Source organism: Neovison vison, chromosome 9 (genome assembly GCF_020171115.1).
Source record: "Neovison vison isolate M4711 chromosome 9, ASM_NN_V1, whole genome shotgun sequence".
NCBI classification, from domain to species: Eukaryota; Metazoa; Chordata; class Mammalia; order Carnivora; family Mustelidae; genus Neogale; species Neogale vison.
This window is the reverse complement of record NC_058099.1, coordinates 6,140,627-6,278,823: the sequence shown is the minus strand read 5'-3', so window position 1 is coordinate 6,278,823 and position 138,197 is coordinate 6,140,627. Positions and strand designations below refer to the sequence as shown.

Here is a 138,197-nt window from a genome sequence, read left to right as displayed (position 1 = left end):
CACCTGCAGACACCTTGATCTTGGACTTCCAGCCTCCCAAACTGAGCGACACTGACTCTCTGTCTTTGGAGCCCTCCGGTGTGTGAGAGCTCGGACCCCCGCCCCCAGCAGACTCCCACACCACGTGACTGTCAGGCACAACGTGCACATTTCTAAATACGGACTTGTGTTGGGTCATCACGAAAGCGGAAAGGAATTTTGGAGCGGATGTAAAGCAGACCCCATTCTCTATCCACAATGCGGCAAAATTACAAGTCAACAACAACAGGATAGGCAGATTTAAAACAACAACATCTGTATCTTTGAAAACGGAAAAGCACACTCCCAGCGATCTCATGGGTAACACTCTGAGACTCCCTGCCCAGAGGAGGAAATGACAGCTGATTGGTCAGTGTGGGGAAGATAAAGCGGGTTGCTCCAGGGACCCTTCGCTGAAGGACCTGCCTGCCAGCCTCGGTCATTCTCTCTTCCTGGGGCCCGGGGGGCACAGCATCACAGTGACTCCATGTGAAGGCCACCAAATCCCCATTTTCAGCGTTGGGACACCCATTTAGCTGTCACACACACCATCATCCTCCAACCTTATCCTTAACAGGTTTTTGTTTTGCTTTTTTTAGTAGGCCCCATGTCCAAGGTGGGGCTTGAACTCAAGATCCTGAGATCAAGGGGCACCTGGATGGCTCAGGTCATGATTTCAGGGTCCTGGGGTCCAGCCCCGCATCAGGCTCTCTGCTCAGTGGGGAGTCTGCTTCACTTCCTCTCTCTCTCTCTCTCCCTGCCTCTCGGCCTACTTGTGTTCTCTGTCAAATAAATAAAATCTTTAAAAAAAAAAATTCTGAGATCAAGGTGATCTGCCCCACTGACTGAGTCAGCCAGGAGCCCCATCTTTTTTTTTTTTTTTTAAAGATTTTATTTATTTATTTGACAGAGAGAGATCACAAGCAGGCAGAGAGGCAGGCAGAGAGAGAGGAGGAAGCAGGCTCCCTGCTGAGCAAAGAGCCCAATGTGGGCCTCGATCCCAGGACCCTGAGATCATGACCTGAGCCGAAGGCAGCGGCTTAACCCACTGAGCCACCCAGGCGCTCCCAGGAGCCCCATCTTTAACAGTTTAAAAAAAGAGAGAGAGAGAGAGATGTTTCTCCACTGCCCCCTACCCTTATCTTATCTCTCAGTTCAGAATCTGAAGCTAAGCCCCCTCAAAGACATCAACAGAAATCACAATGGGAATTATGAAATATGTGGTACTGAGGATAAAAAGATAAATGCAAAATTAAATTTGGAGATTGGACCTAAACTGACATTTATAGAGAAATATATAGTCTTAAGTGCATTTACTCTAAAACAGGAACGACTTAAACATACAGGAGTAAAGCTTTCAACTAAGTAGAGAAGCGTTAAAAAAAAAAAAAAAAAAAAGAACTGGAAGGAAATAAACAGTAAAGATAAAAGCATAATGAAAGGGACATCAACAATCACAAAAATGATCAACAAAGCCAGAAGCTGGTTCTTTGAAAAGACAATAAAATGGACAACCATCTAGCAGGATTAATCAAGAAAAAGAAAAAGGCATAAATGCCTAATATTAAGAATGAAAGGAAGGTAGAACTACAGATACGGTTGAAGTTTTAAGACTCATAAGAGAATACCATGAGCAACTTTATGTTGCTATATATGAACATATATGAAATAGAGAATTTCTAAAAAAATATAGATGATCCAAGTTTACTCAAAAAAAAAAAAAAAACCTAAACTAAATAAGTCAATGGCCATGAAAGAAAATAAATCAGTGTTTTAAAAATCACCCCTCTCCACCTCCCCCCAAACCCCCTGTGCACAGGCAAACGCAGGAGGGCAAGAGTAGCCAGAGATCTGGAAGAAATTGACTCCCTTGTCCCAGTCCTCACTGAGGTCCACTCCACTCCTACCCTTGCTGCTGTCTGGTTTCTCACACGAGTTCATAAGTTCTCCTTTTTTCCTAAGCAAATTGAGCTGGGTTTCTGTCATTGGTGTAACCCAAATGGAGGTGCCCCAGTGTCATGGTAAATTTCAAGAAATAGAAGCCTTGGGGCACCTGGGTGGCTCAGTCAGTTAAGCATCCCGCCCATGAGGTCGTGAGCTCAGGGACTTGGGATCCAACCCTGCACCTGGCTCTGCTCTGCACAGGGACCCTGCTTGGGATTCTCTCCCTCTCCTTCTTCCCTTCCCCAAGCTCGCTCTCTCTCTCTCTCTCTCAAATAAATAAATAAATAAATAATAAAGGAACAGGTAAAACTTACATGGTGGGAACAGTAACCAGGCTACTGGGACCTAGAACCTTTCTTCTGGAAGAGTCTGGCAGGCGTGATCAGCCCGAGTCAGCTCCTAGCATGGAAGGAAAGTCCTAGAAGGAAGCAGTAGTGCAGAGAATGGACAAGATCTGAGGCCCATTCAGACTGCTTAGAATCCATGGACCCAGCAGTCTCCCTAGCTCCTCCCTGCACACCGCCAGGATGTGAACACACCCAAGTTTCTAATGCCCTCGGGTTGTATATTTCAAGCGCAGTGACAACGGGGGTTAAGTCACATCAGTAACCCGGTAGCTGGTTGCCTGTGTGCAGTAAATATATTTTCAGTCAATGATAACTATTTAATCTGGGCTTAATTAATTAATGTTCACAGAGCATTGGAGATGCTTGGGTGAACGGCCCGCTGAAAGGGACAAGTGTTATTATTCTGTTAGTGGTATTTTAAGACATTTGTATTCATAGGGGTGCTAGATCCAAGAAGATTAAATTCGCTGAAAGTGTACATGAAAATTAGTGTCCTGGTGTGACCCCGCCTCTCTCCACACCCATTCTTGCCTCCTTCCTCCTTCCAGAAAAATCACACTCTGGTGTGAATAAGGCGCTCAGAGACTCTAGCATTTGACTCTTCTGGCTGAGACGTGAAACTTGCACCGGAAGCTCCATGAGGGCGGGCCCGGGTCCCCCTTACTCCCAGTCACACCCCAGGCCCCGCACAGGGCTGCCTGCACCAGCCCGAGCCGTGTATGTATCTCGGTAAAGCAAAGGAGGCCCGGATGTTAGACTCACTTAATCAGAATGTGACGTTCCCGATCACTCACTGTTAGCATTACACACTGTTGGCCTCCCAGGATCCGAGGACCTAGAGAGGGGAGCAGCACCCAGATTTTTTAGGTGCAAAAGTGAGGAGCTTTGCGGGGGGGGGGGGGTGGCACTGCCAAGCACCTGTAGGTTGCTGGAGGAGACGGAGAAACGGTGTGCGAAGATTCTTCTCTCCAGGTTTTCAAGGGACTCCGAGCAGGGAAACCAACGGAAGCCCTCATTCCCAAGGGCCCCAGAGCCCCTCCATTCCTCTGCCCTGCCCCCACTACACTCTCCATTGGGCCAGGGAGGGCAAGCCAGCTCTGGGACTTGGGAAGACCTCAAGAAAGGCTGTGACCTTGGCTCATTCAGGCTGCATTCTTCCCCTCCCCCACACCTTCCCTCCTCCCTCCCTTGGAGAATTCCAGCATGAAATTTTGGCCAGAGAATCAGGGGAGTTCTCTCTTGGGCCCCTGGAGGAGAGCCTTGTCCCTTTTATTTCATTGTTCTCCCCAGTCCACCTTCCATTTCCTCTCAAATGCTCCATGAAACTCACAGATTCAGGGTCATTGCTTCCTTGCCGGGGGCGTGTAGCCCAAGATGATGCTTCAATGTGTGGGCAGACCTGGGTCCTCTTTGGGCCACCATTTCCTGTCTGGAAAATGAGTTTTGGATTAGAAGAGCTCCAAGACCCCTTCCAGCTCCCACAGGCTAAGATTCCCTTTTTCTCATGGACTCCACTCCTTAGCAACAGGGCCTTGGGCGAGTCTCCAAAGTAGAGCCCCAGCGGGCTTATCTGTAAAATGGGTACATTGCCTGAGGCAGCCTATTGGCTAGACTGGGATTTTCACTCCTTGCTGGTGGTTTCTTGGGTCCACCAGTGGAAGTGGCTCAGGGCACTTAGTTAAAACTGAGTTCAGACTGTGGTGTCCAGCAAGGCCGGCTTTGGTTCCAGCCACACCCATGACAAGCACCTAAGATCTCTGACCTTCAGCCTCCTCTTTGGTAAGAAATAGCTGAACAGATCCTCACATCCTCAGATTACCTGCCGCTTCATGTCAGGTGCCAAGTGATCACTCATTGCCGACTGTCACTTTGTGGTTGGCCGAGAACTTGAGGGTGGGGGTGGTCAAGGCCACCACTCTGACCTGGAGCAAGTCACCAGCTCAGAAACAGACCCAGAACCCCTTTGGATGGCAAACCAGTTCTTGAGGCCATAGGAGTGACACCAAGGCACAGTGAGTTCAGAATGTTCTCGACCCCACCCCCTTTCCCATTTGCCCTTGGATCATTTTTGGAGAGGCCCAGGACCCCATGGGCCCAAAGCTTCTGGGAGGGCGTGATTAATCTCTGGAGGGAACCTGCCTACCTCTGTGGTCTGCCCCTTCACCTGGGCTGTCACCCCTGGGCTCACAGAAGCCAGGTGAGAGAAGAACTAGCAGATCCTACCTGCTGCTTTGATCCTTCAGAGACAAGCTGCCCCAGCTAGGTGGAGGGCGGTGCCCTCCAGGGTTACAGCCCTCCTGCCAACTCCCTACCCAGCCAAGGAACCAAGCTTCCCCAGGCCCAATTAAAGAACTGCAACCTTGACCTTGACTGATCCAAGTGGGGGAGGTGCCTTAGGGAAGTCAGGCTTGGGATCTTTAGACATGTTCACACCTGGAGTGCCAGGATCCACCCACCAGCCCTACCCTAAACAGCCTGCCTTCTGAGCCCTAATGCTCAGGGTTCTTCTGTTGACATTCTCACCGTGCAGGAGGCTCTGATTACTTGTGGCCTTCTTTATAGTCCTAAGAGTAATAAACTATTTCGCCGAGTGAGGGCCATTGTGCTCCTTGCCAAGAGCTACTGAGGCTGTCCCTTTAAATCTGCCAGCCAGACCCCATGAGTGGCCCTTGCTGCTCTCCCCACCCTGTTTGACAGCTGGACAAACGGAGGCTCAGTCATTTGCTCAAGGACACACACAGCCAGGAAATGGATGAACAGAAACCTAAATCTACCAGACCCCCAGGTCCAGCTCTTAACCTGAGTTCCCTGGGCAGTCTCCCCACGTTCCTGGAGGGCAGGGGCTGCTTCCGTTTCAGTCCGGGCTTCCCCCAGGGCCAATGCAAGGCCCTGCATGAATACAGCGCCTACTGACCGAACCAGTTCAATGTGAGAGAGACAGAGACATCGGAGACAGAAGGAGAGAGGGAGACAGGGAGAGAAAAACTCAGAGTAGATGGGGGTCTGTCAGAAGCCCTTCAACTCCCAGCCCCAGACAGGGGAGACTGCAGGTGCTGGAGGGTTTTGACATCACACCCCACCCCCGGTGCTGGGCAAGACCCAAGGGTGTAAACTACAACGTAGGGGCGGTAATAGGGAGCCGCAGATGGTCTGGGAGCAGGGGAATGACGCAATGCGGGGGCGGGAGGCGGCGGAGGGGGGCGGGTAGCAGAGGGACACTGTTTACACCACGTAATGCTGGAGGCAACAGCCCAGTCCTTCGAGAGAGCTGAGCAGAAGCGACGAGGCACGAGGGAAGGCGGGGACAGATGCCAGTGGCAGCCCGCCTTCCCAGCGAGAGCGAATGCGACCTATCTAGCCAGCCCTGACGGCAGGACCCGGTGCCAGGCATACGCCGGGCCCTCGTGGGGGCGACGGGGACAGTCAGGGGGGAGGCCCGGACACTACAACTTGGGGGAAACGAGGCCCTTTCAGCTGCCTTCTGAGGGAGGGAAAGGGAGATGCGAAAGCGAGGCGAGGCCCCCTAAGAGCACAGGCTGGGGCGCGAGGATCAGAGCGGCTCTCGCTGGGGCGCACGGGCTGGGGCGCAGGGACTAGGGCGCACGGGCTGGGGCGCATGCACCGGCGGCACCCCTCGGCCAGGCCGGCCCGCGGCGGACGGCGGCAGGAGGCTCCCCTCGAAGGAGCAGCGTGTGCCGCCGGCGTGCAACCTGATATTTTTCTGCCCGGCCCCCAGAGGAATTTTTCCATTACCCAGACAGCGCCGAGCGCCGCAGCCTTTTCTCTCCCCCGGCCCGGCTCCCCGGCTGCCCCGCGCCGCGCTCCCGGCTCCCCGCTCCCCACGACCGCCCCCCCCGCCCGCCCCGCAGCCCCTCCGGGCCGCCTGCGCCGCGGCACTTTGTGCAAATGTAACCTTTCCGCAGGCCCCGCCTCCGCCAGGAAGCAGCGCGCGCCGTTGCCAGGAACGCGGGGCGGCGCGCTCGGAGCTGGAAGGCGGCCCGTTAATCAGCGGCGGCTGACAGAAAATCAGGCAGCCCGGGCGGCCGGCCGGCCTCGGCCCCTCTCCCTCCCCGCGCCTCCGAGCCCGCTCGCTGCGCGCTCGCTCTTTGTCCCCCCGCCCCCCGCGTCCCCCCTGCTAGCCCGCGCGTCCCTCCGCCGCCCCGAGCCTCTCCATCACGCCCCCTTCTCCTCTCCGGTTCTCGCATCTTCTCCCCTTTTACCTCTCCTCCCGGGCCTGCGTGCCCCGCGCTCTCCCCCTCCCGCCAGATCGCCTCAGGCTCGCTTCCTTTCCTTCCGGAGAGCAGAAAGTACCAGAAAAGAGGTCCTTTCACACCCCTCCTCGCCAGCCTATCGTGTGCGAGCCCCACTGGGCCTCTAGCTACCGACCCTCTTCCCCCACCGGCTCCCTGGGAGCTCAGGGACCTCCCCTCCCGCAGAGTGATGTTAAACTGAGCTTTATGGGTGACCTTGGGTTGGAGGGGTCCAAGAAATCCTTCAAATGACACGTTCCACTTTGTGTGCGTTGCTGGGGGAGGGACCCAAAGGTTTCACGGGTTTTTCAAAGAAGTTGGAGATTCCGAAAGATTAAAAATCACAACCCGAGAGATGCTTCCCACGCATCTTTTAATTAATCTATTAAACCGATATTTATTGAGACTTACTATGTGCCCAGCGCATGCTAAGTCCTAGAGATGCAGCCAGCCATGAACTCCAGGAGGAGCCTCCAGGGACAAACTATAAATAAATGTCATTACAGGCACTTTGGGACTGCGAAGGAACTGAGGAGAGCTGGGGCAGGAAGGACAGGTGAACCCAATCTGGGCTGGGACAAGGGAGTCTCTGAGGACTTCACAGGTCCCCCAGACACCTACCCAGCCTGCACCCCACCCCCAACCCCCCACCCTGCCTCCCCACTCCCAACACATTCCACAACAGCAAGGCCCTTCCCCCATTCTGTTCCCACAAGGGCCATTGACAGTGCTCAAGGCATACTTGGGGGAGGGGGTGCTCCCTGACTTCTGCCTGCCCCGTGCTCTCTCCAGGGCAGTGGCACTCAGAGAGTGACCAACCCAGAGTTCACTGTGTTATTGTAAACAGGCTGGAAATGTGTCTGTGTTTTGTAGTAAGGATATTGGCTAGCACTTCTGCAGAGGTTGCTGGGCAGCAGGCCCTTTGCTGAGCATTTTACATGCATCGTCTTTCTTTTTTTTTTTTTAAGATTTTATTTATTTATTTGACAGACGGAGATCACAGGTAGTCAGAGAGGCAGGCAGGGAGAGGAAGGGAAGCAGGCTCCCCGCTGAGCAGAGAGCCCAATGTGGAGCTCAATCCCAGGACCCTGGAATCATGACCTGAGCCAAAGGCAGAGGCTTTAACCCACTGAGCCACCCAGGTGCCCCCATGCATCGTCTTTCATGACTCTTTTGCCCCTACAACAGGTGTGTTAGGAGCCCCTCCTCTCGCCAGGCACCCCACCAGATGCTGGAGATACGCCACCGGGGAGCCTATTGCCCTCATGGAGCTCACAGTCTGCCGGAGAAAAGAGACAACAGACAGACAAATGAATTAATGAATGTCATATCCTGTGACAAGGCCTGGGGATAAAATAAGCCAGACAATGAATGGAGGGAGGGAGACAGCAACCAGTGAGCAAGGCAGGAGGTGGGGTGCTAGCTCTTTCAGGTGGAGGTAGTCAGAGAGAGCATCCCTGAGGCAGGGGCATTCAATCTGAGACATAAAGGGTCAGAGAAGGAGCCTGTCCCCTGAAAAGCTGGAAAAGAATCGCCCAGACAGAGGAACAGTCTGTGAAAAGTTTCCACCATTCTCACAACTGCTATGTGCCCATTTTACAGACTAGAAAGCTGAGGCTTAGAAAAGTAAGATTCCTTCTAGCCTGGGGTCACCCCACTAGGCCTGAGCGAAGACCTGAGTTAATCCTATGTCTGCCTCTTCCAAGCAAAGTGACCTTGGGTGATTCACTCACCGTTTCTGAGCCTCAGTTTCCTCCTCTGTGCAAGGAGGATTATAAAGGCATGCCTCTCAAGAGGTTGTAGTCCAGGGAGGTCAAGGATATAGAATGGAGTGGAGGGCTCCAAACCCAGAAAGCGCTCAATTTGATCTTAGCTGTCGCCGGATTGAATAAAGTGTTGCTTGAGAGATGGTTTTTATAACTTGGCAAAAATTAGACCAGATTTTTTCCTTGCTGCTGGGCAACTCAGGAATGGCAATGAGGGGTTGCCTCGATCTTCTGCTAAAGGGTCTGTGGCAACACTGGCCGATGCTCCCTCCTGGCTCACCTCCCCTGCCACCTTGTATCTGTCTGTCTGTCAGTGTGCAGCCCTGGTGGGGGGTGGGTACTCTCTGCAGGTTTACCCTTGGAGAGGTGGCAAGGAGGTCCTGTTCACCGAGTTCCTGTCCTCAGCCCCCACCGAGCTCCTGGGCTGGGGTGCTGGAGGGATGAGGGACAAAGGCTGCTCAAGGATGGGGAACCAAATGCTGAGCCTGGGAGAAAGAGGAAAGCCAGGGTCAGTTGGTGGTCAGTTTCCGGTGGGGGCCTGGAGTCGGGCAGACCTCAGGTCTCTTGGCTATAGTACAGGAAGGATACTAGCCCGTTGTAAAGGCCTTGGTCAGCTCCGGGCCCCAGGGAGGGCTAAGCTCTGTTGGTGAGCCCTATCACTGTGGTTTTTCCAGCCTGGGAGGTTGAGAAGACTGGATAGAGGAAGCACCACTGAGCAGAACCTTGTAGAACAAAGAAATGGAGGACTCAAGCAAAGGGAGTAGCAGGGGAAGGGGCATCTGGGAAACGGCAAATAGACAGGTGGGAGCTGGTGAGGAGCAGAGGGTGGCCAGGATCAGAGCAGTCTCAAGGTCACACAGGGCAGACCAGTCGGACAACTGGCTGGCAACTGGCGGATGCTTCTGGTTGCCAGTGGTGGGCATCCTGACTCAGGCTGGCATGATCAGTAAGGACACCAGAACGAAACATAACGGGCAGCCCAGGGTTGGCAGGCAGGGGAGGGGGGCTGCTATCCCTTCTGCAGCAAAAGCTTAATCCTCAGGGCACAGTGGAGGCCACCTGCTCGAGTCCAACAGGAGGGAGAGAAGGCATCCCACAGCCATTGGTCCAAAGTCCCTCCCTTCTGAATGTGCCGGCACTGGTCTCAGGAGATGCTGGGCACTAGTCGGCATAGAACAGAACTCCTGAAGCAAGCTACTGGTGAGGAGCTGGCTTGCAGAAAACAAGCTCCACCCTTGAGCTGGGGCAGTTCCAGAAGAGTGCTGTCACATACTGGGGAGGTGCGGGGGAATGGGGATGGCGGCAGGAGTCAGAAATATCTATCTCAGGGTGCCTGGGTGGCTCAGTGGGTTAGGCCGCTGCCTTCAGCTCGGTTCATGATCTCAGGGTCCTGGGATCGAGTCCCGCATCGGGCTCTCTGCTCAGCGGGGAGCCTGCTTCCCTCTCGCTCTCTCTCTACCAGCCTCTCCATCTACTTGTGATTTCTCTCTGTCAAATAAATAAATAAAATCTTTAAAAAAAAAAAAAAAGAAAGAAATCTCTCTCTCTCTCTCTCTCTCTCTCTCTCTCTCCCAGACTCAGAGCACGAGGGGCTGAGTCCACCTCACCTGAATGACCAAGGCATCCAGCACAGGGCTGGGCATGGAGTGGGAGCTCCAAGAGGGTTTGTTAAATAAATGCTGAATGGTGCTCCATTCCGTAAACTCCAAGAGAATTGTGAGAGCGAGCAGCCATCAGTTAAATAAACAAACCTTCAGCTGAGGCCATCAGTTAAATAAACAAACCTTCAGCTGAGGCCATCAGTTAAATAAGCAAACCTTCAGCCCAGGGTTTTCAGGGGACTCTCAGGACCCGCTACACTAGGACTGCTAGGGGAATAGGGATGAGCCAAAAAATTTTCCCTGAACACATCCAGATCAAAATGGCTGGAACCTGTGAATGCTCCCTTACAAGGCAAAAGGGACATGGAAGGCAGGATTAAATTAAGGATCTCGCCATGGGAAGATTATCCTGGCTTGTCTGGACAGGCCCTGAGTGTAATCACGGTGTCCTTATAAGAGGAAGCAGAGGGAGATTTGCACAGAAGAGAAGGGGAGGCAAAAACAGGCAGAGGCTAGAGTTAGGTGGCCATGAGCCAAGAAATGCCAGCAGCCACCAGAAGCTGCAAGTGACAAGGAACAGATCCTCCCCTGGAGCCTCCAGAAGGACCCAGCCCTCCCAATACCTTGCTATTTGCCCCGTGCGATTCAGCCTGGGCTGTGGCCTTTGGAGCGGTGGAAAAATACATCTCTGTTGTTTTAAGTCACCCAGTTTGTGGTCGTTCGTTACAGGAGACCTGAGACACGGAGACAAGGTGGTAATTAAAATGCAGGTGACTGGGTCCCATCCACAAAGGCACCGGACATGGGGCCAGAGGCTCTGCATTTTAGGCAAACTCTTCCTGATGGTTGCACAGCAAAGTGTGAGAAGCGTCTGCATTAGAACAGAAAGATGATCCAGGCATAAGCTACACCAGGAAAACACTGGTGAGAATTAACTTCAGCTCATGGCAGCCTCTTTGGGGCCATGAGGACCCAGTCCTGTGCGGCTCACCAATTCTCTGTCCAGCCTGGCCCAGACCTAACTGTAGCTTCCCCAGGCTGTGAGCCCCCTCAGGGCAGGCCCAGGCCTATCCTGACCACCACGTGTCCCCACCTGGTTATTATTCCTGACACCCACAAAGGCTCAGTAAACACTGGAAAGACCCACCAATGTCCCTGAACTTCTTTACCCTCAGAGCTACCAGCCTGCATCCTTGGGCCCACAGGGCAGAGCTCAGGAGTGGGGGTCCCCCTATCCTGTCGGAAGGACAAAATCCAAGTGTTTGCTTTGAGCACTAATGTCTTTTGTGAGGATGCGTACTCCCCAGTGGGGGAGTGGGGTCTGCTGCTCCCCACTGTTAGCCCAGCCCCTACCCCAACTGGCTGCACTTGCCCAGCTACGAGGACTTGTGGGTCTTCCCCCACTCTGCTCCCAGGCATAAAGCAACCTTGCACACCCAGACTGCAGTTTCCCAGCCTGTGGTAGACTGATGGCAAACGGGTCAAGTTCAGCCCTTCTTTCTACCAACCCAGGCTCAGCTGCCACTGCTGGCTACCTCCATATCACTCCCCTCCTCACACACCCTCAATGCCTCCCCATCATCTACAGCTGCGAGTTCCAAACCTCTCGTTTTCACAGGGAGTTTCTCTTCACCTTCTGATTATAAAACAGTTGAGGGGCACTTGGGTGGCTCAGTGGGTTAAGCCTCTGCCTTCTGCTCAGGTCATAATCTCAGGGTCCTGGGATCGAGCCTTCCATCGGGCTCTCTGCTCTGCGGGGAGCCTGCTTCCCCCTCTCTCTCTACCTGCCTCTCTGCCTACTTGTGATCTCTGTCTCTGTCAAATAAATAAATAAAATCTGAAAAATAAAATAAAAAAATTGAACGGTTGAATGCTGGGCAGCTCAGGCTGAGGCAGCAGTAAGGGGCAAGGCCAGACTCCACCCCACTCTCCCCTCTTCTAGAAGTGCAATGCTGCTGGCAAACCATTAGCCAAACGATAAGAAAAGTATGAACGTGGCCCACAGGTCTCCCACCCTTCCCTGGCTCCCACCCCTCTTTGGCATGCCTCCTGGGCCAAGGGTCACGGCTGCAGGAAACCTCCCCAGGGGAGGGTTTGAGCCCAGCAGGGTCCCCGGCACCCTACAGACGCACCTACAACTGTTTGATCACCACTCCAAGCCATGCTGGGCACTGGGATATGCGAGGCAGAAGTGCCTGCCTTCACAGAGCAGGAAACTTCCAGTAAGGGCCTCACACCCAAGAAGCAAGTACAGGGCTAAGATGATTGCAGGTGGCAATAAGCACCACGAAGCCAACAAAACCAAAGAAAGAAGGGTGCAGTAGCTTAAGTCGACACGGTGGTGGGCCAGGGCCTCTCTGGGAAGGTGACAGTGAAGCTGAGACTTGAAGGGTCATAAAAAACCCACCATAGAGGTGCACAGAGGTGGGGGGCTCAGTCAGTTAAGCATCTGCCTTCAGTTCAGGTCATGATCCTGGAGTCCTGAGATCAAGCCCCACATCAGGATTGAGTCCGCTTCTCCCTCTGCCCCTCATCCTGCTCATGCGCGCTCTCTCTGAAATATAGTAATAAAATCTTTAAAAAAAAAAAAAACAACCACTGCACCAAGGACAGGCGGCAGAGCATCCCAGCAGCAGGAAGAGCATATGCAAAGGCCCTGTGTCTCTGTATGCACCTAGTCAGGAAATAAGAGTAAACAAGTGTCCCATCAAGTTCTTCCCTCTCTGCCAGAACACCAGAGCAGCTTCATTTCCTCACAGCCCAGGACCAGAAGGGACTGGCATGGACAGGCACAGAAGGGACAAACCATGAAATAAACTGAGCAATGAGAAAGGACGTCTTGTAATGAAGTGGTGGATTCCCCAAAATACCAGGCTGAGTAAGGGGAGCCCCGCCAGCAGAAGCACACATTCCCAGGACTTGAGTGTCAGGGCCAGACGGTCTACGTGAGGGAGGGCAGACTAGTGGTTCCGCCTGGGGTGGGGTCAGGCCTGGGGAGCGGCGGACACCAGGGAACTTTCTGGAGCGCTGGTCCTGTTCAAGATCCTGTTCAGGGCGGTGGTCACACAGATGCAAGACTTGGTGAAGCTGTACAACAAAACTAGAGGACTGGATCGCATGGAAAGGGCCCCTTGAGCAGGTCCTGAAAATAAGATAGAGCCCAGGTTGCCTTCACTGGAAAGAAAGAATCCCACCTCAGCCCGGCCCACCTCAAACAAACCCAGAGGCGCCCAGCAAGCTTTGTCTGAGGGCAGATCCAGGGCGGAAACCAAGAGTCGGGAGCTCCCTTAATGCAAATACGACCCGAACCCCATCTCCGGGTCCTGTACGTGAGCAGGCGGGGGTCCGTCCTGCCCCCCCAGCCCCGCCCCTTTCCGGCTTCTCCCCCTCCCTCCTGGGGACTGAGACCCGCAAAGTGGGGGTTGGGGGGGGTCCCTGGGTGGGGATGGGGTGGACTGGGAGACCCGCCATCCGGAATGTCGGGCAGGGAAGGGCCGACTCCCCGCACCCCCGCCTCCCCCCACGCACCGAGCAGCTAGGCTGTAACCCGAGCCTCCGGTTAAGCCGATTTCTCCCGGGGCAGGACCCCCTCTAGTTCTGGAATGCAGCCTGGGGTGTGGGGGCGGGGCCGGGAAGGGGTAACAAAGGGTGAAGCCGCTTTGAAATTCTGCTTCCTGCCCCCCCACTACCCCCCCAACCCCGGCCCAGCCCCAGCGCTGAACAAACATGCCCTCTCCTCCCCGCCGGCGTTTGTAGGGAGTTGGGGGGGGGGGGAATCGGCCCTAAGCCGCCAACCCAAGCAGTCTCGAACCGGCGGGCGTGGCACCGGCCGACACCCTAAGCCCCCCACCCATCCTCCGGACCCTCCTGCCCCGACTGGCCGCGCGCCCCCCCGCGAAGCTCCGCTCTGGCCCCACCGTGGGGCCGGAGCGGGAGACCCAGCGCCTTTCCCCCAACTTGCTGGGGACCCTAAGGTGGGGCGCGCCCCTCAGGGCCCACGCGCCCGAAGGAGGCACCAGGGGCCTCCTGCAGTAGGTGACTGAAGTCATGGGGTGCCATTACCTGACACCCTCTGGGGACCCGCGCCTGTTCCCTCCTCCCTCCCGCCGGCCCACGGAGGCCGGCTTGCAGGGATTCCATTCTCCTGCCTGGACAGGCTGAGACAGGGGCTGTGAACCGACCCCGGTGTGGTGTGCGTTTTGTTTAATTTCAGTAAGAACAGGCGCCTTCATCGGGCCTTTCCCGGGGCTCCCAGAGCGCAGTGGCACTGGGACGAGGCTCTGGCCTCTGGGGTTCCACCTTGCAGCAAGAACACCGGGGAGCAAGCAGATGGGCCTTAGTGATCTCCAGCCCGCTCCTCCTTCAGACTTCTGGCAAAGGGAGGAGGAAGCCAGACACCACCCCCCCCACCCCCCCACACCCCCCCCCCCAGAGGACAGGGGCCCTTGGGAGGAGCCTGCCACTGGGAGGCCCGACTCCGTGACCTACACACAAGATGACGCAAACAGGCCCCCACGTGCGGCGGCACCTGGCCCCAGAGAGCTCCGGGGTCAGTGCTGCCAACCACGGAGCCCCCTTGAATGTCCCTTCCACCACTTTCCCAGGAGACACCCTGCCCTTCCCACCACCCCCCTGCAGCCGTCCCAGCCTTGGGGGACCATGTCCCATCTTCCCATGCACAGTCTGTTTCCCCCTTTCTTCCGGCCTCTCCTCCCTGCCCTCCCCTCTCACCCTGAGAGCCCACCTCCTCAGCCTCCCACCGCCCTTCTTGCCTTCCCACAGGGGAACCCCCCCACACACACTCCCCCATTGCCATCTGTCCTAGCACATGACTCCCCCAAGCGCAGGGACGGGACCACCAGATGACTCCGGGAACCTCTCCATCCATGGAGCCTCCTTCCCTTGGACGGGACTCCCCCCGCCCCCATGTGCACCCACTGGACCCCAAGAGGGGACCCTTCTCTCCCCTCTCAGCTTGCACTTCAGGCCTGCCTCAGCCCCTCCTCATCCCGTGGTCCATGGGATGCCTGAGGACTGCCCTTGGGCCAGGCGCTGGGGGGGTGGGCGGCAGGGTGGCCGCCCGCCCATTGGAGGAAATCCCCAACCTAGCCTGTCTATGAAAAGCCAGCCAGGGTAGAGATGGGCTCAGACGTCAACGTCATCCCTGGCAGCGGGGACTGTGACAGAGGTTGGGGCGGGGTAAGACCCAGGTGCTGACAGGCCCCCACAGCGCACCACACCTGCTGCATGTGGCCCAGCCACAGGGGATCTGCGGGGCCATCTGACCGGTCCTTCACGGTCTCACCCTCTCCAGGAGGCTTTGTCCACTTCACCGGGCTGAGTCGGGGATCTCCTCTGTGCTCCCCCAGGCCCCGGCCACAACACTGACCGCTCTGGGCTATCCTTGTCGCCACTGCTCTGTCCTTGCGCCAGCTGGAACTCCAGCATTCGGCTCATCCACAGGCACAGAGAGAAGCGAATGAATGTGGGGATGGATGGATGGATGGATGGATGGTGGCAGGATGGATGGATGGACAGACGGATGGATAAAGGGCCCCTCCACCAACTGCTCCTTACATGCGGAATTCCTGCAGGTGATGCCCACCCTCGGGGAGGAATTTCCTCCCCCGCAGCCTTGTGCTGGCCATTAACTCAGTGCCTGGACTTTCCTGGTTAATGAATAATTAAGTTGGACAGGGCCTGACCTCAGGCTGACCTTGAGCCTCCCCCCAGGTCTTCCCCTAGTCTGGTTATGTGACCGCTTCAGAGTGACCCTTCTCCTCTTCCCTATTGTTGTGCTCTGAATCCTGGGGAAGTGCCAGACACAGAGAAGTCCTTGGCCCCAAGCCTGGAGAGCCCCACCTGCCCATGAGGCCACCCCCTACCAGGACACAGGGAGCAGGGAGTCCTTTTCCTCCACACTCTTTGCCAAAGCCCAGAAGGGCAGAACTGAGAACAGCCACGTAGATCTTGAGCTGGGCTTTGTCTCTGATGCACTGAGTCCTCTGGGGTCCAGCTGTGCCCCACCCCACCCCTACCCCTGGGCCTCAGTTTCCCCACCAGTCAAACAAGGAGGATGGGTTCAGCATGCCTACAACTCATTCCACGATGCTGGGGACACATGTGGGTGTCATGACAGATCCAGATGAGACCTTGGAGACCTCTTCGCTGGGTCCGGTGATGGCCTGGATTCAGCAAGTTGGGGCAGGAGTGGGAAGAAGATACAAGTCTCTTGAGCCATATTCTTGGCCTCCCTCCCTCTCTGGCTTTGGCCATTTTTCTATTCTATTCATCCATTCATTCCTTCACTTATTCCTTCATTCAGCAGGTATGTCGGGCAGGACTCAGCAGGAGGGGCCAAGGTCTCACCCCCAGGGAGGCCCAACCTGGGGGACACAGTCACCCCAGGCAGCAGTGGTTCAAAGCAATTCGTGCTAAGGGACAGGTTTGCAGAGGCCGGAAACACCTTCCCCTACCTGAGAGGTGAGAGGGCTTGCTGGGGCAGGTGTCACCTATGTGGAGACCTAGAGGAAAAGTAGAAGAGAAGAATGATGGCAGGAGCCTCTGGCAGGAGGAAGGGCATGAGCAAAGTCCCCGCAGAGAGAGAATGGCCCCCTGGGAAAATACAGGCAGTTCCGTTTGGTTGGCCGTACCAAGACCTGATGAACCACAGGCAGGAGCTGGAAATCAACCCAAAGACAGTGAGGAGCAAACAGGTTTGAAGCTGGGGCAGGGCACGGTCAGACTGCAATTGAGAAAGATCAGCTCCAGGGGCACCTGGTGGCTCAGTTGCTAAGCATCTGCCTTTGGCTCAGATCATAATCACAGGATCCTTGGATTGAGTCCTGCATCAGGCTCTCTGCTCAGTGGGAAGTCTGCTTCTCCCTCTCCCACTCGCCCTACTCTGTTTCCTCTCTCGCTGTGTCTCTCTGTGTCAAATAAATAAATAAAATATTTTTTAAAAGAAAGATAGATTGATCAGCTCAGACTATGCTGCATGGAAAAGGATTTTAAGGGAGCAGAGACCTAGCCCTGGGTGACTATGGGTGTCACCCCAGGCAGGAGGTAATGGGGTCTGGAGCCATGACAGGGGCTGGGAGAGAAGTCAACAGATTCAAGAATGATTAGGAAGTAGAATTGCCACACTTGTTGACTGACCATCACTTTGGGCCAAGATGGAATAACAGGCCAGATTTACTATCACACTTGAAACAACCAAAAAATTCAGAAGAAAAATACATGAGCTAGTGGCTTTTGAGAAGGAACCATCTAAAAGGATGGAAAAACAGGCCTGTTTCCACCAGCCAGACTGGAAAAGTCACAATTCACAGGGTGGTGGGTAGAGCACTCAGGAGGGTCTTGTCTCAAAGGTGGAGAATCAGCCCCAGACTGAGCGTTGTTAAAACCCACCCAACAAATCATAAAGCGAGACCCAGAAAGATATGTTAGTTCCCAAGTAATCTAACTGATTCCTAGAACAAAGCTCAAGAAGATTTATAAGAATAGAAAAGATGCAAAATTCATAATGTCTGGTATCCAATAGAAAATTACCAGAGACCTTCTTCTCTGAGAAAACACCAAATGGCAGGTGATGCTGGTGCTCCAGGAGGGTGTGGAGGACCCAGGCACCCCGGAATGGGAGGCCAGTAGCTTCCATGGAGGCTTTAGTAGTGACATCCAGGGCCAGAGTCAAGGCCATGGTCAGAAAGGTCACAGATCTCTCAGAGGCACGGCTGAGGACAAGGAGTGGATCCCCAACACCAAGCTGGGTCACCGGCTCAAGGTCACAAAGATCAAGTGTCTGGAGATGTAGCTCCTCTCCCTAACCATCATGGAATCTGAGATCACTGAGTTTTTCCTGGGGGCATCCTTTAAGGATGAGGTTTTGAAGACTATGTTGGTGCAGAAGCAGACACGTGCTCGCCAGCAGACTGGGTTCAAGGCATTTGTTGCCATTAGAGATTACAATGAACACATTGGTCTGGGTATTAAGTGCTGCAAGGAGGTAGCCACTGCCGTCTGTGGGGTCATCTTCCTGGCCAAGCTTTCCACCATCTTGTGCAGCAAGAATACTGGCAGAAGAAGATTGGCAAACCCCACATTGTGCCATCTAAGGTGACCAGTCGCTGTGGGTCTGTGTTGGTATGCCTCATCTCCAACATTAGAGGCACTGGCATTGTCTCAGCCTCTGTGCCCAAGAAGCTACTGATGATGACAGGTATTGAGGACAGCTACCTCTCAGCCAGGGACTGCACTGCCACCCAGGGCAATTAAACCAAGGCCACTTTTGATGCCCTTCCCAAGACCTACAGCTGTCTCACCCCAATCTCTGGAAAGAGACTGTGTTCACCAAGTCTCCCTATCAGGGATTCACTGACCATCTCGTAAAGGCGCATGCCAGAGTCTCTGTGCAGGGGACCCAGCCTCCAGCTGTGGTCACCACATGTTTTATACAAGAAAAATAAAAGGAATTAAAGGCCTGTTAGAAAGAAAGGAAGAGGGGGCATCTGGGTGGCTCAGTGGGTTAAGCCTCTGCATTCAGCTCAGATCATGATCTCAGGGTCCTGGGATTGAGCCCCGCATCAGGCTCTCTGCTCAGCAGGGAGCCTGCTTCGCCCTCTCTCTGCCTGCCTCTCTGCCTACTTGTGATCTCTCTCTGTCAAATAAATAAATAAAAATCTTTAGAAAGAAAGGAAGAAAAAGAGAGGAAGGAAGGGAAGGAGGGAGGGAAAGAAGAAAGGGAAAGAATCACGACATACAAAGAAGGTGGAAAACATGACCCATAAAGAAAAGAAATTGATCAAGTAGAAACTGACCCAAAACTGACAGGACGTTAGAGTTAGCAGAGGCAGATTCTAAAAGTTTTTATAACTGTATTCTATATTTTCAAAATGTTAAGTAGAGACATGAAGACTTAAAAAAAAAATAGACCTTGAAGAGTTGAAACTTACAATGTCAGAGGTAAAAGATACATATGGGGCGCCTGAGTGGCTCAGTTGTTGGGCGTCTGCTTTTGGCTCAGGTCATGATCCTGGCATCCTGGGATCAAGCCCCATGTCAGGCTCCCTGCTCAGGAGGGAAACTTCTTCTCCCTCTCCAGCTCCCCCGTGCTTGTGTTCCCTCTCTCGCTATCTCTCTCTGTCATAAATAAATTTAAAAAAAAAAATTTTTTTTAAAAGAAAGGTACACGGAATGGGATGCATGACAGATTAGACAAGACAGAAGGAAAGATTAGTGAGCTAGAAGACATAGCAGTAAAAGAAAATGATCCAAAATGAAGCAGAAAAAAAAAATTATTTTTAATGGAAAGAGCACCAGCGAGCTGTAGAACTTTCCCAAACAGTCTGATATATCGGTAACTAGAGTTCCAGAGGAAGGGAGAAAGAGAACAGAAAACATATGGGACAAAATAGTGGCTGAAATTTTCCCAAACTTAATAAAACATATATCCAAGAAGCTCAATGAACCCCAAGCACAGACACTTGGTAATTGACTGCATGGATGTGGAGGGTGAGGAGGAAGAATGGGGCAAGGGTAATGTCCCAGCTTCCTTCCTGGGTGGGAAGGCCCCGTGTGGGCTGTGGGTACTCAGTGGCAGCAGACACAATGGGTCTGGCGTTGAGAAGGCAAAGTGGAGATGGAAGTCTGGGAGGCCATAGCCAAGGGGGACACCGCCAGGGAGGGCTGGGGGTCAGAGGCAGAGCCCAGGACACACCCCCAGGTCATCAAGAGGCAAAGCCAGGAGAGTCGGCTGGGCAGATGGGACACACAGAGAGAGCACAGGGAAACTGAAGGCGTGTGGAGTCTGGGTGCATTGGTCACCACGCTACATTGGTCTAACATAGCAATGCAATCACCCACACATAAAGTGCGGTGAGGCTGGCTTGAGTTCCTCCAGGTCTGGGCTGGCCCTAGGGCAGGACTGTCCCACCATATTGCACAGGAAGTGACAGACAGGAGGAGTCCCAGGGAGGGGTGGGACCTGTAAGACAGAGGGGTCTGGAAGAGGGTGGCAAGCGGAAGGCACTTCTCAGGAGAGAGAGGGCTAGCTGGGCAGGAGGTGGGGTGCAGGCGGGGATAACTGAGTTTCCAACTTCACATGCAAGCAGGGGCCAGGTCGGAGCGGACCTGGCCAGGCCAGTGCCAGGACAAGTGGCAGTTCCTGGGAAAGAAGAGAGTGGAAAGGAAAGGCCAGCATGTTGGCCAGGGGGTCCTCATGGTGTCCTGGAGAGAGGGATACTCCAAGCAGCGAGAGGAGGCCCCTGGGAGGCCCCAACGTCTTCTGAGAACGAGGACTTGTACCCAGGGTGAGTAGCGACCCCAGGGGACAAAGGTGCAGGATCCACAAAAGGGCTGAGCGAGCTGGGGCGGGCTGGTAGGTGTGTGCGCACAGGGAGGCAAGCTGTGGTGGGTGGAGGGGCATCACAGACTTAGGTTAGGGATCAGGGTGAGCTGCAGAGGGAGAGGGAGGGAGGGAGTGGGCACCTGCTGGTCATGGAGTTCACAGGCTCCATTACGCAGCCCAACCTGAGGAAGGCGCAGAGGGCAGTTGGGCAGTCCTGGCTGGCTTCTACCTCCTTCTCCAGTGTCCTCTACCCAGCAAGGAGCAGCCAAGCCCAGCCCTGCTGTCTCTCCTCTTCAGCTCCACTGTAACATCAAAAAGCACCCGCCTCCTCAGGCGGTGTGCTGGGCTCCCTGGTGAGCGTGGGATGACCCCGGTGTGTGCTCAGAATGAGCGCAGAGGCAAACACAGATCCAGGCCCGCCAGCGCGAGCAGCCTCGCCCGTGTACCAGGCAGCAGCTTCCTGGGCACGTGTGCATGCAGAGGAATTACACACGATCGTACACAAGCACGGAGGGAACAAGCCACAAAGGTGGGTGGGCACAGCACAGGCACCTGCCCACCTGGTATGCCAGCGCTCACGGTGCACCCGGCGTGCAGACCTGTATCAGACACACAGGCACACACCACCATGTCACACACACCCATGTGACTCCAGCCACCCATGGAAGCCTCTGTTCCAGTGCATCCAAGCATTCACAGAGAGTTCCCCCACGCAGAGATGTGTGCAGAAACCAAGCACAAATGGATACGCAAGGCGCACATATGAACACGCGCGAAGGCGCGCACATGCAGAAGTGCATACATGCCTGGGGGCCGGAACACAGTTATTTGTGCGTATTCGGAGGTACTCACGCTTACACATATGTGCACGCAGACTCGGCAACCCGCGCACACATGCATGGTCATGCCCATGGACGCAGTGCACACTCACATGCATACACAGATATACACGTGTCTCCCTACATTCCTACCTGCCTATGAAAGACTTCCATGAGGCCCTCTCCCACATTCCTGCGGATACACACACACAAATGCACATTTGCACACTACACTGGCCAAGGCTTCCAGGAGCCTGCAGGGAAGGAGGTATTCAAGGCCAGGTCACTCCTTGATTTCACCTTCCTCCCCCCTCCCCCCTTCCTTTCCCACTCACACTCACCCACTCACCCACACACGGACTGATGTAGTCAGATGCTGTCTGAGGGGCAAAACAGAGGGCAGGAGGGAGAGCGGACAGAGAGAACACGTGGCCTTGAGGCTGGGGGAGGCAGGTCTCCTTTCAAATCTTGCCTCTAAGGACTGGGGGACCTGGTGAGGTAGGTCGCTGCTTTCTCTGTGCCTCAGTTTTCTTTTCTTTTCTTTTTTCTTTCTTTCTTTTTTTTTAAAGATTTTATTTATTTATTTGAGAGAGGGAGAGGAGGGAGGGGCAAAGGGAGAGGGAGAAGCATGTTTCCTGCTGAGCAGGGAGCCTGATGCAGGGGTTGATCCCCAGGACCCTGGGAGAGGACCTGAGCTGAAGGCAGATGCTTAACTGAGTCACCCAGGTGCCCCTGAGCCTCAGTTTTCTTACCTGGCGAGGGGGAAGATGGTTTGGATGCTTAGGCATTACTGTTTGTCCTCTCTCGGTGGTCCCTCTAGCATGAGGGGTCCTGGGTACCTAAGAACCTGCAGTGGGTGCTCTTCAGGCCCCGGGGAAGCTGGCCCTAGGGCCCTCACCAGACGTACAAACCGTGCGTCCTCTGGACCCATAGGCAGGTCACAGGGCGAGGACTTGATCTCCTGGGACTCACGGAAGCGCACCCTAGGCGATCCGCTGTACGAATCTACAAAGTGAACCCACTTGTATAACCAGCATCCAAATCAAGAAATAGAACATATCCCACTCCCTAGAAGCCAACGAGAGTTGGTTTTGACCTACAGCAATCCCAGTTGCCACAGGCCAGCATGTCTCTCTGTAGCTTTGTCTTTCCTTGTAGCCAGCGAAGGGACACTGAGGCACAGAAAGAGCAGCGACCTGACCGGGTCCCCCAGTCCTAACACCCAACTCAGGACCCCTCTGCCCCAGGCCACCCCACCCTCAGCTCCTCCCATCAGTCAGCGTCCCAGCAGGGTCCCACACGGATGAGTGGCGGCAACTGCCAGCCAGCCCCCACCCTCTGGCCAGCCGAGGGGCCACCACCTCCCCTTGGAGGGGAGACCTTGCTCCAGATCTTGAGCCCACCTCTCCATTTTGGGAGCCAGAAAAGCTGGAAGGAAGGGGGCACAGAGCTCTCGAATTTCTATACTGCCCCTGGGCCTTCCCTTGAGCCCCTTGTTGATACGGCCCAAGGCCCCACAGCTTGAAGGCAACACTCGAACCCAGGGCTAACCCACTCCAAACCCCATAGCTCCTTCAGCAATGGAGATCATCTTACGGATGAGGAAACAGGCTTAGACAGACCAAGAACAGAACCGGGACTCCCATGCAGGATTTTTGAATGTCGGGCTTCCAGTTGTGGGGATGAACTTGACCCTGGCATTCCCCTGCTCTAAGCCCTTCACTGGGAACCCACCTCCTTTGTAGGTCTGCAGCCCTCCCTGGTCTGACCCTGCCAACCTCGCCCTCTTCTCTGCCCAGTAGCACACTGGTCTTCCCCAGACTGACCACCAAGTGCCTTTTGGACTCCAGGTATCCATATGTGGCTGTGTCATGACTTGCTCAGTACCTATCTTGCTCCAAGAGAGCAGGGACAGGGGCTGTCATGCTTTCAGCGGTGCCCACTGTGTCCAGCACAGTTCCTGGCACACAAGAGGTGCTCAATGGAGATACGCTGGAGGGGTGAAAGAGGCTATGGCAGGCAGGCAGGGGACGGGTAGCAGAGGCAAGGTGGTTGAGCCCGAAGGAGCCTTGGGGGCACAAGGTCTAACCCTCTCTTTGCAGGAGGCCTGGGGAGGGACCGGGATCGGCCTTGCCCAAGGTCACACGCTGGTGAGTGGAGAGTCAGGATTAACACTCAGAACCTCCTCACCCCCCCAAGCCTAGTTCTGAGTTGACCACACCCCCAGCACAGGCTCTGCAGTATGTCAGCAGCCCACTGAGAAGACCCCCCTGAGGTCTCCCGTCTGAGAGCTGGCTTTGTAGAGTCCCGGGGCCACTAGCTCACTGTGTGACCATAAATAAAGCATCGCCCCTCTCTGAGCTTAGTTTTCTCATCCATAAAATGGGGATATGACACAGCTCCTAGAGGCTTTGCCGTATAAGGGCGAAATAAATCCCCACCGCGCTCCCAGGAAGCGGCCAAGCACAGGCACTTCTCTTGAACCCTCTCACTGTACCCTCGTGATAAGCAAGGTGTGGGAACCTCCCTGGTTTATAGATGAGGCCCAGAGAGGTCAGGGCCCCAAAGCCGGTCTTCAAGGGGCAGAACTGGCTCCCACCCTCGGCACCTGCTGCCCTCTCTCGGCAGGAGCCATCCCGCCCCATCCACACCCCCCATCCCCGCGTCCGTCCTTCCTCAGAGCCAGCTCGCGGGTTCCCCCGGAGCAGGGCGCGTGGTCGGGGTGGTCGGGTGATGGGGGTGGGGGGCGTCGGCGGTGGGAGGGGGCGCCTGTCCGCGCGGACCGGCGTGGGTCGATACAGCGGCGGGATGAATGGGAGAGGAGAGCAGGGCGGCGGGGGAAGGGGGGAGGGCTGTCGTGGGGGGCTAGGGGGCAGGAGAGAAGGGAGAGGGCCGCCCCCCGCCCCCGCCCAGCGGGCCCGGCCCGGGCGTGCAGCCGTCAGCGCCGAGCGCGGCCCCGCGGCCCCGCCGAGGGATCGATAACTAATTTCACCGCAGCAGCCGCCCCAGTTTTTTCCCGATAATTGTGCGCCGGCAGCTGCGAGCGAGGCCCCCAGCCCGGCGCGCGGCCCCCGCCCGCGCCCGATCAATTGACACCGCCACCGGGCGGCAGGAAAACTCATTTTTCTCTCCCTCCCCGGCTCCCGGTGGGCGCGGGCTAAGCTCCGCCTCGGGCCCGGGCTGGGAGGGGCGGGGCGAGGGGGGTAGGGGAGGGTCCAGGGAGGGGGGCGTGGGCCCTTTCACTGTCAACTTAGGTTTGGGACCCTGGCTTCCAGGGAATCAGAGGAAGCCGGAGGTGGGTGGGGTGCGGGGGGGGAGTGTGTGTGCCTCAGTTTCTCCACTCTACGCGTAGGGGCGTGGCCGAAGGCCTTGGAGCAGGACTTGCCCCGCCCCCTCGGTTCCCGCCCCCCCAGCAAGGGGGCGATGCCAACCAGCGCTGCTCGGAGGAAGGTCTAAGCGCGCAGGCGCCGAGGTCTGGACGGGTGGATTCGAATCCATCCCCCGCGCTTACCACGGTGACCTTGGACTCGTCCTTCCCTTTGGGCCCTTCTTCTCTGAGCCTCAGTTTCCCCATCTTCCCAGAGGGCCCGACAGAGTCCTGGGCACACAGAGCTGTGGATCAGAGACAGCGAGGTGGCTCCCCAGAAGGCGCTCCGTAAATGGTGGCTCTCAGGGGCTAGCCGGTGGGGAGGAGATCGTCATCCGTTACCCACTGAACACCTACTGTGCACCGGGTCTGTTGTAGGCGTTGGGGACAGACAAAAATCCCTGCCCCGGTGATACTGACGTTCTCATGAGGGGATGGCCGATAAACACCTGATTAAGGGAAGTAAACAGTGAGAAGCTGGGAAATGCCGTGGGGGAGAACTGGAGCTGGGCCAGTGGGGTAGGGGATGGGAGAGCAGTGCGCGCGCCGTGCTCCAGCGGGAGAGGCCCCTTTGCAAAGCTCTGAGCTCCCGGCTCTGCTCGCAACCTGCTGGCTGCTCAAGGTCGCGGGAAACCTGCAGACTTGGCATTCTCTGAGGAGGGTGGTCAGGAGGAGGGAGAGAAAGAGGAGGGAGAAAGCAGGATATGTGAGCGGGGGAATCAGAGGGGGGCCTCCGAGGGGGGCCGGAGAGAAGCCAGAGTGCAGGCCGGAGGGGGGCCAGAGAGAAAGGGGCTGCAGACAGAGGGAGAAGGGAAGATTGGAGTTCTGATGGCCAAGGAGTCGAGGACGGTCGGGGTCAGAAGGGACTCGGGTCGCTGACCCGTCCCAGCTGCACTACTGAGGCTCAGAGAGGGGTAGGGGTCTGCCCTATGCCATTTATGTGTGGGGGACAGAAGTGGGCTACTGGGCCCTGTCTCCAGACCCTGGAGGGGAGAGAAGAGAGACTCCTGGAGGGGAGGGAGTGGTAGTGCGGGGAGCAGCCCATAGTCTGGGTCAGGAAATGCTCCAGAGCCCTGTCCTGCCTCTCAGGGGCCAGCCGGAGCTTCCCTGGAGTTTCACTGGTCGCGTTAGCACAACACCTACAACTTCTTCGGAAGGATTCAGTATGACTGGTTGGGGCTCAGGGAATCCCATCTGCAGACCACATCCTCCCCCCACCCACCCCCTGCCCCCAAGGCCTGCCGGGCAAAGGTAAACAGGTTACCAAAATCTGACAGAGAAGTCCTAAGGCTTCTTGCCCACAGGGGTAGGTGAGCCAGGCAGGGGTGGGGACCCAAGGCTGCTGGGGGAGTGGGGGTGTGGCAGGACTCTCCCCCTGCCTTGGTTTTCTCATCTTCAACAAGGTCAGGCGGCTTGAGGCTCCGAGGCTCTGGCTCTGTCAGTCTTTCTTCCCTCCAAATTCCTGGCACACAGACCCGGCAAGGATGAGAGCTGTGACTCCGCAGAATTGAAAGGGAGATTGCTAGCAAGCAAGGAGGGGTGCGTGGGGCTGGCTGGCTGGGACTCGGAACAGTACGGGCTCACGGTTTGTCGGCTGTCCCCCCCGCTCACCCACCCAGACACCCAGACATTCAGCTCAGTCAACCAGCGCGTACTTAGTTCGCACCAGCTGCATGTGAGGCCCTCTGGAGGGGAGTGGGCATTAGGTCCCCACCTGTCCCAGCCTCCTCCTCTCCCCATGACCCCCACGTTTTCTCTTGGAGTGTGTTGGTAGGAGCACTGGATTGGGAGTCAAGGCTGGACTCAGGCCCCCGTGGTGGCCGAGGCAGGCTCCTTGGGCTCTCTGTGCCCTAGTGTTTTGGGGTGCTGGGCATAGAACCGACAGAGGGTGAATGGTGCCAAGAACCAGCTGTGGTCGCAGGATTGCCCCCCCCCACCCCGTTCCTTCCAGTGCTGCCCCGCCCCGTTGGAATAGAGCTTCTCCTCCTGCAGCTTTGGGTTGGAAGAATCAAAGGTCCTGGTTACCTTGGCTGGGGGAGTGAGAGGGAAGCGGGGAAACCAGGAAGCCTGGAACAGGGCAAATCTCCAGGAACTCTGAGCCGGTGACTGCCATCTCACCGCTCTGGGGTCCTTGTCCCAGAGTTCATCAGGCAAAGAAGGGAGTCACTGTTCAGGCGTGCGCAAGCGACCCCAGATGCAGCAAATTGTCTGCATAACGTCTTCGGGGGTCTGCAGGTAGCCAGCAACTTGAAGGGGACTCCGACGGCCTGGACCCCATGGAGGACAGGGACTGAGCTGAGCTCTGGGTCTGAGCTGAGTGCCACAAGGGGCAGAGAGAACATCTCCTGCATGACTTCAAACTCCTTAATCCACCCTGGGGCTTTCCGGACACCCCTTGTGGGCACCCTTCCCTGGCCCAGGAACCCACTCAGCAGCCACCCAGCTACAACACCCTAGGGGCCAACCCTTGATGGGAGGGGTTGGGAAACAGAGCCACGGGGTAAAAGCCTCCCCCTCTCTTCTTCAGGCACATGGTCCCGAGACATACTTCATAAAGAATCTCAGACAGTCCCGGGGGACCGGCCACCTAGACTCCATAATGGCGAGCTCAATAACGAACGTTTGTATCTGCTCTTTCCGGCTGCACTCCCTGCCTCCCCCACCCCTCACTCTTGCTCCTGGGAATATACTCGCAAACAAACTCCCAGGCCCTTCCTTTAGCCTGCTTCCAGGGAACCCAGACCAAAAGAGGCATCATGGACAGCATTGGGTACCCCCCCCAATCCATATGGCGAAGTCGTAACCCCCAGCAGCTCAGAATGTGCCTCTCTGCGGACACAGAGTCTTTAAAGAGGAAATTAAGGTTCAATGAGGTCATCGGCGGGGAGGGCCCAATCCAATACGCCTGGTGTCCTTTAAGAAGAGGAAATTAGGACATAGACACGCACAGAGGAAGGAGCATGTGAAGACCTGGGAGAAGAGGGCTGTCTACCAGCCAAGGAGAGAGGCTTCGGGAGGAACCAAACCGGCCCACACCTTGATCTGGCACTTCCAGCCTCCAGAACTGTGAGAAAATACATTTCTGTTGTTTAAGCCCCCCAGTATGGGGTACCCCCCGGCTGCCCTGGCAAACTGAGACACGGGTGTGTTCTGTCATCATCCCATTTTTACCACCAAAGAAACTGAGGCTTCGAAAGGCAAAGAACTTACCCAGGGTCACACGGCTGGCAAGTGGCAGGGCCCAAATTCAAACAGGGGTCCTGGGCGGCAGGGGCCAGCCTTCGACGCTAGGGGCGGTAGGGAACCAGGGAGACCCTCTGACCCAGAACTCCTCTCCTCCTCTCCTGAGTTTGGGAAACCCCTCCCTCCCTCTAGGGACCCCCACCTCCACCCGCACCCCCAAAACACAGGCTTTGATTGCACTGCCCTTGTGAAGGCCCCTGGAGCTCCCTGCCTCTGGGGCCTCTGGCTTCACTGCAGCTGTGGTACGGAGCCTTTCCAGCTCATTCCTTTCCTCCCCTCCTCTGAAGGCTCTTCCACACCAGCTCACCCGTTCACAGTGCGCGCACACACACACACACACACACTCTCTCTCTCTCTCTCTCTCTCTCAGTGCTCACCTCCTGTTGACAGCTGCTCTGAGGCTCTTTCTAGCACCTTCCCTAATGCCTGCTGCAGGCTAGCTACAAAGTGGCTTTGGGGGGGTCCCCCGAAACCACACCCTCCCTTCCTGTGCCCCTGGTGCCCTTGGGCCCTCTCCTGCCTGAGCAGCATACTCTACTGAGCTCCATCCTGAGCACCGTGGGGGAAGGGTGCATGCGTGGTCTCACTGACGCCCACCCCTCTGTAGCAGGGACCAGTGTTGTCTTCATTTCATATATGAGGACCTGAGGCCCAGAGAAGGGCAAGGCTTTGCCTAAAGACACACAGCGGTGAGTGGTTACGGCCATTCTCTGGCCAAACTCAGAGAATGGAATTTATCCAAATGTCAGGGCTAACACAGGACCTCCCCTGAGAGCAGGCTGAAATTTGGGGCAGAGGGCAGGGCTGAGCAGCGCAGCCAGGGGGCACCCCGCCCCCGGCCGCCCACGCCACCTGCCTCTTTGGAGCTCCATTCCCAGAAGGACAAGTATGAACCTCCACCCAGTCCACACTCATTCCTCTGTGGCCACCTGCCCCTCAGGCGCCAGGGTGCTCCGCAGAGACCTTCAAAGACCCCATGCAGGGGGAGGGAGACTGGCCATGACCTACCTTATGTGAGCACCCCCTCTTTGCCAAGCTCTACTGTGTTGTAGGGGTGGAAAGAAAGGGGAGCCAAGCCCAGCCCGGCCACTTGGTCTAGTGGAGAAAACACACCCTATTACCCCTCCAGCAGCCATCACTTTCTGATTCGGGGCACCTGGGTGGCTCAGTCCTTTAAGTGTCTGCCTTGGGCTCAGGTCATGATCTCGGGGTTCTGGGATCGAGCCCCACATCAGGCTCTGTATTTGGTGTGGGGTCTGCTTCTCCCTCTCCCTCCACCCCTCCCCTGCTCATGCACTGTCTTTCTCTCAAATAAATAAATTATATATATATATATATACACACACACACACACACACACACACACTTTTCTGACTCAACAGATGCTGGGAGGGATGAAGGCAGTCAATAATGGGAGCGGCAGGTCTGGAGAATGAGTAGAAGTTACCCAGGTGAAGAGGGTGAGAACAGCATGTGCAAAGGGCCTGTACAGGGAGGCTCAGAGAAGCAGAGAAGGCCTGTGTCCTGGAGCTGGCCGAAACTTCTGGAAGAGACCGAAAGGCCCCCCCCCCCCCGCCGGGGCTGGGCTGTGCAGGGCCCCATGAGCCACATTAAAGGCTCTTGACTTTATTCTGCAGAGATCTGTGTTTTGAAGACCCCTGGCTCGGCTCTTGTGATGGAGAATAGGGTCAAAGCATAGAAGCAGGTAGAAAGGCAAGAGGTTGGCTTGTGTCCAGGTGAGAGGGGGCTTGGGGAAGAGACAGCTGGCATGAATATTCAAAAAAAAGAGAGAGAGAGACCCAAGAGTCAGCAGAGTAGCACCACAAACACCCAGCCTGGGTTTCGAAGTGGGAGGGGCCTCAGAGAGTCCCAGTCTGTGGACACCTGGAGGACCTGTCTTGTCCTCCCACGACTCTGCCGGTTCATTCATTGGATACTTACTGAGCACCTACTAGGTGCCAGGCCCTGTGCTAGAAGCTGGGGATAGTACAGAGATGAATAAGGTGGGTCAGGTCTGTCCTACTGTGCCAGCGTGCACCAGCACCAAAGGGCATGGTCCTGAGGGCTGGGAGGGAGGAGGAGGGGGAGGGAGAGCCCAGGAAATGATACTGATGATGACAAAAATATACTTACTGAGCTTTTTCCGTTGCCAGACATTGTGTCAAGCCTTCTGTAACCATGATCTCATTAATTGCTACATGACTGCAAGCAAACGCTGTTGGGCCATTGCACGGACGGCAGGATTAAGGGTCAGAGAGGTGCAGTGACCTACCTGATGTCACACCAGGGCAGGCAGGGCCAGGCCCTCACCCCACCTTCCCACAGAGCCTGCTTTGCCTGCTTCTGGGCCTGACCTGAGCTCCCCCCAAGGCCCCAGAACTGAGGCTGGGGGGTTAGGGGGAGGTGGAGGGAAGGTGGGACACAGAGGGGGATCCTGAAGTCCTTCCCCATAGGAACAGTGGTGGAGGCCCCTGTCCCTTCCCCCATTGGGTGGAGAGGCCCAGGCTAGCTGGAGGTCAGAGGGAGGTCAGGGAGGAAGGAAGGAGAATGTCAGCCCCAAGCTGCAGCCCTCCCCTTCCCACTCACTCTGCTCAACCCTCCCCTTCCAACAACAAAGCAACCTCAGTAAGTCCCCTCAGCACAGGGGAGAGGGGACTGGGGTCGGGAGCTACATAGTCTGGCCCCACCCCTGCTCCAGCCCCCTCCAAGGCACAGTCTAGGCCAAATCACTGCCCCCCATCACTAACTGTGGGAGCCGTATGTAATGGCAGCCTCCTTGCTCCCCAATCCAGACACACGCACTCATTCATTCATTCATTTAATAAAGTGTTCAGAGCACCTGCTCTGGGCTGGACTCTGGGCTGGACCCTGGGCTGGATGCTGGCAACAGGGGAGGACACAGCATTCCGGGTACCTGCCATGGGGCACACATGGCCTCAGAGGGAAGGACACTCACGAGCCATAATTGTACAAGGTAATGCTGAGACCAGGGCTAGGACACAGGAGGGAGGGACCCTGTAGTGAAACGGCAGAGACAATCACCCCAGCATGGGTGGCAGTCAGGGAAGGCTGCTTGGAGGAGGTGGTCGCTTTCCAAGACCCAAAGACTGAACAGGAGCTAGTCAATGAGGAGGAGAAGGGAAATGGGAACCAGACAGAAGGAACAGTGCGACCAGAGGCCTGGACTCCCTTGGGAACATGCGCCCCTTCAGGAATGGATAGGAGGTGGGCGGGGTTGGATCTTAGGGTACACACTAGGGAATTGGGGTAAGGCTGAGGGGCTGCTGGAGCGACACCAGGCTGGGTCTTGGGGAAGATCTGAACTTCTCCCTTGGGCAATGAAGGCAGTGAGCAGGGGAGTGATGAGTGAAAGGTGAATTTTGGAATGCTCACCCAGGCTGTGTACACACCTGCACTCACGTTCCTGTGCAAGCTTGCCCGTGCGTGTGTCCGTGTTCACAAGGACCTGCACAGCCAGACACACACAGGGCACCAGGCAGGCCTAGAGACACACGTGTTAGCTCAACAAAACAGAGACTCCCACCAGACGGGCTGGGGTTGTCTCCTGGGGAAACTAGAGATGGAAAGTCCCAGACAAGAACCCTCAGATGACCAGGGGGTTCATGAAGCTCCCCCTCCTGTCCCTTGGCTCTGTAATCCTTTACAGCACAGGGTCACTCATATTATTTCTTTTCTTCCTGGAACACCAGAGTTGGCTAAGACCTGGGTAAGCTGGAGAAGATCTGCTCCGGCCCCTCTGGACCACCAATGCAGCGGCTTAAACAGCACACATTTATTCTCTTACAGTCTGGAGGTCAGAAGTTCCAAAGTCAAGGTGTCGAAGGGCTGTGTTCCTTTTGTGGGCTCTAGCAGAGAATCTATTTCCTTGCTTTTTCTAGCTCCTAGAGGTGCCCACAGTCCTCGGCTTGTGGCTCCTTCCTCCTTCAAAGCCAGAAGCAAAGCATCTTCCAATGTCTCTGATTCTGACCTTCCTGTCTCTTGGGACCTTAGAGAAGTGGGCAGGAAGCTGGGTCGGGAGCCCGTGGAGGTGGCTGGAGCATGGGTGACTTCAAAACTCCAGGACGTGGCCTCCCTGAGTCCCCTTGGATCAGGCCAGGCTCTGCCCTGGAGGCCACTGCCCAAGTTCTGAGGCAGGGGCAAGGGGGGATCCCATATGGAGGGGCTCCGGGTCCATTTAGGGAGCACATGGAGACAAGAGCAAAATCAGTCGGGTCACTCGTTCGTCCTACAGCAAATCCGTGCAAGCGAGCACTGCAGACACAGAGAAACACCAGCTCTGGAGCCAGACAGTCTTGGGTTCAAATCCCAGGTCTGCTACTTACCAGCTGGGGGACCAGGGACCGCTGATTTGACCAATATTGCCCCCCAGTGTCCCCACCTTGAATTAAGGTGAGGATTAAGTGAATGACTTCAAAGAACAATACTAAATATCTGTCTGCTGTGATGATGATGGTGACAATTACCACCTTTATTCTTGTAAGCCAGGAGGTGGGGAGTGGGTCCCTTACTGCTCTTTTCTCCTCTTCCGGAAGAGGTAGTCAGAAGAAAGGGTGTTCTAGGCGAGTTCTCCTTCCCGTGCACTTTGGGGCCAGCATGTGCCAGCACCTCCTAAAAGCCTAGCTTCCAGTTTTTCCATTTCCACCTCCTGCCAGGCCAGTCCGTTCCAGGAGGGGTGGGAAGTCCAGGCTGGGATTTTCTTCTGCCCCAACTTAATCCTTCCAGCTCCTGTGGGTCCCGCCCCCTGAGCCCCCTCACAGGAAGAGTGGGGGTTATCCTGGGCTGGATTCTGCGGGTTCCTGGGTCCTACGAGGTCCTGCTCCACCTGACCTGCACCCCCCACCACCCCGGCCTGTGTCGCACCAAACTGCCCCTCCCCGCTGCCACCAGCTCCCTCTCCCACTCACACAATCCCTCCCCCTCATCGTGCCCTCTGCCCCTCCCACCACTCACCTTCCCCACCCTAGCCTCGGGTTGCTAGGAAGCCTTGCCTCCTTCTCCAGGAAGCCTCCCTGATGCCTGTGGCAGTATTAGAGCCTTTTCTCCGAGCTGCCCATCATAGCCCCCCATCGTAGCCCGTATTTATGGGTCCATTTTGTGTGTTTCTCCGGCTCCATGATGAATGCAGCCTCCCACAGGCTGGCACATAGTAGGTGCGCAGTAAATGTCTGTTAAAGGCAGGCAGTAAGGAGGAGGTTAGTTCAGACCTTCAGGAAGCAGGAGAAAACAGCCCAGAAACTTAATGGGGGAGGGGTGGGGGGGTCAGCTCTCAGCCTGCCGCCCCCAAAAAGAGTCCTCTGTCGCCCTTCTCTTTCCCCTCTGCCTGCTGAACCCCACAGACAGCAGATTGGAGGCATTGGGGCAGCGGGAGTGGTGGTAGGGGAGCTGCAGACCGAGTACCCGAAGGGGGGGGTGGAGCTGGTGGGGGGAGAGACACGGTTCGGAAGGCTGAGCTCCGAGGTCTCTAGATAAAAAACGAGCCGGCGAGCAGGAGGGGAAGGGAGGCTGAAGCTCACATCTGGCTTTGCCCACCCAGGCAGCAGCTCCTGCGGGCAGCACATTCATCCCTGCATCGCTCCCTCCTCCTCCACCCCTGCTGAGCCCCGCTTCCCGGCTCCTCCTCCTGGGGAGGCACTAGACGGCCCCTTTCACGACTGCCCTTGGGTCCGTGAGCTTGTGACGCCAGTTACACGGGCTCTGCGTGTGAAAACCTCAGTTCCTGAGACAGTGGAACCAAACCGAGGTTCCTGGCCCATTTGCTCCTGCGTCTGACTTACGGAAGCCCCTCCCCCACCCCACCCCAAAGGATGGTGCCTGGGCCGGCTCCCTCTCCCAGGCGCCTGGGTCCCACAGAGTCCTAGGATGGAATCTAGCCTGGGGTGAGGGAAGAGGGAGCTCTTCGAGGCCTCGGAAATCAGCAGACTGGGCAGAGGGTTCGGGAGGGAGTTGCCCAGCGTCAGGGGACTCTGGGGGCGGGGAATCAAGAGGCTGGGGGTTCCTGGCGGCTGTCAGTGGTTGATCCCAAGGGCCCTGTGCGGTGAGGGCAAGGCCCCGCCTGGAGATAGGGAGAAGGGCCACCCAGCTTGGTATTCCAAGGATACGGGGAACCAGGAACCTGTGGTGTACTCTAGGAGCCGGAATTCTCTCTGCGGCCACCCTCACGCTGGCTCGCCCCAAGGGCTTATTATTATCGTCACTGGTGTTATCCCTTTTCCCCCAGCACCTGCCCACCCAGGTCCAGGCAGGCTGCGAGGGTGCCCTCCTGGAGCTCCCAGCTAGGGGTCTGCAGGTGGAGGAGGGTTATGGAGTCTGTGCTGCTCTGGGGGTCGCTGAGGCGGCGGACCTGGGAAGGAGACGGCGGGGGCGGGGGGCGGGGGGCGGGGGAGTGGCTGGAAGCGGTTTCTGGGAAAGCCCACAGCAAGAGTTGAAGCCCAGAGAGAGGAGCTGACCCCGAGGCCGGGTGGTCAAAGACAGGAAGGGTGGTTCCGGCAGCAGGAACATTAAGGGCTAGGGCCCGAGATGAGGCAATACCTGGGCACCACGGTTATTCTGTAGGAACCCAGCGGCCGAGTGGAAGCGTGGCAACGCGTGGTGGAGGCGGGGCACCCAGGGGCAGGGCCTTGAACGCCGAGGACAGCCAGCCCTCTCGCTTCTCCGACCCGGCTTCCCGCGCCCCTCCCTCCCCCCCTCCCGCCTCCTCCCCTCTCTCCGCCGCCTTCGGGCTGGCCGGGGTAAGGCCGCGGACGGCCGCGGCTGCCCTTTCAAGTCGGCCTCCCCGAGGCTCCCGGGCCGGCCGGGCGCGGGGGCCGCTGCGCCGACATCAAAGCCCAGCGCCCCCAGCCAGATCCGGTTGCGGCAGGGGCGGGCGAGCCGGGGAGGGAGGCAGGTTTCGGCGGATTCCCCTTTCATCCCGTGGCTCCGCGGGCGCGGACCTCTGGGAGGCCCCGCACGTCCCTGTTGGGCAAGTCCGCGCAGGGCCGCGAGCTGCGCCGCCGGGTCGGGCGGGGCTGTGTGGCTTCGGGCAGGTCCCTGCCCTTCTCCGCGCCTCCGGCACCTTCCCTGCCCCGGAGGCCTTGGCACGGGGCCTTCCTGGGAGGGGCGTTCGGGGAGACTCGGGAAGTTTGGCTCCCCGAGATCGGGCGGGGGAGCCGGGGCCGGCCGGGGCGCACCTGCGCCTTGCTCCCACTCGGACCCCCAAAGAGGGGCGATCTCAGAGACCCCCCCTGCAGCGTCCCCGCTCCCCGCTGAGCCGGCCATGCCCTCTGGCCTCCGCTTTCTAGAAGCCGGAGGGAGTAGACCTTGCTCGTCCTTCTTCACGGTCGAGGCTGCACGCATCCCTTCTTGCGAAACGGCTCTACTTCACTTTTTTTTTTTTTTAAGATTTTATTTTATTTATTTGAGAGAGCGAGACCAAGCACACGCCCAAGGGGGGAGGGGCAGAGGGGGAGGGAGAAGCAGACTCCCCGCTGAGCGGGGAGACCGACGCGGGCTCCATCCCAGCATCCGAGAGCGTGACCTGAGCCAGTAGCAGCCGCTTAACCGCCTGAGCCACCCAGGCGCCCCATGGCTCTACTTTCTGATGTCACAACAGTAAGAATGACAATGGCCACACGCTCTCCCACCTTAAGCCGCCCAGTGCGGCTGATTAAGAACAGCCTTTCTCAGGTGAGCAGCCTGAGGCTCAGAGAGGGAACTCGACTTGCCCCGGGTCCCACAGCCAGGAAACCCAAATCAAACGCAGGCGCGGTGGGCAGGATGCACTTGGTTTCCTTGGATTCCGCCCTCCGCGGTTCCTGCCCGCTGTCGCAGTATTGATCACAACACAGGCACGGAGCAGGGTGAGGCCAGGCTGGGGACAGCGAGAGCCTACACTGATTTGGCACTGGCAGCAGGAGACGGCGTCTCTATCACCCCCATTCTGCAGATGGGGAAGCAGACACCGGGAGGTCATGCAGCCATCTAAGGAGCAAGGCTGGGGATGGACCTAGTTTCTTGGCTCCAGGGACTTGAGTCTTAGCCACTGCAGGTGGGGCGTGGTTAGAAAGGCAGAGAGAGCGCTTGACTCCAGAGCACTTACTGTGTCAGCCCCGGGCCAGGAACCCGCTGAGTCAGCACCTGAGCCTCAGCTGGGGGGTGCTGCTCTGTGCCTGCTGCTCCAACAGAGGGACCGAGGCACAGAGAAGTGAAGGATGGGCCACACCGAATGGGAAATGACAGAGTCAGACTTGGCCCGCAGTCTGTCTGGCTCCGGAGCCCCAGCGCTCACCTTGACGGCTTTGGTGGCAGAGAGGGGGACAATCACGGCCACCTTCCTCCCACCCCCAGGGGGCCAACCCACACAGTCACAGAGACTTTGAAGGGCTTCTCTGGGCAGGGCCTGATCTGCCAAGAGGGGGCACTTTTAATGGGCCTCCCCAGGATGCCAGGTGCATTCAGGCTGGTGGGATGGGATGGGTGCCCGGGGATCAGGCAGATGCCACCCCAACCCAGAGATTTAAAATTCCTCCCTGGAAAATCAGATAATCAAGGAAGTCAAATACCGTGAAATGAGTGTGATCCTTGCCAGAAACCCAGAGGGAGCCTCAGAAAATCATCACATGGCAAGTGTGGGCCTGTGACCCACCCCCACCCCACGTCGTTTCATGGGCAGAGAAACTGAGGCACAGACCCCACCAGGAAGAGTCTCAGAAAGAGGATCCCCTCCTCTTGCCCAGCATCTATTGAAGGCCTCCCTTGTGGCTGGCTGTGTGTTGGAGCCTATTGAGTGCCTACGCTCCCTGAGTTCAGTGCCTGCTGAGAATGGCTCCTTGTGTGCCAGTAGTGTTACCATTATTCAGTTCTGATCCTGGAGGGCTCCCCTGAGGAGGAAACATCCAAGCTGAGACCTGAGCTTAAGTAGGAGTCAGTGAAGCTGGTCAGAAGGACATTTCAGGCAGAGGGGGGAACATGTGCAAAGGCCCTGAGGCATGAAGGTGTTTGGCTCAGAAGAGCAAAGAAGCCAGAAGCCTGCTGCAAGAGTGGCGGGGAGGAGGGGGTACATGGAGGGAGAAGTCAGGAAGGAGGCAGAGGGGGCAGTATCTGGGGCTTGGAGGAGCCTGGCTAGGCCAACTCAGTGCTGGATGGGGAGAGAGGAGGCAAGCAGTGGGAGTCAAAGCTGGTGACCAGAAATCCAGCCCACAGTGACCACCCCAGGACTTCCAACCTCAGGAGAACCCTGCTTGGGAGCAGGAAAGAGGTGGGAGCTCTCTCCGGTCCTCCTGTTTTAAACCCTGCTCTGTGGAGCTCCTGAAAGAAAAAAGGAGATCAAAAGGGAAAATTTGCAAGTTAGATTTACCCTCAATTCTATTAAAGCACCAAAAGCTGTTGAAAAATAGTATTAGGGTCTTAACTCCACAAATGTTGGAAATCCCAGCCTGGAAGGCCCAAGGAGGTCACGCCATTCCCTGTCCTTCCTCCGTCAGGGAAGGAGGATAGGGCAGCGAGAGGCCGCAGTTTGGGCAACCCTGCCTAGCCTGCGGTCTCAGCTAATGTGGGCAAAGGGGCGGCCTCCCAGGGAGACCCAGGGGCTCCCCAGACTGGGTCTGGGCTTCTCCCAAGTGTGAGTGTGCTGTACAGAGGGTTGCGCTATTTCAATTGCTTACGGGGATGGGCAGATCTTATCCTTGGCCTTGGATGGGGGAGGAGGAAAAGGGAGAGAGAGGGAAGGAAAGAAGTCCATGCAGGTAGCAATCACTACCAGCAAGCATCTCCCATGTGCCCCCCACTGTCTGTTCCTCCCCTGATGGGAACATCAACTCTGATGACAGGGGGTGCCCCTGGGCTGGTCCCAGGCCAGGGGAATCTCCAGGTGGGTCTCAGCTCAGCTGACCCTCACAAAGCTCTGGATCCATCACCTTGCTCTGACAGACCCCAAGCCCGGGCACTTAACCTGGCTGCTCTGCACCCCAGTCTCTCTCTGGGTCTAACCTACAGGTTTACTCAGATGCCAGGCTGTGTGTGTGTGTGTGTGTGTGTGTGTGTGTGTGTATGGTGTTAGGTTAGCAGTGCAGACTGGACAGAGTGCAGGCTGGGCCTAGATCTTGGCTTAGCCACTTGTGAGCCGTGTGACCTTGGGTGAGGGACCCAACTTCTCTGTGCCTCAGTTATGAGGAGGTAATGAGATAAGAATGAGACGGCCCGTAGCGTAGCCCCTGAAAAAGGCAGACAGTAAGATTCCTTTAGGAAGGGGCTCTAAACTGAAGGGAGAGGGTCTCAGAAGGTCCTAGAAACTGTGGGAATCGACTGGAAAGCTTTGTGTGTAGGTACGTTTTTCGGAACAGAGAAGGTCCTTCGTTTTCATCACAGTCTCATGACCCCCCAAAAGCTAAGCACCCTTGAGCCAGCACTGACAGCCTCCCCTGTGCCCAGAGGGCCCCTCTTCGTACAACTTCGGAGGGGCTGCCTGTTGCCTGGCCGCCGGTGGGTGTAGGTTGTCTGCAGACCCCACGGGCACCCACGCCTGGGGGGGCCACGTGTGCGCAGGGACAATGAGCCCCTGACTCGGGGAGAATTGTTTCTCGGGCTGAGACATCGTCCGCGGTTGTACCCAAACCAGCTCCTTTCTCCAGGATCGGGAGGCTAAAAAACAGGCTTCAAAGGCAAGCTCTGAATAAACAAAACACAATAAAAATAACTCTTGGAACCCAAATGCTGAATCACAGCCCCAGGCGCATTAAACCAGCTGATGCCAGCCCTCCCTGACGACAGGCAAGGGCCTTAGGGCTGGGACCTGGGGGGGGGGGCGGGCATCCTCACTCAGTGCCTTGCCCCCAGCAGGTCACTCCACCCAGCCCCGCCCTCCTGGCCTTCCTGGGACTCCTGGTGGCTTTCTCAGGCAAGAAGGTCCTTTGCCCAATTCTTACCTGCCCAAGTGAGGGGCTTCCCCATCTGGCATCGGAGGGCAGTCAGGGAGATTGTCAGGGGGCAGTGCTGTCCTACGGAAGGTGACCCTGCTCCTAGAAGGCAGTGTAGCTTTGAGGATTCCTATCTGGGTTGGGCTGTGTGACCCCAGGATGGTGGCTATACCTCTCTGAGCCTTGTACAAATGGAAATCACACAGTACCCCCTACCCCTTGCGGCAGTCCTGGCAATGAGGACAGGAGAGGGGCTGTGGGGGAGGTCTGGGTGTATGGACAAGGCCAGGTACTGTGCGTGGGTGACCCAAACACCCACGCTTCCTGGGTGAAACTCAGTCCCAACTTCTTCATCTATAAAATTAAATGGCCTTGAAAGAGCTTTCGATGACATCTCAGATTGTGGAGTGAGAACCCTAAGTGCAAAATAATGTGTACAAGATAGAACGTAGGTAAGATTGACGTTGCAAAATCAAAAGAGAGGCATGTTGGGGTGCCGGCAGCGTGGCCCAGTCATTTAGGCGTCCGACTCTTGGTTTCCTCTCAGGTTGTGATCTCAGGGTTGTGAGATGGAGCTCGGCGTCGGTCTCTGTCCTCAGCACAGACTCTTTCCCTCCCTCTGCCCCTTTCCCCCGCTGCTTGTGCTCTCTCTCAAATAAATAAATAAATCTTTAAAAATACAGGCATGTCTGTGCTTCCTTGTATGTGCACAGAATATCTCAAGAAGGTGCCCGGGGAATGGGGTTACCGAGTGGGAGGGACCGGGGCGGGGTGGGGGTGGCTGGGAGGGGATTGGGGCTTGTGCCTGTCCATGCTGTGCCCTACGCCTGCTCTAGCAAGCCAGCCGGAGACACAGGGTTTTTTTGTTTTTTTTTTTTAAGATTTTATTTATTTATTTGAGAGAGAGAGAGAGAGCATGAGCAGAGGCAGAGGGAGAGGCAGAGGCAGGCCCCCCGCTGGGCAGAGAGCCGCTCAGGACTCCATCCCAGGACCTGGGGACCATGACCTGAACAGAAAGACAGATGCTTAACCGACTGAGCCACTCAGGCACCCCCAGGGGTATTTTTTTTTTTTTAAAGTCCTTTTGGAGCTTTGCTGGTCCCAATCTCCTGCCTGACATTGACCCAGCCCCCAGGGGGCTGCCCTAGGGGATCCAGGGACCCACAACAGGGATTTGGGGTCAGGACAAAGCCCACTCTTTGGCATCATCTCCCAGGATCTGCTTCTCTGCCCAGCCTCACTCTGCCCGGCCAGCTGGAACTTTCCACAAGCCTTCCAACCTGTGTTGGGGGTGGGGGTGGGGGAGTCGTGCCTTCAAGCCAGTGCACCTGCTGGTGGCTCTAACCTCCTCTTGCTGGGCAGTCTAGGTGGCCCCCATGCACCATTGGCACAGTTTAATATCTGTATCCAGGACCAGCCACACAATTAGCCAGGGCCCAGCTCAAAATGAAAATGCGAGGCCCCTCGTTTAAAATCAATTGACAATTTCCAGATGACACCAGAAGACCATTAAACGGGGTACAGGATGCTTCTCCTGTGGGGGTCACACATCTGTATCTCCCTCACCAAGACAGGGGCTCCCTGACGTAGGAACACTGTCTCTCTTGTTCGTAGAGCCCAGGACACAGCCTGGTATGCTGTAGATGCTCAATTAACGTGTTCTGTGAAGGAAGGAAGGAAGGAAGGAAGGAAAAACAGGGGAACTGAGGAGTGGCAGAGTTTATCAGCCACAGCCACCTGTGCACTCGGGCTACAGCCCTGCTCTCTGGGCTGGAGAAAATCTGAGCCAGCTTCCAGGAGGAGGAAAAAACTCAGCCTCGGAGGAGGCGGCTGCCCTGTGTGCTCTTGGGACACCTGCCTGTGCTTTCCCCCATCACCGCACTTAATCACTGGTTTCTTCCCTGGAGCTCAGCTGTGTGACCCTGGGAGAGTGGCTTACCCTCTCTGTGCCCTGGTTTCTTTATCTATAATATTGGGCTGGGGCAATGCCTCGCTCGTCATAGAGCAGTGCCCTCCTTCCTGGGTAAGTAGGCTTTAAAACTGGCAGTCCTGGGCACCTGGGTGGCTCAGTGGGTTAAAGCCTCTGCCTTTAGCTCAGGTCCTGATCCCAGGGTCCCGGGTCTGCGCCCCACATCGGGCTCTCTGTTCAGCGGGGAGCCTGTTTCCTCCTCTCTCTCTCTGCCTGACTCTCTGTCTACTTGTGATCTCTGTCAAATAAATAAAATCTTTTGAAAAAATTAAAAAATAAAACTGGCAGTCTTTAGATCCCATCAGCTTGTGGTACGAGCTCAGTAATGTCCGTCATGATTCCTCTGGGATTCCTGGCCGCACGCTCAGCTCATGTGAATTCCTGCTCACCCTAGTTAATATTACAGAATGGCTGTGGCTGTTAGAAGTCACCCACGAGCCTGAGACGACCCAAGAAGGCATCGTTCCCTGGAGAACACAGTCTGGGTGCTCAAGGTGGCTGGAAAGTGCCTGGGCTGACAGGTTCCTGTAGGAAGATACTTTGGGGGGATTTGCCAGGGCGCTGCAGCCAGGAGAGCTGGAAGTCTGCCCAGAGCCCAGTGGGGGGCTTCCTGGGAGCTTGGGGGTGTCACCGCAGTCCCCAGAGCTGCCAGGTGCAGACAATAAGCCAGGGAAATCCTGGTGGGTGAGTCATTGGTGGTCCCCAAGGCCCCATGATGGGAGATGGTGGGCAGGCGGCTCCTGGCTACTCCTTCTGGGGTCTCAGTGTCGCCATTCACCATTCACCATTCTGGAACCATTCTGGGTTCCAGAGCCCAGCCTGGCAGGTCCAATCCCTGCTTCCAGGGACTGGACTCTGCCCAGCACCCAGCACCGGCCCCAGTGGGTCCCTGAGGCACAATGATCACCACCAGGGTCACCCCTGCTTCTTGAGGCTGTTTATTGGGGATGTCGAGGCTTACACAGGGCTGCTTGGAGGCGGCAGCATACACAGTCTCTGTGGAGGGCTTTGATGGCCTTCCACAGGAGCCCCTGGAAGGTGCAGACCATCTGTCACTTAGGACATATTTAGAAGAGAATGACAAAGGGACCCAAAGAGGCAGAAATGTTGGGGAGGGGAGGACACAGGCGGTGGGATTTAGATAATGGCAGACAAAGGCAGAGGGACGGGAAGGAGGAGTGGGCAGCCCCTCTTGGCTGGGGGACACCAGCCTGTCCTTCTCTCCAGTCAACAGCCCTCCTGAGCCCCTTGCTCCAAATCCCCCAGGCAGCTGGGCTGCAAAAAAAACGGTGCCAGTCACCAAACCCCTACCCTCGCTTCCTGTTCCTCTGTCCAGGTCTCACCTCGCCCCCACCTGCTGGCCTTGAGAGCCCAGATGTACCCCCGCCCATGCCGTAGGCAGTGGCTCAGGTCCCCTGTTCTGTGCTCCCAAAGCCCCAGGCCTCACACCATAGCACTTGACGCTCTGTCCTGGGATTGCCCCTTTGAGTCCCTGTCCCCCACCAGACGGTGGCCCCCTGGGAGCGGAGGTGGTCATTCTGGTGCCTGCTTGTGTGCCTCAGGCCCAGCATGTGCACAGCACACAGGAGCTGCTGCCGCACAAGGAAAGTGGGCGAGTCGGTGGGGCAGCTTCTGCCCCCGGAGCTCCAACCCCCACCCCTGCGCCAAAGAAATCTCTCTCTCCCTGACTTTGCCCTGGTTTGCCCCATGCCCCTTGTGCTGGAGTATGGACCCAAGAAGGAAGGGTCCTCCAGATCGCCCCATTTTGCCCCCGGGGGATGGGGGAGGAGGGAGCCCAGCCAGCACAGCTGTATGTTGGGGTCAGTCTCCAGACCCCCACTCTTAATCTGTGTGACCTTGAGAAAGAGCTTAACCTCTATGGGCCTTGGTTTCCCTGGACAACAAACGGTTATACTAAGAGTAGCTTATGGGAAGAGCTGGAAAGGCTGAACGCTGGGGTGGGACACAGGGGGACCTAGTGTCAGCTCCAGCTCCCATGTCTGTGCCAGCCTGGGCAAATCTCCCTAACCTCTCTGGGCTTTGGAGTCCAGATCAGCAAGCAGGGCTCCGGAGAAGCTCTCCGGTGGAAGGAGTGGTGATTTTCTTGCCTTTCCATCACTTCCTTTTGCCCTGGGTAGGGAGTCATTCCTCCCTCCCTGTCCGGCACCAGCTAGACCCAGCCCCCACTACCCACACGGACCTGACCCAGGTCTCCACAGGGCCCAGGGCGGGGTCAGTGGTTCGGGGAAGGAGTGGGACCCAGGGATATGAATGCTCAGGGTGAGATGGCAGACAGGAGCAGAAGAGCTGGGGTGGGCAGGGGTAGGGGGAGTACACCTGCCATGCCGCACCCCCTCATAGGGGGACGTTAGGGGTGAGGTGGGGTAGCAGAGGTTATGGGGGAACAGAAGCCACCAAGAAGCACCACCACCACTTTCCTGGCCTTCCCGACAGGCTGACATGCTGTTGCCTGGAGCCCAGGAGGGGCTGGCCACCTGCCAGCCCTGAGTGGAAATGTACCAGTAAAAAACGGCCCTGTTGGGACCCCAGGGGAGAGGACCCCGGGTGCTGTCAGGGAGGAGTGACAGCCTGAGAACCTGGGGACCGCTGGAAAGGGGTCCGTCCCCATGCAGCGCTCCCTCCCACCTTCCTTGTTGCTCACCCATGTTCAAGGACCCTCGGTAGGCCCAGGGGCATGGCTGACCGACAGCAGCTGGGAAGATGACCTGGAACGCGGGCGCTGGGCGCGCTGGGAGGGTACATGACTGTGCTTCCAGCTCTGCGCGCTGTGGGTCCCTGTGTGCGTGTGCGGCGTCTCTGTGCGGTGTGTTTCTCTGGGGTCTGTACAGTGTGTCTGATGGTGTGTGTGTGTCTCGGATGTTCCTCTGCCGTGTGTGGTGTGTGTGTGCACCAGCGCGCCGCGGTGGCCTGTGTGCCCTGCGTCCAGTGGGCCTGCAGGCCGGTGTCCCTGGGTGTCCGTGCTGTGAGCGGCCGGGTGGGAGGCCCAGGGTCCACGCGCAAGGTCCTCTCGACACAGAATCCATGTTGTCGAGGACGGAGAGAGGGAGAGGGGAGACAAGGCAGGGGAGCAGGCGGGGGCAGAAGAGCCTGGTGCGGGCACGGAAGGGGCGGGGGGAGGGGGACGGGGCGAGGCCGCAGGGAGGCCGGGAGGGGCGGTCCGGGGTGCAGGTCGCAGCGGGACGCCCCTCGCCCACCCCACATGTCGCGGAGTACGGTCGCCCCCCCTCCCCGACCCCTACCCCCCACCACGCGGGCTGCACGCGGGCCTCGATTTCCAGGCTCGTCGATCGCCGCTTAGTAGTTTTTGGCTTAACGGCAACAAAAAGCAGCGAGGAGAAGTTGGGGGGTGGGGAGCGTGGCTGTCCCCCCAGGCCCGCCGCGAACCCGGGGCAGGTGGAAGGCGGCGGCGCGGGTCTGCGTCGGGAGGAGGGCGCCGGCGGGAGACGCGAGCGCGGCGCGAGGGGAAAAGTTTTCGACCCCGGAGCTGGAGGCTGAGAAGTTTCCGCCGCGCCGGGCGGCGCCAAAGCCAGGCCAACACTGCCCCCGCGTGGGCGCGTGGCGGCGCTGCAGCGGGCGGCGGGGCGAGGGCTCGCTGCGACCCTTGGGGAGAAACTGAGTCTCGGAGAGGGCGAGGCGGGCGGCGCAAGGTCACCGGGGTGGCTGCGCGGCCGAATACGGCCTCCTCTGAACCCCGCAGACTCTCCAGGAAATGGAAATACTAGGGCGGGGTGGGGGGGGTAGTGAAAGCGCAAAAAAGGGGTGGCGGGTGGGGAGCCGTCCCTGGGATCAAAACCCCAGCCAGTCCCCCCGGGAAGGGGAGTTGGAGCGCTGCCCCCATCCCATCCCCCACAGACTTTCTCCAGACTGCCTAGATCTGTGGCCTTTCTTCTGGAGGCAGAGCACCTCTGCAGAAACCAATCGTCCCCCATTCACTACCCTCCTGGCCCTAAGATTCCCACTGCCTTGCCCCTGCCCAGTACCGCCCCCCCATCTCATTCTTTCATTCGTCCTGGTGCCTGGGTGTGGATTCCGTGGCCGTTTCTTCACTGGCCAAGAGGTGGCAATAAAGACGCGGATCCTCGGTGTGCCGAGGGGTTGGTGCCAAAGCGCTGCTTGGACAGAGGGGAGGGGGGCTTCAACTTTGTCCGGGACATTGGAACCCAGGTGTGGGGCTGGCAATGCTGGGTCAGTGCAGCGATCAGATCAACGCCACCTGGTCTTTTGTCGCCTTCCCATGTGATTTTGAACACTGCCCACCCTTCCTTCTGCCACCACTAGGAGAGAAACATCTGGTCCCCACCCACCCTGGATGCTTGCCCTCCAGGGACCTGGGGAATACAGAAGACAAACGTTTGTCCACCCCGTTGGAGTCTGGACACCCTCATCCCACGGCAGAAGTCAGCAAGTAGGCTTTAGTTCCAGTCAAAGAGGGAAGCTGGGGCCCGGGCTCAGGACAGGCGCCTGTTATAGGTGTGGCTTGATCAAGGTTGACAGAGGCTTGGTCCCAAGTTCAAAGTGTATGACAGGGCCTCCCCGCTTCCAGAAGAGGGGTTCACCTAGAACAAGCCCTGGCCCCTGATGATGGCCTGCCCCCAACCCTCAGCCTCATCTCAGCCATGACTTTGCCCTCTCCCTCTCCTTGGCCCAGGACCCTGGAGACCAGTAACCTGGCGGCCAGAGAGGCTTGTGGGGTGAGATATGGTAGCAGGTCCCAGCCATCTGGAATGCATGTTTATTTGGGGGGTGAGAAAGGCTTCTCCTCACCCCCTGGCCCGTGTCCATGCACGGGCCTGGGCTCCAGTAGCCATTCACCGGGGAGCCCCCTGCGGCGTTGTGGAAGGCAGGAGGAGCTGGTAGCCCTTAGGGCAGCTTGGCTTCAGGACTGGGGCAGCTCCAAGCTGGGCGGGAAGTATTCCTAGAGAGACCAGGAGGACCTGCTGATGCCAGATGCTGTGGGGCAGGCTAGGGGAGGGGTTGGGGGGTCTGGGCTGGAAACAAGTCTCCCTGGGCCCTGGGCGGGGGGGAGCAGATTCTATACCCCAGTCCAAGGGGGCAGGCACTGGAGTCAGCCCCACTGTACACATGAGGGGATGCAAACCCCCAAAAGACCCCAGCGCTTGCAAGGATGGGGCTGGGAATCTGGACCCAGCTCAGCGCGAGAGCCCAGCCCTTAGCCACGTGCAGGAAGGCCTCATCTGGTAGCCCGCTGCCCCATTGCGCAGGGGTTCTCGGGGCGGCTGGCTGCTAGCAGGTGCTCACCAGCGTCTGGCCCCAGGAGCAGGGCAATGGCCCCCCAGCCCCAGGATGTCATCCGTGTCCTGCCAGGTTGGGAGGTCACCTCGCAGCCTCCGTGTGGTGGCCCTGGGGATGCCGGGCAGGCTGCGTTTCATGGAGGCATCCTCAGGGAGGTGACCCGGTGGCTCCTGGGTGGACCTGTGGGGGACAGGAGCCTGTGAGCGGCATGGCCCCTGAATCCCCCGTCCACCCATGGCTGGCAGGGCCCTCAAGCCTGCGACCCTTTGCCTGCCCACTGCTGGATGGGGTCGTCTACAGGATGAGGAGGGGTGCCTGGCAGTGCCTCTGAATCCTGTCCCCTTCCCCGAAGCCTCACAGGCCGGGGCAGTCCCAGCCGAACGAGACGTTGGCCATGGCCTCCTCTTTGGAGCTGCGCACGGGGTTTTGGGCAAACTCTCCGGTCATCTCCAGACGCTCCCGAGCACCCGTTCCGATGCTGACCGGGGAGCTAGCCCATTCTCGGTGGTACCCTGCCAGACTGGAGGAGAGAGGGCTCCAGTGAGATCTCTACCTTGTGGGGGGGGCCGGGGGGGTGGGCGCCAGCACCCCACTCTCCCCTCCTCCCTCTCTGGCAGGCAAGGCCGGGCAGAACCCTGTCTCCATGGCAACCCAAGGCTCCCCAGTGCCTGATGGCTGCCTCCAGAGAAGGCTCAGGTTTTAAAACTATCTTGCGTGACTGTTTCTGCCTTTATTACCCAAACTGTGCCCCCCAACCCCCGCCACATACCCACTCCTGCTGTAGCCCCAATGGGCCTCCCTTCCCATAGTGGGAAGGCCAGTCAGGCCACTGTGGAAATCCAGAGACAATGGTGAGATCCTGCAGGGGTTGGGGGCTAGGAGTCTCTCCTGCCCGATCGGCTGCCTTCCTGGCTGGCCAGGGACCCCAAACTCCCCAATGGCTGCCTCAGGATGGAAAGGGCTGGGGAGCGGTCAGCCGAGAGCCCCGCTCTGGGGCCCTGGGACGTGACCACAGCTCCTGTGGCCACTGGCCCACATGGAGGCTTCTCTCCTGAGCTAGCCAGCTGCCATTCCCACGGAACGGTCTCCCCTTGGGGGCCCCCAGGTCTCTCTCCTCGGCAGCTGTGTCACCTGCTCTCGGAAGCTTGGCTTGCCTGTCAAACCACAAAGCCGCGGGACAAAACTGCAGCTTCTGTCTCCAACTTCCTATGACCCTCAGGGGCCCGGGGAGGGTCCCTCCTGAATCAGCAAAGATCCTGGATCTTAGGGCTTTACCCACAACTAGGCTCTGGAGCAGCCACGTTTCCTGAAACTGCACACAGTAGTTGGTCAATAAACAGATGGAAGCTCTTGGAAGCCCTGGGGCTGCCAGTTCCCGAGAAGTGAAGAGGCCGGGCTGATGGAGAAAGGGGCGGGGCGGGGGGGGATTGGTAAAGGTTATACCAGAGCAAGGACATGCATTCTTCCCACCTGCTTCTTGACACCCACTTCAGAAAACACTGGAAACTGTGCCAAGCAGACACCACCACATCCAATCCCCAAGGAGCCGAGGGCAAAGTTGCATCTCAGAACCGGGGCCTGGTGGTTCCTAGCTTCTTTGCTGGACCAGCCAGTGCCAGCCTCCCCCAGAGAGAAGGTCTGATCTTCTGGACCTTTCTGGGCATCTCCTCAGCAGGGCAGGCCTTCGTGTATATGGGAAGACGCTTTAGGTGACTGGCCACCTTCTTCAGCCTCCATAGGCCACGGAGAGGGCCAGACGTGGGAGACGGGAGGCTGTGCGTGCCTGTTCTAAGGCGGGCGGATCTGGCGCTTGGGAACCAGTAGCAGCGAGAAGGCCTTCGGGGGTGGCCAGGCCTGGGCAGCCATTGTGGCCTCCACGGTGACTGCTCCCTGGTGCCACCCACGCTGGGACACTGCTGCAGGACCTCGGACCTCTCTACTTGGTCTTTGAGACCCTCCTGATACTCTGGAGAAGGCAGCTTGAGTGCTGTCTGGGCAAGGTCAGTGAATTCCTGGCCTCTGGAGGCCGGCCCTGATTCCTGGGACCCAGGGCCGAAGCATCTGCTCTCCGGACTCCAGGCTGGAACTTTCTGGAGGCCCAAGGCTCCCCGCGCTGTCCGCTTACCTGCACAGCTGCGCTCCCAGTAGCGGAGCGCTGTGTCCCGCAGGGTCTCGTCAGCGAATCGCACTCGGAAGGGGCAAAACCGCTTACGTTGCCCTGAGCTCTGCCCTGAGGAGCTGTGGGACAGCACGGCCTTGAGCCTGGGGGCCTGCGCACCGTGGGGCCTGCTGAGAGCGGCAGAGGGGGAGGGGAGGGTCAGGACCTGAGCCCCTAGGCCCACACCCCAGCCCTGCAACACATACCCGTGGGACCAGAGCTCGCTGTGTATCCTGACACCCACAGTAGCTTGCCTTTTTTGGGGAGTACTGCCTGCCGGGCTGGGCCACAGAGTACACATGAACCGTGCCTCAGCCTAGGACACCCCCACAACCCTGGGAAACATGATCCTTAGTCCCATTTTACAGAGGAGCAAATGGCGACACAGAGACGTTTTGCAACTTGCCCACGGTCACACAGCCGGTAAAGGGTAGAGCCAAGACTTTTCCTTTTTTCTCTTTTCTCTTTTTATTATTTTATTATTTATTTATTTATTTAGCTAAGATTTGAGTCTCAGTTCCAGAGCTGACCATCCTATATACCAAACAATTCAGCAGAGAGAAGAGTATGAACTTGAGAGTCAAGGAGGCCCGGGTGATAGAGTGTAGGCGTGATAATAGCTCCCTGATAAACGTTTGGTAAGTGTGAAATAACTTACGGGAGGCATCTTGTGCAAGGCCTGTCATGGGGCCCGCCCTCAGTAAAGGGCATACTGTTGTCGTTACATTTATTCATTTCAGCCTCAAGGGCAAGGCTGCAAGAGGGTCTTCTTGATCCAGGCCCTGGCTCTCTTATTCAGAAATGCCACTTCCACCTTAAGGACACACATATTGATGTATCCCTGCATCCATTTCTCTGACTACATCTTTATGTCTGTGTGGGCACGTAAGGGACGCTTTCATCAGCCCGCAAAAGAGCCAGGCAGCTGGGAGGTGTCCCAGATGGCTACAGGCTATGGGAGCTAGGGATCCAACACTTGTCTGCTTATCAGCGTCTGGTCTGTGCTGGCCTCGGGGCCAGACACAGGTACACCCCAGCTCTGCCCAGGGGACTGAAATCTCAGTTCTGCTATCAGAGGCTACCGGAGCCTATTCCAATGTAGCCTGGTGCCCCTCCCTCAGGGCCTACCAGGGGATCTTGCCCACCATGGGGTGCTCAAGTATTAGTTCTTAAATGTGAAACACCATGACTCTGTCCACCCCTGCTGTTTGTCATGTTTGAGCTAATGCGTTCCATACTTTTATTTATTCTTGTGAGACGTATAGTCTGTCGATTTGATTGATTTAAAGTTCCTGGCTTGGCAAATGTGTTTCAATTCTGGCACCCTCTCTGAGCCATCGGTGGTGTCTGCCTGGAGCACTGTGTAGGGAGGGTTCGAGGCCCAGTGGGGAGACAATGCCAGGATCAAATAGTATTATCAGCCATGGGTCCAGAAGGACAAGGGATGGCAAGTATGTCTTGTGTTTACTCTCTTTGGTTTTTAAACTCGTGGGCAACGCTCTTCACCATTCACCTCAGTTTAACCCTGTTACTGCCGGAGGAGTTTTTCCTGCATTCTTTTGCCCCTTCATTAGAGCTATAGCACTGAGGCCCCGGAAGCTCTAATGCCCAGGCTCTTCTACCTCCATCCCTTATCTTATTCCCTACAATTTCTTTTTTTTTTTTTTTAATTTCTTTTCAGCGTAACAGAATTCATTGTTTTTTTGCACCACACCCAGTGCTCCATGCGATGCGTGCCCTCCCTAATACCCACCATCTGGCTCCGCCAACCTCCCCACCCCCCGCCCCTTCAAAACCCTCAGGTTGTTTTTCAGAGTTCATAGTCTCTCCTGATTCATCTCCCCCTTATTTCCTCCAATTTCTGACTTATAACAAAACCTATTAAAAGCTGGAGGAAGAGACGGACAAATGATGGAAGACTGGGTGGGTGGTTGGATGGGTGGGTGGATGAGTGCCTCTGTATATGGACTCGGAGATGGCTTCATGACAAAATTATAGACAGGACCCTGGATTTACAAGTGCATGGAAGGATTTGTAGATGACCGATCATTGGCTTCATGGATAGATGGATAGAATCATCGGAGTTTGTGATTAGAAGGATGACTGGCTAGATGGATGGATGGATGGTGGATGGATGATGATGGATGGAGAGATTCATGGATGGGTTGTAGAAGACCTGGTTCCCAGAGAAGAAGTATGCGAGGATAGAAAGGTGAATGGGAGCAGGAATATCTGAAGGGATTCACGGCCGGACTATGAATATGTTGGCAGAAGACCTGATGAATGAGTGGATGGGTTCATAGATGTTGATGGATAATCCTTGGCTAGGTTGGGAGGAGACCTACTCTGGGACAGATCTATGTATCGATAGGTAAGTGGAGAGATGGATGGATGGATGGATGGATGGATGGGTGGGTTCATGAATGTATTATGAATAGTTTGTCAGAAGACCTGATTCATGGATGGACATATAGACAGACGTACAGGTGGACAGATGGGTAAATTCATGGTTGAACGACAAGAGGAAAGAAAAGAAGAGATGCTCTTTCTCCCCATTCCCCTACCGCCAGTCTCCTGTAACTCACTGGTTGGCCTTCTTGAGGGTGAATTGTGAGTGATCTCTCCTCAGGGTCCCCAGGGCAGGTATTTGATGAAGCAAAATCTTCTTAAGACTATTCTGGACGTACGATGACTGGCCCCTTGAAGACAAGCCATACCTGGCATGAGTGGTCAGGGTCCGCCATCCTCAGAGCACCGTTGGCAACCCTGTCCCCATCAGCGAGTACCTGACACTTACCGCAGGTCTGGAAGGAACTGACAGTGGGGACACTGGGGGGCATGGTGGTTGTGCTCTGACACACTCCTTTTTGGTCGTGATGCCCAGGATGCTGGGAGCCAGGAGGAGGTGGGAATAGCTATAGGCCTTGGCTTGGGGACAGTCCTTACTAGGCTGTTCCTAGTTATAGGGCCTTGGGCCTCAGTTTCCTCAACTGTACAATAGGGGCAATGGCAGACCCATCCTCAAGGGACTGTGCCAGACCTTCTCCACCCCACTAACAGTAGCTCCACCCATCCCGGAAACGACTCCGCCCCACGCCTGCCCCGCCCCTGCCCCGCCTCTGCCCCGCCGCCTGGGGAGTCCCGGAGAGGCCTCACTCGCCGGCCGGGGTTCCGTGCACTTTGCCCCCAGGTGGTGGAGGAACTCCCGGAACCTGCTGGGGAGAAGCTCTCCTAGGAGGGCGCGCAGGGAGTCCGGGGCCTCCCTGGCCGCGCCCCTGCGGGGATCCTCGAGCTCTCCAGGCCCCCGGCGCCGGGGCGCGAGTTCCCGGGGCGCACGGGCCAGGAGCAGGGGCGGCAGCAGGAGCGACCGCAGCCTTGTCCGGTTCTGCGCCCCGCGCTGGGCCAGGGTGGGCGGGGCGGGTAGACGCGGCGAGGGGTGCCGCACGTCTGGGTGCGAGGACCCGCTCGGCCACCACGCGCCGCCGCCCTCCGAGGCCCTCAAGCCGCCGGGGGACCCCGCGCCGAGGACCGAGCGGAGCTGGGGCAGGGGCAGCCTGGGCAGCAGCGGCTCTCTCCTTCGGCGAGCGCCGTCGCCGGGGAGCCCCTGGGGCTCCACCTGCTGGGCCCCGGGGTTGGGGGGACGCCGGGGCATGTGTGGCCCGGCGCTCAGCTCAGGGCATCCTCACGCCAGTTGGGGGAGACGGGGGTGCCGTGCGGCCTGAGACGAGGGAATAGGCCAGCCCCCAGGCCATAGTGCCCTGAGGGAGGTCCTTGTAGTTTGGGGGGTAACACCACTGTCTCGTCTGGCAGCCAGTGGCTTCAGGCCAGCGCTCGCCCAGCCTCTGTTTCCTCACCTGCAAAATGGCCACGTAAGAGTACACACCTTTCTGAGTTGCTGTGACGTTTAGGTGAGCCAGCACATGTAAATGGCCTAGAATAGTACGCAGCACGCTGTACGTGTTCAGCAGAGGCTAGCTGCTATTACTATTATTATTATTTTTTAATTATTATTATTTAGGATTTAGTCCGAGTCCCTTTACTTATTAGCTTTGCAACCTTGGACAAGCCAACTGACTAACTTCTGTCAGTGCCCTCACCTGCAGAAGGGGGATAACAGAGCACCTGTCCCTTTGTGACTTAGCCATTGGAGTGTTCAAGTCCTATTAGGCTCTTAGCACTTTCCTGGGAATTAGGAAACCTGGAACCAGTTTGGAAGGAGAGAACTGCCCAGCAGTTGCCCAGTCTGGCTGGGGCCCCTTGGGTGGAGAGCTAGAGCTTGTTGAAAATACGGGTGCCCCAGATTCTGGCTCCGTAGGTCTAGGGTGGGGCCAAGACACATATTTTCTTTTTAATATATGTATTTTTTAATCTCTACCCCCAATGTGGGGCTCAAACTCACAGCCCTGAGATCAAGAGTGGCAAGCTCTAACCAGAACTACTCAGCCAGGAGCCCCAAGACACATATTTTTAACAAACTTGCCCTTCGGGAGACAGAGCCCCACACCTGCCCCCAGCTTCTGCACGAGAGGGGCGTGTCTTGGAGCCTGCTTTCTCCCTATCACACCCCAATCCCAGACTGTCGTCAGCTCTGAGCTGGCTCCTGGTCTCACACTCACCGCAGGGGCCTTCCGGTGGGTCTAGAGAAGGTCCCTTGAGTTTAGAGCCCCCTAACCGGCGGGCTGGTCCTTGGGAGAGCCCATCTTCCCAGGCTGGTCCTGCTGGTGGACCCTCCCTGCTGCCTCCTGGGCCTCTTCAGGGTCATTGTGATCCGCCCCTCACCCAAGGCCATGTGAGGAGCGGTGGGCTCTCAGGCCTAGAGACAGAAGGTGGGGCTTTGTACTCGGGAAGTCAAGGCTGCACTCACAATGGGGTGGTGGGACACCTGACAAGGGCAGCCGGGCCCAAGCCAAGGGCGGAGGGTCCAGGGGTCCACTGCCCTCTCTGGATCTGGGAGGCCCGGGTGGGTCAAGTTCGGGCTGGGCAACTCTGGAAGTAGAACTTCCTCGGGAAGGCTGGGCAGTAAGAATGCAGCGGGCCTGGAAACTAAGCAAACCAACTTCAAACCCAGGCTCCGCGTCTGTTTGCTATGCAGTGCTGGGTGAGTTTGTCCATCCTTGGGGCTTCATTCTGTGACTCTTGGCTGGGACGAGGCAGGGGGAGAAGCTTGTACTGTGACACTTGAGTGGGGGAGAAGGGTTGTTTGGACCAGCAGTTTTGCTGTCATGGTATCCTCCTACAATCTGAGGAGTCTGCCTGGTGGAGGCATCATAGCTGATATATCCATTCTCCACAAGTGCTCCTCAATGAGAGATGGAAGGGCAAACCTCCTTAGGAAGTTAGAATATTGAGTGGGAAAGGTGAATATGTTTTTTTTTTTTTAAGATTTTTTACTTTTTTATTTGACAGAGATCACAAGCAGGCAGAGGCAGGCAGAGGGAGGGGGTAAGCAAGCTCCCCGCTGAGTAGAGAGCCGATTCGGGGCTCGATCCCAGGACCCTAGAATCATGACCTGAGCCGAAAGCAGAGGCTTTAACCCACTGAGCCACGCAGGCGCCCCCATGTTTTATATTTATTCTAAGAATACATGAGGTGGTTTTTTGTTTTGTTTTGTTTTTAATGGATGAGAAACACTGGACTAACTAGATGATTTCTAAGGAGGCTTCCAGCTCTTGCCAGCTGCAAACATTTCTTGACCAACTACTGTGTGCAAGGCTTGGGAATTCAGAGATGTGAGAGGCTCTGAGGTCGAGGATGTCCAGATCTGGAAAGGCCTCAGAGTCCAGGTGGAGGGAAGGAACTTTTCTTCCACTGACAGGGGAAAAAAAGGTAGGGGTGGATTTGGGGGCACCCCTAAAAGAGCTGGGCTCAGAGCCGCCTCCAAAGGAAGATTACTGACACACCCAGCAATTGAGATTGTCCAGGACTTATCCCCTTCCCTTAGAGACATGGACAATGAAGCTTGGGAGAAGGGCCCAGGCCAGGGGAAGCAAGTCTGACCTGGAGTACTCTGGAGAGGATGCCATATACTATATATGTAAACAGATTTGGGGGACTCAACAGCAGTCAGCCCTCCCCCACCCCCTATATAGCTTTTACTTCATTAGAACAAACACACTTCATTTTTTTTTTTAAGGATTTATTTATTTATTTATTTATTTGACACAGAGAGAGAGAACACACGCACAAGCAGGGGGAGCTGCAAGCAGAGGGAAAGGGAGAACCAGGCTCTCCGCAGAGCAGGGAGCCCAATGTGTGTCTTGATCCCAGATCCTAGGACCACAACCAGAGCCGAAGTTAGAGGCTTAACTGACTCAGTCACGCAGGCAACCCGAGCAAACACACTTTTAAGAACCTCCTGTGTGTGTAAAGCCCAGAGGAAGGCACTGTAAACCTAAGACCAGGGCGTCAGTTTAGGAAAAATGAGCTTATGCTAAGTACATCTGTTTACTGAGAGTCCCCAGCAGGCACAGGGCTGAAGCCTCGACCTGCAATATCCGACGCATTTAACACTGGCAGAAGAGGAGACTGAGGCTTGGAGAGGTTCACCCACCCGCAAACTCAGAGCCCATGAAGGTTGTTTCCGGAACCCCTCCAAACTTTCTGTACATGGGAAGAGCCTATGAGAGGGCAGAAATTTTGGAATGGAAAACTCAAGGACTTGTTCTGTTTATTTGGGGGTAACAGTGCGTTGGCACTATCAAAGGTACTTCTTCCTTCCTTCCTTCCTTCTTTCCTTCTTTTCTTTCTTTCTTCCTTTCTTGGATCTGTATATTATTTTAAGATGCAAATTGTTATGGGAACGATTTGTAGAATAAGGCTTTCCCCCTGCCCATGTTTACCGAGTAGAAAAGCCACAGAACGCTCGTTTTTGTAAGTCCAGCCTTCAGCCTCTAACCGGACCCGCGCACGTGCTGGAGACAGGACAGGCTTGGAATTGAGGCTCTTTTAAATCCGAGAGGTCCTTCCCGGGACCCAAAAGTCAACTGAGGTCAGCCGCCCATGGGGCGGAGCGAACCGGTCGCGGGGCGGAGCTAGCCTCGGCCCCGCCTCCGGGCTCCCGGAAGTGACGTGTGTGGACAAAGGCAGCGCGCGCCGGGAGGTATCGCGTTTGTCCGGGTTCGGACGGAGCTGGTGGCGGTCGTGTGGGTTCGTCGTCGCCGCTGCCGCCGACATCCCTTCCTCTTTCCCGTCCTCTTCTCCCGGGTCCCGGGAGCCCCCGCCCGGGGTGAGTAGCGCGAGGCGGAGCAGGGAGCTGTGGCCGGCGGGGGAAGGGAGGCCCCGGCCCCCAACTGCCTCGGCGCCCTGAGGCCCCAGCTCGTCACGTGACCCGGCGCGAGCTACCGGGGCCCCACGTGTGTGTGCTCCGGGGTGGTCCGACCTGGGCCTCCGGTGGCGGCGGGTGGCGGAGGAAGGCCGAGGCACCCGGACCCTGGACGAGGCACTCCCCCGCGCTGTCCCCGGGCGGTACGCTAGACCCTTCCCTCTCTGAGCCTCAGTTTCCCCGGTGAGAAACGGGGATTAAGGAGAGCACGCGCTCGGAGGGTAGGCGTCAGGATGCAGTAAAATGGTCAGGTCAGAGCCGGGCACAGAGTAGTGCTCGTGGTGTGGGAGTTGCTATCATATTTCACCTTGGACCCAGCCCCAGTTATGGCTCGACACTGGTGCCGCCTAGAGCCCTTGGAGCCAAGGTCAGCCAGTTTGCGGAGGGGCTGCCATGTCGAACGAAAGGCCCCGGCTCTGTTGCCCATCAGCGGTAGGGGCTCTCTGGGATAGAAACAGCTGGTGTCAGAGCCCTGACGGTGCGGTGCGGTGGGGCAGTCTTGCAGATGGTCTGGTCATTGCCAAGAGAGAGGGGATGAGCCCCTGGAGGACTAGGGCCTTGACTGTGTTAAGAAGTCCGGATTCCCTCCTTACACTGTTCCTGGTTTCCTGTGTGTGTTTGTGTTAAGGCACATCACTCCTTCAGTAGAATGGTTTTCTGTCCCTCAGCTGGGTTCTGGGGAAGGATTGGGGGTACATACGGAATGCTTTGGTGGGGACCAGAAGCCACAGAGTCACAAAGATAGCGTCTCCGGAATCTCGGCAGCGTTTCTGTGCCTGCACAGATGGGAAGATCACTCCCCTCTCCCGCAGGTTTGCGGAGCTGTTTGTCTGCTGGATTGACCCCCCAGCATCGCTGTAATAATCCCTTGGGTGTGTCTGACACACTGAAGTTTATAGGGCATTTCACTGCATTTTTCCCGTTTGACACGTGCAGTTGGCAGATAATTGATGAAAATCTCATTTGACAGAGATTTCTAAACTTGAGATAATACAGTGCCGGCCACTGTACAGATCACCTGATGCTTTCACACCCACGTTTAATCATCACAGTGTCCTTGTAAAGTCAGTGTTGCTGTTCCCATTTCATAGATAAACTTACTTAACCGAGGCTCTGTCTTATATGAGCTTACGTAGCCAGAGAGAAGCAAAGCCAGGATTCAAACGTGGTTCATTTGACTCCACCAGAGCCTTTGTTTTAAAACACTCCCATCTCCCCTCCGCCCCCTGCCTTTTAAGTCTTCTCTACTTCCTCCTTCCTTTTCTTTCTCAGAGCACCTTGCCATTCCCATATATCCAGCTGCTGTCCCAGATCCAGGGCAAACAGGCCCTGTCCAGCAGGCTGCAAGAGGGAGGCGGTAACTTGAGGCAGGCTCTTGCCTCCTGTTGCTTCCAGACTTTTTCTTAGAGGCTGGTAAATGAAGAGGGTGTGATGCCTCCCCAAAGCCTGGACGGTGACAGTTGAAACACCATTCTTTCCCCTGGATCCTGGGAGAAGTAGTAGCTGGGGAGGCTGCCCACCTGTCCCCCGAAACACCTTGGAGGGGAAGAAGAGGTGGTCGGATGACAGTGACTGAGGCATGACACGTTCCACCTGCTGAGGAGCAGAGTCCACGAGCAAAGGGCTTCTCGTCTGGTCTAAGCTAGCCGAGAGCACACACAAAGCCAGATTGTGCCCAGGCCCTTTCCCTCCCCTGCACCCAAGTCGCTCCTCACCACATCCTGAGCAGAGTATAGGAGGACTTAGTGCTATTTGACTGACAACCCCACTGTTCCCTCTGACTCCTAGGGACCTCCTGCCTGTTCCAGTCTGGACACCGGGAGACAAAGTATAGACAGAGCCCCAAGGAATCATGTTTACTAATGAATCAGCTGTTGGAACAAATGTCAAAATTAGACTTGCCATTTCCCGGCCCGGATGTTCCTCCCCTGGCTTGTTCCTAGAATCTGCCTGTAAGTGGAATTCTTGTAAATTAGATTATTCAGAGGACCTTGACATTTAAAGAAATCATCTTGTTGTAAGGCTTTTGGTAAAGCAGAAAAATTACATTGTCGGTAATGGCCTTCAATGTTACGTTATGAATGGTTGGATTTTTTTTTTTAAGATTTTATTTATTGGGGCGCCTGGGTGGCTCGGTGGGTTAAAGCCTCTGCCTTCGGCTCAGCTTGTGATCTCAGAGTCCTGGGATCAAGCCCCGCATTGTGCTCTCTGCTCAGCGGGGAGCCTGCTTCCCCCTCTCTCTCTGTCTACTTGTGATCTCTGTCAAATAAATAAATAAAATCTTTTTTTAAGATTTTATTTATTTGAGAGAGAGAGAATGAGAGAGAGAGCATGAGAAGGGGAAGGGTCAGAGGGAGAAGCAGACTCCCTGCCGAGCAGGCAGACCAGTGTGGGACTCAGTCTTGGGATTCCAGGATCATGACCTGAGCCGAAGGCAGTCGCCTAACCAACTGAGCCACCCAGGTGCCCCAATAAATAAAATCTTAAAAAAAAAAGATTTTATTTATTTGACAGAGATCACAAGTAGGCAGAGAGGCCGGCAGAGAGAGAGGGGGAAGCAGGCTCCCCGCTGAGCAGAGAGCCTGATGCGAGGCTCCATCCCAGGACCCCGAGATTACGACCTGAGCTGAAGGCAGAGGCTTTAACCCCCCGAGCCACCCAGGTGCCCCGTGGTTGGATTTTTGTAGGCTTTTCTCAAAAGTGGAAAATGTAACCACCCAAAGCTCATTCTTTGGTTCATTTGGCAACCAATGACCAACCCCCCACCTCGTGTCTGGTGCTGGGCTAGTTGGGAATGAGGTCATGTCCCTGTCCCCAGGAAGTTTACCTCCTTGGGAACGAAGGCTGATGGGTAGCATACGGCTAGGGGAGGGCCCCACATTTAGTCTGTTCATTTCATGGAGAGTGAACTTTTTGTTGAATCCTACATGAACTGCAGGAGAAATACAGTGGTACATCTCAGGGTCTTGCCGCTGTTCTCCAAGGGCCACTGGGGAGATAGATAAGAGGACAGAGCCAGCGCTTTGCCAAGACTGGTGGGCAGTGACGGGGACAGGGTCAGTGTTGCCGAGCTCCAGTCTGAGTGCCGAGTGGAAGAGCTGGCTTGGATGCCGTCTGTCCTGGGTGATGGTGGAGAGGCTGTGGCGTGGTGGCTGTGGGGCCTGTCGGCGGGGGTGGGCAGCCCCCAGACTGAGCTCCATGGGGACTTTCAGGCCGGTGGCCCTCTTTCCTGTCAGCTCGCAGGGAGCTACAGTGGTGTCCACGCTACTGCAGCTGGGGTTCCTGGGCACGGGCAGGTTTCTGCGTCCTTTTGCTTTACTGTGTGACTCGGAGTGGGAGTGAACGTTCATTCTCGTTGAGCAGTGTGCCCCTTTCTCTTTTTGGGGTGGGAGGTGCTAGGACACCTGTCCTCAGGTGCTGGGACACTGGGCGGGACATGGTGGCGAGCCAGGGTGAGGGGATGCTGTATTTAGAATCAGCCCCCGCACGCCCCGTGTTACCTGCCTGTTACCCCAAAGGGCCCTCCGATTGACATAGTAGTTGGAAGTCGCCTTCACTGTGGTCCCAGACCCTTGTTCCTGGACGCGGAAGCTGGAGCATCACCCCGAGAGCTGATCCAAGAATCTGAAGGGGATTGGGGGACTCTCCACACGACAGAAGGGCTCTAGAGGGTGGAAGCAACGACAGTCACAGATCTAAGAACTGGACCTGCTAGGACGTGGAGATGCTGTCGCTTCTCTTCTGGTTCCTCGGAGGGCCAGTGTGGCCTTGCCCGTGAGCAGTGTCCGAATCCAGGAAGGAGCCAGGGAATGGGGAGGAGGGTCCTCCTCCTCCCTGCCGGCTCGCTGGGGTCCCTGGAAAGGACTGACTGTGGTGGAAGCAGGATTCCATCAGTGAGAGCATCCTGAGTTGTTGGGCTAAGGTGGGCCTGCTGCTTCTGGAAGGTTCCTTGTCTTCTAGGACAAGTTCAGAGTACAGTTGTGCATGGAGGCTACTGACAAACATGGCTAATGAGAATTCTTTATCTCTTCTTCTCTCCTTATAGTCTCTAAATTATGTATCAAGGGCTGTGTGCTTGTCCCCAAGGCACGTTCCTGTTTCCTATCTGATGACTTCTCTTGAAGCCTTTACGGCATTCCTCGTCTTGGGGGTCTCTCACGTCTTTTTGAGCGCGATCCCAGGGTCCCCCATGAAGCTCTATGTGTCGCCCTGTGCTCCGGGAGTCCGTGGCTTAACTAGCACCCAGTGGAGTGGTATAAAGGTGGAAGTGAAACCCCAGAAGCACAGTCATGCACAGTGTTCCTGGGGGGTGAGGGGACTTTCACCCTGAACTGAGGGACTCCTGCGGGCTTGGTGCTGGGGACACAGTGGCGAAAAGGCAAGGTCGCGCCTCTAGAGCTTCCATCCCGTGGAGGTTGGACAGTAAATAAGTGGTGTAATTTCAGACAGAAATACACATTCTGAAGGCAGGAAAGCGTGGGGATTAGATCTGGGTGTTGGAGGAAGCCACCTTAGCTGGGCTCGTCAGGGAGGGCCTCTGAGGACATGAGCCCTAAGCTGAGAGCCTGTGATGGGAGTGGGCGCCTGTCACTGTCTCCCCACAGCACCGCTGCTGCTTGTCCCAAATGCCACATGGCTCCTGCCGGTCCCGCTCTGTTCCCACTCTGCCCGGTGGTCCCACCGCCACTTACGTCCCGGCACACCTTGGGCCCTTCGGAAGCTCTCAGCTGATTGGTTTTCCATTACCGACAAGCCAAACCCCCGGCCCCCAGCCTGTCACTGGGGCCTCCCGTGATCCAGGCCCAGGCTGCCTGTCTAAGCTCGTCTCCCGTAAATACCCTCTTCCTCTGTCTGCATTCCAGCCGGCCCAGGCCATCATCAGTAGCGCCTTCCGGGTGGCACCCATGCCCTGCTCCTCTGATCCTGTTCGCGCGGGCACCCCCGCCCCCCACCACCAACAGCGTCCCTTATCTTTCAGGGTCTGGCTCAGGTAGCTGTCTCTCGGCTGCTGCCCTGTCTGCCGTTCCGAAAAGACTGCTCCGTTCTTGGAGTTTCCACAGTACTTTGGGCTCAGTGGGCGTCCTCACTCTTTCTGCCTTGTGTTGTAGTTGGGTCCACTCGTTTCTAGCTCCCCCTGGCCTGGAAGCTCCCTGAGGGTTGGATGTATCTCAGCAAAGCCTCAGGGAACTAGGACAGCTCGCCCGGCGATGGTGCTGTGGGGCCGGTGCCTCCGGGCAGAGATGCGGCCGGGCTGGCTGGGTGTGCAGCTCCCAGGCCCTCCCCCTCCCCCAGGCCCTGGCTCCTGCGTTGTCGCTGCCCCTCCACCTGTCACGGTAACACCCTCTGTGTCTGCTTTCACTGTCGCCCCAGAGCCCCCACAGCTGCCGACAGTCTTGCAGAAACACGCACCTCTTGTCACTTCCTGCTAACCCTAGAGTAGTTCAAGCTCACTGCTCTTTAGCGGGGAGTCTAATCCCGAATGTGTCCCCTTCCCCTACCCCGCGTTTCCAGTTGCCGGTGCTCTCTGTGTGCCTTTCACGCCTGTTGGAGGGAGCGGGCGCACCCCGTTGGCTTAGTGAACTCTTCCTCGTCCTTCATTTCAGCTGATGGGCGACCTCCTCGGGAATGCCTTCCTTGACTTTGCGGGGGTCTGGGCTGGGCTGTGCCGGCATCTTGTACTTGTCTGCGGCCCCGAACGGTTGCCAGTGTGTGTGTGGAGCTGTCTGCCTGCCTCCTGGCACAGTGCCTGGTACCCAGTCCCGGCACGTTGTTAACCAAGGACCAGACCCCACAGCGAGCTCCATTCTGTGCTCACGAGTGAGTAGGAGGCGAGTGGGCTCCCCAGGCCCCTCCCAGGATCAGCCGGAGCATCCATGGTAGGAGCCTGGGGTTTCCGGCTCCATTTCCTCAAGTGTCAATTGGGGGTTCTCTATACTTTAGAGTTAGAAGCTTTCAGGTTAGGTGTCGTGTCCAATAAGGAAAGGACTAGAAGCCCAGGAGTCTGGGTCCCCTCCTCTGAAACAAAGGTCACTTTGCAGAATGAATACAAAAGACAGGAGGCCCCATCTTCCAAGGGATAGAAGCTGTTTTGGGGACACTGGACATTTCTCTGCATCAGGCAGGGTTGTATGACCTTGTGAAGCGTGCGGTGAGACCGAGACCCTCGACCTGGCTGATTTGCTCGTTTTTGTTGTTCAGCTGCTGCTGTTTGGCGCCTGAGCTGCCTTGGCTGGTGACAGCATGACAAGTGAAGTGATAGAAGACGAGAAACAGTTCTATTCGAAGGCCAAGACATACTGGAAGGAAGTCCCGCCCACCGTGGACGGCATGCTCGGGGGGTACGGCCACATCTCCAGCATCGACATCAGCAGCTCCCGGAAGTTCCTGCAGAGGTTTTTGAGGGTAGGCAGGTCTGGCGTGCCATCCAGGAGCAGAGGATGTGGCCCTGGTGGCCCGGCCTGGTCTGTACAGGGCGCCGCCTTTTACACGAGCCATCACAGGGCCTTCGGTGCTTGGTTGGTGTCAGCCCCCCAGGCCTCGAGGGTGGGGCGGGGTGGCGTGTGGTGGGGGGCCTCTGTCTCAGGCTTGCCACATGGGGGAGCTGGCGGCTGTGCCGGGTCTCCGGGGACCAGAATGGAGGCTTCCTCTAACTGTTCAGGTTTGTCAGGGGTGACTTCTTCACTGTCTTGCCATGTCTGCGGGCTGTTGGGATGTGGGCGCCGGCTCTTCTGCTGAGGGCAGGCACCTAGTTCCTCCCCTGCTCAGCCCCGCTCTGCGCTAGGCTGGTGTGTAGCATCAGAGGCTGGTGCTTGTCCCTCACACTACGGGGTGTCTCCCCACCCACTGTCTGCCTTCCCAGATCGGTGAAAATCACTACTGCCTCTATTTTTTCACTGCTTGAATTCTGTTCATCCTGTGGTTTTACTGGGGTGTCCTGAGAGATCAATGCACCTGTTCGTCAGTCCCCTTTAAGTGGCTGTCGGCTTGCGTTTTAGGAATGTGTGGCCCAGTATGGGAATGTCTGTGGTCCTACCCATGGGCGACCCCCTGTGCCAGCCCCCGGCCTGTGCCCACTCCTGACTTGAGTAACTGGGAGCTTGGGAGGAACAGCCCCCTTCTCGGGCTCTCTGAGCCTTCCCTACTGAGCCTCTGCCTTCCCTGCTTCTCAGGAAGGCCCGAACAAGACGGGGACCTCCTGCGCCCTGGACTGTGGAGCCGGCATAGGTAGGATCACCAAGAGGCTGCTGCTGCCGCTCTTCAGAGTGGTGGACATGGTGGACGTGACAGAAGACTTTCTGGTTAAAGCCAGGACGTACCTGGGAGAGGAGGGCAAGAGGGTGAGGAACTACTTCTGCTGTGGCCTCCAGGACTTCAGCCCCGAGCCCAACTCCTATGATGTCATCTGGATCCAGTGGGTGATCGGTGAGCTTTCCGCGGCCTTCTGCGCCTTCCATAGACCTCCCGCACGCCCCCCCACCCCCACCCCGCCGCAGAGGCAGGGTCCGGGGCTGTGGAGCCACCGGCCAGCGCTCCTGCGGCACACGGGACGCGGGGGTTTCTCCAAATCCTCCTCAGGCTCGCCTTCCGGGCTTTGTCAGTACCGTTATGACCCACTCAGGTGCAGTTTTTTGTTGAAAAAATGTAAACAACCAATAACTGCATTCAGAGAACATGGAAATGAGTTTTAAAAGTGTTTTTTTAATAAGAGGAGGAAGTGAAGCCTTGGCCGTCCCCACTGTTCACAGCGAGGGAGCCACGCCTTGCCGCCCCATCCTGCACCCGCTCAGCCCCGCAGCACACGCAGGGTGCTCGTCCCTGGTCGCTGACCTGGCAGGCGGGCCACCGTACCCGCAGTCGGCCACCCACTCCACAGCAGACACCGCAGCCCTGCTGGGTCTGGCCCTGTCCTTTGTGGTCCCTCAGAGCCGGTCTGGAGTTCTAATTAGGGAAGGAATGGGTTGGTAAGAACCCCTAATCCAGGCCTCAGGGCAGGGGGGATGGCTAGAGCATAGGTGTCGTGCAGGGCCCAGAAGTCCCCCAGTCAGGGTGCGGTCGCAGCTCGTGCTTTGTGACAGCCCTTGGGTGAGTGACTTCTGAGCTGGCTTCCTCGTACACAGCACGGGACTCGGTAAGCATCTCTGGGCTGCCCAGCGCTGGGGAGGCCCCATGTGTTTAGACAGAGCTTGGGAAGTCTGAGCAGAGGTCGAGAGACACGGCCAGCGGAGGGTGCGTGCTTGGCACCACTCCCTCCCTCGTGACCCCAGCCTCTGCTGTCCCCAGGCCACCTGACTGACCAGCACCTGGCCGAGTTCCTGCGGCGCTGCAAGCAGGGCCTGCGCCCCAACGGCATCATTGTCATCAAAGACAACATGGCGCAGGAGGGTGTGATCCTGGATGACGTGGACAGCAGCGTGTGCCGGGACCTCGAGGTGGTCCACAGGATCGTCCGCAGCGCGGGCCTCAGCCTCCTCGCCCAGGAGCGCCAGGAGAACCTCCCTGATGAGATCTACCACGTCTATAGCTTGGCCCTGAGATGAGCAGGGCCCGGCAGGAGAAAAGGACCAGCGTGGGGCGGGGGGCTGGCAGCCGGGCAAGACCCAGAGGCTCCCCAGCGATGGTCTGGGAGTGTGGACCGAGACTGCCAAATACACCTGTCTGCCCTCTGTCACTAGACTCTTTTTCAAAAGGCCTAATGGGGCCCAGTGGGGAGGGGCGCCCCTGACCGGAGCACTGAGGCTGCAGCCCAGCTCTGCTGCCGTGAGAGGCAGGGACCAGACAGCGCAGACCACGGGACTCCAGTGTCCCTGGTGCTCCCCGTGTGGGAATACAGTGATCCCCTCAGAAGCGGAGATTTTCTGGCTCTCCCGTTCCACCACCCAGCCTTCCAGCCACAGGCCTGGGTGCCTTCAGGGGAAGAGAACTCTCGGTTGTTGGGACTTTTTCCCCTCGGGGGGAGGCGAGGAGCCGGGCCATGGAGCCTGCAGCTGCTGGGGGCGGCCCCGTGCTGAGGCCTATTTAGTGATGAGCCCTGGTGTCCCTGACGTGATCGTCCCCGGGGTCTCCAGCGAGGGAGTCTGCGGCTCCATTCTTGGCTGTGCCTTGCAGCTCCTCCTCGGTGAACATTTTCATCAAAAAATAAAAGGGTGACTCCTGTGCTGGGAAGGCCCTAGCCGGTCTGGACTGGTGCTCTTCTTTACTGGGGCTGCAGTGCGTCGCTATTTGGAAACTGTCCCCACTAGGTGCTGCCGGCCTCTCATGCCTCTCCCCTCTTCTCCGTGGGAGCCTCGGTCCTAGGCTGGGAAGGGCGGGGAGGGGGCCAAAATGTCATACAAGGACCTTGAAGGCCAAGAGCAGGATTTTACTGTATAACGTATCCTTTAGTTGCCTCAGCTTGCCTCCCCAGCATCCACACAATTCACAAGGACCCACGTGACTGGGAACTGGCTTCGTGAGGGTGTGGCGTGGACCGCACAGTCCGCCTGCAGCATTAGTAGCTTTGATCATCAGTTGAACGCCTCACAAGACATTTTGGAAAGGACTGTCCCTGGTCACACAGGATTGCTTTTCAGCAGAAGGCACGTCCCCTGAGATCCCAGGTTTGGCACAGACAGAGCTTCCAGTCCCGTGCCTTGGGCCGGGCCATGGGTAACCTGGCCCCAGAGCGGCCAAAGGCAGCAGGGTCAGCTCAGTCTTCTCCCTATCCCAGCGAGAGCACTGCTCCGAGTGACCTAAGAATCTAACGCGGGGAGAGACGGGAGTGATGGGCCTCACCGGGGTTGTGCCCCCACAGGCCCAGCACACATCCTCCCGGCTTCAGCGGGGCCCCATGCGAGACAGACCAGCTTCCTGCGGCTCTCAGAGGACCGAGAGCTACCCTGCCCGATGCTCCCCGCAGAAGAACAGGGTGTACACTTGTCCCAAGTCTAAACCCGGTCCCTTTTCCCAGCATGGTTGAGACTTGGGGGTTCTGCCTAACAGAAGGGGAGCGGTCGCCCTGGAGAAACAGGGCCCTTTCCCACCGCAATGACTGCGGCTGAGGGGCTCCACCTGGCTTTCCTGGTACACAGTAAGGATCAAGTTTCATCTCCCAACCTCCACCTTCCGATGGAAGGCCAGACGGTTCTCCCCTAAGGCTGCCGCAGGTGCCAAAATCCGCCAGTGGCTGAGCTGCCCAGACCCTGCTCCCCTCGGTCTGGGGGTGGTCAGATGTCCTCGTCAATGGTACCGCTGTGCTCACTAAGGAGGTACCACTTTAGCCTGTCGGGCAGAGGCAGGGCTTTGATCTTCACATCCACGGGCCAGGGCTGAAGACAGAGCCGGATGCAGACGCGACACAGGTGCTTGAGGGACGGAGGGAAGCTCTCCAGCTGCCTCAAGGAGAAGTGAAGGGCCTGGATCTTTTCCGCCAGGCTACCCACAGGATGGATATCGAAGTTTTCAGGCAGCTGAAGTTTCTGGGAATTAGTCACCATGAGATCCAGGACGGTCTCGGCTTTGCGCAGGAGGTCTACGTGGCTCTCGTCTTCGGCACAGCCTGGGTGGGAGCAGAGCCTCTCAAAGATGATGTGGAAGCCGGACCAGCAGGACGCCCCGTGCAGCGAACAGTTATAGGCAACTCCGGACTCCAGCAAGAAGCGCAGGAGCGGGAAGTGCAGTTTGAAGCCCTTGAGGCAGATGTGTGTGAGGGACTCGTGGGCCGGGCACTCGCTGGGGTCGGCCCCATGCGCCAGCAGCAGCTGCGTGACTTGGAAGCAGAAGCGGCTGATCATCTGGGCCTCCTCTTTGTCCCCTCCCACGGTCTCCCCAAGCAGGAAGATGATGCAGGTGAACACCGTGTCCCCATCTTTGGTGGTGGCCTTGACATCTGCCCCTGCGAGAGCCAGTCAGGAAAAGAGAAGATGGCAGGAGGTCTTAAACCCTTGCAAAGGAAGGCCACCTGTGTGATGGGGGGAGGGGAGGGAGAGGCCTGGGAGCAGCCCACAGGCGAGCCTCACCTCCTTCCAGCAGGAGCCGGATGTTCTCAGTGTTGTAGATCTGCACACCGTCGCTGCTGGCCAAGGCGTGGAGCAGAGCGGTCTTTCCTACAGAAGGAAGAGGGGGAGGGGGAGGGGGACCAGGAAGCCGAGGTCAGGACAACCCCCGAGATGCAGAGGAAACCACTTAGGATGAGAAAGTGAACTTCATTTTTTTGTCGTTTTCAAGGATTTTATTTTTAGGTCCCCTCTGCACCCAACGTGGGGCTTGAACTCGTGACTCCGAGACCAAGAGCTGTGTGTCCTACCGACTGAGCCAGCCAGGCGCCCCCGGAAAGTGAACTTTAAAAACGATCGGCCTTTCAGCCGAGGCTGAAGGTGACCGGTGGTTGGTCATTCTTTCTAACCACACAAAACCAGGAGCAGAATGGGCAGAAGAGGTGGGATTTTTCAGGACACTCAGACGCTACCTGAGATCCGGGCTGAGTCTGGGCTGAGTCTTTGCCAAGAAGTGGCTCACCCTCCCAGAAATCTGGCCGCACACCCTACTTCCCCCTACAGACAGACCTCAGGGGGCTGGCGTGGAGCCGACAGCTGCATCACTTCCGGGAAGCTCCTGCAGGTCAGCAAAAGGCACCTATGGGCCTGGCTGCGCTGTGTCATCAGACCTAGTCCCCATCCTGGGGGGCTCTGGCTCTCCCTCCCGAGGCAGCCTGCTTTCCTGGGGGAAGGCACCCACCATGCTTGTCAGCCGCATTGACATCTGCTCCGAGGTCCAGGAGGCGCTGCAGGCAGGGCAGGCGCTCGGGCTCCTCACTGGCCAGGTCCAAGGGGCTGCTCTCGTGGATCTGAGGCAAGAAAGCACAGCACAGTAGGCCTGGGGACTTGGGGGCCCGGGAGGCCGCTCACGGCCACCCCACCACATCCCTGCTTTTGAGTGGGCCAGACCCGGCTCTTACCCGGTCCCTCCGGTTAATGTCGGCCCCGTGGCGCACCAGCAGCTCCACCATGTCCGGCTGGTTTCGCAGGACGGCAATATGCAGGGCCGTGTAGTACGTGACAGGGTCTGAAGACACAGACACGGCTCGTGTCAGTCCTGCCGGCCTCCACCCGGCCTCCAGCTCAGCCCCAGCCCTCCCCGCACAGGGGACCCAGGCTTCTGCCACCATGAGGGGTCAGGACGGAGCCATTCCCACCAGGAGCCGGAGCACAGGCGCTGGCGTCAGACATGGGGCAGGGTCCCGGGGGGCAGGCAGCCCCTCTGTCTGGACTTGAGTCTCTTCTGTAGAACGGAACCATAAGACTGGGTGCCTCTGCTCAGGCTGCTGGGAGAGGGACCCCAACTGACGGCTCCTGAAGCCGGGCAGTAACAGCCACGTTCTCAAAGCCAGTCTCCAAATGACAGACTTCAGAACAGCCCCGCCCCTCACCTCCTCTGCCCTCCAAGAGCCTAGTGGCCTCTGAGCCAGTCCTCACATGGGAGCTGAGGCGGGCCTGGCCACATCCCGTGTCAGCTCAAGGACCCGCACTGGTCACAAGTCAGCCCTGCCCATCTCCTGGCTGACCCTGCCCTCCCCGGTGAGAAAGCCAGAGAGGAAAGGAGAATGGCTCCATCCCCCACCTCCACCGCACCTCCAGCCTAGAAGCCGACCGCGCCCTGCCACGATTTACACCCAGCGCTGCTTCTGTGTTGTCCCCTCTCCCTGTGGCATAGGCAAAAACGCGAGATGGCTCAGAATAAGTGGCAGAAAATTGCTCTCCCTGAGCTCTGGGCACAGTGCCAGCAGCTGCATTTTCACATTCACAGAAGCAGAGATTTAGCTGGGAAAGTTTGCTGACCAATCACATGGTTGAGGCAGAGACCAGTTTTCTCTCAGACCAGTGGGGTCAGAGCCCCTCGAAAGCCCACAGGGGGATAGGGTTCCTCAGTCACCACCCACGGAGGAAATAAGGGAAGTGGCTCCCAAGAGAACAAGAAAGGCAGAGCCACACTTTAAGCCACGTGTCCCCCCGGCCCCCCCCCCATAGCCCCTCTGGGCTCCAACTGACCTTCGAAGTTGAGGCTGGCCCCGCTGCGCAGGAGAACGGCGGCCGCCCGGGTCAGCCCCAGCTCCGCCATCCTCAGCAAGGCACTGCTCACGCCTTCCTGGTAAAATGGAGAGTGGGCCTTTCTCTCCAGCAGCTCAGTGAGAACAAGGATTCGGCTCTCCTCACTGGCAACATAACTGGGCCTGGGGCAGCAGAGGGGTGGATCGGTTAGCGGGGGGGGCAGGAGGGGCAGCTGTGGGACCAGCTAGCCTGGGCACCCTGTGGGTGGGTGCTCTCCTGCTGTCATCACCCCCCCTCCAAGGTAGAGCCCTGGTTCTGGGGGGCAGAAAGTCTCTGGAAACGGCCTGTGGTTGCAAGAGAGCAAGCTGCATCATTAACTCAAGCTGACTCCTTGGGTTTGCTAAGAAAGAACTGGGGCTGTCTCTAGCCTCCTCCCAAGTTGCCCAATCTGGCCCCTCGCTCGGGTACAAAGCCTCACACAGCTGTGCTGCTGGGCCTGAAGGGAACCGTTGCAGCCCAGAGCAGGAAGCGGACACTGACACCCCATCCCCTGACAATGGGCATCCCTGAGCTGCTGAGGGCAGCCAGACCAGACCAGGCAACCCCCAGGCCCTCCTGTCCCCACTCACACTCAGAGACACTTAACCTCCCGGTCTCCGGGTCCCCAGAAGGCTGAGTGTACACATGGCCCTTCACGCCCCAGCCCTCACCCCACTTGCCCGCCGGCAGTGACCTCCAAAACTTCTGTGGCTTTCCACTAAAGCTCAGGCCCACAGCTCCGTGAACCTGGTCGCAGCTCCCTCACAGGCTGCCACCTCCTTCTCTGGAGGAGGCTTCCCTTCTTCACCAATGCTTCCCACTGCCCTTAGCCTCACCTGTCTGCAACCCTTCAATTACCGGGATCAAGGTGCCATCCTTACTGCTTGGGCAGGATTCCATCTCTTTCCCCAGCCCGGGAGGATGCCCAGGGCACCATGGATACAAAGCAAAAATCCTGGAACTACAAAAGGCCATGTAGCACCCGCTTTCCTGCCCTGCTCTCACCCCCAGAACAGCCTCCAAGTTAAGGAAACACCTTACGCTGTTTTCAGAACGCCTCAAAGTGAACAGAGCAGTGATGAAGCAAGCCTGTTTCCACCGAAGTCCCTAGAGACACGCATAGTACCCACTGCCTCTGAAATTCCCACGGACCCCAGACACACAGCCCTGCCTCCGCTTTCCTCTGCTCCTGCCTCCATGACACCGACCGTACATACACCTGACTCACGCTCGTCCCTCTCTGAAGCATAAGCATCGCCGACGCTGGGGGTTTTGTTTAGCTCACTGCTGTAACCCTGAACACCCTTCCCACAGGCGCGGGGATACACCTGTTTTTGTCGTCAAATCAAACTCGGCTACAGAGCTCATCTTCGCACTGTTCTGGGGTAAAAACCGAGGCCCTCGCAGACTCCACCCTGCTTCCTTGCAACCCGCAGCAGGCACGCTGGGCACTGGGTGGGGCACCGAGGCCGGCGGCCCGGCCCGCACTCCACCCTCCCGGCCTCCCTGCGCGGGCCTGGAGCACTCTCCGCCCTGCAAAGGGCAAGATTTGGGCGGGGTGCAGGGGCTCCCGCTCAAAGCAACCCAACTCCAGCCTCCGCCTGCCCCTTCACCTGTCCACTGGGGACACAGCCACCCCCACCCCCACCCCCAGCACGCTTGTGGTGACAATTCAAGGGAAGCAGCGCCAGCTCGGCTCGCCCGCGGCAAGGAAGCTAGTTACCCGTCCAGGGGCTCCTGCCGCTCGGGGTCCTGGATCCCCAGGGAACCCAGAATCGCATCCACCAGCGGCTGGTACTCGAAGATGATCCTCCGGAAGCCGTGCAGGAACGGCATCGCGGCGGCCTGGGGCGCTGCAAGGCGGCCGCACCTTTGGGCGAGGCCGAGAAGCTGACTGAGGACTTTTCGGAGGCCACGGGCTTGACCCGGCTTCTGCTGGTCCAGCCCCCGCGCCCCGCCGCCCACCCCGCTGCTCCGCGCCGGAAGTGACCCTCGCACTTCCGGCCCGCGCCGGCCGGGGAAACCACCGATGGTGACAGCGCCCCCTATGAGGTCGGAGGACCGCGGCGCGCCCCCAGAGTGAGCTGTGGGTAACCCGGAGGCCGGCCCGGGGGGAGTGGAGGGCGCAAACCACCTTGGCAAACCCGATCCCGGCCCCAGGCGGGCCCGTCTCTGCCAGCCCGGGCTCGGCCCGGCCCTGCTCCGTCCTGCGATCCCGCCCGCGGCCGCTGGGCGCCGTCCGAGCTCCGCCGGCCTCTGTCCGTGTTCCCCGGGCGGTGGAGGTGACTCGAACCCCCGGAGCTGCCGAGCTCTCTGGACTCGGATCCGACCCGGACTCCTTCCGGCTTCGCCTGGCTCTCGCCTCCCCACACGCTGAATGGACGCCCACCAGCCCCGCCGGGCGGCGTGGGCAATCCCTTACTCTCTGTCCCCTGGAGCTCCTGCCCTGCGGGCTGCCAGCGCCTTCCACTTTTCTGCCTTGATGGACTCAATGAGCTGTAATTTACTCGTCCGTAAAACGGGGGTAATCGCACCCACGCAAGATCTTGGCTCAAGAGCTCTGTTAGTGTCAGGGACGTGGAGTCTACAAGGAAGGAACCCAAGCCTGGGGCCCCTCAGGGGCTTAGGCATCTTTCCTTAGCCATCCTCTGGAACCTCAACCACCTCGAGTCCCCACATCAGAGCCCTGATGTCTTCATGATTCTGGAAAGTCCTTTCTGAAGAGGCGTGGGGGTCCCAGCGTTCGCATAGCGCCTTGGCCTCTCTCCCCCGCCCCACTCCATGCGCCCTTGGGAAGTCTCTCCCATCCGGCACCTGCCAGAGATGAGAGCTGTTGAGTGAAGGAGAAAAGGTCTAGAGAGGCATTTGAAGACAATCCGATGTGTCTGTTCGGCTCCCCCACCAAGAGCAGAACAGATCCACCAAGAAAGCCAATCCAAAGCACCCCCCCCTCTGGCTCTGGGGGCCCAGCAGGGGCTAGCGGGCAGCATAATTCATTGCTGGCTGTTATTGTTGTTAAGTTTACAAGGTTGTCTGCAGATCAAATGACAAGCTATAAAAATCCCCACCGGGCACTCAAAATACCTTTTTGCCTCTGCCTCTACTGCCTAGAAGGGCCAGAAGGAGGGGTGGGTGGGCAGCTTGGGCTCAGCAGAAGGGACTGCAGACCCTCCAGTCCATGGCTCCCAGTACATGCCTGCCTGGGTTCTCACTCCAGGAAAGAAATGTCTTCTTCCTTCTCTTCCCCCTCTCCTCTTTATTTTTTTTCTTTTTAAGATTTTATTTATTTGAGAGAGAGACAGCATGAGTAGGGGGAGGGGCAGAGGGAGAGGGAGAAGCAGATTCCAGGCTGAGCAGGGAGCCTGATGCAGGGCTCCATCCCAAGGCCCTGAGATCATGACCTGAGCCCAAGGCAGATACTTAACTAACTAAGCCACCTGAATCCCCCAAGGGGTGTCTTCTTGAGTGACATTGGGAAATTCTGCCCACCCTGATATGGAGCTTTCCATCTAATCTTGTAAAATCAGAAGACTGGGTACCCGGGGCCCAAACACCCATCTGGCAATAACAAGTATCAGAATGGGGCACTTGCTTCAGTATGCCTCAGTCTCCCCAGGGTTACCCTGGAGGAGGTGTTTGGGCGTGTCTATCCCTATTTTAGGGGTCCACACCCTGCTTCTCAATCCCAAGGTCCTGAGTGGTGTAGCAGCTGACAGGCAACCCAAGGGGCTTCTCGCCCTTCCTATTTGATTCAGGGTCATTAGCTCCATGGCACAGGTCAGGGGACTGGGGTGCCTCTGGGCACGTAGTGAGTAACTGGAGGAGGCCTGTTTAGAATGGGGTCCAGGACAGACCTGGGGGTACCACCTGGGCTGAGGCTTGTTTCTGCATGGCTCCACTCATTTCCTAAGGCTGTCATAACAAAGCATCACAGATCAGGCGGCTGGAAACAACAGAAATGGATTCCCTCCCAGTTCTGGGAGCCGGAAGTCTGAATTCGAAGTGTCGACAGACAGTGACTAAGCTTGGTCCAAAGACCCTAGGGAAAGTTCCTTTCTTGCCTCTGCCAGCTTCCGGGGGCCCCAGGCTTTCCTTGGCTTGTGACAGTTCCACTCCCATTTCTGTGCCCCTCAGTGTTCACCTGCCCTTCCTCCCTGTGTCTGTGTCTCTGTCCAAATCTCCTTGTCCTTTCTTTTTTTTTTTAAGATTTTATTTATTTATTTGAGAGAGAGATGACATAGACAGAGAGGAAGGCAGAGAGAGAAGGGAAAGCAGGCTCCCCGCTGAGCAGAGAACCAGATTCGGGGCTCGATCCCAGGACCCTGAGATCATGACCCAAGCCGAAGGCAGAGGCCTTTACCCACTGAGCCACCCAGGCGCCCCTCCTTGTCCTTCCTAACTGACACTAGTCATGAGATTTAGGACCCATCCTAAACTGGTAGGAATTCATTTTAACTTGATTATATTTGCAAAAACGAAACAAAACAACAACAACAAAAAAACCCTATTTCCAAATGAGATCACAGTCAAAAGTACCAGAGGCTAGGACTTGAACATGTCTCTTCGGAGGACACGGTTAAGACAGCTCGGATGGGTGACCCCGGCAGGTCCCTTCTGGTCTCCGGGTCTCAGTTCCTCCCCTGTAACCTGAAGGCCCTTCAGCTCTGAGAGTCTCGAAGCCAATGAAGAGGTCCTTGATGTCACTGGTGGGCTCTGCCAACAAGAAAACTCTAATTGTCTTGTAGCCAGTAAAGGAAAAGTGGTGAGTTAGCTTTTCTTTACTGAGCCTTTCTGATGTGCCCAGCACTGGGCTAATCTCAATAAACTCCATTAGTAAATGATGGTATTATACTATTTTTCAAACGAGGAAACAGGCTCAGAGAGGCTTGGAGGCTTGCCCAATGTTGCACAGCTAGGTTGAGACTCCGACTGAGGCCTGGAGGTGGGGTGCTCTAACCTACATCTGGCCTTCAGGGGTGGAGTGTCCCACAGCTCCTCTGGGTGTGGGCCTGAGAGGGTCTGCGCAAGCAGGAGTAAGGGGCTGACCCCTGCTCCCTGCTCTGTCACAGCCCCTGGGCAGCACACTGTGGAGCCAGGCCCTGTCGCCTGCCTGTCGCCCAGGCTCCTGTCTTTAGAAAACTCCTTGACCCCTGACCTCCCTCCTGTCAGCAAGGGCAACCTTGTTTCCTCCATCTGTCTCCCATTAAGCCTCTGTCACTCAGAGCCCCTGATTTAAGTTCTGAACCTTCTCTCTTCTTTCCTTGCCACTGCCTCTCCCTGCCCTGCCAGCCTAGCCACTTTCTGCCACCGAATTCCAGGATTCCCAGGCAGGTTGGGGGTTCTGGAGCCAAGCACCCAATGCTCAGACTCTGGCTGGCTCTGCCCCTGCCCCAGGGAGTTTGGAAGTCCCTCTGCCTATCCAGTGTACAGAGAGGGATAACCTTAATATATAAAGAACTATAAAAATCAACAAGAAGAAAGCAAAAACACTGCCAGAAAAATGGGCAAAGGACATGCACAGGTGGGTCCCAAGGGATGAAAAACTGTTAACAAACACAAGGGGAGAAGTTTAGACTCTAATTGTCCAGCCGACAGTGGTAATAGCCAGCACACTTCACACGAGATTCTGCCCTATAGCAGTTCAACAAAGCGAGTCAGAGAATAGTAGGTACTATATGGTTCCCACTGAGGGAAAAGTGGTGTTTGTATGTGGACCCATGGATGAATGGGTCCCTAAGCAGGGCTCGCTGTTGAGGGCCACATACTATGTTAGTGGTGGCTGATCCTGGGTGCTGGGATCCGGGGCACTTTGCTCTCCTTTGTGTTTCTGTGTGTTTTCTATCTTTTCACCAATGAACCTCTTGCCTGAGACTCAAGACGCTCAATTAGCCACAGGCAGGGAGTCAGGCCGTGCACACACTTCGTGTGCCTCGAGTTGGAGGGCAGGCCATGAGCACCAGGGCTAGGCCCCGCTCTGTCCACAGAATCTAGCTCCTTCTAGCACACAGGTCGCCTTCCCAGCATACAGGTCCCCTGCCCTGGAGGCCCCCCAGTCCCCTTCCTCTGGGCCCTCCCAGCCGGGATTAGAGCATCACTCGTTGACTTCCCCGGTCCTCTGGGGCAGCACAGGCCCAGCCTGACCGTGACTGATACACGGAGAACAACGGCAGCCTTTGGTCGACTACTTCCTGCGTCCCATGAGTTAGATTAGAAGCTCAACGTGCGTGATCTCCTTGATGAGTCATGACACCCAGGAGCAGGATTCCCGCGTCATCGTCCGAGGCTCAGAGATCGGACTGGCCCACTGGGGGCGGGTGAGCTCCCCGGGTGGGGGCGGGGAACCCAGTCCGAATTCACACCCAGAGCCTGGCTCTTGACCTTGGAGCCCCCCCACCCCCTGGCTCAGGACGCCTGCCACCCCCCCCACCCCCGGCTCTCACACGCTCACACACTCTTGCTCTCACACTCACACACGCTCACGCCCCTACCCCCGGCAACAGACTCCCCCACGTCCGTCCTGAACGCTCACACGTGTGCGTTGGTCACACCCACAAGACATTCTCACACCCTGTCACACTCCCGCCAACATATTCTCACACACGCCGCCTCTCACGCCAGTGCCTGCTTCCTCAGACACGCCGTCTTGCACGCTCACGCCCTCTGTGACTCTCTCACGCACACGCTCCCACGCAGGGCGGGCGGCCCCAGGGAAGGGCTGGTCCTGCCCCATTCCCAGGACCTTCCCCCTCCCCGGACCCCTCTCAGCAGCCAGGTTGGTCCCTTATAAGGTCCTGGAGGAGGATGTGGGGGGAGGGCCCCCTTTTATTTCTCCTCTTTTGATTTGGCTGAGTTTCCATAAAGTGAGATATTTGGACAACATGGCAATCTGCCACAAGGAATATTCTTTTCTCTACTTGGTGGACAGCCTCCAGCTTCAGCCCCTGGCACGTCCCAGGGGCACTGAGGCACGGAGATGGAGGGTTGGGGGTATTTGTGAAGGGAATGGGAGCGCCCCCTCCTTCCCCAGCTTCCTCTGGTCTGCACTTCTCCGCTGGCCCCCCTCTCCCTTCCTCTCCTTCCCCCTCCCCTACACCCTGACCCCAGCCTGACCCCCGACCCTCATGACCTGAGCCTGCTCAGCCCTGTTTGGAAGGACAAGGCCCCGATTCTCTGCTCCCAGAGGCCCAACCCTCTGTGGGCTCAGGGGGGAAACTGAGGGACCGGGAGGCCAGGAGGAGGAGTGGGTGGTAGGATCTCGGCTGGGCTGAGGAGGACTCTCCTGGCCGCTCCTTCCTTCCATCTGCTCCCCTCAGAGGCCTTGAGGAGCATTTTGGGGACCCTGACTGCCAGGAACCCTGCCCCTGCTGGCCAGAGCCCCTGCTCCAAGGGCAGCCAGCTCCCTGACATGGTCCCCGCTCCAGACAGACACTGCCAGGAGGTCCTGGTGCCAGACTCTTCAGGACGAGGTGAGTCCTCAGGGCCTCAGAAGCCCAGGCGGACAGGCTGAGAAGGTGCTTGGAGCCCCTCTTAGCTGCTCCAGCCGCCATAACAAACTACCGTAGCCTGAGGGGCTGAAACAACAGCCATTTATTCCTCAGAGTTCTGGAAGCAGGGGAGTCCAAGGTCAAGATGCCAGCAAGGCAGGTTTCCTCCCAAGGCCTCACCTCTCAGTCGGTAGGTGGCCATTGTCTTGCTAGGGGCTCCCCTCTTCCTGGGGGGCCGTTGATGGCGCTTCCTCTTCCTGGAAGGGCGCGGATCCCACCCTGGGGGCTCTCCCTCGTGACCTCATCGATCCTCATCGAGCCTCAGGACCTTCCGATGGCCCCACCTCCTGACATCATCACCTTGGAGGTTAGGGCTTCAACATATGAACTTGGGGGACACAAATGTTCCGTCCCTCAGGCCCCTCACCCCAAGACAGGAGGCCTTCTGGGGCCCAGGCTCTGGCCTGGCCCTTTCTCAGCCTCACTGGCCCATCTCCACAAGACAGTGGTGGTCTTGGGGCTTGACTCCATGAGTTCTTGCTCCCGAAATCGGGGGCCTACTGAAAGTGACCTTTAGCTTTGATGGGGGAACCATCCCAAGAAATAGCGCCCAGGCCTTTCCCTGGCTTATCCTCACCTTGTAAATGCTGGTCAGCCTGCCTCTGCTTCTCCTGTCCCTGGCAAGCGGGTCTGTGTGGCCTTGGCCCAGGCCTTGCCCTCTCTGAGCCAAATGGGGTGTGGGGAAGGTCCCCAGGAGGTCTGAGCCTGCCCCATCTCTGGCTGGTCCATGAGCCCAGAGTCTTGATCCCAGAGACTGTCCCGTCTGAGGCCGGCTGGTGCCCAGTTGGCCTCGGTTCCTGGCAGGCCAGCCCAGAGACAGAGAGCTCAAAGGAAGGGACCAGTGGGCCCCCTCCAGCCATTGTAGCCAGGCATGGTCAGGCTCTGCCAAGGGAGGGCTCAGAGCCCTGGGGGAAGGAGGGAGGGCAGAGGCGGGCACAGCATCCTTCGTGCCCCCCCAGAAAGCCCTCCACTCCACCCCCACTGGCCGTGCTTGGCAGAGCGGACGCAGGAAGAATCTGGTCGGCCATCCGTCAGGGAGACAGAGTGGGCCCGCTCGAGGAGGGGAGCCGGGAAATTTGATCATTAAGAAACCCTCCTGGCTGTCTGGGGGAATTTAATTAAATTGCTGGAGAAAGCTATGAGAGAAGACCACATCTGGAACCAATATGTGGGCTTTGATTTTTTCCTCCTCTCTCTCTCTCTCCCTCTCTCTCTCCCGCTCTCTCCCTCTCCTTCCCTCCTTCCCTCTTCCCATCTCACCACGTAAAAGGAACACAGTTGAGCCCTGGAGTACCGGTTCCTCTGGGACAGGATTCCTGGCAGAGGCGGAGAGAAAACCACAGGCGGGGACACAGACCGAGGGGAGAGAACAGAAATGAAGTCTGAGACGGAGGTGGGGTGGGAGAGCGAGGGAAGAAGGGGTGTGGGGCCAGCCTATGCCTTGAGATTTGGCTGTGGAGGTGGGAGCAGTGATAAGAGGTAAAGGCCCACTTTGTGGACCAAGAGAGTAATTCCGGAGGATTCCAGAAATCAGCACACCGGGCCAAGAGTCCCTCAGGCAGCCAGCATTTATGAAGGCCCTGGCCTGCTTGAAACACCCATTGTGGGGTGAATTGTCCCCACACCCTGAAGCCTGGATCCCCCAGTTACAGAGGAGAGGGAAGGGATGGGCCTAAGGTCACAGGGCACGTGAATGGCAGTATCGGGAGGAGGGACTGGAACTCAGGCCTGTCTGGATGCCGTCTAGAAGGGCTGTGCGGGCCCCTCTGATGGCTCTTACTTCATTCAGTGGCTATTTATGTCACGCTCACCGGTGCCAGACACGGGGCTGGGCTCTGGGGAGGCAGCCGCGTGGAAGGCCGGCCGGAAGCTCACTGGGTCCGGGAGGAGCAGAGGCGTTGCGGTGTCTCAGTTGTCTCTGTGGAGCAGGACGCTCCAGGCCCCAGGCCCCTCCCCGCCCTGAGCTGGGCCAGAGTGGGTACTCATAGGTGTGGGGATGCGTGGGTAGCTTCCCCCCCTTGACCCCACGACTGAGCCATCGGCAAGGGCCTAGTCCCCTCTTTCTGCCGCTTTGGCTCATTAAACCTGCCCCTGGTCTCAAGCCTACCCCGTCCTGTCACATCCCAGAGCCCTCAGGCCCAAACAAGGCTCCCAGAGGCTCCTGTCAGCCAGGGCTGTAGCGGGAGAACATGGTCCCCTGCTCTCGGCAGGCAAACTCCGGGGTAATTCCCTTCCTACCCCCAAACCCAGCTTCTTCCCTATAGCCCACATAGGGTGTGTGGTGGTGGGGGGGGAACACATCCCTTGATCACACCCCACCTCAAGATGCTGAAGTCCTGCTCACATCCAACATCCACTTCTCCCTCCCTCTGCAGGCTGTGAACCCTGAGCGTGGGAACCGGCCTGTCCCCAGAGTAGCCCCAGGACCAGCCCTGACAGCCGGCCCAGGAAGGAGCGAGGCACACATTTGTGGAACGGGTGTCTCATGACCTCGGAGCGTGCAGAGGAGTTGATCATGTAATTCAAGCTCAAGAGCTTGGCAGGGAGGGGAAACTGAGTCACAGTGAGACCAAAAAGGATGCTGTTGCAGGGCCCAGGGCCCTTGGAACCAGTCGGGGGGAGGCTCTGTGGGTCCTCCCCACAGGCTGGCGCCCCTGCTCGGGCATCCTAGATCCCAGCCCCCTTTCCTGTGCTGGATCCTGCTTGTGCCTCAGGAGTCCACTCAGGGCTCCTTCCTCTGGGAAGCCCTCCCTGCCTCCTCCTGGCCATGATCCTATGAGCCAGATCTTGCTGCTTCTCTGTCTTCTCTCTCTGGGCTGTCTGGGTCACTGCTCTATCCCTGTGCCCAAGCCTGGCCCCAGCACCGGAAGGCACTCAGTGAAAACATGTGGGGGGGGGTACTGAGCCCCGCCTTCAGGTGCAGCTGCTTGTGAGCTGGGGTGGGGGGGACCGGCCGATCCTGCCCGCAGCCTCTGCTCTCGGTCTGGGGAAGCGGTAACAGTGCTGGTGACCGTGGGCTGCGGCTACAGTGACACGTACTGGGAGCTGGAGACCAAGCACATGCGACGGACGCCTGGCAGAACCTTCTTACCGTCTCGGGGTCACCCCAGGGGGAGGGAGAGTGGGTTGCTCTTGTCAGCCCCATTTGGAAGATGAAGAAGGGAAGGCTTGGGGGAACTGTGCAGGGTTGACGTCGGAGCTGGGACTGGAATTCCGTATTTCCACCTGACGCGGGCAGGAAGGCCTCCGGGAGCCAAGCGAGCGGCCCTGACCCTGGGGAGAGGCAGGTGGGTGCTGGGGAAGGGAACGGACCCCAGGAGGCCGCAGGGCTGTACCGAGATCTGGGTGACTCGATGGGGGTGGGGTGGCAGGTCAGGGGCACAAAATGCAACTTGGTCAAGACGCCAAGGGAGCAGGAGACCGTGGCCCGCGGGCCATCCGGGGCCCCGCTAATCTGAAACAAACACCGAGGGAGACGGCAGCGGGGTCCCTCTTGCCGGCCCTGACAGGGTGATGATATACAGAGTTTTAAATAAATGTATCTCATTAGGGACATATTGTCTGGCAGGAGAAAAATGATGCCCTTCCCCACCCCTGCCTCGCCCCCACCCCCCCAAAAAGGGGGCAGGGAATCCAATGCTACAGCTAAAAAGGAAATTGCGTTAATACAGATTGTTTTATTTAAAAAACCTTGACCTCCACTTCAAAAAAAGTCATTAGACATTCTCCTTCTCAAAGGCCGCCGGAGCTGTTATGGGGAGGTCTGTTCATTCTTCAATGACTTACTGTTCCCGCGCTAGGGGGAACGTGTGAGGGACCGGGGGAGTAATTTAAGGCTCCCTGCAGAAAGGTGTGTAAATCTTTGCATGTCTAAAGAAACTTTACCAGACCACTAAGCCAGAGGAAAAGAAAACGGGCAGAGTCGCCCCCCCCCAAACCCACCCTTTTTTCCGTTTCTTGCCTTTGGAACTCTGATCTCTTTGATGGTAAAAATGGTCATATTTCACCCCCAAAATATCAGCAATCAGCGAACGAAGGAAGTAGAAGCCCATGGGGAGTTTCACCGCCGATTAGGCCCGTGGTTTAATTATTTAACGCCTGCCCGGATCGTGCAGGCTGCGAACACACTCTCCTGGCGTGGGTTCAAGAACAAGTTATAAATAATAATAACCATTATATCCCCAATTAAGCTGGTGAGCGGAAAGCCTTGTCCCCGCCCCCTCTCTGCCTTCTGTCCCTGCCTTGTCCTCACCCAATGCCCCCACCTTCGTGGCACATGTCTCCCCCCCTGCCCCCCACCCCGCCATGCTGTGTGCTCTGAGGAACCCCCCACGCCTCACCCCACCCACCACAAAGTAATCACAGCAAGCTGGTGCGGGGCTGGGAGGGAGCCAGGACAGGGCCCGAGGGCTCCGGAAGCCTCGTGAAGGAGGCTCAGGGCTCCCTGGGCCTCAGCGTGTGCCCCCCGCCCCCCAGCATCCTTCCCCTGACTCCCAGAGAAGGCAAGACGGGCGTGCTAAGGACAGTGTTCCAGAAGACAGCTGCAGCGGGAGACGGGTCCCCAGTTTGGAATTGGTCGTTTCTCTTGTGAGCCTCAGTTTCTCTGCCTGTAACAAGAGGGAGTTCTCCATCAGGGGTCCCGACTGGTTGTCCCCGGGGTCCCAGCAGCCCAGATCCCACGGCTTGGAAGAGGTGTTTGTTGTAACAGAGTGGGCGGCCCGTCCGAGTCTATCTAGGCCCCCCCGGGGTGCTTGGGCTCCGTGACTGGACCGCACATCCCCAGGACGCCGGCCTTCAGGGCCTTTTCTTCACACCCGTGGGTGATGTTTGCCAACACTTTCCCACAAGCCAGGCCCACTCTGCCGGTGATGTAGGCCCTGTCGTTGCCTCTGGCCGACAGACCAGGGAACCCAAGTCCAGAGAGGGGAAGGGACCTGAAGGGACCCATTGGCCCCACTGTAAAGTGTCCAACACAAGGCCACTGCATCCCCCAAATCTAAAACCGAAATGGAAAAGCAGGAGGCCACATGGAAGCTGGTCTGGCGGTAACGGGGCACCTCCGTCTCGGCCAACCACAGTCGAGCCCCTTGTTTCCCGTCTTCTCCCGACTGCACTGGGCTAACCTTAAAAAAAAAAGAGGGTGGGTCTGGGTGGGTCAGTCATTAAGGGTCTGCCTTTGGCTCCGGTCGTGATCCCAGGGTCCTGGGATCGAGCCCCACATTGGGCTCCCTGCTCAGTGGGAAGCCTGCTTCTCCCTCTCTTACTCCCTCCACTTCTGTTCCTGTTCTCACTATCTCTCTCTCTCTGTGTGTCAAATAAATAAATAAAATCTTTAAAAACAAAATGCCATGTGGAAGGAGAAGAGAAGAGAAGGTAATACACTTACTTGCCATAGGGGCAGATAAAGTTGCTGTGACTTTGTCTTCGCAAAGGCAAGGCACAAAGGGAAATGCCGTGATTGGCCAGGTCTCGTTATTTTGTTTGTGTGTGTGTGTGGTTTTTTAAAGGTTTTATTTATTTATTTGACACAGAGAGAGAGACAGCCAGAGAGGGAACACAAGCAGGAGGAGTGGGAGAGGGAGAAGCAGGCTTCTGGCTGAGCAGGGAGCCCGACGTAGGGCTTGATTCCAGGACCCTGGGATCATGACCTGAGCCAAAGACAGATGTTTAACGACTGAGCCACCCAGGCACCCCCATATTTGTGGTTATTGTTGTTGTTTTGTTGTTTTCTTTTTTAAGAAGAGACCATAATTCTTCAAGAGAAACACTAAACTTCCTAGTCCTAAATTCTCGTAGAACAACTTGGCACGGTGGTTAAGAGCCTCACAAACCTAGTGGGACACAGAGTGTATGCTTTCTGAGCCTCAGTTTCCCCTCCTGGCATGGTGTCTGTGAGGATGTTGCAAGACAGTGTGGTCGGTCGATCGCCTGGCTCACAGAAACACTCGTGAAACGTGAGCCCCTCGCTTACGGAGAGCGTCTCTATCTCTGGATTTACAGGTGAGGCAGAAACACTTTTCAAAGGGGCATAATATTTCAACCCTTGCCAAGAGCTGAGAACCAGTCACTTCAGCAGGATATCCCAGCCAGGAGATCCCCCAGGGAGGAAACTGAGGCTTGGGAAAAAGTCTGGGCAGCAAGCTGAGGGAGAGAGCCAGATGTCCTGCCCCGTTGGGCTTGGCTGTACTTCCCACGGGGTGGACAGGGGTCCGGGATGCGCGGGGAGCCCCGCTGTGATGGCAGCCTGACACAATATTTACAGAACCCTGCCATCTGTCACGGTCATGCCTGGTCACGTCTGAGTCACATCAGCCTGCGGTGTTTACGATTCCCCAGACGCGCAAGAGTGAACACTGCTGAGCCTGTGTGGCTCTGTGGGCCGTCCCTGCGAAACCGTCTCCTTCGGAAGAGGCTCCTGGGTTTGTGGCCACTGGGGCCGATCAGGTGACCCGGAAGAGCCTCAGGATTCCATGTCATCCCTGGCCTCTGCTTATCCATCTGTGAAATGGGCCTGGTCCTTGAGTGATTGACAGCCAACTGTCTCGCCAAGGTTGCTGTAACCAAAGAATGACATTGTCACACTCCAGGAGAAATAGGGAAGCATTGCAGTAGAAACATGGGAAGTGACCACAAACAGAAATCTTACAAATGAGAGACGCAAAAGTTCATTAAACACCAAAAATTTGGGACGCCCGGGTTGCTCAGTCAGTTAAGCTGTTGCCTTTGGTTCAGGTCATGACCCCAGGGTCCTGGAATCGAGTCCCGCGTCGGGCTCCCTGCTCATGGGGGAGCCTGCCTCTCTCTCTGCCTCTGCCTGCCGCGCCGCCTGCTTGTGCTCTCTCTCTGACAAATAAAATATTTAAAAAAAAATTACCTTCAGCAATAATTCAACGTATGCAGGTTGAAACAGGAAATGCCTTTCAAAATTGAAAATAAATTATTATTACCCCTCTGGATCAGCCCTACTTACAGAGGGGGCAGCCGTCGACACACAGGCGTCATGCTGCCCTTGGACCCGTGGTGAAGTCCAAGATCATCACAAAGAGAACCAAGAAGTTCATCTGGTCTCAGGGAGATTGATAAGTCAAAATGAAAGGTAACTGGTACTGGCCAGAGGATTCAGAGACGGTCTGGGGGCCAGTTCTTGAGGCCCAGATGTGCTTATAAGAGCGACAAGAAAATAAAGTGCATACCATCCAGCGGCTTCCAGAAGTTTCTGATCCACACTATCAAGGCGCTGGAAGTAGCAATGGCGCTGGTGTGAGTCAGGCACCCATCCCAGCCCCAGGCTGCACGGGGAAGAACATGAACATATTGCTCACGTGCACTTTTTATTTGTGTCCAATAAATCCAGAAAGACATTGCTGTAAACAAACAAACCAACCAACCAGCTCACGCTAACCAGAGCCGCAGAGACCCAGGAGTAGACATTGATACAAGCTTTCTCAAGGCTATCCGGCAATAATGATCTGAAGTCTTAAACCTTTGGCAGAATCTTTGACTCAGGATGTGAGTTCTGTATTTGCGGCTGTAACAAATGATCCCAAGCCTTGTATTTTTTTTTTTTTAAGATTTTTATTTATTTATTTGATAGAGAGAGATCACAAGTAGATGGAGAGGCAGGCAGAGAGAGAGAGAGGGAAGCAGGCTCCCTGCTGAGCAGAGAGCCCGATGCGGGACTCGATCCCAGGACCCTGAGATCATGACCTGAGCCGAAGGCAGTGGCTTAACCCACTGAGCCACCCAGGCGCCCCCCAAGCCTTGTATTTTAAACCGATAAAAATGCATTACCTTTCCAGCCTAGAGATCAGAGAGTCCTGGGCTGAAATTTGGGTGGGGCTGGGCAGGCCTGCATTTCCTTCTACAGACTCGGGGGAAGAAGACTCTGTTTCCTTGCTTTTCCAGCTTCTCAAGGCTGCCCACCTTCGTTGTGGCTGCTTTCCTCCTTCTTCAAAGCCAGTGAGTTTTTCTCACATTGTATGGCTCTGACCCTGGCCCCTTACCTCCCTCGTCCACTTTAAAGGACCACGTGATTACACCCTGTAATCTAAAAGGATCTCCTTAACTTAAGGTCACCTGAGAGGCAAGTTTAATTCCATCTACTACCAAATCCACGAATTCCAGGGATTATGAGGTGGACATCTTTGGGAGGCTATTATCAGCCTGCCATATCCAGACATCCTAGGTATTTATTATTAAGAAAAGAAGTATGGATGTCTAACAGTAGGGACTGATGCATCCCTAGGCTTTCATTAAAAATAGTGATGGACGAGACACAGTCAGCAACTTACAAAAGGTTGTTACATTGTAGCTCGACTTACAATATCTTGACTTACAAGATGATCTTTGTCTATCTAGAATATAGATATAAGCTAGAAAGATGGACTCAAAAATTATCATTTTTTAAAAAGATTTTTATTTATTTATCTGATAGAGAGAGAGATCACAAGTAGGCAGAGAGGCAGGCAGAGAGAGGGTGAAGCAGATTCCCTGTCGAGCAGAGAGCCCACTGTGGGGCTTGATCCCAGGACCCTGAGATCATGACCTGAGCTGAAGGCAGAGGCTCAACCCACTGAGCCACCCAGGCGCCCCTCAAAAATTATTTTTAGCCCATTCCTTGTCCTTGTCGTATTGAATAAATATAGCAATTATCCTCAATCTCTTTCCTTAAACCAACTTGCGTTTTTAAAATTTTTTTATTAACATATAATGTATTATTAGCCCCAGGGGTACAGGTCTGTGAATCACCAGGTTTCCACTTCACAGCACTCACCATAGCACATACATTCCCCAATGTCCATAACCCAACCACCCTCTCCCTCCCCCCTCCCCCTGGCAACCCTCAGTTTGTTTTGTGAGATTAAGAGTCTCTTATGACCTTAAACCAACTTTTAAAAAGTATATTGAGTACTTACTGTGAGTCAGAGAGCTCTTACAATGGAATATATGTGATTTTTATTTTCTTAATTTTATTTATATCTTCTAAAATCTCTAAGCATCTTATTTCTGTGATAAGAAAATTAACTTTTTTTTTTTAAGCACATGAGCTTTTGAGACTCAGGTAAATATGCACTTTTTAAAAAAAAAGATTTTATTTATTTATTTGACAGAGAGAGAGAGCGGCAGGGGCAGAGGGACAGGGAGAAGTAGGCTCTCCGCTGAGCAGGGATCTAGACGTGGGCTCGATCCCAGGACCCCAAGATCATGACCTGAGCCAAAGGCAGATGCCTAACCAACTGAACCACACAGGTACCCCAAATATGCACTTCCATTCATGGTCAGACCTAGGATCCCACCTCCAACAGACCCACCAATTAAACATCAGCTCCTTCTCCATGAAATCTTCTCTGGTGAGCAGGGTTCGTCTCTGCTCCCCTTTATTTCTCCCCATCCCAGCTGCCGGGAGCAGGCCTGCTTCTATAAGCCGAACAGAGGTTCCCAACCAGGATCCTATTTACCCCTCATTCCCCGTTCTGAGTTAGCATCACAGCATTGATCTCTATGACCATGGAAATTATTTCTTTTCTAGCCGTATCCCTTTGGGATAATGAGTTCTATCCTCTTGGGGTTAACTGGAGTTTCCTTGGGTGGATTTCCACGCCGCCACGGGCCTGGAGCTCTCTCTTGCTCGAGGGCTGAGCTTTGGAAAGAGGCTATGCCTCTCCTTCCCCACACTGCCATGTCCCTGCCACCCCGGTCCCCAGCCCCAGGACTGGCAAAGGTAGCAACAACTGAAAGGCAACAGCAGTAATAATAATAATAATAGGGGTGCCTGGGTGGCTCAGTGGGTTAAAGCCTCTGCCTTCGGCTCAGGTCATGATCCCAGACTTGGGGATCGAGTCCCGCATCGGGCTCCCAGCTCCTTGGGGAGTCTGCTTCTCCCTCTGACTTTCTCCTTTCTCATGCTCTCTCTTACTCATTCTCTCTCAAATAAATAAATAAAATCTTTAAAAATAACAATAATAATAACAATAATGCCAAATTTGCGGGAATTCTTTGGGTTGGTCCTTTATGATCCCCATGTAGAGATGATGGACCAGTCTCAGAGGGAACTGATAAGTGACCTCCCCAAGGCCACACAGCTCGTAAGTAGTGAGGAAGACATGCCCCCCCCTCCGCCGTCCCCTCCCTCTGCTGCTCCAGAGTCTGACTTCGCTATCACTGCCCTCCACTGCTCCTTGGAAGAAAAGTGTGGGTGTTTTTTGGTTTTGTTTTGTTTTTTTACAATTTTATTTATTTATTTGTCAGAGGGAGAGTGAGAGAGAGTGAGCACAAGCAGGGGGAGAAGCAGGCTCCCCACTGAGCAGGGGACCCGATGCAGGACTCGATCCCAGGATCCTGGGATCATGACCTGAGCCAAAGGCAGACACTTAACTGACTGAGGCACCCCTTGGAATAAATGTTTTAAAAGTGACAATTGTTGACACTGAGTGCTCACTCCATGTGAGGTTCCCCACAATACGTAGATCGATCTGTTGACCTGTTGATCCATTCATCGATCTATATCAACTTACTTAATTCTCCTAACTGCCCATTTTACAGATGAGATAACTGAGAGGAAGAGTATAAAGAGATTTCTAAGGCCCACAGTGAGGAAGATCAAGGTCTGCATTTTAATCCAGAAAGCTGGGGCCAGACCACCATCATCGTACAGAGATCCAGGACATAACCTCTCTGTACGTGTAGGATGAGTGTATGACCAAGCTGATGGAGGAAGCCGCTGTGACTGAGACCCACTCACTATCCCTCTCAGCCCTGGGCATCACTTTACCCACCTGTTCAATGGAAGAGCTTGGACAAAACAATCTGGTTCTCCGAGCTCTGGAAGGAGCCTCTGCCTTTGCTGCCTCAGTTTCCTTATCTGTCATCCAAGGGAATGGGACATAGACCATTTCCTGGGCCCTTCCCAGGTCCACAGGCCCATACTGACAGTATCCTCCCTGTATTCTAGGCCCTGGGTCCAAGATTTCACCTGCAGAATCCCCCTAGTGCCCAGGAGACTGGTACTTCATTTGGCCCAACCTACGGGGAAGAAGTTGGGGGTCAGGAAAGGGAAGGCGACCCTCTGGAGGCCAGCATGAGACAGAGCTGGGCCTGGAACCTGGTCTCTGACACCAAAGCTGTTTGGGACACTCAGCAGCCCTTTTCCTGGGATGAGCCCCTACTCTTGGCTTGGTGGGCGATCCAGGAGGGCGGGGTGCTCCCAGCGAGTTCCCAGAACCAGTAGCTGCCCCACTCTGCTCGGTCCCACAGAAAATGGTTCAGCCACACCCACCGTGTGCACTGCCCCTTCTTTCACTGGCTTTTCTCACTGGGCACTCCTCGGGGGCAGCTTTCCAAGGGAGAAACACCGTATTAGCTCCGAACCCTCAATCCGCCCATGTGTGCACCTCTGAGGACTGCCCCGGTCAACACCACTTGGGGGACACTCAGCCTCATTTTAGGGGTTTTTCCATTGTCTCTGGGGGAAAAAATGTGACTCATGCAGAACCCAGTCTGCTGGGCTACAGGCTCCCAGGGGCCGGGTCTCTGTACAAAAATACAGAAAGAACACCCTGAAGGCCCGCTCCTGGTGGGCTTGTTGCCGTGACTCCGACACAATGGCTGTGCGGGGACAGAGCCAGGGCACCCAGCAGCTGCCTGCGGAAAGGCCCGTGGCACCCGGATGGCTTTCAGTCTCAGTTCTGCCACCAGAGGCATCTTTTCCACGCATTCCTTGAAAAACAAAAACAAGAGCAGAGACCCAAGCCTGCCTCTCTCTTACCTTGTCCATCTGTCAGTCTGGCTGTCGTCTGGCTGTCTATCCTCTCTGTGTGTAAACTAGGAATTCTGGAGGGGAGAACTCTCTCCTACCGGCTTGATTTTCCTTGGGAAGGGCCTGGAGCTTCCTGGAGGTGGGCAACGGGGGGTGTGTGTTGGGGTGCTGCGCAGTGTCTACACCCCAGAAGCTTGAGAATGAGCTGCTTCCTGGATGACCAAGGTGGACCTTGGCTTCTTTTCGGCAGATGAGGAAGGCATTGGGGTGCGTGGGGGAATGAGGGTGGAGTTGGGAGTTGGGCTCTCCGCTGTCAGCTGTCTCAGAGTCGCCCCCCTTCACCCTTGCGGAGGAATTTGTGAATGGAAGGGGCAGTGGAGGGGGGAGTGTGTGCGCTGCTAATCCCACCACGGTTGCTTCCCCCCCCCAACACACACACTTGTTGGGGGATTTAACCAATCCCAAACACTGAACTTTCCTACTCCTTATGATGTGGGGGGGGGGGTGAAGGGAGGACACCCCTCCTCCCCCGTCTCCCCGCCCCCAGCCTCCCGCCAGACTCGGCGCGGGACCCCCTCCCCGCCCCCCACAGCCGCAGGGTGGGGGCGGGCGAGGCGCGGCGGAGGGAGGAGGAGAGGCAGGGGCGAGGTCCGCTTCAAGAAGGGGCGTGTGGCCCGAGGAGCTCGCGTTTTAGCAACTTGGAGCGGGCGAGGCGGCCGAGGGGAGGGCGAAAGTTTGCTTCCCCGACGTCAGCGCCGGGCGGGCCGCGGCGGCCGGGGGGCGAGGAGGCGGCGGGCAGCGGGGCCCGAGCGCGGGGCGGCCGGGGCGCGCTCGCTCCGACCCGCGCCTGCCACCCGCGCCGGCGACGCCGGGGCCCTCGCGGGCATGGACAGCGCGGCCGCCGCCGCCTTCGCCCTGGACAAGCCGCCGCTGGGCCCGGGGCCGCCGCCGCCGCCGCCGCCGCCGCCCTCCGCGCTGGGGCCCGGCGACTGCGCCCAGGCGCGCAAGAACTTCACGGTGAGCCACCTCCTGGACCTGGAGGAGGTGGCGGCGGCCGGGCGGCTGGCGGTGCGCCCCGCGGCCAGGGCCGAGGCGCGGGAGGGCGCGGCGCGGGAGCCGTCCGGGGGCAGCAGCGGCAGCGAGGCGACGCCGCAGGACGGTGAGTGCGGGCGCCGGGCGGGGCCGCGCCGGGGTCGCCGGGGCTCCGGGGGCGTGGGAACGGAAGCGCGGGGTCCGGGGCCGGCCGGTGGGGGGAGCTCGGGGTGGGGGGAGAGAGTCCCGGGGCGCGGGCGCGGCGCGGGACCCGCTGCGGGGGGGCGGGGAGGCTGCCGGGTTGGCCCCGCCGCGCCGCGGGACGGTGGAGGTTGTCTGTCCGTGACCCGTGATCGCGTGGGCGGCGGGCACCAGGGCTCTCGACCCCCGGGGAGGGGGGGGGACCCCCGGGAGGGGCCCGGCCGCCTTTTGGCCAGAGCCACCGCCGCGAGTCGTGGGAACGGCGGGGAAGTGGGCCGCCTTTGTGCCCGGGGCGGGGGTGTGGGGGGAGAGCCCTCGGGGCGGCGCTGCCGGATGGAGCCCCCTGGGAAGTGGGTGTGATTATTGACGCGGCACAGCTAGGGAAACCGAGTCTTGCGAGGGCCAGAGCATCCAAGTCACACAACTGGGTTCCGTCCGAACTCTGCCCGCCTGCCTCCCATCCCACCCCAGCTACTGCTAGGCCCTCGGATGGGTTCCTTGGCTAGGATAGGGATGCCGGGCCCCCGTCTCCCAAGCCGAAGGAGCCAGCTAGGCCTCTCTCCTCTGCCGAGGTTAAAGGTCATCAGGAAAGGGCTTTTAAAAACAAACAACCCACCCAAGTGGCTTTTTTTTTTTCCCCTGAAAGTCACACTGGATCACAGGGTCCTGAGTCTTTGGTGAGAAGGGGGAGGGGAGGGGGAGCCAGAGCAGGAGGAGATGAAGATAAAGCCGAGGTCCCAGGCCCTGGCTGGTTTTCTGACGGGGTCAGAGGAGTCCCCACAGCTCACCCACACCCTGTAGGGGATAGGATGGCTGACACCACAGTCCCCGCCCGTAGCTCTGGGGAGCAGCCTGGCCTGCGGGGTGGACCACTTCCCACTCCTGGGGACCCCCACTTCCTGCACCAGCCTTCAGATCTCAGACAAGAGAGCCCCCGGCTGGCCACATGCCCTGCTTTTCACATGAGAGAAGGTGCAGGGAAAGCGGAGGTGATTTCAGCCTCATCTGAAACCTGGTCCAGGAACACGTGCGGACGTGAGGCACGCCTGACACACAGCTGTGCCTCGGTACCCAGCGGGTGCCAGCTGCGTCCGGTGGTTACTGGCTCCCTCCCAGGGGTGCCCGCTGCCCGCCAGCCACAATGGACCGGCGTCTCCAGGGTGAACATGAAGCCGGCTGACAACCCCCGCCCCGGGAGCTGGGGTTTCCCTGCGGGAAAACCAGAAGGAAGGTGTCTGGTTTGGACCAGGGGTTAGGCGGGGGGCCTGCTGGTTCAGGAGGAGAGGGGCTCTGTTCCCCCGAGTTTCTTGCAGGACCTCGGGTCTCCAGGGAGGAGCGGGTTGGCTCAGAGCCGGCTTCCCCTAAGGGCAGAGGAGAGGGCTCTGGTGAATGCCGGACCCCCTTGGCGGCCTTGGCAGGGCAGAGGAGGAGGAGCAAACTGAAGGCGAAGCCAAGAACGAAGGGAGAAAAGGAGAGGAGAGAAGAGAGGAGTGTGGCAGTAACAAGGGCGGAGGGAAGGAGGCACAGGCGTTCTCTATACTCAAGTCCTAGCCAGGGGCTGGGTGCCTGTCTCCACCCTGGCCCCCAGCCGTGGGGAGAGACAGTGGAAGGCATTGCTTCTCTTGGACACAGTGGAGAAGGTTTCCAAACCCAGGGTTTTTCTGGAGAGTTCCAGAACAGCTCATGCCAGCTGGGGACACTAAGTGCCTGGACCGAGGGGGTGGGGGGGGGTCTCTGGCAGCCCCCCAGGCAGCTTGGTGGATACTGGGCCTCCCCAGCGGCCCCCTGGGGCCTCGCCACTCTCAACTGAGCTCTGGAGGCCTGCAGGGCCTTCCCGGAGGTGGGGCTTCCACACCCCAGGGGTAGGACTATACTGGGGACAGAGAAGGTACTGGGTGTGGGGGCAGGTGGGACGGGGCTAGAGCAGCAACCTCCACAGACGGGCATCTCCTTCCCCTCACCAGTGAGCGGCAAAGGGCTGAAGGCTCAAGGAGGGGCTCACGCTGCCTCCTACCTCGAAAACCCCGCCCAGCGCTGCCTGGGGAAGGGCCGTCTAGCTCAGTGCTTCCCCTGCCCCCCCCCCCCACCGGGGGAGATTTTCCCCAGGCCTCTGGAAGCTGAAGCAAACGGGACGACAGGGAGAGTTCGTCAGGAAACTACACCTTCCAGTGTAAAGGATTCTCTGTGTTTGGGATGGTTATATTGGGATCTTTCCTCCTCACTTTTGGTGTTTGAACATCCTTTCTTTTATGAACTAGGGATAGTAACTGGAGATTGTTTGATTTTAATGTCCTTACTTGGCGAAATTAAAAGGCAGTAACCCTATACTCATTCCTTAGATTGAAAGCAAATCACTAGTCCGTGAAATCCAAATGTTTTATATAGAGTCAAACATCTCCCCCAAGGCCAGCCCCAAGCCGCAAGCCAGGGGTGCCCGCTGCCAGGCAGAGTCCCAATGCCCCAAGAGGCAGGCAGGGCAGCGGAGGCTGGGGCGCTGCGTGGCTGCTGCTGGTCTGGGAGACCCTGTCAGCTGGCCGTCTGGGTCTGGGCCTGCAGAGAGAGGACAGAAGCCAACTGCCCTGCTCTCCTTCCATAGCCTTCCCTCTCAGGCAGGTGACCCCTGCCCACTAACACTCACCATAGATGCCGGAGTCTTGAGGTCTCCAAGTGGGGGAGAAGGAACCTTTCCTCCCCGCATCTCAGTGAGCCAGGCCTGCATCATTGGCCCCTTTCGTAAGTGGCCAACGAAACCTCGGGGTGCCAGGACTCTGGACCCCAGGCCAGCAGGCATGGGCTCTGGGCTGCGACTTCTACCCCCTAGTCCTGGGCCTGCGGGGAACGCTGGCGCCTGCTGGAGATCGGGACGTGCTCAGAAGTGGGTTTTTGTGTGGCTTCTGGAGCTGTTTCTGGGCCCAAAGAAAGAAACTGACATCACAAAGAGATGGGGGACCCCGTATTAAAAATGAAGGGCCAGTGGGGAGACTCATGAGTTAAGAAAATTGATCCATTTTCAAATCTGCCAGGGTAGCAAGGTTCACATTTTTTTTTTTTTTAATTTTTTGCTCTTTTGTTTTCCCAAAGCCACCAGTAGATGTACCCTAGGCTCGCCAGTGATTTTCCCAGAGCAGGCACCCCCGGAACTGGCCGGGAAGGCTGTGGCTTCACTGGTGACTCAGAGCAAACCGGGGTCTCGCGTTCCTCCCAAATCAAACGCTGAAGTCTGCGGCCGGGTGCTGAGCTATGCCAAGCACGTTAGGAAAATAAACCCTCGTTTGCTGCCTTTGCAATGACTTACAACAAAAGAAACCACATTAATAACTGAGATTTTCTTTAAAGCATTCCCTCCTGTGGGCAGGGCGGAAACAGGGATGCAGACACACTGGGAAAATAAACAAAGCTCCTGGGGAGCCCCCCCCCCCCCGCCCCCAGCCTCTGGAGGGCTGGTACCTGTTTTGGAGACCTCAGGACCAAGAGAGTCAGGGCAGCCCCGTGCTCGGAAGCCGGGGGCACAGGCTGAGCCAGGGTGACTAGAGCCCTGGGGTGGGCGGGATGGAGACCTGGGGCTCCCTCCACAGAGCCGCTCCCTCGGCCGCAGCTGCTAATGGGGGCCCAGGAAGCTGAGAGTGAGCCTGGTTTGGGGTGGGGACCTGCCTCTTCCCCTTGCCAGGGATGGGCAGGAATGGCCGAGTGTCTGAGCAGAGGACCGTAAGGGACCATCTAGGGCTCAGCAGAACTTGCCTCTAAGTTATGAAAGCATTTATTGTGGTGGAATATATCCAACGGAAGGTTTAACCCTTGTACCATTTTTTAAGCACACGTTCAGGGGCATAAAGCACATTCACATTGTTGTGCAACCATCAGTAGCTTCCGTCTGCAGACCTTTCTCATCTTCCCCGGATAAAACTCTGCACCCATGAAACACCGACTCGGCATCCCCCTCCCAACGCTTGGCACCCAGCCCTCTCCTGTCCTTCTCTGTGAATCCCACGACTCCAGGGACCTCATGGAAGGGAAGCTTGTGACATTCGTCCTTTGCTATCTGGCTTATGTCACCTAGCATGACGTTTTCCAAGTTCCTCCACGTGGCCGCCAGTGTAAGGATCTCCCTCCTCGGGGGGGCTGAGGAATATTCCAGTGCACGTGCGAGGCTGCGTGTGTGCGTGTGTGCTCACGCCGCATCACAACTCTCCATTCGTCTGCTGCTGGACACCTGGATGTTTCCGCCTCTAGGACGCCGTGACTAATGCCCGTGAACATGGGTGGGCAAATACCTCTTCCCATCCCCGCTTTCTGTTCTCCGGGGTTTGTGCCCAGAAGTGGAACGGCTCCTGGGTCATGTGGCAATTCTAGGTTTCATGTTTGGAGGAAGCGTCACACTGTTCCCCGCAGCTGGCCACGGGGTTCAGCCACCTGCCTCCCCCAGCTCGGTGTGACAGGTGGCCACAAAGCCCCTGGGCTGGTGATGGCAGGAGCCCGGGAAGCGGGTGGCCGGAACAGTACAGGCTGGTGGGGGAAAAAGACAAGAAGGGTTTCTTCTGCGAAGAGCTTTTCTCCGATCGAACCTGCTTTTCTTCCATCTTCTCTTGCTTCCCTGCCTCCATTTCCAGGGGGCGGGGAGAGGGGTAAAGCCTCCCCTTCCATGCAGAGGAGCCCTGGCTTTTGCTGCCCCCTCCCTGCATGACCTTGAGCATGTCACATCCCTCCTCTGGGCTCAGTTCCCACCTGAACAGTGGGAGGCAGGACCCAGATGTTTGAGAGGCTTCTCCTGTCCTTCATCACGGTCTGATCAGGCTGAGAAAATGCCCCAGGAACATGGAGTCTCCGGGGTCTGGGTCCTGGCGAGGGCGGCCCTTGGCACCTGCCCTGAGCGGGAAGAGGAGGCTGAGAGAGAGGCTGAGGAACCAGGTCTGGAAGCTGCGAGCCCAGGGGAATTCAGCTGGAGAGAACTGCCGGGTCCACCAGGGTGGCTGGTGGGAGGGGTGCCTCTCCGGCTTTTTCTCAGCAGGCTGGGCCCTTGTGTTAGTTCATTATTCTTGGCTTCAGGGTGGTCATGCAGATGATCTGCGTGGAGCTTGGGGGTGTGGCACAGGAGCCTTGGACCAGCTAGCACGCCACAAGGGCCCTTCCCCATGGGCAGAAGCTCAACAGGGCTGGAGTTCTCTTCCCTCCCAGAAGACTCTGGAAAAGTAGCTTGGGAGCAGCAGTGATAACACCTGTCTGCACACCACACTCGAGGCCCAGAAAGCAACCCGAGACTCAGTGTTGCCATCTGTGAAATGGGCACCATGGACAGGGATGTCCCTCTAGGTGTGGCGAGCCCCGAGTGGGTGATGTCCACAGCTGCCCTGTGAGTCAGGCAGGACTAGTGACATGCCGTCCCTATTTTTTGGAGGCCCAGAGAGGCAAAGCAACCGGCCCAAGGTCTCCCAGCTGGGAAGGGAGGGGTGGGATTTGTTTGGGGAACCAAAGGGGGCAGAGAGGCAGGAAGGGATAGGCCTGGATGGCTGCACGGAGTCGGGCTATTACATGGCCCTGTGCCGCGTTGAGAGTTTCTAAATGGGTAAAGACAAGAAGGAGGGGGTTCGGTGGCCTGTCGCAGGCAGGAAGGTGAGGTCAGATGGGATAAGGTGAAACTTGACAGGCTCACGTGGTGTCCAAGACCCAAAGGACGGTGGCTGACCCCAGGTGCGAGTGAATCTTGGGGGTGATTTAAGGGAGAGCCCGTGGGTCCCCTGAATGCATCCTCCAAATGGCACATCAGGGTTGGAACCTGGCCAGGGGCTTCCCTGGGCTTGGAGGCTGTGGGAGGGGACAAGGGACAGGGGTCGTGCCAGGGACGCAGGGATAGTGGCCAGCGGCCATCACAGGCTCGTTGACTGGGCGCTCGCCGTGTGCCCCCCAGGACCCCACCGACCTGCCAGAGCCCCACTGTCCTCACAGCACGGAGTGGGTCCTTTCATCGCCCCCGTTCTGTGTGGAGGGAAATGAGCCACTGGCCGAGGTCCCATCTTCCTGCGGATTTAGGGCTCCAGCCCAGATCTGTCCTGTTCTGAAGCCCTTGTTTTCTGCTGCTCCCCAAGGCCATCCCTGGAGCCCCTGGGATGCGTGCTGGTCTCCCAGGCAGGTGTGGGCTGCACTCAGGGGGCCATGGGGCAGCCCGCCGAAGGGGTCCCCTCAGCGGGGTGGCCTGGATCACAGGCCCATGGGAGGCACTGTCGGGGTCCGCTCAGCTTGGGTTTGGGAAGGTGTGAAGTGAGTGGTGGGGTGGTGGTGGGGGGTCCTCTACCCCTCCTGTCTAGAAATATCCAGAATGGTCTCCTTCTGCCTATGCAGGCCCGTCTGCAGCCTCCCAGACCCAGGAGAGCCGCGGAGGGTCCCTGACTCAGGAACATGGACAGGGCGGCCCCCTTGCCCCGCCTGGCTCCGCCCCCAGGCTGACCCACTCGCTCACTCCATGGCCCTTGGCCGAGGGCCGACGACGTGTCAGGCCTCGAGCTGCTGCCACCTGCGCAGACCCTCAGATCCCAGCCCGGTGAGGTTTCCAGGGGCTGAGAGCGACAAGCACGGGCCGGGCCGGGGGGCGGGGGGGTCGATGGTGAGAGCTGCCGGGAGAAGCCACGGCCTCCGACCGCCACCACCCCGCGGCTGCGTCCGGGCGCCCGAGGGAGACCCCTGCGGCATCTCCGGGTCAAGGCTGGTCCTCAAACCTGCCTGCATCTGGCTTAACACAGTCACAGGTTGTCTCTGTTTTTCTCATTCTGTGGTAGGTCACTGACGACCTGGCCACGGGCTGGCATTTTGGGGACCACGTGGTGGACCGGTTTTCCCAGACACACAGACAGAGATGCACTCCCGCACACAACCACACACACACCCCTACTCACACACACAAACCCCTCTCCCGCACACATGCACACACACGAACCCACGCATACTCACACACAACGTTCCCAAATGCACACACAAACCCTCCCCCACACGAACCCTTTCACCGCCCCCCCCCACGGCCCAGTTCACACACGCACACACACAAACCCAGTCGCTTGCACACACACACCTTCATCAACACACGCTGACACGCACCTGCACACTCTCAACACCCACACACTCACGCCCCTGCGTCATGGGCTCCAGCCGGGGTCCAACAGATCAAGGCCAGGCTCTGAGTGGGCAGGGCAGGGGCCGCGGGCAGCCGGTGAGCGGTGAGCCGCCCGTAAGGCTCAGGAATGGGCCACAGGGTTAAGTGGCTTTTGTGAGGTGGCGGCGAGTAGGAGAGCACCGGGGAGGGGGGCTTCCTGCCTAGACAGAGGGAGACGGTATCCGGCCTGCTCCCACGCTGAGCAGTCAGAGTGCTCCAGGGGCCAGGAGAGGGCCTGGGGACGGGGGGCACGCGGCAGGGGGCTCCTCACCCGGGGGCTCGCGGGTGGCAGTGGGGGCAGAGCTCACCCCGGCCAGAGGGCAGGAGTCGTGGCATCTCACGTTCGCTAAACAACCCAGATGCTCTCATTGCCCCCATGAGGCTGTGTCCCTCCCACATCTGGGAAGCTGCCTGTCCCCAGCCTGGCTCCGAGCGCCACCGTGATGACAGGCGCCGTCCACACGGGGCACTTTACAGCCGGTGATACCTTTTATTAGATCCTAAAAGAAGAAGCAGGCTCTGGAAGACATTATTTTTGGTCCCTCTTGTGATCCATTCTGCTTTTCCGTGCATGGGAAGGGCAGCTGGGACCTTCCGGTTGGCAGGGCAGAAGGGGGCATGAGGGCCAGGAGGTGGGCAGGAGCTGCTGGGCAGACTGGTCCTTGGGGGACGGTCCTTGGTGTGGGGCAGTGAAAGGGTGGAGGGCCGGGACAGGGAAACTGGAAGCTTCCACAGGGGCCTTTCCACCCCAGAGCCGAGCAAGCACCTTGTAGCCTGAGAGCCGACCAGGTCAGGGGTGTTACCTTTGTGGCCCTGCTCCCCAGGAGGCCTTAGGTGGGGCCCCGGACGCGGCCTGTCGCGGGTCTGAGGGAGTTTGCACCGTCTGTTCGTCAACACGTGGCCCCAGAAATCACTGCATGAGAATCACTGGGGCAGCCGGTTGAAATGCATGTCCTAGGGCCGCACCCCAGCCCACAGCACGAGGCTCCACAGGGGCCTGGGCATCTGCATTTAATAGGTTCCCCATCATCTTTCTGTGCACGAAAGGGTGAGCACCCCTGGACTGCCACTGACCCTCCAGCTGCCAGCCGTGGGGCATGGCGGGGGCAGGGGACCCTCTGCCTCTCCTGTCACTGCCAAAGCCCCCTCCCAGCATCCTGCCTGCCCGCCGCTGTCCCGTGGGGCCCCCAGGGCCGGGCTGTCCGCCGGCCTCAGGTACTGCCCCCTGGGTCCCCCCTCCCACCTCCTGGCCTGTCCTCCCCCCTTGCCGTGGGCCCAGACGTTTCCACGCCAGAGATGGCCTTATTAAAAGTGACATTTAACCAGAGCTGGAATTACCACGCGGATGACTGCAACCCGCGGAATCAAAGCGGGAGCCGCCGGGCGCGCCTGGCAGGGGCCCGGGGCCTCTCCTGTACCAGAGCTCGGCGCGGGCCTCCCATATAAAACCCCCGCAGAACGCTGAGGTCTTGAAAGCCAGTGCACCTCCTTTCATTAGACTAACAAATAACACGTAACAGAAAACATCTGTTAACAGCAGCCCCTAATGCTCTCAAGATGGTCCTGTGGGCAGCCGGTCCAGCCAGGCCGCGCGGGGCCCGGGTTTGGCCGCCCCCTCCCCAGGGTGGGTGCGGGGCCCTGCGGGGAGCCTGGCCCCCATCCCGGTCTGTCCTGGGCCTCCTGCCTCTGCACCCCCCATCCCTGCTGAGACTCTCTTCTTGCTGATGACATCGGATCGGCCGAGGGTCTGTTTGCGTGGGGACCGTCCACACCGGCTGTGTGACCTGGGCGGGTTTCTTCCTCTCTCTGAGCACCTGGGTCTGCAAGGGGGAGAGGAACCGTGCATCCTAGCAGGACGGACATACAGACACAGGGCAGTGCTGGAGCCGAGTACAGGTGGACACGGGTATCTGCTGTTAGGATTCCAGTGTGGGACACGGAGGCTCGGAGAGGGTAAGTGACTCACCCCATTCCACGGCGTGTGGAGAAGCAAGCCTTCGAGCCCCCCAGTCCACTTTTCCATGATGCTGAGATGCACAGAGCGAAAGGCGGCCGCCTCCCTGCAGCTAAGGGCAGAGGACGAGCTTCTCTTGAGAGCACGGCCTGACCCGGCCCTCACTGAGGCCCCACGTCCCCTCGCAGCCCCCCACCCCTCACCCTGTGGGCTTGGAAGCCAGGGGGGCCTCCCAATGCCACATTTTCCCAGCTGGGGGCCTGGAGACCTGGCTTCCTCTCTGGGACCTGGAGGTGGAAGGGCTGCCTCCCACACAAGGGGCCGGCTGGCCGGAAGGACATCCCAGGAACGGGACAGAAGACAGCCTGGCACTTTGTCCCCTGCTTCTCCTCAGGGCGAATCTACAGAAAACAGGCCTTTTGCCTTCCCCTGAGAGACTGCTCACCCCCTCCCCACCCCCTCCAAGAAACACCTTGCCTTGGGTTCCAAGAACACTGGATGGGACCCCTTAATTTGCGCATTCATTCGGCGCACAGGTGTGTTGTTTTAAGACATCGTGCTGGGAAAACCCCAGGGGACAGGCACGCTCTGGGCCCTGACCAAAGAGTGGAGCACCCTGGCAGTGTCGTTCGCTTGCTGCCCGCTCTCCTGCCCTATCCGCCTGCCTCCTCTCTTACAGATAAGGAAACTGAGCCTCAGAAAGGCCGAGTGACTTGCCCAAAGCCAGAGTCTCAGGGCAAGGCCGGCCACCCCATGCCGGGCCCCAGATGGCCAAGGAGCCACAGTGACCTCTTGCTGGAAGCGTCCTGGGCCCTGCCAGGGAGAGGCTATGCCTCCCGCCTTCCCAGTTCTCATATGGAAACTTCTGCAGTGCGCTGAGGAAGGCACGGGCTTTTCCAGGACCCCCTCGTGCAGGGCCTGCCCCCCTAGCAGCCAGGCAGGAGGACCCCAGGGCTGTGTGGGGCCGGAGGGGGCCGGGGGGGGACCCCAGCCTTTGGGACTCTCATGTTTCCTAGGGACATTGTGTTTTAACTGGAAGGCCAGCCCTTCCACAGAGCCGGCTGCCCAGCCAGGGCAACCCCGGGCAGGGAGAGTGTCAGGGCTCCAAGCGGGAAATGGCTGGAGACAAGAAGGAAAAACGCTGTGCTCTGGTTTCACTGGGAAGGAATGAAGGAAAGGCAAAGATCTAAGTGGCCGAAAGCGAGGTCACTGTTTCAGGCAACTGTTGCTGGTGCAGTGAACTCAGGGCTGGGCTGGCCAGGGCTCCCAAGATGGCGACCTTTTCAAGGGGCTGATGTCGGTCTCACAAGGGGAAGGATGGGGGAGGCATCCCAGGGACGCTGCCCTCCTTCCTTCCTTCCTTCCAAAGATATTTGTTGAGCACCTGCCCTGTGTCAGGCGTACGCTGGATATTGGTGTCCCAGCTGGGATCAGGGAGGTGCTGTCCCTGCCAGGAAGGAGATGTCCTGGCTGCTAGGAGAACAGATCATGGGGCTCTCTACTTGGTCTGGAGCGTCAGGGAAGGCTTCCTGGAGGAGTGAGCCAAAAGAAGAGGTGGCGAAGGGTGCTTCAGGTGGCGGGAAGAAGAGACGCAGAGGCTCAGAGGTGAGAAAGAGACTGGCTGTTCCAGGAGCAGAGGGACGGGAGGGAGCGAGCCAATGAGCGAGGCCTGGTCCGAGACTTGTCATCGTCTTATTAAGAGCCGCGGGAGTGCCTTCTGCTCGTCTGTGTGTGTCCGGAGTCTCCAGAGCGCCCAGGCCCTCTCTGGGAGCTCTCTCGGTGAGCCAGTTTTCCCCCGCCGTGTGGGAAGTGAGTGGCTATCTTAGGAACTGTGTCCTCAGTAAGGCGCTTGTCCTCGACGTGTTCCTCAGCCTGGCTGGCCCAGAGCCTCCGGGGCTGTGCCCACTCCGACCTCACCCAGGCTCTCCAGGCTTGCCCAGGAGGATATGGACAAGGGGTGCCGTGATGCTGAATCAGAGGCTAGAGCTCGACCCACGCAGATGCCCGAGATCCTGGAACAGGGGCAACCTCCCTGGTCCTCTGTGCAGCTCAATGGTGACACTGGTTTAGAAACAAAGCTGGCCCCAGAGAGGTGCAGTGGGTCCCCCACCTTCTCGGGGGCAAGGCATGCTGCTGATAGGGCCTGGGTTGGCTGTGTAATTCTGGCCCCAAACACACCCCCAATTTCTAACAATCTTGGGAAAGCACCTTATTTCCCTGAGCCTCAAGCTCTACATCAGCAAAATGGGCATAGCGGTAGCTCCCGGAGCTTGGGCTGCTCGGAGGAGCTGATGAAATCAGGCAGGCAGGGGCTCAGGGCGATGCCCATCTGGCCAATTTATTTTCTCTTTCACTCTCTCTGACGCTTGGGAAGAGGGGATAGACTCCCGGCTCAGGACCGCTAAGCCCTCTCCCAGTTGGGAAAACTAAGGAAGAGTGAAGTTTCCCAAGGCCCCACTGGAAAAGGAGCTGAGGTTAGGAATAAGAGTTTTGGGCCCCAGGAGCTAGCTAGCTCTAGTGGCCTTTGCCGGTACCTAACTCTGCTTTCCAAAAAGGGAACCGTTTATCCAGCCCTGGGTGCCCCCCCCATAACCCTGCCCAACGACTGGGGTCCCCTGTCTGGAAGGATGGCCTGGAACTGCCACAGCCCCAGCCTGGCTGGGACGGACTGCCGCTCCCAGGCAGAATAAGCATCTTGCTTTATTTTCCACGGCCCAAGCTGTAACCATGTATAATTTCATGACAAATACCGCCTATAAAACACAACACAACTATTTTTATAATGTGGCATTTGAGGTTAAAAATTCAAATTAGAGATTAATTGCAACTTCTAGAAGTTCTGTGGATAAGACGGCTCAGGGAGAAAGGCTGAGATATTCAGATATGCTCCCTCAGGAATTGCAGATGGGTTCTTACCACATAGTGAGAACATGTGCGCGCTCACACTCACACACACGTGCAAACACACACACACACACACACTCAGTGATCCCTGGGCTCCAGCAGATCCCACGTTTAGACGTGGTGTTTGCACTCATGGGAAAGCTGATCTTGATGCTGGCTCCTTTCTCTGCCTGGGACCCCAATGTCCAAGTGGCCATCAGAAGCAGGTTCCGGGGCGCCTGAGTGGCTCAGTGGGTTAAGCCGCTGCCTTCGGCTCAGGTCATGATCTCAGGATCCTGGGATCGAGTCCCGCATCAGGCTCTCTGCTCCGCGGGGGGCCTGCTTCCTCCTCTCTCTCTCTTTGCCTGCTTGTGATCTCTCTCTATCAAATAAATAAAATAAAATCTTTAAAAAAAAAAAAGAAGCAGGTTCCGTGTGGATCTGGGTTTGTAGGCGGGTGGCGGGGGGGGTGATGCACAGAGCTTGGGGCACCAAGAAAAGAAGTGAAGGTACCAGATTTACCTCCACTGGGAGCCAGCTCTCAGCTTCTCCCTAAACCCTCTTTTCCCTCTGCCTCTCAAAAACCAGAACCAGATGGGAATCTAAGTGAATATTGGGTCTGTGGACAGGGCAGACAGCGTGGGAGGGAGCCCCAGGCAGGGAGGAGGGAGAAAAAGCTGAGAAAGCCCCATTCCAAAGAGATCAGAGGTGGGCTGTATCTCCTTTGACCCCCAGGGGCTGGCCTGGAGGCCCCACAGGAGAAGCTCAGGGTTCTGGAGAGCTCTGTAGCAGCTTCTTGGGCTCTACGGCTTGTGACAAATGTCGGCTGCTTTCTGCAAACCGGTGTCCTCTGCACAGCAGATTTTCATCTCTACCTCCCCCTGCTACAGGCAGGCCTCTGAGAGGAGCCATGGTCCCCGTTAGGAAGGCAGCAGTTCTGAGGAGTTCATAACCAAGGGCTGGGGCCTCGTGGCCTTGTGTGTCCAAAGGGCACCCACGGAGAAGAGGTCCAGAGTGGGGCCAGTGAGTCAGACCCGGCTCAAGTGGTTCCCTGGGGCAAAGGGTTTCCCCTTTTGGGCCTCAGTTTCTTCATCTGCAAAGGAAGGATACGGACACGTGGGTTGTGAGGATGCAGAATTGGAAGCACTTGGCCAGGGACTGGCACTCGGCCACCTGCCATGTCATCACTGCCGTTGCTAGAGCCAGCAGCTCCCTCGGGGGTAACAAGTCATCTCCCCGAGGAAGCTCCCACTTAGGTCTAAGCTCAGGGCACGCATCTCCCCCGCTCCGAACTTTACAGAAGGCCATCCACATTCCCATTTCACAGCTGAGAAGTAGAGGTTCTTCTACTCAACATATTTCTTGAGCCCCGTGCCAAATGCTGACCCGGGGCAGACACCCCCATCTGCCTTCAGGAGCTTCCAGGCAACCTGCGACAGGTGATTAGCTGCTAATGACACAGACAAGTAATGAATTGCAGTGCCAGTAAATTCCATCAAGTTGTGGAGCACGGGGACCCCTGGGGCTCAGAGACAGGCGTTGTTATCCCAAGGCTGCACAGCCAGCACCGGGTAGAGGTGGAGTCAGACCCCGGAGCCCTCCCATCCCAGCTCTCCCCACGGTGCAACGCTCTGGCTGTCCAGAGCCACCCTAGCCCACCCCAACAGGCTGCAAAGACCCACATCCCAAATCACCTGGGAGACACGACGACCACGACAGCACATGCAGCAGGGGCAGGGCTCGAACAGAGGAGGCAGGATAATGAAGTCCGGCCCACAAGTCCCTGGAGTGCTGTACTTGGGGGAGGGGGTTCTTCTAGTGGGGGCACACTGCTCTAGTTCTGCCAGTGCAAGGGCGAGGGTCCAGGTGTAGGTGAGGCTCCAGCTTTGTGCTAGTCAGTGCTGTCACCTACAACGGAGAGAAAACCGGTCCCAAGTGGCTTAAGCGGAAGAAAACTCATGATGCGCATCACTAAAAAATCCAGGGCGGGACTTCAGGCACTGCTGGATCCAGGGCTAAACCATGGAGCAGCCAGCATCTCTCCCCCAGGGTCTTGCTCTGCTGGGATTGGGTCCCTGCCCACCTTCGAGCCAATCAGAGAGGAGCTGCGTGCTGATTGGCTGAGAGCTGTTGTGTGGGTTGGGTTTCAGCCAACCTCTCTGACCTGGATAGAGGGAGGCTGCTCTCCGGGGAGTCGCTGCCTGGCATCATGAAGCTTACGTTTATGAGGAAGAGTTCCCCCAAATACCACCGGGGGCTGCTTTACGTGCTTCATATGTATGGTCTCCCCTAACACAGAGGGACCTTTATATGCCCTCTTTATAGATGAGGCAGTGGAGGCTCCGAGAGTTCAAGTAACTTTCCTGACCCTTAAAGCAACCAACGCCCATCCCAGTGGCCTGGGCAGCTGGCCCTGGGACCACTCTTCTGCCATCTTGTCCCCTGCCACGGGGACAGACTGCTATGTCGCTGAGACCCTCCATGCCTCTCCTCCGGGGCTGAGTGTGTCCGTTTGGCCCCGTGGGTCTGTCCAGCTCCCACAGAGTCTGAGCGGTCTGTCTGTGTTCTGGGCTGAAGGCTGGTAGCAGGAAGCCATGGAGGTAGCTTCAGAAGGGGGTGGTCCCTGCCCTTGCGGGGAGCTGAGCATGGGACCCCCTTCCTGTAGCAGTGCCCCCTCCCATGACTTCAAACCCTCCATGGCAAATGCACTTTCTGCACAGTGAAGAGTGACAGTGGATCTGGGTTGTTCAGCTGACATGCCGTCACGTGTGGCCAACATGTCATTCATTACCCGTCTGTTAATTACCCTTCCACGGTGTATTCTGGAACCCATAAAAACTGCATTCCTGGGGCGCCTGAGTGGCTCAGTGGGTTAAGCCGCTGCCTTCGGCTCAGGTCATGATCTCAGGGTCCTGGGATCGAGTCCCGCATCGGGCTCTCTGCTCAGCGGGGAGCCTGCTTCCCTCTCTCTCTCTCTGCCTGCCTCTCCACCTACTTGTGATTTCTCTCTGTCAAATAAATAAATAAAATCTTTAAAAAAAAAACAAACTGCATTCCTATAGGAAGTGGTGCCTAAGGTGGGAGGTGAAGAACTGGGCTGACTTTAAGGCTAGGTGGAAAAGTGTTCTAGCCAGAGGGAACAGCATGTGCGAAGACGGGAAGGGACAGAATGCAGCTGGTCGGAGGTTTGTTGGGGGCGGGCAGGGAAGGAGAGGAGGCTCTGGAAGAGGGTGTAGGTCCTGAGACCAGGATTCATATTGGTCTGGCATTTTGACTCTTCTCTGGGTCTCGCTTGGGACCAGGGAGAGGAGAGTGAGGGACTCAGGGCGCAAAACATCAGGAGACGCTCGTTGGCGGGGCTGTGCCAGGGCAGGGCGGACACCTGAGAGGGGGTGCCCCACCCTGACTCAGCGTCTGCTCACTCGCAAAGAGGTCCCGGCTCACCAGGAGCCTCAGACTCCGTCTTCACAATCAGCAGCCCCTCCTCCCCTGCCCTCCGCTCTGCAAACACTCCAGCGTCCTGATTTTGTGAGTGGGGGGCCTTCGTGGGTCGGGTGGTGGGGGAGGGTCTCAGCAGAATGTTAATGAAATCAGAGCTGCCCAGGTCGGGGCCAGGCCCTGGCTAGGGGAGAATTAAGCAAATGTGCCCAGCCTGTTGCAGACTCTTTTCCATACTGGATTGGTGCTGGCTGAGGGACACCCACCCGCAGCGCAGCCCCCTGCAGAGGGGGTGGGGACATATGACTGTGGGGGAGCAGGTTGCTCCCTCAGTCCTGGGAGCCTGCCAGGCGTTGGGCATTCAGGGACGCTTCATAGAAGGGAGGGGCAAAGATGGGCCTCGTGGCCTGGCAGGGAGCTTGGCCAGTACAGCCCTCCGGAGAGGTGAGGTGTGCAGAGGGCTCACGTCATGCTTGTCAGCCCTAGCAACACTGTGGGACCCGTATCTTGACTGCTTTCCAGATGTCATCCCTCGGAGCCCTCACAGCCATCCATGGATCACGTGTTATACAGACAGGGAAACTGAGGCACGGGGCAGTGACATGATTGGCCAGGGCTGCAGAACCAGCAGGCTGATTTGTGGCCTCTTTTGGTCATTGGACCCGAGTCCCTGGAATCATCATAACAACCCGGTGGGGAGGGTCCTCTTATTATACCCCCTCGAGATTTGGAAGGAGATGGGTGGCGTGGCCCAGGAGCTAAGGGCAGGGAGACTCTAGCTAAGATCCCAGCTGGGCAAGCTTGGGCAGGCCACATGGAGACTCTCTGGACCTGTTTCCCCTCTTGAGAAGCAAGTTAACAACCCTATTCCCCTTGCACCATCTCTAAGGGTGGGTGAGAGAGGGTTTTGAGGGTGGGAAGGGCCCCCCGATGTGAAGGGGGTGTTGTTTGAAGAGCCCTCCTCTACCCAGGCTCCATGGTAGGAGCGCAGAGCATGAGCTGTCCATGTCCCACTCTGCCTCTCCTTCTCCCTCTCCCTCTGTGCCTTCCTCCCTTCCCTCTGTGCCCCCTCCCTGAACACCTGCAACAGCACACATCAACCTCATTGTTTTCTCGATGATGCACCATCGACGTCAGGACGAGGGCTAACCGACTCTGAAGGAGAAAGGCCGGGAGGGCTCCCTGGGTCCGCGTTTCAGCTGCTCCGTCTACCTCCATTCAGTCACACGAGGCTCAGAGAGGCAGCCGGGAGCTCACAGCCTTGTAGGACTTGGGACAGGGGCGCAAGCATGAAAGTGAGTCACGAGGAGGCAGAAGCAGACATATGCGCAAGGCGTTCCGGGCTTTTCACGTGGAGTCTTGCAGGATGAGTAGGAGCTTGTGTTCAGAGTTCGCGCCTCACCACCCTCCGCCGCCTGGCTTCGGATCGAGCAAACCCCTCCTTCTCATTCATAGAACGGAACAGAAAGTGCCTGGTCTGCTGAGACTCCCCAGAAGTTAAGGACAATGAGGGGCTCCCAGGAAGGAGGTGAGGTATGCATAGGGCAGGGGTGTTCCGCCTTGTTCTTTTCCGAGAGGCCCGTGGCTTAGGGCTGCTGGGCCCACGGCACAGGAAGACACTCCTGTTCTCCTCAGCACACCCCCGCCTGCTTTCCAAATCTCTCCTCTTTCAGCTTCCCCGGCTTCTCTGAGCGGAAGCCTGCCCGTTCGGCTCTGAATCCTGACTCTGCCAACCAGCTAGCTGGATGACCTCAGGCAGGTCCTCATTGTCCCTGAGCCTTGGTTTCCCTGCCCGGAAAAGGGGGATCAGTGAGAGCGTCGGCCTCCCAGCGCGGTGCATTGGGCTCAGCGCCCTGCACACGTGTGCCGGCCGATTCCAGCGTGTCTCGTTCTCCTGCCTTACGCCGGCACCGATGCTCGGTTACCTGAGTTACCGCCTGGGACAAGCCACTTCGCAGGTGGAGGAATGGGCTTATTTTGGCTAAGTGGCCTGTGGCTGCAGTACAGGGGGCTCGACTAGGCCCGTCGGATGGCCCAAGATCGTGCACTTGGCATTGTCAGGGAGGGGTTCTCGACCCTCGACTGCACAGTGTGAGTGCTCGGTGAGTGCTTGTGGCCAGGCTCAGAGCCTGAGTCAGACTCTGGAGGGTGGAGGGCTGCTTGGGGGGTGGGGGGGACTTGGCTTCTTATTTTAAAATCTCCACCCAGGGATTGTGCTGAGCAGCTACCGTGAGGACCCCAGTTCCGCCCTGCGGCCTCTGTCCCTCCCACCGTACCCAACCCATCCTCCCCTTCCCTCGCAGCCTCTGTTTTGGGGGTTGCACCCCCTTCCCCTGATAATTGGTAGGAAATCTGAGTTTTTCTCTGTAAGGACTTTTCAGCCCTCTGGGCACACCCTTGAGGGTGATGAGTCACTTTAGAAAGACCCCAGGGTTCAGCGGGGTTTTTGTTAGACACACAGGTTGCATCAGATCACTGGGAAGGGCCTGAACCCTGGCGAACACGGAGCAGGAGGTGGGGGCTTCACAGCTCCCCCCGCAAGGGCGACAGTTCTCAGGGGACAGACAGGGGCTATCACCATTCATACAATATCTGGTTTCCAAATCCAGAATTGCCCGTACACCGTGACGCTGCCGCTAACGAAACCCTCCTCCTGCACGTGGACAGGGATTCGCGGAAATGGGCAAAACAGAGACCACCTCCCTTGGGCGCTCAGAAACCGCAGGGGCGGGCCAGCACCCGCTTGTGCTGCCTGAGGAGTGCCCTCCAGGAGACTGCCCGGGATTTTGGAAGCTAGTTGCCAAAGACAGATGTTCTCAAAAGTTAAATTAAATAAAGTTACAGTGACACAAGCTGTCTGGAAAACAAAGGCGATATATACTGAGAACTCATCTCTTACCAGATTACTGCACTGACTACGATTTATAGGCTTGGGATTTTTTGCATTTATGGTATCTGGATGGTGCAAATACTGTATCCTGGGGTGCTTCTGTGCCCGACCTCCCAATCTGGACTTCGTTGGCGTCATGTTATAGCTGGAAGTTGGCCGTGGTGGAAGTATTTATACCCCAGAAATTGACAAACATAAACCCAGGGTCCCTTCTCACAGAGGACGGGTTGTTAAACATCTAGCAGCACACCGCAGGCTGTAGTTAATTTGTTTCCTTTTTGTTTTCCCTTTTATTTATTTATTTAAAGGTTTTACGTATTTATTTGACAGAGATCATGAGTAGGCAGAGAGGCGGGCAGAGAGAGAGAGGAAGGGAAGCTCGATCCCAGGACTCTGGGATCATGACCTGAGCCAAAGGCAGAGGCTTGAACCCACTGAACCACCCAGGCCCCCTCTGTTTTCTCTTTTAAATAGACTTTATTATTATTATTTTTGGGAGAAGTTTCAGGTTTGCAGCATGATCGAGCAGGAAGTACAGAGAGTGCCCATAACCCCTCCCCTCACACACAATACCCTGCACCAGATTGGTACGTTTCTTAAAATTCACGAACCTAAATTGTTGCATCATTGTCACCCAGGCCATAGGGTTTGGACCAGTAGATAATGACAGACAACCCCCACGATAGTATCATACAGAATAGTTTCTCTGCCCTAAAAATCCTGTGTTCCACTTGCTCCTCCCTCTCCTGGCTGACAAGCCCTTTTTACTGTTTACAGACTTGCCTTTTCCAGAATGTCATATAGCTGGAATCATACGACACGTGGCCTTTTCAGATTGGCTTCTTTTACTTAGTTGTGTGCACTTAAAGTTCCTTCATGGCTTTTCATAGCTTGATAGCTCATTTTGTTTCTTTGTTTCTCCCTCTGCTTCTTCTTCTGCTTCTTCTCAGGGCGAGAGCACAAGCAGGGGGAGGGGGAGAGGGAGAGAGAGAATTGTCAAGAACACTGGCTGCTGGGTGTGGAGCCTGACTTGGGCCTCTGATCTCAGGACCCTGAGACCATGACCTGAACCAAAATCAAGAATCAGACACTTAGCTGGCTGAACCCCCCGGGCGCCCCAAGGGCTCATTTCTTTTAACACTGAGTGTTATTCTGTTGTCTGGCTGGACCGTAGTTTATCTGCTCGCATCCTGGAGGACATCTTGGTTGTTTCCCAGTTTGGGCAATTATGGGTAAAGCTGCTATAAACATCCACGTGTAGCTTTTGGTGTGAACATACGTTTTCAGCTCCTCTGAGTAAATACCAAGAAGCCTGACTCCGGGCTCCTATGCTCAGAATCAGGTTCGTTTCATAGGGAAACTGACAAACTTCCAAAGCGCTTGTCTGGTTCTGCAGGCTCCCCAGCCCTGAACAAGAGTTCCCGTTGCTCTGCATCCTTGCCAGCATCTGGGGTCATGTGTCCTGGCTTTTGTCCATTCTAGTAAGTGTGTGCTGGTGTCTTCTTGTTCTTTTAACTTGCAATTTCTTTTTTTTTTTTTTAAGATTTTATTTATTTATTTGACAGACAGAGATCACAAGTAGGCAGAGAGGCAGGCAGAGAGAGAGAAAGGGAAGCTAGGCTCCCCGCTGAGCAGAGAGCCCGATGCGGGACTTGATCCCAGGACCCTGGGATCATGACCCGAGCCAAAGGCAGAGGCTTTAACCCACTGAGCCACCCAGGCACCCTTAACTTGCAATTTCTAACAGCACATAACGTTGAGCATCTTTTCCCATGTTTATTTGCTATCTGTATCTTTTCTGTGATGAGGTGTCTGTTAAGGTCTTTGGCCCATTTACAAAAAAATCAGGTTGTTTCTAACTTAGTTTTGTAAAAGAACTTTGTCATAGTAGTATCTTAAAAATAATGGTTCTCTTGGAGCAAAACTTGCCTTGCTGTCATGACCCAGCAGTGTGAAATCCCTGTGCAAGAGGTGGAACATTGTCCCTAATATAAATGCATCAAAGGAGGTAGGATGGTTTCTCTTGCTTCCACTGAGGCCCTGGACAAGGGTTTGCTTCCTGCTCATGCCAGATGGCTGCTCGTTCCTTTCCTTAAAGAGGCAGAAGTGAACATCTCTCTCTCCCAACGGACTTCTGTGACCTATGTGAAACTTCCCAAAAGAACGTGTCCGGGGCCAAGGGGCAGCGGGATGGTGGCACTTTGCAGCCCCGCTCTTGAAATGGAAAGTGCCCCGAGAGGAGAGCAAGGTCCCCTGCCCTTGAGAGGGGACCATGTCCCCTCTCCGCCTTTGCTCAGAACTCTCCCAGGCCCTTGAGCAAGTCATGCCTCCTTTCTGGGCTCCCGTCTCCTGCATTTATAAAATCAGGACACTGGAGCCAGGCTCAGAATTGACAAACAATTTCTTGTCGAAATACCCCCTTCCTGAGCCGGTGGCCAACAAGGCTAATCACCCAGGGTTCCTCAGACTCTCTCTTAACACAGTGTTCCAAGCAGCTACTAGCCAATGATCAGAAGAGTCAGCCCTGGTCTGCGTGCTCCCCAAAGCCCCTTGTGACATCTCTGCGGGCTGTTGCCTGGGCGAGGAGGGATGCACACACTCACCCATGCTCAGCAGGAACATGGATGCTGTCCCACCAGGAGGCAGTGTGGTTCAGTGGTTAGAAGCTCTGGTGCTGAAGTCTGGTGCATGGGATGGGGCTGGGGGTGAGTCCCTGATTCATCCTCCACGAAGAGGCTGTGTGACTTTAAAGAAGTTAGTAGTCCTCTCCAATCCTGTTTCTTCATCTGCATGATGGGTCAGTGATGGGGATCTGTTTCCTGGGGTTGCAGGCGTGAGGACTCTGCCATGTCCTGTGTGTAAAGTAGCCGGCACATAGGGGTCTCCATGGAGGGCCGCTGGGGGAGCTCCTTCCAGAATCATGATAACTAGTATGGTGTCCAGTCAGGGCTCTGGTAGTCAAGCAAAAGCCTTGTGGCTGGACCAAGCCTCTGGCTGGGGTCGTGGGGGGGTGGGGGTCATTGGTCCCCCCCCACAGCCTCCCCCCAGCCTTCTGCATGTCTGCAGCTTCCAGATGAAAGGGACTCACCATACAGAAGGAATGGGCCATGCAACCAGGCCACACTGACAGGGCTAGGTGCAGGGCCAAGGCTCTCACCACTCAATCCTTGGGGTTACCCGGCACCCCGGGGAGGATCTCAACACCGCACAGACTGGTGACTGGGCTTGCTTGGGGCTAGAGCCTCACAGAGTCCGAGGGCCTGAAAGTTCTGGAAATCCCACCTCCACTTCCCACCCTGGACTATGGACGGGGCACCTGGAAACGGCCTCCCATCCACAGGTTTCTGGCTAAGGAGGAGGGAGGGGAGGCCACCGATGGAAGGAAAGGCAAGGGACAGAGGGGACAGAGTTCAGTGGCCGGAACCTGCCACCAGCTCTCGTAGCAGGAGAAACCACCTTGGTGGAGAGACAAGATGCTGCAACGGCAGATGCTTGGTAGAACCGGCTTCCCTCCAAGTCCAAGGTCACTTGCTCAGGCCCTACTTGGCCAGTTTGCTTTGATGGTTTGGTTTTTACACCTGGAAGCAGTGTTGGTTTGTCCCGGCCAGTGGCCTGACCTTCACCGGCTCCCAGGCCCACTCAGCATGACTTACCGGGGGATGGGGGGTAGGGTGGGGGGTGTCTCACCACAGGAGGGCGAAGTAGGGGCTGGGAGCTGGGTTAGGAGCCTCCAGTTTGCTGGCACCTCCCCCTTCCTGCACCACTCTACTCTTCTCCTGGCCCCGCATTCTGGGTGGCAGAGGCGTGGGGTGGGGGATGGGGAGCATCCAGCCCAGAACTTTTAACATGAGACTTGGCTGGAAAATTAAAACAGACAGGCTTCCAACGCCGGGACATTCACCAAAGCCATTACAGAGCCCATTACCTTCAGCCTGGGAACTTTTTTTAAAGTGGTTTTGTTCTAAAACCCAGAATTTCTGATGCCCCAGGTTAACAAGCCCCCCAAGTGGATTCAGAGGGTATTAACAGGAAAGTTCTGAACAGAACTCCTCCGTGGTGTGAGCAGCTCAGAAAAAACAAACAAAAACTATTCTCCTCGTTTAAGGGCAAGTGTGGTACTTTGATGTGGGTCCGTTTTCTTATAAAGCCTCCTCCGAGGGGCGGGGGATGCTAAAATTTAACCTGGAGCCAGCAAATTACTTGCAATTTGCAAGCACACATGCTTACCCCTAGAGGCTAAAGGCATAGTGTGTGTGTATGTATGTATGTCTGCATGTATAAAGTCCGAGAGAAACCCATGACCTGCTTTAGCCCACTCAGATGGAGAGCCTTTAATCCAGAATCCGGACAGTTTCTAAAGATCACAACTTCCTTTCAAAAGCAAAAGTAGGGGCGCCTGGGTGGTTCAGTGGGTTAAAACCTCTGCCTTTGGCTCAGGTCATGATCCCTGGGTCTTGGGATCCAACCCTGCATCGGGCTCTCTGCTCAGCCAGGAGCCTGCTTCCCCCTCTCCCTCTGCCTGCCTCTCTGCCTACTTGTGATCTCTGTCAAATAAATAAATAAAATCTTTAAAAAAAAAAAAAAAAGCAAAAGTATGTCGTGTCATACACCCTTGAATAATTAAAAAAAAAAAAAAGGAGGTTCCAAAGCAGAGCGGTTCCCATGGTTCCCAGAGCAAGAGTGGGCCTGGAGTGCACCCTTCGGTTCCCGGGGCAAATTCTGAATGAGGGGCTGTCTTGGAACCTTGCCAGGAGAAAGAACCCACCCACATTGCTGGGGAGTCCCCAGAAGCCTCACGGCCTCCAGGTGCGTGGGTCGGAGGACCTCAAGGAAAGGATCTGGGGCGCAGCTGAGGAAAGGTTCTCTAGGGAGGAGGGCGGTCTGGGGGGAGGGCGCGCCCCCGGTAAGGGCCTGTGTTGCCACCGATTTTAGGTGACTTTGGGCGAGTGTGTGCGTTAGGAGTTGAGAAGGGGGCAAAACCTGGTGCGGATCTGCCTGGGGGTGGGGGGGAATGATGGAGTCCAACCGCCCTGTTGAAGGCCAGCCCTGTTGCCTTCTCGCTGGGTGACGTGGGGCGAGTGACCGCTCCAGCCTCAGTCTCCCCGACTGTGATACGGGCGGGCGATGGCAGCAGCGTCTCGTCTCCTAGGGCCATCGGGCGCGGAGATGCGCTGCGCCCTCGCCGCGCCCAGCCCAGCGCTTGGCTCGCCGTGCGCGCCGGGCCAGCGGGCAGTGCTTGTCGCCAACTGAGAAGGGGGTGTGGGGTGGATTTCCGTGAACTTGGCTTCCCGGGACGGGCAAAGGCAGTGGTGGTTCCAAGGCGGGACCTAGCGGAGGCTGCGGGGGCGGAGGTGGGAGGGAGGTGTGGGAGCCCGAGGGCGGAGGGGCCGCTACAGGGGAGGGGGAGGGCGGGCGCCGCGCCCCGGCCCCCGCGCGCCCCGCGCCCACCCCTCTCGCGCGGGCGGCCGCCTCGCACTCCCACTGAGCAGCTTGGCGGCGGCGGGCGCGGGCCGCGCGGGGCTGGGCGCGCCGATCTATTAACGTCTGTGTGTCTGGGCCGCGGGTCTGCGGCGAGGCAGGCGCCAGGGGCTCGCCTGGAACCAGATGTGCCGCGGCGCCGCTCTGGCCGCCACCGGCGCGGCGCGCTCGCACGCACGGGCTGGCGCGCACATGGCCGGGCGGGGCGGGCGGCGGCTGGCGCGCCGGGCCGGGCACCCCCCCTTGCTTTCGGGTTGACCCGCGACCCGCGGGTGCGCGCTGGCGACCCCGGGCCCCACCCGGCAGCCGAGAGCTGACGCGCCCAGCCGGGGGAGGGGGGGAAGCGACCCCCGGGGACGCAGGGCTTCCCCGGGTGGGGTCCGCCTAGCCCGCTGGCCCGATCCCCAGGAGGGAATGATGGCTTCTCGGAAAGCCCAGTCCCCACCCCCCACTCCGCAAGGACCGGGGACTCTTCCCGCCCCCACCCCCAAGTTTGTTTTCTTAAGTTGGTGTGTAAGATTTTTTAAAGTTCTGAGTCAGAGCTTCCCCTAAGATGAGGAGTTTGGGCCATACTGAGAAATGCCAGAGTAGGGGGGAGGGGAGCAGGAAATGGGGCGAAGGAAATGTAAGGGTTGGCGACTTTTAAACGCGTGGATTCGCCAGGGGGCTTTTTCACCCACCGGGGTAAACACAAAGATTTCTTTGAGGCCCGGAGCAGCTTGGCACCCAGTCTGCGTCAACCACAGGGTGGTCTTCAGCCCAGGCTGTGAGTCAGGCCCTGCCCCTCCCCCACTTCCGGGAAAACTTGGGGTGCCCTGCTCTTCCGGACCACCTCCTTACCCCCCTCCCATCCCCTACCCCCTGCTCCGCCAGCCTCCGCTGGGGTCCTTTGGTGAGCAAGGGAGCTGAGCTGTGTGGGTCACACCCACACCGCACTGGCTTCCAGGCTCCCAGGAGCGCCCTGGCATCGAACGCTCCCAGCAGGAGAGGACCCCTCCCAGCAGCAGGGTTGAGGAAGATGGGGGGTGGGGTGGGAAGACGGAGGCCACACTGAGAGCAGAGAGGAAGCTCGGAACACGGTGGCGGTGTCCCTCTGAGTCAGCCCAGTCCCGCTGCAGAAGAGGCGGCCTCACCCAGGGCTTTGGGGTTTGGGGTGGTCTGCTTGATTTGCAATCCTTCCCGGACTTGTGGGAAGAGTGCTTCATAGAAAACCTTTGAAGATCTGTGGAAAGAGTGGATGTTCCTGGCTTTGCAGGCTTCCTTGTTCTGGAAGTGGGGAGCTGGGATGCTGAGTAGGGGAAGGGAGAGTCAGCCCCATACACATGAACCCTGAAAGGCGATCCCCTTTAGGTGTCTGTGGGGTGAGGACTCCTGCACCATCTCCAGGGGCTCTGGATGACACCTAGAGGGCCAAAGCTCTGGCCACTGGCCAGTGCTGCTGGGGCTGCTCCCTCATCCTGTTGGAACACATCCCATGGCTCATGAAGGAACCTGGGGCCCAGATGAGCTCAAGGTCACAGAGCTGGGAGGTGGGATGCCAACCCAGGCTGTTGGACTCCGGACGTCAAACTTTGGGCTCTGGATCAAATCTCCTTTGCATTTGGAGGCTCAAGGAACAAAGTGGTCCCCAGATCTTAGGAAGGGAGGATGCTGGACCCCATTGGAGAGGACATCGGGATAACCGGCTGCCTGCCCCTCCGGTCCGGTCCCACCATCCCTTGCCTTTCAGGGCAGACAAACGAGGCTGCAGCCCCCCCACTACCCACCTCCCCTAAGAGAAGAATGATGCCCCTGTTCCTTTGACCTTGAGTGCGGGCAAAGCTAGGTGGAAGCCTTTCCCTTTGGAAAAGGGATTTCTCTGAATCATGCTCCACCCCTAAATTTAGGGAAACATAAATAAATTAAGTTTCTACAGATAGTAGGGTCAGGAAAGTGGGAAATCTTGAAATACGTATCCCAATCTGTAGTGCATAAAAGTCTTCCACGTATTTGGGTGGGCACTGAATTGGGATTACCTCCCTTCGGACCCAAATTCCATTCATACATTCATGCATTCATGCCTTCAGCTGGTCATATATTTTTTCTTTCAGTATTTATTGAGCACCTACTGTGTGCCAGGTGCTGAGACTAAAGAGACAAGTTCAGTCAGTGACTGGCAGGGCTTCCTGCTGGATCCAGCCCAGCTTCTCTGGAAGCATCCATGAAGGACAGACTCCTGGGACAGCTTCAGGGCAGCCCCTGTTCTGGGGCGGGGGGGGGGGGTGAGCGTGTGTGTGCACTGGTTCTGGGGAAAAGGTGTCTTACAACTATTGAGAGTGTGCCTCTCAGTAACCAAAGTCTCCATGCCACAGATACAAACATGAGGTTCAGAGAGGTTAAGCAACTTGCCAAAAGGTTGCACAGCTACTACATGCAAGTCTGGGACTCAAACCTAGACCCACCTGACTCCAAATAAACACACTAATGGCTAACATGATTTAGTACTTAACGAGGCCGCAGGCACTGTTTTAAGAATTTTATACATGGGGCACCTGGGTGGCTCAGTGGGTTAAAGCCTCTGCCTTCGGCTCAGGTCATGATCCCAGGGTTCTGGGATCGAGCCCCGCATCGGGCTCTCTGCTCAGCGGGGAGCCTGCTTCCTCCTCTCTCTCTGCCTGCCTCTCCGCCTACTTGTGACTTCTGTCTGTCAAATAAATAAATAAAATCTTTAAAAAAATAATTTTATATACATTAACTCACTTAGTCCTCACCCCAGCTCTGTGAGGGATATATTATTTTCTCCATTTGCTAGATGGGAAACTGAAGCACAGAAAGGTTGTAACTTACTCGGGGTCACACAGCAGTGAAGCTGGGATTTGAACCCAGACAGGCTGATTCCAAAGTCTGGCTCTTAGCCAGTGTGCTGGGAGAACTGGCCTTCACAGTTGTGTGGGGAGCCTGTTCTGGCTGACTAGGTGGCCAGAAAGAGCTAGAAGGTCCTGACAGAGAAGAGGCTCCGGCTGTGAGAACTTCCCCTGAAGTAGGCGGGGTTTGGAAATCCAGGGGAAGGACAAAGAGATGAGCCATTTCCACATCATTTACAATAGAGAAAAATTGTAAAGAACCTAAATGTCCCACAAGAGGGGAATGAAGAGCTAAGCGGTTTTGGTGTCCCCACTAGGTGACATGAGGCACAGATGGATGGATCCTGTCGAAGAGGGAGGAGATTAAGTGAGTATCAAGCAACAAGCTCAGCCCTGGGCTGTGCCACTGCCAGCAAAGGGCACTTTACCTGTTTTATCTCACTGAATCTGCCCCCATGAAACTGTGAGGTAGAGGGACGCCTGGGTGGCTCAGTCGGTGAACTGTCTGCCTTCTGCTCAGGTGGTGATCCTGGGGTCCTGGGATGGAGCCCCACATCAGTCTCCCTGCTCAACGGGGAGCCTACTTCTCCCTCTGCCCCACCCCCCCGCCCCGCTTGTATTCTCACTCTATCTCAGTATCAAATAAAATAAATACAATCTTTTAAAAAATCGTAAGGTCGTAATAGTCACCAGCATAATAGCGAAGTGACTCAAGTGCTTCCTAGATGCCAGGCATTGCCTAAGCACTTTAGGTACTGCTGTCCCCATTTATAGTTGAGGAAACCAGACTCAGAGAGGTGAAGCCGCTTGTCCACAGGGCTCATGCAACTGGTGCAACGTGAAGCCAGAAATTAAATGCAGCTATTTCCGGAAAGCAGGTGTAGTCTAAAGGGTTGCTCACTGCGTAACTAGAGGGGGCACCAGCAACAGTACAATCTGTGGGGATGGTGCCCTTGGAATTGTGCAGTGCACAACCTGTGCAACCATACATGCTGTCCCCAGGTATGTCTGATCTTAAAATCCTGCCCTTTTCATCAATGTCCCATCCAAAAAAAGAAAATTATTTTCATGCACACTCTAAGTGGACTCACGAGCAAGCTGGATATGTGTGGACATGGGCTAAAAAGTCCACAAAATAAAAATTAAACAGATATGTCGACATGATGGGATTGAGGGATGATTTTTCTCTTCTCAAATGTCCTTTAATGCTGGTCCTTATTGTGGTTGTTCCCTCTCCATTAAAAAAAGAAGACGAATGGATGCCTGGGCGGCTCAGCCAGTTAAATGGCTGCCTTCAGCTCAGGTCCTGGGATTGAGTCCTGCTCAATGGGGAGCCTGCTTCTCTCTCTCCCTCTGCTTATGGCTCCCTCTGCTTGTCTTCTCTGTGTCAAATAAATAAATAAAACCTTTCTTTAAAAAAGAGAGAGAGAAGAAAACCTGGAAATCTAGAGCAGCTCCATCTGATAGGACTTTCTGTAATGGTGACTAATCCCTGTCTGTGCTGTCCTGTGTAGGAGCCACTAGCCACGTGTGGCTACTAAACCCTTGAAATGTGGCTAGGTGGACCGAGGAACGGGATTTATAGGTCACCCTTCGAATCAGTGCAAATTTAGAGTAGCCGCTACCACATGGAACAGGGCAGAGCTAAAGCAGGAATCGGTATTTTTCCTGTCCAGCTGTGTCATTCCTGCTTTGCTGTCCTGAAGCCCACTCCTGGATTGGAATCCCACGGGATGGGATGGGAATGTCTGTCCATCCTTCCTTCCTTCCTTCCTTCCTTCCTTTCTTTTTAAAGATTTTATTTATTTATTTGAGCAGGGGGTAGGGGCAGAGGGAGAGGGACAAGCAGACTCCCCACTGAGCAGGGAAACTGACTCAGGGCTCGATCCCAGGACCCTGAGCTGAAGGCAGACGTTTAACCGACGGAGCTGCCCAGAAACCCCGACGCCCCTGGGAATGTCCTTTTTTTTTTTTTTTAAGATTTTTATTTATTTATTTGACAGAGAGATCACAAGTAGGCAGAGCAGCAGGCAGAGAGGGAAGCAGGCTCCCTGCTGAGCAGAGAGCCCAATGCGGGGCTCGATCCCCGGAGCCTGAGATCATGACCTGAGCCGAAGGCAGAGGCTTAACACACTGAGCCACCCAGGCACCCCATGGGAATGTCCATTTTTAATACGCTTCCCAGAAGTTCTGAGGCAGACTGCCAGTGGACACTGCTGTGAGAAATTAGGAAGATCTGGTGCTGGTCCCACCACCGGGCACCCCAGGGTAGCTGAGAGGGACCGGCAGGTTCCCAGAGTCATGCGTAAAAGAGGCATCGGAAGAACTGCCTTCCAGTGTCAGCAGCCCTTCTGGAGAAGAGCCCCCAGACAACGGGGTGGGGGGACCCACAGGGAGATGGGTTACAGCTCACCATAGCAGAGAACTTTCTAGAGTCAGGGTTGGCGTGAGCAGGGACACGCTAGTGGTGTTGCAGATGGCTCTGGGCCCGGGTTCTGCGTGTGCCCACTGCTGGTGGGACCGGTGGGTGCTGGAGTACAGACAGGCTGACACACGGCAGGGGATCGTCAGCCTGGAGGGCACCAGGGCCCGTGAGGGGGAGCAAGTGTGGGCAGAGGGATCAGCTTTGTTCCAGTCAGAATCCAGGAGGCCCTCGGGGCTCTACAGCAGGAGAGAAAAGCCACCTGGGCCCTTAGCAACGTCACCCCCGTCTAGAAATGGTTAACCAGAGCCGCTTGCCTCCAGAGACCAACGGTGGCTTTGGGGACAGACAGCCTGGCTGTGTGACCTGGGTCAGTTACTTCACCTCTCTGAACCTCACTGTCCCCCACTGACAACAAGGCTTCATGACGACGGTGCCTTCCCCATTTCAGAAGGCAGGACTTTCTAACCCAGTGCCAGGCACGAAATAAAGCTGAGTAAATGGAAGCCAAATAGGGAAAAAAAAGAGAGAGAGAGAAGAAAAGAAAAGAAAGGAAAGGAAAGGAAAGGGCGAGGGAGGAGTCCTCTGTCCTCACCCACAGGCCCAGATGTGGTGAGGAGACAGCTTGACCACTCCAGAAGGCCCTGGGAGCTCCTCGGAGCCGAGCCTCAAACACATTTTCCAGCGTGGCTGGAACTCACAAATGGGTCATAGAAACCCTCCAGCGACACTTTAAAGGTCAGCCTCTCGGGGAGCGCAGTGTGGTCCCAAAGCCAGGGTTCCGTGAGCCCCTGAGGAGGGGCCCATAGCCTTGGCCTCAGCCTTGGCTGTGGGGATGGGGCCCCTGGGGACCCCCAGAGGGACAGGTTCTTCTGGGGCTGAAGAAACCTGACTTTCCATGAAGCTGACTGTGCAGGGCAGGGTCCGTGGACAGGATTCAGCGAGTCTATGAATCACCCCGAGTTCCACGTGAAATTGTGCGTGCACCTGTGTTTTTCTCGGGGAAGAGCCCACAGAATTCCTCAGATTCCACAAGGGGTTCACCGGCGAAAGAGGGGAAGGACCAGTGAGCCAGGACCGGGGTTTCGGCTGGGAAGAACACTAGTGCGGAGAACGGGTGTCTGGGTAGAGCCCTACCGCATTTAGCACCTTCTCAGGAAAGCCCCGGACGGTTCTGTCCTCTCTGGGTCACTCTGACCGGGAGGAATAGTCACTGTTGTCGCCCGTTGTACAGATGGTGGAACTGAGGACCTGAGGGGGAGGGGGAGGCAGTCATTTGCTCTCTGGGTGGGCTGCTGGTTGCCTGTCCCCCACTGCCCCCAGGCATGCCCAATTGCTGGGTCAGGGCTCAGCTCCTAAGTCCCCCACCCCAACCCCAACCCCAACCCCGGCCCAGAGGGAGCAGAGAGGAGGCGAACGTGTATCCTCAGGGTGGGACTTCCTGGGTAGAACTTGGGGTCCCACTGCCTTGCTGGAAGCCCTTGGCCAGGTCAGTGCCCCCCCCAACCCTGTGCCTCTTTCCCAATCTGCAAAAATCAGGGGCTGTAAGGTCCCCTCGGGTCTGAGTCCTTGAGAAGACAAAAGTCACAGGCTTGAACCCCAGAGCCTCGGCGGGTTGGCTGCAGAACCAAGCTACGCGGAGTGAGAACATCTCGCTTCCTAGCCACGAACGCCCACCCTGACTCCCAGCAGGTGCTGACTCCGGGCCTCGAGGGGTCCTCGGACTCTTCACTGGGAGGCAAAACCCCACGCTGGGCCCCGAGCGGCGACTTCGCCCTGGCCTGGAAATGGTTAACGAGGGCAGCTTTCCTCCAAATACCAACTCCTTATTAAAATGTAGGTCTTACAATAAATTTGGCATTTGGCCACCAACCTTAGATTCAAACCAGACGGACAGAGGCTAACCTCCTTCTCAGACCCAATTCTGAGCCGGGGGCTGCTCTTTTCCCTCCTGAATGACTCCCCGGCTCCCGTCCCCCCTGGAGCCCCACTTTAGCCAGGTGCCCCCACTTTCTGGAGGTGGTTTCGGGGTCAGAGGGAGTGGAGAAGCCTGGCCGATGCAGATGTGGCCAGAGGAGCCTGGAAATTTGAACACTTGGGCTCTTGGGCTGCTGAAGTCAGAAGTGGTCAGGCCCTGGAACCCAGAAGCCTTGGGGGAGGCATGAGGGAGGTTCTGGAAACCCAGGGCCTTGGAGCTGGCCTTGGCCTCATGGCCCTTTTCTCTGCCTGAGAACAGGACACAGATATTCTCTGCCCAGTAGCTTTGTCTCTGCTCCCCCCATTGGGCCCAATGACCCCATTTTTCAAAGGCTTCTCCCGGAGTCCCCTCGGGGGCGGGGGGACTCCTTTCCTTGCCATTCTCTGCCGATCCCAGAGGCTCTCTCTGCTCCCCCCGCTTTTTCCTGCACTTCTTTTTGCAGAACAATTTATTGAGATATAATTCACATACCATTTGAAGTGTGCACTTCAGTGATTTTTAATATATTCGATTGTGCAACCATCACTGCGATTTTAGAGCCTTTCCATCAGCCCCCCAAAACCCCTGTGCCCCTTAGTCATCCTCCTTCCCTCCCCACCCCGACCCTCCCCACCCCCAGGCCTTAGCAACCACTGATCTCTCTCTGTAGGTTTACTTTTTTTTTTTTTTGAGGTTTTATTTATTTATTTGACAGAGAGAGAGAGTGATCACAAGCAGGCAGAGTGGCAGGCAGAGGGAAAGGGAAGGGAGAAGCAGGCTCCCCGCCCAGCAGTGAGCCCAAACTGGGGCTCGATTCCAGGCCCCCCGGGATCATGACCTGCGCCAAAGGCAGACGTTTAACCGACTGAGCCACTCAGGCGCCCCGGACATTTCTTAAAATTAGAATCATTCATTATGCAGCCTTTCATGGATGGCACAGGCTTCGTCCACTACTCAGCATAATATTTTTAAACATAAGTAATGTTTTTAAGGGTTCGTCCGTGTCGTAGCATGAATCAGCACTTAATTCCTTTTTACAGTTGGGCGCCTGGGTGGCTCAGTGGGTTAAGCCACTGCCTTCGGCTCGAGTCATGATCTCAGGGTTCTGGGATCAAGCCCGTATCAGGCTCCTTGCTTGGTGGGGATCCTGCTTCCCCCACTCTCTCTGCCTGCCTCTCTGCCTACTTGTGATCTCTCTCTGTCAAATAAATAAATAAAATATTTTAAAAAAAAAAAAGGATATTCATTCCTTTTTACAGTCAAAAGGCATTCCCTTGTGTGGACAGACCACGGTTGGTTAACCCATTCATCAGCTGATGGACATTTGGGTTTTTTCCAAGTTTGGGCTTTTATGAGTAAAGGTCATTCGTATGCAAGCTTTTGTGTGTCTCTGTGTCTCACTCCTCTTGGGATATACCTATGAGTGGAATTGCTGGGTCAGATTGTCACTCTGTTTACCATTTTGAAGATCTGTCAGATTCTTTTTCCGAGTGGCTACACCATCTTTCGTTCCCACCAGTGGTGCAGGAAGGTTCCCATTTCTCCAAACACTTGCCCACACTTGTTATCTGTCTTTCGATGCGAGCCATCTCTTGGGTGTGAAGTGGTGTCTCATTGTGGTTTCGATTTGCATTTTCCTGATGACTAACGGTGAACATCTTTTTGCATGCCCGTGGGCCATTTATTTATTTGGAAAAATGTCTATTCAGGTCCTTTGCTCATTTTTTTTTTAAGATTTATTTTACTTGTTTGAGAGAGAGAAAGTGCACAAGCTAGGGAAGGGGCAGAGGGAGAGGGAGAGAATCTGGAGCAGACTCTGGGGCTGAGCGTGGAGCCCAACAAAGAGCTCGATCCCACGACCTTGAGATCGTGATCTGAGCTGAAATCAAGAGTCAGACGCTTAACTGACTGAGCCACCCGGGATGCCCCGATTCTTTGCTCAGTTTTAATTGGATGATTTGTCTTTTTATTGTTGAGCTTAAGCGTTCTTAAGATCTTCTAAATACAAACCCCTTAAGGAACATGTGATTCTTTTCACTTCCTTGATGGTGTTGACCAAAGTTTGAATTTTGATGAAGTCCGCATCATCTTGCTTTCTTTAATTGTGCGTCCTTTGGGTGTCACATCTAAGTAACCAATGTCTGGCCTTTCGGAGGGGAAGGCAAACTGGCTTTGGGTATTGGGACTTCCCATTGTTTTCTGGAATGAGGCATTCCTTCATTTATCTAGTCACCCATTCAGAAATATTTCTGAAACCAAACTTCTTGCCCAGTCCTGGGGATACGGAGGTGACAAGGCAAACCCAGTCCCTGCCTTCCTAGAGCTGAGTTAAATGCGAGAGACAAGCACAGAGTAGATAACCCAAAAGAAAAAACGACCTCCTTACAGACCTGTGGGTGAGGGAGAGGGCCCAGGGGCCTATTAGGAGGAGATCTGACCTGGCCTGGGGGCTGGAAACATTTCTCAGGGCAGGGAATTTAAGCTCGGACTAAAAACTACATAAGCCTGTGTCAGGCAGAAATGGTGCAGTGCCCCAAGTAGGGGGAACAGCTTGGGCAAAGGCCCTGAGGTGGGTAGGAGCTCACATTGTCTGGAAAGGCAGATCCCGTTGGTGTCCAGGCCTTTCCACTGGGTTTTCTGAGGGTCATCCTCAGGAAGGGTACGCGGCACACCGTGGCCTTTTTGCATAGAAGGGACAGGCTCCAGACCCCAGAGGGACCTACATGCGTGGCAGCTGTACCTCTAGGACTCTGCTGAGGTTTCTAGGGTATCTTTGGGAGCCCCCCCCAGTCTCCTCCAGACTCCATGGTAAGCCCAAGCCTGCTTTGGCCCCCTTGTCACTGGTCACTGGCCTGGGGACAGGGAGAGGAGTCTGGGCCCGAGAGTCCCAGACTGTTCACTCATTCATTTACTCAACACCCAAAAAATATTTGTGAAGTGTTTACCTTAAGCCAGGCCCTGTGACGAGTTCCAGAGGGACAAAAAAATAGTAAGTTCCAGGCCCTGTTGCACCCATGACCCCACATTTACTCTACAGTGTGACACAGCTACAACAGGGGGCCTGGAATGGCTTCCTGAAGGAGGTGACATTCTGCTGAGACATGAAGGTGAGTCAGGGAAGGAGAGAGGAGGGGCAGCGAGCCCAGGAGCGGTTTACACAGGGGTCCACAAGTGAGAGGTGTGTATGTCCAGTGTGAGTACCGACCTTAAAGAGGCCGCACACCCAGGACGGCAGCCCCGAGCCCTCCCGAGGACTGGGCCCATCCGGTGGGTAGAGCCAGAAAGGCCGTCTAGAGAAAGGCTCCAACCTTCTGTTGTGTTCACCATGTCCAGGGTTTGGCTGGGGGCTGGGGCTACCTCCTCTTTCCCTTTTCTCTGGCAACTGGCTACCATGGATGTATCAAAAAAAGAACGGGCCAGGACGGTGGGCTTTCTTTGCTGTGTGCCCCTGGGTAGGTCCTGGCCCCTCTCTGGGCTTCTCCCTGTCTTCTCTCTAGATCAGAGTCTTCCCCTCTTGAGACTGTGCGGGGCCTCCATGGAGGTGATGCTCGGAAGTCTGCCTGTGTGATCTCCCCAGAGGACCTGAGCTCCTCCTTGGTGTCTTAGGCCTGGTCGCTCAATGTCCGGGACCAGGCCAGCTTGGATGGACATGAAACCACCTCTTGCGTCCCTTGCTTGGGAGCCTGGCTGGAGTGGGGCTGGCCGCCTCGGGAAGGGCTCCAGGGACATGCTTCTCCTCCTTCCTCCTGTCACTCCTTCCTTTCTTCCTTCTAATGTTGCTGGCCTGACTCAGGGCCGTGCCTGACCCTGGCCCTGCCCTGGAAGAGCTCACAGGCTGCACGCCTTTCCCTCCTGCATTCTACTCCAGGTCCTAGCTTGTGTGCCCGGGAGTTCCAGCACGCGTACCCCATCCAGCTCCGGAAACACCTCTGCGGACTTCAGGCCCCCTCCTCCTGGATGTTCCATCGACCCTAAGCCCCTGGAGAGACCCTCAGAAATGCCCCTGCAGGAGGAACGGCTGCCCCACACGAAGCGGGGCTAGGAGCCTGGGCTTGGGCTCTGTGCCCACCTGCAGGTTCAAATCCCAGCACTGGCCTTTTTTTTTTTTTTTTTTAAGTTTTATTTATTATTAGACAGAGATCACAAGTGGGCAGAGAGGCAGGCAGAGAGAGAGGAGGAGGAAGCAGGCTCCCTGCGGGTCAGAGAGCCTGATGCGGGGCTCAATCCTAGGACCCTGAGGTCATGACCTGAGCAGAAGGCAGAGGCTTTAACCCACTGAGCCACCCAGGCGCCCCAGCACCGGCCTATCTTAGTCAGATACGGCTTTGGCATGTTCCTTAACCCTGGGAGCCTCAGTTTCTTTATCTGTAAAATCAGGCCAAGAGCCCCCATGTAGGGTTAATGAGGAGTTCCTTGTTGTTCCCATTTTTCAGTTAGATGCCTGGGGCCGGGGGCGCGGGCGGGGGTGGGGGCAGCGGGGGTGGGGGGGGGGGCTCCTTCCTCCTTAACCACTGGGCAGTCCGGCCTTTCCCTTCTCCCTCAAGGAGGCTCGAGATTGCCCTCAGCGCCTCCTAGTGGCGCTCCATGGCAGCTCAGGGCCGTGTGCAGAATTTCTGCTGGAGCCCGACGAAGGAGAACCAGGGGTCCTTCCAAGGAACCCTCATCTCTTCCAGGAGACCTGGGAGTGGGGGCCAAAGCCTTTGCAGGCCCCTCCGGGCCCTCCACCTCCACTTCCTTCCTCAGACTTCCCTGGCTGTAAATATTTCTGCCGCTCCGAGCTCCTCTGACGAAGGCCCCGGTGTTAATTTGTTAAATCCACATCAAGGTCCTGGGGACCCGCTGTTTATTTTTGTGAACGTGTTGGCAGAGATCACATTGGAAGGGGGGAGAGGGGCTGCTTATTTGGTCAGAATAAATGCTAATTAATAAAAGTTATTTATTTGGGTTGGAGCTCGCCACGGCCCCGGGGTCAGGCGCAAACTGACTTTTTGAAGCAAAAACAAATAGAGAGCGTCGCTCAACAGCTTGAGAAAGGCAGAAACGAAGAGGCAGGGTTTATTTGTCTTAGGAAGAATTTGCAGTTAATTCCCTCCAGACTGTTTAGACCCTTAAATTACACGGAATAAGAAAAACCCTGGGTGCAGGGGAGAGGAGCCAGGAACACTCGATCAGTTGGCCGAGAGCAGAGTTTTTAAATGTCTTTGGCCCGCATTCAGCCAAATAAATGGTACGTGTGAAATAATTTAATGGCAGAAAACTGTGCACAAGTCTTTTTTTTTTTTTTTTGTATCGTAATGTAATCGGGGACGAAGTCATTTGGTTTTAAGGGAGAGAGAGCATAGCAGGCCTCCCTCCCGCCACCCCCATCCGAAGACATGTCCCTCTCTCTCCCCCGATCCAGCCCTGTAATGGCAATGGCCATGGCACCAGGGCAGCCTGTGTAAACGCAGGCGGGTTTGGGCTTAATTTTGAACCCCGGAGAAAAGGGGGACTTTTACTGAACAAAAGGAAATTTGGGGCACAGCCTGACTTGGAAAGAGCCGGGGCCCCAGCAATCGCTGGCTGGAGGCTTAGTGAGTATTTCTTTCTTTTCCAAGTGCTTGGACGTCCCCACGCGGAGCCCCCTCCCTGGGGGACACACGCGCCTGCCTCGATCGGCGTCTCAGAAGGGGATGCAGGAGCTTCAGGTCACAAATATCCAGCACATCCGCTGGGAAGCAGAGGCCAGCCGTGGGTTCGAGTCCTGGGTCACCTGCAGGATACTGCTTGAGGTGTCCTCAACCTCGGCAGCTTCTCAGCCTCTGCCTGCAGCTGGGACCAAGGGGCCTGGGGAGAAACACCCTTGACCTCGGGCACGGAGCCGCTTGCACAGAAACAACAATGCTAAGGACAGTGACCGTTTATGGAGCAAATGCTCTGCTCTGGGCACTGCACCGAGTTAAACTCTGCTCCTTGTAGGACCTTCATGGGATCTCGGGCGAGCCCTTGTTCCTCACAGCTCCCAGAGGGGAGCTCTTCCTTTGGAACAAAGCGGTGTCGATGGACCGGTGGACAGACATACTTATGTCTTCCCCTGCCCCTCCCCGCCTGCCAGGCCAGGCTGGAGATCCAGGGGCATTCCCACAGCAGTGAGGCGCCGTGACCCTGCCTCCTAGAGCCAGGACTGAGATGGCGACAGACCCCTGTGTCACCTTCCCTAAGAGCAAGGTGGGTGAGGGAGGAGACCCCCCCAATGCTGGGGCTGGCGGAGCCTTCTGACCAGCAGGAATTCCAACCTAGAGGGACAACCTTGGCCTCAGTTTCCCCGTGTGTGCAGTGGGGTAACACCTCCTAGGGCGGGGGCAGAGATTCCGCGGGTGGCAGCAGGGGCGACGCTTGGCACCACTCGTGGGCCGAACCAGCTTTTGCCGAGCCTTGCCCCATCGGCGCTGCCTTGATGTGACCCCGGAGACAGCGGACCCCAGACCCACGAGGAGACCAGCTGGGGTTGTCGGGGGCCCCGGCGCTAAATGCCTTCGCGTGAGCGTTTCGGCTCCAAGTAACCACACAGTTTAACTGGTGAACGAGCCGAGTTTCTTCCGGCGCCCACTTGGCGGGGCCAAGGCTGCAAAATGGTTTTCATTTAAACACCCTCCGTTTTGAATTGCTCAGAAACTTCTCGAAAAAGTCTCCTTTTTTGGCTGAAATGCCTCCTGCGTTGGGTGTGTGCCCAAACAGCGTTGCCTGGAGGTGGGGCGGAAATCATCTCTGGGATGGCTGGTGTTCCAGAAACTTCCGTCCTGTTTTCCCGGGCTATTGATCACCACCCGGTTTTCAGCTCGTGGGCCCTTGTTGTTTTTGGTTTAGCTTTCTTGCCGCTCCAGGGGACAGGGATGTGGGGCAGAGAGACATTCGCAGGCACCAGACATTCTCATCCATCTTCGCCTTTTCTTGGAGGAGAGGGGTGAGGAGAGAAGGCTGGAGCCCGGCCAGGGGACGAGGCGGCTCCCTTGGGGCCACTCGTGTTCCCGGCCACCCCCCGCCCCCACATGTGACTCCTGCGTTTGCAACCGTCCTGAACGTCCTGCTAGACCAGCGCCATGAGCACGGTGAACGGTGAATTCTTTGGTGGGCAGGCCTGTCCTTGTCCTGTGTATCAGCGGCCCAAACCTCTACCCGTTCAACCCCCGTAGCACCTCCCAAGAAAGAAAAAAGAAATGTCTCCAGACACTGTCAGGTGTCCCCTAGAGGCAAGATTGTCCTCCACTGAGAACTAGCCATCCAAACCCAGCTGTAAGGTCACCTTTTCCCAGGCACTGCCCTGTGCAGGACCACCTTCGCCTCCCACAATCAGTATCCCCCAGTCTCATGGAAAGCTTCATCCTCAAATCCAATCTGTTGGTTGCTCGAGAGTCAATAAATCTGCTAACATGGGAGCATCTTTGAAAACAGGGATCGAGTGATACTCATCGTGGGCCTGGAATGTTCTAGAAGCTCGGGAGAGCGAATACCCAGCATTGTGCATGTTAAGGGAACGTGTAACTGGGAAAGCAAAAATACAAGGTGTGGACTTAACTCCAAAAGGTTGACAGTATGTTCCGTGGTCCAAACTGAGCAAAACAGGCCTTCCCATACACCGCTGGTGGGAAGCCTTATGGGGGACTCTGGCCACCTCTAGCATTTTTCTCACTGGCCCAGCCATCCTACTTCTAGGAATCTGTCCCAAATATGCGCTGGCAAAAAAATAGAAAATCATGTCTGCCTGTGGTTCTTCGTCGTGGCATTCTTTTAGTGGCAAAAGACTGGAAATGTGCCAGGTGCCTGTCAATAGGGCTCCAGGGGGATAAACCATGGAGCAGCCCCCAGCCCAGTGCTTGGGGAGTGTGGATGATTTCTGTGCACTACATGGAGGGATCCCTGGCTTCTCCTCTAAGTGGGAAAAAGTGAGGTGTGGAGCTGTACGTACTATACTACTTTTTGATAGAAGAGAGAAAATATGATACATATTTTATTATATTTGCAAAAAGCCATGCTGGAGGATAAAAAAAAAAAAAAAACTGCTTTAAAAAATAAGTTCCGGGCGCCTGGATGGCTCAGTCGGTTAAGTGTCTGCCTTCGGCTCAGGTCATGATCCTGGAGTCCCGGGATCTAGTCCCGTGTCGGGCCCCCTGCTCAGCCAGGAGTCTGCTTCTCCCTCTGACCCTCCCCCGTGCTAGTGATCTCTCTCTCTCTCTCTCTCTCTTTCTCTTTCTCTCCCTCTCCCACTCTTGGATAAATAAATAAAATCTTAAAAAATAAAAATAAAAAATAAGTTCCGCCAGGAGGAGGGAAGGAACATGAGAGAAAATAGAGCGTGGGGGGAGCAATCCACAGAAGGAGGGTTATGTTTGTTGTGCCAAGGCAGAATGGTGTCTGGAATATTATCGAGGAACGGGCAAGTTGAAGCACCAGGGTGTTCAGCATGATCTCATGCTTGTAAATTTTTTTAAATGTACATTTGTCATCTCGTAAAGCATGGGGGGTGGAGCTGGGGAGAGGGGAGTGTTTTGTTTTACTGCTGACCCTTCTCTGGTATTTGAATCTGTTACTGTGACAAGCAGTGACATTACTTGGTTATTAAAATATACATTTTTAATAAAATCAGAGACACAAGGAAGTGCTGAGTTTGGTGGTGGTGTGTGTGTGTTGGGGGGGTGAGTGTAGCAGGGGATCTCAGGTGGTCGGGAGGGCTTCCTGGAGGAGTGGACAATGAACTGGGCCCTTGTGGAAAAACAGTCAAGTCCAGTTCCACCCCTCAATAAAATGGAAATGTGGCCATAATGGCTGTTCACCCCCTGGTCATTCCCACCTCTTGTGCATTGCCTCTAATGCCTTCTCTCCCTCCCTCTGATCTGATTGGAAAATTTCTGTACATCCATCAAAACCCATTTCAAGCACCACCTCCTCTGAGGAGCCTTCCCTGATTGTCTCCCCATAGCTGGCCAGATCTCAGTATCCTCCTGCACCCTGGTGTTCCCTTGGTCCCACATCACTGGGCCTCTTATTCTGGGGCCACCTCCAGTCTCATGGAAAGCTTCATCCTCAAATCCAATCTGTTGGTTGCTCGAGAGTCCCTATCTGCTCCAGCTCTTTCCAGTACCCGGCACAGCCCCTACCACACAGTAGCTGCTCAGTTAATATGTGTGGAAGGGATAAAGGAAGGTGTGAACTCCAGGGATCTGCTCCTGCTCTCGGGGCCGGACCGTCCATCCAGCAGTGGGGGAGACGCGAGGAGAGCACACAGTGCAAAGTGCCAAGCTAATGCCCGAGTCGTGACCCGCTGGGTGGGCCGCCCACCCACCTGCTGACCCTTGGCCCCTCCGCAGGTGAATGTCCCAGCCCGGGGCGCGGCGGCGCCACCAAGCGGAAGAAGAAGCAGCGGCGGAACCGCACCACGTTCAACAGCAGCCAGCTGCAGGCGCTGGAGCGCGTGTTCGAGCGCACGCACTACCCCGACGCCTTCGTGCGCGAGGAGCTGGCCCGGCGCGTCAACCTCAGCGAGGCGCGTGTGCAGGTGAGCAGTGCGCACCTGGCGGGGGGACGGGGAGCCCGCCATGGGAGCACGCAGCCACCTCTCCCCGGGGCTCCGGAGCCTCTGCGGAGGGGAGTCCATCCGAGGCTGGGAGGACTCAAGTTCAAATCCAAGCCCTGCCCCTTACCAGCGGTGTGGCCTTGAGCAGGTTACTTAACCTCTCTGCGTTCAAGGTGCCTTCCTGGAAAGTGAGGACCACGTGGGTCTCTTTTATAGGGTTCTTAGGAGAATTAAAGGAGTTAACAGATTTGCCAAGTGCTTACTTAGAGCAGAGCCTGGCGTGAAAGGTTTTGATAAAAAAAAAAAAAAAAAGTCACGTTAAAGTGTTAAGGGCCGCTCTGGGCCAGCTCTGGGCCCAGTGCTCAGCACGCCCCTCTCCAGTTAAAACCTTGTAACAGCGAAGTTCTCATGCCCTCCTTCCTCCGTGCGTTCCCTCGCCCTTTCTCCCACGCTCACGTACCCTGCGGTAGAGTCATCCCCGTTTTACAGATGAGGAAACCGAGGCCCAGACAGGGGAAGCTGCCAGCCCACAGCTGGTAACAGAGCGGGCACGCACTGCATCCAAAAGGACGTGGGTCCCCTTTGCCGCCCGCTGCACGCTGTTCAACCCCCCTCCCCTGCCCCCCCAGGTCTGGTTTCAGAACCGCCGGGCCAAGTTCCGCCGAAACGAGAGGGCCATGCTGGCCAACCGCTCCGCCTCCCTGCTCAAGTCCTACAGCCAGGAGGCCGCCATCGAGCAGCCCGTGGCTCCCCGGCCCACCGCCCTGAGTCCCGATTATCTTTCCTGGACAGCCTCGTCCCCCTACAGGTGAGAGCTGGAATCCCCGGCCGGCCCAGAGGGGGCGGAGCCCTAGGAGTCCCCGCCCCCTCCCAGAATCTGCACAAGCTATGATCCGCGCCCAGGCGCTGCTGAAGCCCGGGTCTGCGGAGTAGTGCGTGGGCCAGTGTGTGTGTGCTCATGAGTGTAGGTGTGTGTGCGAGAGTTGCATGATTGTGAGCACGTGTGCACACGAGCTTGTGTGAGGCTCTCTGCGGGAGCCCTGGTCTTGTGCGAGGCGAGATCCAGCAGGTGGGCCCATGGGGTCAGAATCCCTATGATGCCCATGGTGGCCAGCTCTCCCGCCCTGTCCTTACCTAGGGAGACCCACCCAGAGGCATCCTTCTGAACAGGTGTGTGTTCCCTCCTCCCCCATCCCGCTGTGCGCCTGGCCCTGCCAGGGCACTGAGGGTGAGCAGGACCCAGGGAGGCTGCTCCATGTCCAGTGGGGTCTGTGCTTGTTTCTGACTCCTCCCCAGAGCCTACAACCCCAGCCATGCCCGGCCCCGGGGGGGGAAGGCTTCCCAGGAGAGGCAAGGGAGGAGGCGAGACAGAAGGACCACAGGCTGGGGTCCAGGCCTGGCAGCCGGAAGTGGTCAGCCGGAAGTGGTCAGAGCCACATGTACTTGTGCCTTCTGTCGCCCCCCCCAGCACGGTGCCACCCTACAGCCCTGGAGGCCCAGGCCCTGCGACCCAAGGAGTCAACATGGCCAACAGTATCGCCAGCCTCCGTCTCAAGGCCAAGGAGTTCAGCCTGCACCACAGCCAGGTGCCCACGGTGAACTGATGACCGACCCCCCAGGACCCCGCTGCCTCCCTGGTCTAACAACAGCCAAGACGGCAGACGTGAAAGTGGCCTTCTCCTGTCCGCTGTCTCCAGGGCAGGCTGATTGGGCTCTCCTGGCTCCTCTCTCCAGTCCAGACTGCTGGGCCCAAGGGGCTGCTGAGATGCTGGGAGCCCTTTGTCTACAGCTGTGGGAGACCCTGGCCCATGACCCTTGGAGGGGTTGGGCCAGAGATGGAGAAGGAGCCCACCAAGGACTACATTTATTTTGTGTATTAAAACCGAAAAGCTTTTTTCTTTAAGAAATAAAAAAAAAAAAACAAAAAAAAACTTTAAGCCCCAAAAAGTTTGAGGGAAGGCGGATAAGGTCAGCAAAGCAATTGAGTGGATGGCCTTCTGGGGCCCTGCTCTGGCCTGCAGCCCTCATGAGGCCTGCCCTGGGCCCCGCTCAGACCAGCCACCATGCCAAAGCCAGATGCCCTCATGTCTGAGCCTTCTCACGAATAAATCCATCATCCAGCAGAGCCCCACGGGTGGGGAGTCGGGTAGGAGGAAAGAGGCCTGCCCTGGACCCCAGTGGGCACCTAGGCGTTTGGGAGAAACCCTGCTGTGTGACTCTGGGCAGATCCCTTCCCTGTCTGGGCAGAGAGTGTCCCCTCGGCCCTATGGTTGGGGGCAGGGTGGGTGACCATGGATTCCTGGGCTGGCCGAACTGTGGGTGGCGGGCAGATGCTGGAATTAAGTCTCTTATCTCTGGGCATGCAGAAGGTGTGGGACACTCTTGGGGCCTAGGCAAATGACCCGGGAAGTAGGGGTGCATAGTGGAGGTCCCATGCAGCTTCGAAGGACAGAGGGGTGGTCCTAACAGCCAAGGACACTGGAAGACCTTATCCAAGTGCACCCACCTTTTCGCAGATGATACCTGTGACAGAGGACACACATACCACCAGCTAATGACATGACTTGGCAGGAAACCAGGGTGAAGGGAGTGGTTATAGCCAGAAGGCAGCCCCTTCTGCCCGGCCCCCTCCAGCCTCTTCTGCGAGGCATATCCTCCGGGGAAGTTCAGAGTCATTTCTGCCAATAGTGACCTCAACCAGTCCCCAGCAAGTAGCACAGCACTCCCTGACCCCCAGAGGGCATAAAGATGACCAGCCCCTCCTGGTGATGGCCCTCGTTGTGACGCAGTGGTCACACCCCAATGCAGCCAATCAGAGGGACCTCTTCTCCCATAGTCTGCCCTGTCCACACTGTAGCAAATGCCCCAGGTGTCAGCTGTCCCCCGCCCCATGGGCTACAACTTCTAGGTGACCTCAAACAGGTCAAAGCCTCGTAACAATCCTTGCATGGGGGACAATCCCCATTTCTGTGTTAGAAGGTATGCTCAGGATATGTCTGAGTGAGGGAGGACCCCTCCCCATTCTCCCGCATTCACCCCCGAGACCCTCTCCCCGGTACGTCGTCTGGGATTTCACTGTAAATACTGGGTTCTTGCGCATCAAGCTCTGCCCGTTTCCAAGGTGCACACAAGCCCCAGGACACTCACCGTGTGACTTTCTCGTGGCTGGACAGTCGGAACTCTTGTGGTCCGGAGAGTGTGGGGCACCGATGAGGGTGAGGGAAGCGTGAGCTCTGGCTGAAGGCATGGGGAGGGGGCATTCTGCTGTCTCGTGGGGCTCGGGTTCACCAGACTACGAGAGCCAGAGCAGGGGGAGTCAGCTGTGCCCTGGACAGAGTGTGTCAGGGGGGAGGGGGCTTGTCTTGCTCAGCTTGGCCTCTGCCTTGGCTCGGTGATTTCTGGGCCTCCATTTAATGTTCATTCACTGAACAAATAGGACACACTTGCTGTGTGCCAGGGCCCTGAGAGAGCGGAGAACTGACACGGGATCCCTTGCTGCAGAGGCCACACCCAACACAGGGAACCCCAAACTTGGTCTGAGACATCTGCGCAGTCTTCCTGGAAGAGGCATCCTGGAAGGATGAAGGGATGGCCAGACAAGGAGAGTTGGGGGGAACAGTGCTTCTGGCTAAGGGAACAGCATGTGTGAAGGCCCTGAGGCAAGATAAAAGCTATCTTTTGGGGCCAGTGGGGACAGTTCCAGGGCTGGATCTCCCAGTGTGGGAGGAAGGTGGAGAGAAGCTGGCTCAGGTGGGGCAATGTGGCCGGATCTAGAAGTCCGGATGTCATCCAGGCAGTGGGGAGCCACGGAGGGGATTGGCTTGGTGGAGGGACACTCCTGTCCCCGGGTTCTGTATGGAGAAGTGGCCATAGGACTAAGAGTGGAGGCAGGGAGGACTCTGCAGAGGCCAGGGCAGCTGTCCAGAGAGGAGCGGCAGCAGCACGGACCAGATGTGGCCAGATCTGGGAGGTGTTCCAAGCACATCGGGGACAGGGGTTAAAGACAGGATGATGGGCTGAGGGAGATGAAGGAAGCCAGGTAGTGGCCAGGATTTGGCTTAGGCACACGGAAGTGCCCGGGAGGAAGAAGATCCTGGAAGCAGGACCTGCCTTGTAGAGGTGTTGGGAAGATGCTGGCCTGCCCTTCCACCCAGACCAGAGCTGGGGGCCATCATGGCCCAAGCAGCCTCCTCCCTCATGAGGGGATGACCATTCCTGCCCTCACCCAAAGAACCTGCACCACAGAAGGCCGTTGGCCCACGGGGGGCCAGAGCAGTGCCCTCTTGGCAGCCAGGCAGGCCTATATCCTCCACAAGAGCACTTAAGCAAAAGCGAGTGACAGGCGGCCCAGCTACTGGCCCGAGCTCAGCGCTCAGATGGAACCACGGCGGTCTCTTTATTTCCTATCCAAAGAGAGGGTGCCATGAAGCATCGCCAGGTCGGGGCTGCCCGCAGCAGAGATGGGGTCACACGGGGTGGAAGTTGGGGCCTAGAAGGTGGGTCCCAAGAACACCAGCTTCACAAAAAGCTAGGGGCCTGTTTCCCATGGAGGCAATGGCCCTATCATGGGACCACAAGGATGTCAATGTCACTTCCTCCCAAGCACGGCAGAGAAAACAAACCAGCTTAACCGTTTACCCATGCTGCTCCAGGGACCTGAGGGAGGGGGCGCGGCGGCAGCCCTCCCTGGATGAGGCTGTCGCTAGTGTCCCCCTAATTGCAGGGCTGTGTGGGCAGCCCCCTGGGCCCCCGTCCCGGGATAGAATTTTCCATGAGGATAAGATTCCCAAGGCCCCGTCCCCTGCTGGGAGAGCTTGGAATCTTTCTCTCTCCGAATCCCTCTGCCCATTTGGCCAGGCAGGCTTGGGAGAGGACATTGCATAACTTCACTTCTATTTTTTTTGTTGTTGTTGTTTGAAATAAAATAACTTGATTGAAAGAAAGAAAAAAGGCAGTCTGGGCTCTCGCAAAACCCAGAACCTGAGGGATAGAGACCGGTTTTACTTTGGGCTAGGCACCTCTGTGAGCCTCAGTTTCCTCCTCTGTAAAACGGGTCTAACAACAGGGATTCCTGGGTGGCACAGTGCATTAAGCAGCTGCCTTCAGCTCAGGTCGTGGTTCCGGGATCCTGGGATCGAGTCCCACATCTGGCTCCTGGCTCAGCAGAGAGCCTGCTTCTCCCTCCCACTCTGCCTGCTGCTCTCCCTGCTTGTACTCTCCCTCTCTGTTAAATGAATTAAAAATTTTAAAAACCTTAAAAAAAAAAAATGGGGCTAACAACAGGTAATGAGAACCGAAGCCACCTCATGGGATTGTAGGCACAGAGTTCCCTTCTATAAATGGGCACTTTGGTGTTTACGGGGGAGGGGCACAGAGTAGTGTTGGAGGAAGTCAGACTGCTTCCCGTCCTGGAGTGCAGGAGCACGTCTTCTGCCCCAGGTACCCAGCACACATGGTTCCGGGGCTCTTCCCTCTGTCCCTTCCTTGCCAGAGCGATAGGAAAGCGCAGCCCTGCACCTCTGTCACCCGCCCCTGGAGGGCGCGACCACCAAGTGCCTGCCCCAGTCTTCTCTCCAAAAACAAACAAGCAAATCCCAAATCACCAGCAGGGGTCCCAGCATAAACAGGGGCACTAGCCTTCCTGAAAATGTCCCCACAGTCATGAAAACGTTCACATGCTGTCACCACCAGTAATTCCATCTCGAAGCCCCACTTCGAGAAGGAATCCAACATGGGGGAGGGGAACCAGGATGTACTGAGCCGTTTGGCACCCATTTCGTCCATGCGATGCAAAAACTCTGGGACGAACACAAACCCAAATGTAAATATTGTCGTCTAAATTTTCATCGTGGTTTGTAATCCGCTTGTCTGCGTCTTCTCTGTCCTGTGGCTAATAACCTTACGGAGAAACAGAACGAGCAGACCAATGCACTAGTCAGTCTCAACTGCATATAAAGCTCTTTAAAGATGGAAAATGGGCTTGCTGTGCACTGTGTCCCTTGTGAGGGGGTGACCCCCTTCCAGAGCTGTCCTTCCCCACCTGTGACTCTACCCTTGGTCCCCCGGGTCCAGAAGCTTTGTGGTCATCAGTAACTCTTGTCTATATTGCAACGAGTGTTAGAGAACTTCTTAACCCTTTGTTCACACCGTAGAAGGACTGAGCTTGAGATACGGGGCGTCGTGGGGGGCATATGGAGATCAGAAGGAGTCCTCAGAGGAGAGGTGAAGGGCTAGACAGCATCCTAAAATGGCTTCGTGATTCTCACCCCAGGATAGTTTCCTCTCCTTGTGTGAGTGTGGGTGCAAACTCCGACTCGCTTTTCACCAAAAATGAAAGAAGTTAGCCGATTTAATTAAAGTCCCTAATCAGATGACTTGACTTGATCGAAAGGGAGATTGATTATCCTGGGAGGGCCTGACCTAAGCAGGTGAGCCCTTTAAAGGAGAGTTGGGTCTTCCCCGAAAGGAGGGATTCAGAGCACAGGGATGCTCTCCTGTCTGTGGGCCTTATCGCCCAACAGCCCTGTGGCGGACTGCCTGTGGAGGGGCTGCCCCCAGCAGCAGAGGGCATCAGTCTTACAACCGACTTTCGGAACAGGCTCTGCCCAATCTGAATGAGCTCGACAGGACACTGAGCTCCAGGGGCGGCCTCAGCCCAAAGGCCTCTTTGACTGCAGCTTGGTGAGACCCTGAACAGAGGACCCAGTCAGGCTGGGCCCTGACTCCTGGCCTATAGAAACTGTAAGATCACAAGTGGGTGTTGTTTTAAGCTGTTACATTTGTGGCAGCTTGTTACGCGTCATAGGAAAGACTATAGGTGGAGAAGGAGCTTGGCTGTCCACCTTGAGCTTGGCCTTCCTCTGCCCATGGCGTACCCGACAACCCCAGACCCACTACAGAGGAGACACAAAGCCTTTGCTCAAATTATTTTCCAAGCCACAGGGAGATCCTTCCTTCATACCTCTTTCTAGGCATTCTGCACAAGCTGGCAGATTTCTTGCCCTAAAACCCAGCCTTGATCTTGCCCTCCGCCGCCACCGTCTAAAGCCTCCTGTGGCTCCCGAGGGCTCTCTCTCTTGGCAACATTCCATCACCCAAGCCAGGTGTTTGAGGCTCCACCATCTGGCCCGGCTCTCCCTGTCTAGCCTCAATCCTCTCTTACCCCCTGCCCCAGACTCTCCAGATAATCCCGCCAGACAGTCCTTTTTCCCTGCCACGCTACTTCCTCAGGCTCTTCCCCTGTGGCCTTGAACATGCATTCCAAAAAGGGTTACAATATTGTGTCAACTTTTTAAAAAAACGAAGCCAAATTCTAGATAGTCAGCAGATAGCTCTGCATGTCTGGGGGAGTAGCTTGAAAGAGAATAATTCAATGTTATAATTTTATATTTGGAAATAGGAAGAAAACTCCTCTAGTTTTCATAATTCACACTTTAAAAAGTGAAGTTACTCAGAACCTTCTTGGCAGGCACAGATACCAAGAAGGGCGACCTTTTGTCCCTGGGATGGCCACGCGGCAGGCATTCCAAGGAGCAGAGATGAGACACATGACCACAATCTCTTTTGGAGATGAATACATGCACACACACTGATACATAGTGTATATTTTATCTATGCATATTAAATACATATAAGTGTTATGTGCATTTAAATGCATATTATGTATCTAATATGCACAGATTCCTGAATACATTATGCCAATTACCTATCATATGCAAATACATAATATGCATTGTTTAAAAATCTGGAAAGTAATCAACCATAATGTGAACAGTGATTTTCTCAGGGACGTGGGATTGTGGGTGGTCTCTGGTCGTTGTATATATACTTGTAAATTTCCCAACGTGGGTCCTTAAACTTGACAAAACTCTTTTTAAAGTCCCCTCCAAACTGGAACCATCTTTTTGGAGGACAACATATACCACAAACCTTAAACATATGCCCTTCACTCAGTAATTCTCCTCCCAGAAACGGACCTTCGAGAAATGGACGTGCACAGAGATTTCTGCTCAAAGATGCCCGTGAAGGCATTGCTCATGCTGACGCAGCCTGGAAAATTAATTTCTCCAACAGTAAGGGCAGATTAAATAAATGATGAGGTTATCCAGGATGATGGAATACCAGTGAGCTGTTAAAATTCGCATTACTGACCATCGAGAGCCCCGGGAGGAAGGGCAGAGGTGCCATTAAGGAAAATCTCGAGCAATGACAAAGGAGCCAGTCTGACCTGTTGGTTGCCAGCCCGTGAGCCACAGATGCCACTGTGAGCCACTGATGCCACCCACACCCATGACACACCGTGTCCCCCAGTGCCGAGAAACCCTTCCCAAACACTTTTTGTCATGGAATTCCACACTGGTTAAGAGCCGTCCTGAGTCCCCATCTCTGTTACATGTACGCACACACACAGAGAGACACACGTTCATTTTACACACCATTCGTTCACTTCATAGAGACCTCCTAGAAGCCAGGTGCTTTTCCAAGACCTGGGGACACGGGCACAGCAGGAAACAGCAGGGACCCAAACCCCGGACTCCCAGAGGTGCACAGTCTGGAGGAGGAGACCAACAGTGAAGATCGAGAAGATGCCAGCCTTCTGAGAACACAGCCTCCTGGGGACACGCACACGTACACACACGCGGAGGCTTCTATGTGTCCCATGGGAATTGGGCTCTGCTTCTGCAGGGGGGCCCCAGATCCTGTCCCTGCACCTCCAGGAC

General features: G+C 56.7%; 4 protein-coding genes and 1 pseudogene across 6 annotated transcripts; 3 read left to right on the top strand and 2 right to left on the bottom strand.

Moving 5' to 3' along the window:
• Nucleotides 1-17,507: 17,507 nt before the first annotated feature.
• On the top strand, nt 17,508-18,391 carry LOC122917027 (annotated as a pseudogene).
• Nucleotides 18,392-45,459: 27,068 nt separating this feature from the next.
• On the bottom strand, nt 45,460-51,662 carry C9H9orf50 (chromosome 9 C9orf50 homolog). Its single transcript, XM_044264375.1, has 8 exons — nt 51,167-51,662; nt 50,808-50,898; nt 50,596-50,709; nt 47,978-48,141; nt 47,128-47,248; nt 46,211-46,372; nt 45,859-46,032; nt 45,460-45,514 (listed from the first exon to the last, which is right to left on the bottom strand). Exons 1-8 carry the CDS (start codon nt 51,660-51,662, stop codon nt 45,460-45,462), a joined length of 1,377 nt encoding a protein of 458 aa, XP_044120310.1.
• A 3,426-nt stretch (nt 51,663-55,088) lies between these two features.
• Nucleotides 55,089-63,996, top strand: NTMT1 (N-terminal Xaa-Pro-Lys N-methyltransferase 1). Of its 2 annotated transcripts, XM_044264708.1 has the most exons (5): nt 55,089-55,235; nt 57,120-57,283; nt 61,530-61,733; nt 62,501-62,753; nt 63,612-63,996. In XM_044264708.1, exons 3-5 carry the CDS (start codon nt 61,572-61,574, stop codon nt 63,866-63,868), a joined length of 672 nt encoding a protein of 223 aa, XP_044120643.1. In that variant the 5' UTR covers nt 55,089-55,235; nt 57,120-57,283; nt 61,530-61,571; the 3' UTR covers nt 63,869-63,996. The 2 variants fall into 2 exon arrangements, with proteins under 2 accessions (XP_044120643.1, XP_044120642.1); XM_044264707.1 differs by lacking the exon at nt 57,120-57,283.
• A 672-nt stretch (nt 63,997-64,668) lies between these two features.
• On the bottom strand, nt 64,669-70,338 carry ASB6 (ankyrin repeat and SOCS box containing 6). Of its 2 annotated transcripts, XM_044264705.1 has the most exons (6): nt 70,116-70,338; nt 68,354-68,535; nt 67,264-67,370; nt 67,044-67,152; nt 66,326-66,412; nt 64,669-66,201 (listed from the first exon to the last, which is right to left on the bottom strand). In XM_044264705.1, exons 1-6 carry the CDS (start codon nt 70,226-70,228, stop codon nt 65,534-65,536), a joined length of 1,266 nt encoding a protein of 421 aa, XP_044120640.1. In that variant the 5' UTR covers nt 70,229-70,338; the 3' UTR covers nt 64,669-65,533. The 2 variants fall into 2 exon arrangements, with proteins under 2 accessions (XP_044120640.1, XP_044120641.1); XM_044264706.1 differs by lacking the exon at nt 67,044-67,152 and having other exon boundaries at nt 66,097-66,201.
• Nucleotides 70,339-88,381: 18,043 nt separating this feature from the next.
• On the top strand, nt 88,382-131,423 carry PRRX2 (paired related homeobox 2). Its single transcript, XM_044264704.1, has 4 exons — nt 88,382-88,850; nt 129,272-129,459; nt 130,107-130,285; nt 130,946-131,423. The coding sequence occupies exons 1-4, from the start codon at nt 88,577-88,579 to the stop codon at nt 131,079-131,081; spliced, it is 777 nt and encodes a 258-aa protein (XP_044120639.1). The 5' UTR covers nt 88,382-88,576; the 3' UTR covers nt 131,082-131,423.
• The last annotated feature ends 6,774 nt before the right edge of the window (nt 131,424-138,197 follow it).

What these genes read in the sequence shown, in the direction of transcription:
- ASB6 (XM_044264705.1), bottom strand. Translation starts at nt 70,228, where the DNA reads ATGCCGTTCCTGCACGGCTTCCGGAGGATCATCTTCGAGTACCAGCCG. An exon ending in CAATGCGGCTGACAAGCATG is followed by an intron (nt 66,413 to 67,043) that starts GTGGGTGCCTTC and finishes TTCCTTCTGTAG; the next exon opens with GAAAGACCGCTCTGCTCCAC. An exon ending in CCGGCTCCTGCTGGAAGGAG is followed by an intron (nt 66,202 to 66,325) that starts GTGAGGCTCGCC and finishes TGGCTCTCGCAG; the next exon opens with GGGCAGATGTCAAGGCCACC.
- C9H9orf50 (XM_044264375.1), bottom strand. Translation starts at nt 51,662, where the DNA reads ATGCCCCGGCGTCCCCCCAACCCCGGGGCCCAGCAGGTGGAGCCCCAG. An exon ending in GCTCCAGAGCCTAGTTGTGG is followed by an intron (nt 46,373 to 47,127) that starts GTAAAGCCCTAA and finishes TCTCTCCTCCAG; the next exon opens with TCTGGCAGGGTACCACCGAG. An exon ending in GCTCCTGGGGCCAGACGCTG is followed by an intron (nt 45,515 to 45,858) that starts GTGAGCACCTGC and finishes TGGTCTCTCTAG; the next exon opens with GAATACTTCCCGCCCAGCTT.
- PRRX2 (XM_044264704.1), top strand. Translation starts at nt 88,577, where the DNA reads ATGGACAGCGCGGCCGCCGCCGCCTTCGCCCTGGACAAGCCGCCGCTG. An exon ending in TCAGCGAGGCGCGTGTGCAG is followed by an intron (nt 129,460 to 130,106) that starts GTGAGCAGTGCG and finishes CTGCCCCCCCAG; the next exon opens with GTCTGGTTTCAGAACCGCCG. An exon ending in ACAGCCTCGTCCCCCTACAG is followed by an intron (nt 130,286 to 130,945) that starts GTGAGAGCTGGA and finishes CGCCCCCCCCAG; the next exon opens with CACGGTGCCACCCTACAGCC.
- NTMT1 (XM_044264707.1), top strand. Translation starts at nt 61,572, where the DNA reads ATGACAAGTGAAGTGATAGAAGACGAGAAACAGTTCTATTCGAAGGCC. An exon ending in TCCTGCAGAGGTTTTTGAGG is followed by an intron (nt 61,734 to 62,500) that starts GTAGGCAGGTCT and finishes CCTGCTTCTCAG; the next exon opens with GAAGGCCCGAACAAGACGGG. An exon ending in CTGGATCCAGTGGGTGATCG is followed by an intron (nt 62,754 to 63,611) that starts GTGAGCTTTCCG and finishes TGCTGTCCCCAG; the next exon opens with GCCACCTGACTGACCAGCAC.